Source organism: Lepidochelys olivacea, assembly GCF_965140295.1.
Source record: "Lepidochelys olivacea isolate rLepOli2 genome assembly, chromosome: 10".
In the NCBI taxonomy this organism is placed as follows: domain Eukaryota; kingdom Metazoa; phylum Chordata; order Testudines; family Cheloniidae; genus Lepidochelys; species Lepidochelys olivacea.
In genome coordinates this window covers 8999686-9121581 of record NC_140420.1, presented here as the reverse complement: position 1 = coordinate 9121581, position 121896 = coordinate 8999686, and the positions used below count along the sequence as shown (strand labels likewise).

At 47.9% G+C, this 121896-nt stretch overlaps 6 protein-coding genes across 8 annotated transcripts; 3 read left to right on the top strand and 3 right to left on the bottom strand.

The window, feature by feature from the left end:
* Window positions 1-591: 591 nt before the first annotated feature.
* Window positions 592-24863, top strand: ARPC1B (actin related protein 2/3 complex subunit 1B). The gene is made up of 10 exons (XM_084641527.1): window positions 592-757; window positions 13330-13403; window positions 15802-15906; window positions 17328-17550; window positions 17660-17767; window positions 18796-19002; window positions 19822-19897; window positions 19985-20181; window positions 20700-20790; window positions 23264-24863. The coding sequence occupies exons 2-10, from the start codon at window positions 13340-13342 to the stop codon at window positions 23300-23302; spliced, it is 1110 nt and encodes a 369-aa protein (XP_084497653.1). The 5' UTR covers window positions 592-757; window positions 13330-13339; the 3' UTR covers window positions 23303-24863.
* Window positions 24864-25424: 561 nt separating this feature from the next.
* On the bottom strand, window positions 25425-34550 carry PDAP1 (PDGFA associated protein 1). The gene is made up of 6 exons (XM_084641531.1): window positions 34399-34550; window positions 29450-29541; window positions 28697-28804; window positions 28102-28223; window positions 26590-26741; window positions 25425-25763 (listed from the first exon to the last, which is right to left on the bottom strand). Exons 1-6 carry the CDS (start codon window positions 34409-34411, stop codon window positions 25705-25707), a joined length of 546 nt encoding a protein of 181 aa, XP_084497657.1. The 5' UTR covers window positions 34412-34550; the 3' UTR covers window positions 25425-25704.
* Window positions 34551-34784: 234 nt separating this feature from the next.
* BUD31 (BUD31 homolog) lies at window positions 34785-38584 on the top strand. Its single transcript, XM_084641532.1, has 5 exons — window positions 34785-34938; window positions 35871-35978; window positions 36725-36847; window positions 37140-37306; window positions 38308-38584. The coding sequence occupies exons 2-5, from the start codon at window positions 35885-35887 to the stop codon at window positions 38356-38358; spliced, it is 435 nt and encodes a 144-aa protein (XP_084497658.1). The 5' UTR covers window positions 34785-34938; window positions 35871-35884; the 3' UTR covers window positions 38359-38584.
* On the bottom strand, window positions 38528-46928 carry PTCD1 (pentatricopeptide repeat domain 1). The gene is made up of 10 exons (XM_084641526.1): window positions 46840-46928; window positions 45893-46450; window positions 44212-44352; window positions 43631-43849; window positions 42832-42933; window positions 41625-42395; window positions 41195-41311; window positions 40464-40646; window positions 39934-40103; window positions 38528-39579 (listed from the first exon to the last, which is right to left on the bottom strand). Exons 2-10 carry the CDS (start codon window positions 46397-46399, stop codon window positions 39570-39572), a joined length of 2220 nt encoding a protein of 739 aa, XP_084497652.1. The 5' UTR covers window positions 46400-46450; window positions 46840-46928; the 3' UTR covers window positions 38528-39569.
* Window positions 46929-47065: 137 nt separating this feature from the next.
* On the top strand, window positions 47066-55062 carry CPSF4 (cleavage and polyadenylation specific factor 4). Of its 3 annotated transcripts, none has more exons than XM_084641530.1 (8): window positions 47066-47196; window positions 48406-48456; window positions 49027-49179; window positions 49976-50071; window positions 50205-50298; window positions 51157-51229; window positions 52188-52280; window positions 54418-55062. In XM_084641530.1, the coding sequence occupies exons 1-8, from the start codon at window positions 47094-47096 to the stop codon at window positions 54484-54486; spliced, it is 732 nt and encodes a 243-aa protein (XP_084497656.1). In that variant the 5' UTR covers window positions 47066-47093; the 3' UTR covers window positions 54487-55062. The 3 variants fall into 3 exon arrangements, with proteins under 3 accessions (XP_084497656.1, XP_084497655.1, XP_084497654.1); XM_084641529.1 differs by having other exon boundaries at window positions 52185-52280; XM_084641528.1 differs by having other exon boundaries at window positions 52110-52280.
* A 2056-nt stretch (window positions 55063-57118) lies between these two features.
* ATP5MF (ATP synthase membrane subunit f) lies at window positions 57119-60980 on the bottom strand. Its single transcript, XM_084642042.1, has 4 exons — window positions 60852-60980; window positions 59783-59890; window positions 57819-57935; window positions 57119-57305 (listed from the first exon to the last, which is right to left on the bottom strand). Exons 1-4 carry the CDS (start codon window positions 60865-60867, stop codon window positions 57277-57279), a joined length of 270 nt encoding a protein of 89 aa, XP_084498168.1. The 5' UTR covers window positions 60868-60980; the 3' UTR covers window positions 57119-57276.
* Between the last annotated feature and the right edge of the window lie 60916 nt (window positions 60981-121896).

Genomic DNA, 121896 nt, shown 5'->3' with positions numbered 1-121896 from the left:
GAGTAACTGCCCTGCTGATCTCAGGTGTAAATGCTTATGCTCAAATAAATTGGTTAGTCTCTAAGGTGCCACAAGTACTCCTTTTCTTTTTGCGAATACAGATTAACACGGCTGCTACTCTGAAAGGTGTAAATGCTGTTACTCCCGGGCATCAGGAAGTCCAGGATTGGGCCACCAGCCTGTCCCTTCCAGCTATGAAACTGTCAAACTGGGGAGCAGAGCAGGAACTTTCTCTGTTGCAGTCACCTGTCTCTGCCCCTTCCCTTTGGCCTTTCACAGCCAAGGCTCCTCTCGAGCCCAGTCACCTCGAATCTGCCAGGTTTCTGGGCCAGATGCGAACGTGGATCGCTGAGCACAGCCGCACTCCCCTGAGCCCCAAGGGCATCTGCCGAGCTGCAGCGAGGGAAGCTCTTTCCAGGCCCTGGCACTTCCAGCTGTTGGCCCCGGAGCCTTGCACCCAGGCCTGGAGCCCTGAGCCAGGGCTCGGGCAGACAACCCAAGCCTGCTGCAGCGGCTACTTCAGCTGGAGGCAGCCTGTGCAGCTTTCTGCAGTCCCCACCCGCCCACGCAAGGAAGTGGTTACATTTCTCAGAGAGGAAAAGGGAAGTCAGGCTACTTCAGAGCGAGAACTCAACTCCTGCCTTTCATTCGGGGCTGGCTCAGCGGCAGTTCGTGTCGACTGCCCAGAGTCCATGAACTAGCTAACCCGCTTTGGAGAGAGAGATTTTCACCCTGCTTTCCTCAGCTTCTCTTCTCGGTAAGTTGGCCGGAGTGTCTTCTCTTTTACCACGGGAACGGGAGGAACCTCTTCTCCTAGCGGAGTTACTGGCTGTGTGTTTAACCCCGGAGTGTGCCACCAAAAGAAAAATCTTTGTTCCTTTTACTTGAGCAGAACAGATCCGGAGCTACGAAACGGCGCTGGGACTGGAATGAACGTCCCCTTCCCCTTTGAATCAATAGGGCCAAAGAGCTGTTGGCTTTTTTTTTTTTTTTCTCTTTCTTAAATGTTTCTTTTCCATTGTAGCATTTTTTCCCCCCCTAGGAGGCCTGAAAGCTCCACGGATTTGGAACAGATCCCTGAGCGGGGAGACCGCAGAAATGAGTGGAAACGGTGTGCTGGACCACAGCCCCGTTAGCCCTGCTGCTGTTCCCAGATCCCTCCCCAGAGATCCCCTCTGCGTGCCCGCTGGGCCTGACTCTCCCCTCGCTTACACGGCTCCCTTCGGGAGAGTTACTTCTGCGTTACACCGGTGGGAGTGAGAGGAGAGTCAGGGCCTCTGTGCCTTCCCCTCCTTGATTTTCCCCCTCTAGCCCTGACATTGACACTCGAGGCGAAGGTGGCTCTTGGCACATATGCCTCGAACCAGCTAGGGGTGCTCTCTTCCCAGCCAAAGGGACAGATCCTGCGCAGATTCCTGCGTCACCGCGCGGGCAAGCGAAGAGGGAAGTGCCCTCCTGGGAGCTCCGAACGGGGCGCTGATCTGCTGGATGCTCCGCTCTTGGATTCGGGGCTTATCGCCGAAACCATCAGGATTTGCTCGCGGGGCAGAGACCTCGCAGCAGCAGGCAGACAGAGAGCTCCTCCCAGTCTAGCGGAGAGGAACTGCCTCGGCTCTGGTGATCTCCGGCCGCCCGGGGCGGGGGGAAGGCGCTGTCAGTGAAATTGGTGCATTTGGAAGAAGGAAGAGAAAACCCTGGCGAGCAGCCGTTGTCACCCTCAGCAATGGGCTGCTGCTGGCTCCCTCTCCTGGTGGGGGGGGGTTGACGGGCACTTGGCCACAATGACAAGGCCAAGCCTGAATCACAGGGGAAATCGATGGGTTGCAGGCCCCTGAGTCACACAGCGTCACCCCGCCGAGTTGGCTGGAGAGGAGGAAAGGAGAGAGCAGAGCGCTCACCCCCACAATGTAGGGAGCGGATGGGTAGAAAGCAGGGGCCTCCCCCTCCCTGCAGCTGTTGCTGGAGTTGATGGGATTGACCGTTGAGGCCCGAGGGCACGGTCAGTAATAGGGGGCTGGGGCAGTGGCCTGACTTGCTCCCATCCCTGCTCTGGGTCTCTCTCTCCCCAGGCTGAAGCAGGACAGTGGAGATGCAATCTTAACCCCTGTGCAGAGCAGGGTGATCAGACGTCCCGACTGTATAGGGACAGTCCCGATATTTGGGGCTTTGTCTGATGTAGGTGTCTGTTACTCCCCACCTCCTGTCCTGATCTTTCACACTTGCTGGCTGGTCACCTTAGTGCAGAGCATGTTAGCTTGCCTCGCCCCACCTCCCACTGGAAAGGGTCAGAGGAGCATTGCTGGACTCCCAAGGGAACACTGATTCTGCCTAGTCTAGCAATAGAGCCCCCCTGATTGACCGTCCAGCGGGGCAGGGGTTAACACGGATGCCCTGCCTGGCTCAGGGCGGGGGCGGGGAGGACGACTATATTAAGCTGCATGTGCTAAATACAATTTCCTGCTGAGCGTTTTCACTAGGGGAGGCAGTTACAGCAGAGAGGCTGATCCAGCATTTTGCCCCTTTCTGACCTAATTCAGCACTCCCCACAACATTTGCAATCAAGGCCTTTCCTTTTGGGCAACTTCCTTAGCTTGGGGCGGGGGAAGAGAAATTGCCCAGCTCTGGATCAAACATTCAGTTACTTCCCCCAGCCTTTGTCTTCATTGGTGAGGCCTTGAGCCTGGGCAGAAAAGGAGTGAAACGAGAGGAAGTTATCTTATTCTAAGCCATATCAGTGCTGGGGATCAACTCATCGGTCTCAGGCAGACAAAGATCCTCAAACTTGCCTTTGTTTTACTTGAGAGAGCAGGTGTCTGATCGTTCCAGGGCGGCGATGTGCAGCCAGCAGATTCAGGAGGTGAATGGGACCGGCTGTTGGAGTGAATGTTAGTATAGAATGAAAGGTGACGAGCAAAGGAGGGTGGAATTTTTCCGGACCCTTTTTTGGTTCTTTGTTGTGCATAAAGGAGACCAGAAAGCTTGTTTTATTAACCTCTGTCCCGCTTTGTCCTTGCATTACAACTTCAGCTCTTATATAGTCTGCCCGGAAAACAAATAGTGGGGCTGTGAAATCAGATGCCAGGCAAGTGAAACCTAACCTCGGAGGGGAAGTGATTATTATTCAGATTGCTTAAAACGCTTGGGTGCAGGCAGCTGGCAGCAAAGCGTCTCCATTTTTAACCATGCAGCCTCCAGCGCCTTCGAGGGAGGGTGAGGAAGGCAGCCAATGAGTCCTCCTGCAAAAGAGGGAAGGCAGAACTGGATATTCCCAAGGCAAAATTAAACAAAACTTCCCCCCTCCTGATATTATTTTAAACCTTTCAGGCTGTCTTGATGCATCGAAAAGAAGGGAACGGGGACACAACTCCCCTTTTCTCCTTTGCAGCTCACTGTTAAAAATGACAGAGACGCAGTAAATGCACCCTTCCCCCAAACCCATCTCTCCTGAAGCAAGGTCAGCTGCTTAGTTCTGGTTAGCAACTTCATGTTTTCTGCTCCAAGCTTTCCCTAACATTAGCAGCCAGGACCAGCTCCTCAAAAATGCCCTGCTTGCAATGGGAGTTAGGCACCTAAATAGGTTTGAGGAGCTGGGCCCAGGCCCCTATTTGCAGCCAGTTTTATTCAGACCGGCCTCCTTAAGCACCCAGCGCAGAAGCCTGCTTGCTTCCTGTGCATCTCACGGCAGCAGTGCAAATGGGATGAGCTGTGGCAGGTTTCAGGACAGCGGCAGCACTGAGTGGTAATCACTGAAATCTAGGGTCTGTCTGGTTCTCATTGGGTCAAACGAATCCCCAGTGTAACCTCATTGACACTTTGATGGGATTATAGCATAGTCCTTTGATGCTCATAACACTGCCCAGGGTTGGCACTGGTCACGTTTCCCCCTTGCAGATGATACGTACAATCTCGCAATAAGACAGAACCTTTGCATTTTTAATACAACGGCCTCCAAAGCTACTTAAGCTTAATTCAATAAGGTTTGTGAGGGACAGTGCAGGAAACTGCCAGATCGGTCACAGCTGGCATTGTGCACTTAGATTTATTACGGGTTTTACAGCTGTGTGCAAATCATCCAGCCTGCAGCACTGCTTGCAACAGGGTTAGTAGGATCATTGGTTTGATCCGCTGTAGTAAGTCCTATGTCCTCCACCATCTCCAGATATTCTCATGAGCAATTCCTTGGAGGGTGTGGCTGGATGTCACAGCTGTTTGAAGCATGGGTAGATGGCACATTATGTGCTGTGGATCTGAGCTTTGCTGGGACTCAAACCATTAGGCATTGGGTTTTGCTAATTCCTGTGTGTGGGGCCCTGTTTCTCTTGCTCTTCACAGGGAGGCTGGAATCTGTTATTAGAGACGTTCCCCCCTCCTTAGCATTCACAGCTGCCAAAAAGTGGGCAATGCTTTTTTGCCTCCAATAATAACAAGCAGCAAACGCTGCAATTAACATCCTGTCTGTCCCGTCCAAGGCTGGCGCAGAGAACAGTGGCAATTTCTGAGGACTCCTCATGAAATTGACTTCTGGGTTCAAATTACCTCTGAGTGCAGCCCAGCTCAGCAAACCGGAGTCTGTTGCTTATTCGATGGTTCCGGTTCCTTCCATAGAGTTGGCCGAGGCCTGTTTAAAGTCAAGGGTAGGTTAATTAAAAAAAAACAACAACTGTAAAAATAACCCCTCCCACTCCAACACTGAGTATTTCAAGAAGCAGAACAGTGGTTCTTTCATTATGAATTCTGTACACTGGCAAAAGCCAGCGGTGAGCTAAGCTAGTGGAAGATATTACTCATGATCTACACTGGGGTTGAACAGCCAGCTTGCTCTTAATAAAAATGTAGATTGATTGCTGAGGAGAGGCGAAGAGAAAGGAACGTTTTAACCATAAGAGTTGAGATGTTTCTAAAGAGGAAGGAACTCACAGAGGAACCAAAGTGAGGCAACTAAGATGAAGCAACCAAGTAGGCTGAGAGATTGCACACTGTTATACAGTGTCGGCAAGATAGTTTCCAGAAGAAGAGGATGACTTCTCATTTAAAAGGTTCTCTGACTTGGGAGCAACTTGTTAAGACGATCATGGTTGATTTTGCTAAGAGAATTTTGATCTTGGTTGATTTTGGAATGGAAGCATCTTGAGGCACATGCGTGCCAGCCCCTGAGCCTTTTAGCCACAGCCTCTGCTGTGTTTTGGGATGTTCAGCGCAACAGCTGAGCATGAGCCAGAGTAAAACCGGTGGCATTTGTATTGACTAAATCGGAAGCTGGACTAAAGCACGCAGCATAGTGACTGCAGACGGAATGACGCCGTGTGTTGCATGGGCAACGCCAACCATTAGACAAAGCTCAAACAAGCACATCTACAAGAGCTACCAGGTCTGACTTGGCTGACTGCATCTCAGAGAGGCACCTCCCAGCAGCCAGACAATGGTTCGTTCTTTTGCAACATCCTGCAGTGGACCCAGCTGGAGGCAGGAAGCCAGGCTAGATGGGCCACTGGTCTGATTCAGCATGACAAACATTTGATCTGAGGTCAGCCTCTTTAATACTGGAATGCCTCCAATCTAGCCATAAAATGCATCCTTATAGGGCAGCTGGGGGTAACTGGTACAGCCCGCTGCTCCGTTCAGGGCGGTGTTGGTGGGAATGGATCACATGATTCTAGCACCAGTGATTGGGAATAGTGAACTGGAAGGCGATCCATGGGGGACTGCCTGGCTCAGGGGATGGGGACACGGAGCATTTCACCACTCGGGCGCCAGCTTGAATCTAATCACGGTTGGTAGTGACAGAAAACTCTTCTCCGCTCCTATTTGTTCCTTGGCTGTGAGCGGCTTGATGCTCCCTGTCTTGGTACCATTCCCTCCAGGTGTCTGATCTCGTCTGGGCTGGGCTGGGACAACGTTAGGGGAGATTTGCACTAAGTCTGAAGCTGCCCGGCTGTCCCCCTTCTATAAATAAATGGAGGACTGGCCTCTCTAGGGCAGTCAACCCAGCACTGAATTCACCCCCTGCCCCCATGGAGACTTAGTGGGGACACGGCCCCCAGTAGGTGACTGTGTCCAACTGCTTGTGGCTTTGAGGGCGAAAGTCAGGAAGAAACCTGAGCCATGGGAAAGAGAAGATTCCCAGCCACAGATAGTCTCCTCAGCACGGAGGCGTCCATGAGGACTCCCAGATGGGGCAGGCTGTTCCCAGTGCACTTAATTCCCAGGCCTGCTGCTGCTACATTCTGCTGCTTGCAGCTGGGGCATCTGAGGAATGTGACAGGCATGTGAAGGAGGGGTCTAAGGCATAAGGATGGGGAGGGGTTAGCACAGCCAGCTGCTCTGTGCTCCAGCTGATGGAGGTTAGTGGCTCTCTGAGATCACACTGAAGGTCCTGGCCAGGAAGAAGGGAGGCTGGCAAGGCAAGCAGCAGTTCCTCTCTGACACTACGAACTTGAAGAATTTTGCACTTCATTCATCTGCAAGGAACCCCAATTCTGGGCTTGGTGCATGTGAATCAGCACCAGATAAGTCACCTCCCCTTCATTAAGGGGCCAGTCAGGACCGTCCATGTGAAGTGGACTGAATGGCACTACTGATATGATCTGCTGACAGATAGTTATGTGCCAGTCACCTGGATTAAGAGGCCATGGAACAGAATGATTTCCTGCACCTCTGCATCAGTACAGCAGACTTTCCCATAAACCGGGTGTAGCTATAAACCAAGAACAAATGTGTCCATTTGGATGGAGCTGTTCCAAGTGTTTTTGATCCTGGCTTTTCTGCCCAATTCTTATCTCCTCTGCCCCAAATGCTGAGAGCTTCCCTGATGTTTATAGACATTACAGAAACCAGAAATCCTGCCTAATGCGTCCATTTGACTGTCACCGCATCCTCCCCCTTTTTATCTCCTTCCACTTGTTGCATCTTGACTTTATCCACCCTACACTGCGAGCTTTGGGTGGACAGTCAGGGACTGTCCTAGGTATGTGTCTGCACAGCAAGGAGCAATGCACTGCCCTGATTGCGGCCCCTATACAATACAGCTGATTTCTATGAGAACATCAGACTAGCCACAAAACCGGATTGAGATCACAAGCGACTTTGTGTTGAGCCTGCTCCAATCCCCTCCTGTAAAACCCCAGCATGTGCTTATGTGCTGAGTCTGTTTGCTTCTGGAGCAGGAACCAGCGCCAAGAAGGTTCATGAGTGATTAGAAAGTCCCTTAACATTCTGAGCCAGCTTCCTGTTTTTTAAGGTTATCAGGACCTTTTTGCTTCCTTTAAAGGCCCTGACTGTGACAGGTTGCTGCCAAAGGGCCATTCCAGGGAGACTTGCAAAGGGAACTGGGGGGGCCTCGCTGTGTGCTTCCAGCAATAAGGCTCGACTGAATGGTAATATCATTGCGAGAGCGCCGCGTCCATCCTGTGGGATGGACCATGAGGCCCTAGCCTAGTCTCTTCTCATTTTGCACCACGAATCTCCCTCCACCAAAGCCAAAGGCATAAGGGGAGTAATTTACCAGACTAAATTAGTAATGCATTCCAGCGCTGACTTGTGAGAATCAGACCGTCTTAAGAAATGCTTGGGGCTACTGACCAGAAAGGGCTGGCCAAAGAGAGAGGAGTTACTGGCTTTTCATCGGTTGGAAATCTGGGTTCAAATCCACCCTTAGGTTAACAATGAATTGGTGGGTCCTCATCCTAGTTCCTAGTGGCCCAAACAACTACACAGGTCATGATTAGTGGAACTGGTCCGAAATCAAATCTGAAATTCAACAGAGAAAAGTGCAAAGTACTACAGTTCAGAAGTAAAAATAAAACGCACAAATATAAAATGGGGAATGACTGGCAAGGCAGGAGTGCTCCTGAACAGGAGCTGTCGTACTGTGTCCAATTGTGGGCATCATGCTTTCGGAAAGATGTGAAGAAACTGGAGAGAGTCCAGAGGAGAGTGTCAAAGTCAGATTCAGGACTCACATAATTTGTCAGACCACGCTGTTTATTAGCAAAGCGCTTTGCTAATGCACCCAGATGTGAGCCCCTCTCTGAGGCTCAAGATAACTTATTTATACAGCTAAGCTAAAGCCAGTTTAACATAAGAGACAAAAGAAAGCAGAAACTGACAAATATACATACATATCTTATTTGCATACTAACGTTTACCAATCTCTTAGCTCAGTAGGAGCTCTAAGTTAATTAGTTTGAGGACCCATTGTCTCACACTCCTTAATGTTTCTCTTCCTAACAACTATATTTCAACAAACCCTTCAAGTAGCATTTCTTTAATGAATTATAATTTCAATATAATTCATTCTACTTTCACAATCCGTCCTTTTGGTCAAGCTACACAATGACCAACAATGACTGGGTTCCACATATCAATCGTTCTTTATCTCTTTGTTCATCAGTGATATTTAAAATCATCAAATTAGCACTCTGGTTTGGGGCAGCTATCTGTGTAGCATGCCTGACACAATTTTGGATACAACAGGAAAGTAACTGAAAACATACAAAAATTATTAGGATTCCAAACAGGAGAGTTAGGGCTCCCTGAAACAACCAGTTTCCTATGCCAGAGAAATTGAAAAGGTTACTTAGCCACTTCCATAAAGAACTTGGCTCTTCGTGGGGAAGATATGCGATTTGTTTTAAGTGGCTAGCACGATCTATTACTTCATTGGTGTTGTCTGGTATATACATACAGCAGTCTTTTCCAGTGAGAGCACAAGTCCCTCCTTTTGCCACCAGCACTATGTCCAATGCCTGACGGTTTTGGAGGGCCATCTGTCGGATTGCCCCTGTTTCTTTGGCCAGGGCTCTTAAACTTTCTCCGGTTTCATTTGCCATTATTTCAGCTACTGCTTGTAACCTTAGGAGCCTTTTTGCATGGTGTATTACGCCCCCTAATGGTATTAAGGAACCGCCAATGGCCTCTTCCCAGGTTAAGGGGCTTACGTTATTTACATACCATTGAGCATCTGTTAAGTCCCTTCTTTTTCGCCTGAAATTGCGGAGGCGTTCTCGAGGGAAGGTTCCTAGCACTCGGAATTGTAGGAAGAGTCGGGCAGGATAACAGATTCCTGACCAATTAGCTGGCAGTGCGGTATAAGCTCTGGTCCCACACACCCAGTGATGGCCTATTAAGGCCGGGAAGGGTTGGTTGCACCCCTTTGTCATATAGGTGTTTGCAAAGGAGGAGGAGTATCCCCCAAAGGGTACAGGGTAATTCTCCTTACGAGAAGTGGTGTTATTTGCATGACATTGAAAGATTGTATTGTTTTCACTAAGGTTACTGTAGGGGGAACATGAGTGATTTCTCTGTTTGATCCCAGGTTGAGAAAAAAATTCATATCTCCATACCCGGCCTGCCACTTTTTAGTTTTGTTTGAATAATCCCATACACCATTGGCCACAATATGCTGAAGGCAACGGCTTTTCCCCAGCTCCAGCCCTGTCCCATTACACACCCAACACCAATGACCTTTTCCCTCCACCACATTTATCCATTTAGATGCATTTATTCCCACCGCTTCCCAAGTATCACTGCTGTTCCATATTTTGTTAAACGGACGAGGCCCTCCAGTGAGGTCTGGGGACTTGAGTGGGATAGCCAGGACAGGATCACCAGTTTGAGAGTGGGCTGGGATGTGGCTGCAGACCCAGCAATTAGAAATATGAAGGGTCTGAGCTATCCACACCTGCTGCTGGATAAAAGAATTGTCATCGTGGTCTCCCCAGACCGTAAGATACCAGCAGCCGAGGAACAGGCCAAGGCGCGTGTTGGAGGCAAGGCTCTTCTGGTTCTGACAACCTCAACGGAGGGAACCGCAGTCACGGTTTTACGCCCACCAGGCAGTAGGCACTAGGCTCGCTACTGCTTTTTTTTGTTCGTCGTCTGCTTCTGGCAACCCTTACGAGAGCGTAGATGGTAAGATATTGCAGACTGTTCCTCTATGTCTTCTTCTGGAGTCAAAATTGACTCTGCGTTGTCCTGAGGTGACGATTGGTTCTCTGGGGATGGTGCCTTCTTACACTGTGAAGCATGTATCCATGCTGCGATGCCAGATAGTTTAACAGCCGTCTGTGTGGTAAGCAGTACCTGATGAGGACCCTTCCACCGGGGCTCCAAGGCGTGCTTTCGATGATGGCGCCGTACGTAGACCCAATCACCTGGCTTGAGGTTGTGGCAAGCGTCGGAGGTGGGTTCCGTGGGCCAGGCGGCTCGAACCTGTGAATGGAAGTGACTTACAGCTTGCATTAGACCCTTGCAATACTGAAGGAGCGCACTGTGAGTCAAGTTCAAATCTGGAACGGGGGTAATGGTCGTCATAGCTCGCATAGGGCGTCCCATAACAATTTCAAAGGGACTTAATTTATGCCTTTGGGATGGAGTGGATCTCATGTCCATAAGGGCTAATGGTAAGGCTACTGGCCAGCTTAATCCTGGAGAATCACAAATCTTAGCACGCTTATTCTTAAGGACACCATTTCGTCTTTCAACTGCACCTGCACGCTGTGGGTGGTAGGGACGGTGCAGCAGGTGTTTGATATGCAATATACGGTCCAGGTGTTGAACAAGTTGTCCAGTAAAATGTGTACCCCGATCACTGGACAGAGAAGCAGGAATTCCCTTGGCAGGCATAATACGATTTAACAAACATTTGGCAACAGACAGTGAGTCAGCCTTGCGACAAGGAACGGCTTCAATCCAACCGGAGAATAAACATACCGTAACCCATATCAATTCATATTGTTGACACTTAGGCATTTGTGCAAGAACGGTGCTTGAGGCAGGCCCAGGAACCCCTGGGCCGCTTTTACAGGTTTACCTGTAAATATTATGGCTTTGGCAAATGGTACAGGCTGCACAGTGGCGGGCTGCAAAAGAGCTAAAATGGGGCGGGGGGGCCTACCATCCTGTCTTTGTTACAGCAGAGACCATCCCCTCCTTTCCGACATGCGAAACACGTGCAGCAGGGCGGCCAGAGATGGGTAGAGTGAAAAGGGGGCTACAAAGGTGCCAGTAGGCGAGCGCCAAAAGGAATCGGGATGTAGAGAGCAACCTTGGGCAACCCAGGATTCTCTCTCGGTTTCTGGGGCAGTCTTAGAGCAGGGTGAGGTCAGTGAGGGACCAGGAGGGTAAGAGGCGAGCAGAGAACAAGGGAATCAGACATTTCGACTAGGCGCGCTGCAGAAGCCACAGCATGCAGACAGGGGGATAAGCCTTGGGCAACAGGGTCTAAAGTGGCAGAGAAATAAACCACTGGGCGGTTCTTTTCTCTGTGCATCTGAGTGAGAACTCTAAGTGCACACCCAGATTGTTCGTGGCAGAAAAGGGTAAAAGGCTTAGGCAGCCCTAAAGCAGGGGCAGAAGCCAAACCCTGTTTGAGGGAAACAAAGGCAGAATTGGGCTCAGGGGGCCACGGCATGGGATCAGGCACAGAGAATTGAGTGAGTTCCTGGAGAGGTTTTGCAAGGGAGGCATATTGGGGAATCCATTGTCTGCAAAATCCAGCCATGCCTAAAAACTTCCGGACCTGGAGTGGGGAGCAGGGTCGGGGAAAGTTAAGGATAGCTTGGACGCGGGTGGGAGAAAGTGCATGGGAACCCTGGGAGAGGAGAAAGCCAAGGTATGTGACAGAAGCTTGACAGAGTTGTAGTTTAGAGCGGGAAGCTTTGTGACCCTTATTTGCTAGGGCAGTAAGGAGCACTAAAGAATCAGTTTCAGAGGCAGACATTGAAGGGGAACAGAGGAGTAGATCATCTACATATTGGGCTAGTGTGGACCTGGACGGGAAAACAAGGTCAGCAAGGTCTCGGGCTAATGCTTGGGAAAAATATGATGGGCTTTCAGTATACCCCTGGGGCAGTGTGGTCCATGTGTACTGTTGCCCCTTGTAAGAAAAGGCAAACAGGAACTGGGAGTCAGGGTGAACCGGGACAGAAAAGAAAGCAGAGCACAAATCAACAACAGACTCCAGCGAGAAACTGCTGAATCGGAATTCATTTGCAAATTGGATACTATTAATTTAGGCTTAAATAGAGACTGGGAGTGGCTAAGTCATTATGCAAGGTAGCCTATTTCCCATTGTTTTTTCCTACCCCCCCCCCCCAGACGTTCTGGTTAAACTTGGATTTAAACTTGGAGAGTGGTCAGTTTGGATGAGCTATTGCCAGCAGGAGGGTGAGTTTGTGTGTGTGTCCCCGGGAAAAAAAAAGGGGGGGGGTGAGAGAACCTGGATTTGTGCAGGAAATGGCCCACCTTGATTATCATGCACATTGTGTAGAGAGTGGTCACTTTGGATGGGCTATTACCAGCAGGAGAGTGAGTTTGTGTGTGGGGGGGTGGAGGGTGAGAAAACCTGGATTTGTGCTGGAAATGGCCCAACTTGATGATCACTTTAGATAAGCTATTACCAGCAGGACAGTGGGGTGGGAGGAGGTATTATTTCATGATCTCTGTGTGTATATAAAGTCTACTGCAGTTTCCACGGTATGCATCCGATGAAGTGAGCTGTAGCTCACGAAAGCTCATGCTCAAATAAATTGGTTAGTCTCTAAGGTGCCACAAGTCCTCCTTTTCTTTATGCGAATACAGACTAACACGGCTGTTACTCTGAAACCTATAATTTCAATATAATTCATTCTACTTTCACAAGAGCAACACAAATGACAAAAGGTTTAGGCAACCTGTCCTATCAAGAAAGATTTTAAAAATTTGGTTCGTTTAGTCTTGAGAAAAGAAGACTAAAAAGCAACCTAGTAACAGGCTTCCAATATGTGAAGGGCTGTTGTAACGAGGACTGTCATCGATTGTTCTTCATCTCCACTGAAAGCAGGACAAGAAGTCATCAGCTTAATCTGCAGCCAGGGAGATGTAGATGAGCTATTAGGGAAATGTGTCTGTTAGGATAATTACGCTCTGGAATAGAGTTCCAAGGGGGACTGTGGGATCTCTGTCCTTGGAGATTTTAAGAACAGGTTGGCCAACATTGGTCTAGGTGTACTTGGCCTACCTCACTGCAGTGGGCCGGACTAGATGACCTCTCACGGTCCCTTCCAGCATTTCATTTCTATGGTTCTATGAAAGCCAATTGAAGACAATGGAGCTATGCAGATTTACACCAACTGAGGAACTGGCCTTTGGTTTCAGTTGTCATTGAACACCAATGTGAGAATCACCATGAATCTGCCGAGTCAGGCAATGATTGGGTGACCAGTGAGCAGATTCCAGTTTACTGCCCTTACAGTGGCTTGATCCTTTGGTGGCTATTTCCTTTAGATGTGGCTGACAAGGGCCGTCTTGTAACCTGGCTATTACATCTGTGCTTTTTCACTTTCATTCCAGCTGAAAAGCCATGGCCTACCACAGCTTCGTGCTTGAACCAATCAGCTGCCACTCCTGGAATAAGGACAGAACCCGTAAGCATACAGATCCCCTCTCCTCCATGTGCCCTAGCACCAGGGGGTGAAAACAGGTTACGCTGATATAACTGAGTTAGCAGAACTGGCCCCTGGTATGGATGGAACATGCTGCACTGGTAAAGGTCCCTTTTCCCAGGCCCCAGCCCCAGAGCGCAGAGTGCAGAGCTGGCCACGCTGGCGTCCCTTCAGGGCTGGCTCACAAGACTGCTTCCCGTGTTCTCCCCAGCCACCAGCTCCCCCCAGATGTGCAGTCTGTGGAGACTCCTCGCATATGACTTTGCCAAGTGCAATGACACACTGGGCTGGGCCTATGACCTAGTCATGCTGTTTGTCAGAAAGAAGAGCTACAATGTTCATCCAGGTTCTGAGCGCCTTAAACTCGGCAGAGGGGTTTTCAAATCCGGGACCCTAACAGAGAGAGGGGGCCATTTGCAAAGTCCAAGTCCCAGTTCCAAACACCCAGCAAGTCTGGTGGAGGGGGGGGGGCAGATCCCAGAGTTTGCTTTTGTCCTGTCTCTGAAGCAGTTCGTACAGAGGGATAATGCCCAGAAGCAAGTGGGGAACACATCTGGGAGATGTTCCAGCAGGCTCCCACTCCATGTCTCCCTAGCAGGAGATTGGGGTCATGTAGGAGGAGGCTCAGCCTGGTGCAGCCAGCTTAGAGAGAGGATTGTGCAGCCCCGTTTACTTGGAGCTAGGCGCACCATATGTGCTGCGTTCCAAGGGGCCCAGCCCCCATGGTGCAGCCGTGGGCAGAATTGAGGTTGGAGGGAACAGACTGTTACTGTTAGTAACACAGATAAATACATTTCAAGACAATCTGAGCTGCCTTTGTGGCCTGTTGGCAGAGTCCCAAGGCGATTCATGGTGAGCGACACTGTCTCCCCAGCCATGGCGCCCCGGGGTGGAGGGCATAAAAGGGCTGCAGTGAGCACGGAGTGGCTCACCAGAACAAAAAGCACTTTCTGTAGGGGGCAGGGGGAAATAGGCCATGCGGCTGGCTGTAGGCAGGATGGGGTGGGCACAGGGGGCCACCCCTCGACAGCTGGCATTCCAAAGGGAACCTCCCAGCAGAACGGCTCACCCGATGTGGGCGGAGCCTCTTCTGGTGGTGGGCGGGGCCTCTTCTGGTGGTGGGTGGAACCTTCTTCCCACTTGCCAGTTTAACTCGGAGCTGAAAATCAACGCCGGGGGCTGCACAGTGGTAGCAGACTGGGGCATAGATGGGCTGGGTCAGAGGCGCTCAGCTAGGACAATCCACATTCAGCTGCTCCCCTCCAGCACTAGGTCTCACCTAGCTTCACCCAGCTGCCTCTTCCCCTTGTGCTACTGCCCTCAGATACTTGGGGCCTTAGCAACGGGAAAGATCTAAGCTATGCTTGAACAAGGCCTCAGGCTCCCCTTCGTGTCCCTTTTAAAACCTCCACCTTCCTGCGTAGAGGCCCCTGCCCACCACATGCTAGTGCCAGGTTCACCAGCACGCAGGCGCCGACTTTCCCGCTCCGCCCCAGGCTCCACCCCCAATCTGCTCCTTCCTCCAAGCCCCCGCCCCCCCACCTCTTCCTGCCCCTGTTCCCCCCCCAACCCTAGCGTGCCCTGTCCTCGCTCCTCCCCTTCGCTTCCTGCACCCCGCGAAACAGCTGATCCGCGGCGGGCAGGAGGCACTGGGAGGGAAGGGGAGGCCCTGATCGGTGGGGCCTGCCCACGGGTGGGAGGCGCTGAGGGGTGAGGGAGGAGCTGATCGAGGGGCTGCCAGTGGGTGCTGAGCACCCATCATTTTTCCCTGTGGGTGTGCCAGGGCTGGCGCACCCCCGGAGTGGGCATCAATTCTCTCCTAGCACCTCTCTTTGTCACTGTACACAGCGACCCCCCACCCCAGCCCCGCGTCACAAGGCAAGGGGGATGTGGCTTTCAGGAGCTTTCCCACAACAGCGAACTCAGTATCCGCTGAGTGTGCATTACAAGCTGGGCTCCGGCTCCAGACTCAGGGTCACAGAGCAGGCAGCCCCGGGGAAGGTACCAGCAGTGGAAGGTTGAACGAGGAACGGCTGGGGACTGGGGTTGCTCAGAGCGAGCCCCTTTGAAGTGTACAACTATTCCATTGGCTCTGGTATTCGGCCTCCGGCTGCAGCTGGCAGCTGTTGCCGAGCCAACCTCCCAGCCCCTGGCACTAGTCAGGGTAGAGGCTTTCCTGCCTGACCCTTGTGGGCCATAAGCGAACACCCTGAAGCTTGAGACTGGCCTTTCTCACCATGAGCTCGGCCTGAATAGCCACTTGCCGTAGTCATGCGCATCCGGCTTTTCATTGGAACCCAGCTGCAGTACTTAACCCCTCGCGCCCCCCTGCCGCACCCCCCCGGCGGCTGGTCACGTAACCGCCGTTACTGTTCCACAGAGCTTGCCATCTGCCCCAACAACCACGAGGTCCACATCTACAAGAAAGCTGGGGAAAAGTGGAACAAGGTCCACGAGCTGAAGGAGCACAACGGGCAGGTGACAGGTGAGACAATGCCTCATTGGGCCAAGGGTCCCCCTTCTCTGAGAGCAGCCAGGCAACACTGCCCCTAGACACAGCCGCATGCGAGCGACGGGGCTGGAGGAGCCAGATCCCCGGCGACTGGGAGGGCTCCCTGCTCGGCAATGTGCTCAGAAGGACGCGCGTGTCTCTGCAGTGGGGGGGGGGGACGGGTGGCCTTGCAAGCTTGTCCCTCCTGCAGCCAGAACCCCTCAGGTTGCACTTGGTCATCTTGCTAACTAAGCAGGGTTGGGCTGGATCAGCCCTTGGACGGGAGCCATCCATGGAACACAGCCGTGCTGCCGGAGATTGTGGCGTATGCGCTGCGCTGTCTTTCAGAGGAGATCCTGACCCGGGGTCATTAAGATCCCGGGGCACTTTCCACAACAGTTCATGTACTGGCTGAATTCCCCATTGGTCTCATTCTTCACTCCCTGTACTGAACGGTTGTGTTGCTGTAAGCTGTCAAACAGCTGCTATGTTCCACCCAGAGGTGGCCGCATTTCAGGGGTGAGTGAAGGAATTTATATAAATTGTTAAGCAGTGCGGGATCTTGTGAAAGGAACAGTGGAAATCTAAGCTTTTGCTGTTAGCCAGCTGAGGGCAGAAGCAGCTGAAAGGACCTCCCCAAGGTTTAAATTGAGAGGGGAGTTGCAGCTAACAGGAGAGATGGCTTTAAGCCATCATTAAAGCTGATCTGGGGCAGGGACTGTCAGGTGGCAGCACCTTGGAGTTCAGGACCTCAACACGCTGTCACTGCAAGGACGGGGAGAGACAGAGGCTTGGAGTGGCATCAACAGTCTCCAACTGGAACAGCATCCAGCCCTGTCCTGCCCCTGGTAGGCCTTCTCGGGAGGGGATTGATCCTACTTCCTCAAAATGAATACGCTTGCAGCTTCCCGCCCCCAAAGATCTGTCGTTTGACAGGCTGCCTAGCTGAGTCGTTCTAGGAGGTCGTGGCTCTGTAGCAGGAACCCCACATCCAGCTTGGCAGCCTGGAGCACTGAACATGAAATGGCACGAGTGAAAAGGGCAGGGCGGGGGAGAGGGGAATTTTGGAAGTGGAGGCTGGCAGCAGAGGGGGAAGGAAAGGGCAAGGGTGCCCCCTGCTGGCCATTTTGTTGGTTTTGTCTCGCCAGCTTTCCAGGGGGCAGTAAACTGATGCCGGTAATGGAGCCAGGGCTTTGGGTCAGGCCTAAACACCCGTACCCCTGAGGCCCCTTAAACCCAGCTGTGAATGTGGTGACTGGGGAGGGGCTCAAAGAGCTGGGGAGAAAGGAGTTTGGGAGCACAGTCATAGATCTTCAGAAGGAACCATTACATCATCTAGGCTGCCCTCCGGCAAAGGCTGCCCTCCCTCAGCACTCCCCGTCCCCGCCCTACCCACACGGCTCTCTGCATTTCAGGCATCGACTGGGCCCCCGATAGCAATCGCATCGTGACCTGTGGGACGGACCGGAACGCCTACGTGTGGACCCTGAAGGGCAACGTCTGGAAACCCACCCTGGTTATCCTGAGGATCAACCGCGCCGCCCGCTGCGTGAAGTGGTCCCCCAAGGAGAACAAGTTTGCTGTGGGCAGCGGCTCCAGGGTCATCTCCATCTGCTATTTCGAGCAGGAGAACGACTGGTGAGTCCTGGCCCTTTGGAGCCCTGGAGGACCGTGCTCCAAGGGGGTAGGGCGCCTCTGCCCTGCCGCTGAGTCAGGCACCATGCTACCTGCTTGTCTTGTGCCCTAGGTGGGTTTGCAAGCACATCAAGAAGCCCATTCGCTCGACCGTCCTCAGCCTGGACTGGCACCCCAATAATGTTCTGCTGGCTGCCGGCGCCTGTGACTTCAAATGCAGGTGAATTAAGAGTCCTTGAGGAAACACTGAGCCCCGGGGATGGTAAGGAACAGGGGGTTCTGGAAAGGAACAGGAAGGCTGCTTTCTAGTGGGGCACCCTCACCCTGTCTGGACGGACGTGCTCTTTGGCGCTCCAAGGTTAGAAATGGGGCCGTGTTGGGGTTTGGATGATGACCCCGCTGGGGTTAGGGCTTGCACAGAACTGCCTCTCCCTTTGCTGTGACCCGTCACTTTCCTCAGGGAAAGCGGATATCACCCTCCTCCCCTGTTTATTTCTGACTAGAAGTGGGCCCTAGATCAGAGATCCCCAAGCTTTGGGGAAGCCCTGACCCTGGATTGGATCCTAGCTGTGCAGCTCAGGGCCATCGCTGGCTCTTCAGAACCAGAAACGTCCACTGGGCAAACAGCAAAGCCTCTCGCGTGAGAGTAACAAGGGACGATCATGGGACTAAAATAAAGATCCAGGCAGCAGCTGAGAGGTTGGGTTTGCCAGATCTAGGCAGGACTGGGCCCTCCAGGGCTGGGAGTGTCATTCAGGACCCGGGATGCGTGAGGGGAGTCTCCACGTGGCAGCATTGCCTCCCTGGCTGATGATAAAGCAGGTGGGATCTTGGTATCAGTGCTTGCCTTAAGCATCCATTAGGGACCTTCCCCTTTGTTGTTCCCCACCCTGGGGGTGTCTCATTAGTGATGTGGCTCAGCTCCCTGGCAAAAGCTCCGTCACCTGTGGCCCTTCTTAACACAGCTGGGCCTGGATCAGGAATGAGTGAGGCCTGTCGGGGGGGCAGGGGGAGGAGAGAAAACTCCCCCTTCTGGGTTCTAACAATGCTCAGCTCTTCTCTGGAGCTCACCGTTCATCCCAGGGGCACAGAGAGGGCCAAGGGACTTGCTCAAGGTCACACCAGCCAGGATTACAAACCTGGGCGCCCAACTCCTCAGCCATGGCCCAGGCTGCTGGACGCTGCTGCTTCTCGGGCTACCAGCACCATTCATCCAGCAGCCCAGATCTGTGCTTCGGCTCCCCATAGGATTTTCTCGGCCTACATTAAGGAAGTGGAGGAGAGGCCGTCCCCCACACCGTGGGGCTCCAAGATGCCCTTTGGGGAGCTGATGTTTGAGTCGAGCAGCAGCTGTGGCTGGGTCCACAGCATCTGCTTCGCTGAGAGCGGCAACCGCGTGGCGTGGGTCGGCCACGACAGCACCGTCTGCCTCTGGGACGCCAACAAGAAAACGGCGTAAGTGGGACTGGTTTCTTTAACTGAGCAGGATGTGCCAGCTGCAGCCAGGACACCTGCATCTCCAGTGCGGCTGGCTGGACGCACAGCGGGGCAAACCCCAGCTCATGGGAGAAGCCCTTGTCTGCACAGAGCAGGGAGGTTTACGAGCGTGGGACTGCAATTTAAGGCCGGGTGAAGGGCTGAGCTGGCTGCAGGTAGCCTGGAAGCTGAAGCGGCCGGGGATTGGGTATTTCAGACCCAAGGCTGAAAGCCTGGCTCTGCCCCATGTGCTGATCCACTGTCATGGGGCATGGGGCTCTGTAGTCAGAGGTCTGGGAATGAGCAGGGTGGGTTGCTAGCACCGGGGCTGATTGCTGAGCCATCTGCAGGTCTAGCCTCTCTTGCTTCTCTGCTGGTGCTGCAGCCACCTCTGGGGGCAAAAAGTGGCAGCAGCTGGACACTCGCAAATAGCCTAGGGCAGCATGCGAAGCCTGAATCCAACACACTGCATCCAGCGCCATCTCCTGCCCCTCTCCCAGCCACGTACCAACCCAGCCAGATCCTGCCCTGCCAGGCTGCCAGGGCAAGGAGGGGACCACGCTTCTATCTCCCCGCTAAATTGGCCCCTTTCCACTGCTCACCCTGTGGTGCTGGAGACCAGGATGGGCTCCGCCCAAGGAAGGGCCGGCTAAACCTGGATGCAGTCTGGCTCACTGCTCGCGCTCAGGAAATCTGGGGTGCCTGTTACGTTCCCTGGTGGTTCCAAGGAGGATATGATGTGAAGCCAGAAGGCTGCTCAGAGGTGCTAACCGCTCTTGGCTTCCTCTCCCCCCCTAGAGTCGCCTCGTTGTCTGTAGAAACTCTGCCACTCCTAGCTGTCACCTTCATTACCGAGAACAGCCTGGTGGCCGCGGTAAGTCTGTGGCTCGCGCTGGGAAGCTGAGTGGCTGCTCTGGTGTCTGGCAGCATTGAGCAGAACACACTGTTGGTCTTTCCCCAGGGCCACGACTGCTACCCGATGCTCTTCACCTACGATGAGAGCCAGGGCTCGCTGACCTTTGGTGGGAAGCTGGACGTTCCCAAGCAGAGCTCCCAGCGTGGCCTGACCGCTCGCGAGCGCTTCCAGAACCTGGATAAGAAAGCCAGCACTGAGACCAACAACGTCATCCTGGAAACACTGCACAAGAACAGCATCAGGTAAGTGGCGGGTGGGGCACCAGGAGACCCTGCTGCACGTTAGTCCTGGAGACAGGGTCAGGGATGGAGCTAAGTCCTGCCAAACCCAAACTCCAGAGCTGCCTCCTCACTTCAGTTCTGACCACGATAGCATGGGAGTGGCTAAAGTGGAGGCTTGTACTGCAGGAGGCCAAAAGCGGAGGCTTGCACTGCAGGAGCATCTCCCTGGCCATTCTGCCAAGACAACCTGCTTCCCCTTGCTGGAGCCCACTTGCCTTGTTAGCTGGGAGAGCCCCTGCTGGTGGCCTTCACAACTGAAGGTGGTGAGTTGGGTTGCACGATACAGAAATTTGGGCAAAGCTCTCCTGTTGGAGCCAACCTTCCCGTGTGGCAGGCATGGAAAGGTGGTAGGTGTTAAAATAACGCCAGAGCTTAATAAACTCCTGAGTCGAACACGCCAGCTTCGAAAGACTATCAAATGTCGAGGCCAGGGAAGCCAAATGCTAGCTGACTTTCCAGTGTCTGTCTCTGCTCTCCAGCCAGATTTCCGTGATTGCCGGTGGCAAAGCCAAGTGCTCCCAGTTCTGCACCACAGGAATGGACGGGGGGCTGAGCATCTGGGATATCAAGGTAAACAATCCCAGCAGGGACCGGAGAGGTGTTTGCAAGTTTTGGGGCTTCCTTGGGTCACCTCAGATCACAGCCTGAGGGCCAGGCCCTGCTCGCAGTTCTAGTAGCATCAGTGTCTGCACTGCGGCCAGCTGCAAAAGAAAACGGCACGCGGCCCCGCAGCCCTTCTACACGAGCGTATTGCTGGCTCCGGATAGTGGCATTTCTGCAATCACCGTGGGTGGGATTCTCAGACGCACCTGGCGTTGGCCTAACTCTCCCAGGCCAACTCTGAGCCCTTAAACAAGCAGCGTTTTTATTTAGTGGGATTGTTTTCAAACTGTTGGCATGAAAGACCCAAAGAGCAGGGGAAACCTCCACAGACATTTCAAATTACTTCTTTGGGAGCCGCGTGTTGTTTAACCACAATTATTAGGCTGTTTGTAAAGCTAATCTCTGCCCTGATTGCGCTTTCTCGTTGCTTTTATTACACCTGTTAGCAGCATTTGGCTGCTGATTAGCAGCAGGTAACAAAATTCACACTACCCGGAAGGACTTAGCAGAAGCCTTTTGCCTGATTACAAGGCTAGACAGCAAGAAGGAAGCTGGGTTCTCTCTGTTGAAAGTGCTCGGGAGACGTTATATTGTAACAAAAGGTTCCATTTCATGTCAGCATCCCACTGATTTGCAATTCTGTGACACCCAAATGCCTGGGAGCTACGGCCCAGCACCGAACACTGCTTGCAGGCCAGTCCTGGTACTGAGAGCACATACCCTTTACCTAACACTGCACTACCCAGACTCACAAAGCCACCGCGTGGTTCCCCAAAGCAGTGCTAGGAGCTGATGGCACTGAACGCTAGCTGTTTGCTGGTGCAGGCATATAGCTACTAATTGTTATTGCCCCTGCCAATGTGCCATTCTCTGCTGCCACTGGCTAGCTCCAGGAGGATCTGTGGTCACAGGAGGCTATTGCCTCGCCTTCATACCCCACAACATGGATCAGCTTTTCAACCTTTTCTTCTGTTAAAAGCTATTCAACAGGCCAGAGGGAGTGTTCCACGCCGGCGCTGCACCCATCACAGCCACTCTCACATGAGCACGAACGATTGAGTCATTGTGTAATAAACGCTGCTTGGAATGGGATCAGACATGCATCAGAATGAATGCCACCTCGCCTCTGGCTCTCATCTGGTGCGACTCCACCCATTCCAGCACAGCTAGTAACATTCTGCGGGGACGCTCTGTCCATGATTTGACCTACCCAGATAGTTCTCCAGGCTAGTGAGGAATATTCCTGGGATGGTATTTTTAAAATTCAGCCTGATCAAAGGGAAATTTAGAACATGACACTAGCCCTGCTGATTAGAGGATCCTGCAAAAGAAATGAACACACCCAACTGGCTCTGACAGACAGGTGACTTGAACAGCCCTTTGGAGCAATGGAGAGTTGTAAATGCGAAGCACCACAGAAGAGCATGCCATGATTTCTCCTCTTGGTGCGAGGGGGGGTGGGGGAGATGGGGTGGTTGGGGAATGCTAAATGCATGCTAGCCTCTATTTTTACATAGATGGACACGTCTAGCTATGCCCCCCGCAGCATAAAACAAATACAGGCCATGGTCTACATCAGAGGTCTCAAACACGTGGCATGCGGGGTTATTTCCTGCGGCCCACCAAACTCCCCATGCCCCCTCCAAGAGTTATTTCCTGCAGGCCACCAAGCTCCCCTCCCCCCAGCATGCCGCATCCCCGCTCCTCTGCCTACCTCAAGTGCTTCCTGCCACCAAACAGCTGTTTGGCAGCACTTAGCGCTTTCCAGGAGGCAGAGGGGAGGAGCGGAGAGCCACACGCACAGGGGAGGAGGCGGGGCAGGTATTTTGGGAAGGGGTTGGAATGGGGGCTGGGAAGAGGTGGGGCAGGGGCAGGGCCTCATGGAAGGGGTGGGGTGGGGCTTTTGTACCTATGTATGAAAAGATGTCAGCGATGTGGCCCTTGGGCCAACATTCTAGTCCTCATGTGGCCCTCGTGGTGACTCGAGTTTGAAATCCCTGGTCTACATCCAGTTTTTGCAGTTTCGGTGTGTCCACACTAAATCACACCCTTAGTGGTAGGAAGATGCTCTACAGAAATGTGGCTTAGTTCCCTTCCCATATGGAATCCGTTATACCGCTATGACTGCGTCCACAGTAGCGGGGTGGTGTTGCAACACTAACTCTAGCCATACAGCTAAAGGAGTGCATCTCGCATGTGTAGACAAGGCTTACGAGATGAGGGTACAGCGGGCCCTGCATTAGAGAGGTGCTGGTTGAGAGGCAAGGAGTCTGCTGCAGGAAGCAGGCATATGTCCATGGCTTGTGCTTGCACTCTGGCCGAGCGAGCCAGTCCCCGAATTTGCAATGGCCAGGCTGCCCGGACGTGTTTCTTCATTCACTGTGCTCTCACACACTCGGAGAAAAGTGTTTGTTAGAAATCTGTGCTGTTTTCCTTGTAGAGCCTGGAGTCCGCACTGAAGGATCTCAAGATCAAGTGACAGAGCCTGTGGGGAAAGGCCAGTTGCAGCACTGCCAGCCTCACTCTCTTATTCCAATTCTGCTTGCTTCTTTTTCTGTAAGATGTTGAGTTTAGATCAAGACGACTGATATTTGCAGAGACACATCTCCCCTGGCAACGGTACAACTGCCTGGGCTCAAAGGCACTTGGGAGACTTGTCAGCTGAGGTAAATTAAGTACAAAGAAATTAAAGCGTTTTTTTTTTAAAGACTTTTTTTAAATTTTAAAACAGTGCACCTATGCTGGTCATAAATTGCTTAAAAGAAACAGAAAATAAAGTGTCTTTTTCATGTAAATCAAGCGGCTGCTTTCTTTCTCCTATATATTGATGTCAGTGTCACTGTTAAGTTCTCCCCGAGGTAGCAGATATCATGGGGGAGTCTCCTAGTGCTGTCTCCGCATCTGTTTCACACCTCATAACCACTTCCTGTGTCAAACAATTGCTGCAATGCCGCCTGGCACCCTTCATTGCCAGAACAGCAGCAGCTTTTGTCTGGGAAAGGCTGGGAGGGGTTCTGCTCATGCCTGCCTCAGCCATGAACAGCCCCACCCAGTCTGCTTGAAGACAAGCAGGTTTCCCAACCTGCAATGCTGCTGTGCTGGTTTCATAACTCTACCTGCAAACACATGACCCAAAGCTTGCACCTCCAGCGGGCCATCCTCACGGTTGAGTTCAGCACAGCTTCCAGACAGGTTGGGGCTTTTCAAAGACGCGAATAACAAGCTGTGTGGTGTGTGGCATGTTATCTTTCCAAAGCACTTAAAGATACAAGGGGATAAAGATGGAAGGGGAAAAAAAAGAAAAAAAAGATCGTTCCCATTGGATTTTAACCAGTCATGTCCACTTCTAAACGTCTCCTTCTCCAGGCAATGCCAGGTCACTGCATTGCTTCCTGCTCATTTATACAGACTTCCAAGGATCATGTTCTGGCGCTCAGCTAGAGGACAACTCTCTCCCAGTAGCTGAGTGGCATTTTTGATTGTTGGAGTTTACATCTCCACTGTGTCTGATCACAGGTGGTTCTGAGAGACACTTTTGAGACAGGTGTTTAACATGGGAGACTCCATGCAGGACAGATTATCAGACACTGATCAAACCTTCACAGATACATCACACTCCCCCTACAAACATTCAGGTCAGGGCTTTCCATTCTAAATACACCCTCTTTTTCTTCCCTCCAGAAACCCCACACTAACCCCCACTCTGATGCCACCCAATTCTGAATGGTGTAACAGTCCAGGGTTAGCTCTATCCACACTGAAGAGGACATGGATTGAAAGAAGCTAGAGGACAGTTATCCCCTTCCACTAGACTAGCCAAATGTGTGTGTAGAGCAGATCGAATGAGATGTCCACCAGAGCCAAGCAGGGAAAGCACGTTACCTTCAGGCTGCAGCTGTCGGTACAGTCCAGACACTCCTATCAGACTTGTCCTATTGGCTCCATTTTGACAGTGCAAGCGGCACAAAATGCCAGGAAAGCACAGCAAAACTGAGACATGAAATAGCAAGTCACCATCATAGCTCACAGGCACTGGGCATCTCCCACAAGTTGTTGTAACTGGAAACCCCGCAGAAGCACACCCGGTGCCCATGAAGTTTCATGCTGACATGCACAAAAGACAAGAGCAAAGCGTTTACGATAATTTAAATTTTAATCAGCCAAATATACACGTTTGGGTTGTTTGTTTTTTTTTTTAAATTTATTGAGTTTTTCTTTTTATCTGGATGTTGGTACAATCAATGAAGGCTTTGCTTTAAACAAAGGATGATGTGGTTAAAAACTGACACTATCCCTAGTCAGAGGAGAGAAAAAAGGAGGGAAAAGGGTGGGGGTGGAGGGTGAAAATGGGAATTAACAGCACTGCAGAAAAACAGCCATGAAGTTAGGCTTCCAGACTATTCTTACAACATTCTGCAGCTCCATTTCATCAGCTGTTTGTTTGCAGAAGAGGGTCCTTACGATACACCCCCCCCCGACCTTTGGGTTTTCATCAAGATTGCCGACCCCATGCCCCACCCCCAAGCTGACAGAAAATCTAGGTTTTGCAATCTAACATATGAAGCATTTCCCCTCCCACCTTGTTCCCCCACCCTGCCCCTAATGTGTTCTTAGTCCTAAAAACAGCAAAAACATTCAGGTTTCCAAACTGTTACACAGAGAACTGCTGTTCAGCACGGTTCTGCCCCGAAGATAGCAGCTGCCCCCCCAACCCAAAATGGAATTCTGTGCCAAGATGAAGACAAACACACGGTCAGTGTCTCTTGGAGGTGAATTCGACTTCGATGTTGCAGTACACCCTACATGGTATGCAACATGGCAGAGTTCCTGGCAGGCACCAGGCACAGTTCCCTGGAATTCTTCCTCCTGCATGTCCTGTGCTTATTTGTTAAGGGATAGTGATTGCAGTCTTTTGCCTGCCACAGACGCGTCATCTTTTGCTGTGGGAATGGGGGGGTGGGGGAGGGAAAAAAAAAAAAAAAAGAGAGAGAGAGAGAGACTTGTCAATGTTTCCAGATGCATGTGGGGAATTGGTGCTGTCTCAGTGGCCCTAGGGAGACGGAGCTCCATTTAGCCACACCACACACATAGCAGCTTAGCAAGTGTCCCTCTGTCACCCCCCTCCTTAGATGCTAAAATTCCTGGTGGGCCCACATCCAGAGTGAAAGGAGAATTCCATCTCTCCGGTCCATTCTGACCCTGGTCTCAGTCATTCATGCCAGCTGTGGAGAGATCTGTGCAGTGCGAAATGGACTGAGACCAAACCCCCATCACCACTTTGGTTCATTAGAGATTTCAGCTGAATTAAGAGTCAGCCTGTAAGCTGGAGGTGCAAAGCTCTATATCCCATTACCAATTCCCTGAGCCATTTAGGTAATGTCATATGTAATTCTGATAAACAATATCCACGCTGTTTGCAAGGAATTCACTGAACTGCTGGTGTGAACGTGTACAAAAGAACCTTTCGCTGTTCAGCTGAAGCGTTGTAGGTGTAGAGAGCAATTCCCTCCTTACTTTTCCTGCTCACTGCCTACCTAAACTACCACTTTATGAATCAGCATAAAGCAGAGGACGAAACACAGCTGGCTTTAGGGTTGAACAGAATAGCTGTTTAACAGCACACAGTAACAGCACTGTTAGGAAGTGAATACTATACCTACTTCGCTTGTGATACTGAGATCACAGGTCCTGGTGGTATGGCTGTCGGTGAGGGCAGTTACAGGTGGACTGAATGAGAAACCATTAATATAATTGTAACAGCCTTACCTTTTCTTTCCTCCTCTTTCTTTTTGGCAGCTTCTTCCCTCTGTTTCCGGATGATGGCTAGTCGAGCGAGATCTGCCTTTGCCTGTTCTGTTTTACCAGCTAGGTGCATTTTCATGTATCTTTCTTTTGCTTTCTGCTTCTCTATTTCTTCTCTGTTTGAATGAAATACACTAGTCATCATGGTATCCAAATTAACACACAGGTATCGTTAGAGTTAGAAAGGGGATTAAGAGAAGGCATGATCTCGAGCAGCATCGACCTCTGATCTTGGAGCACAAATGCATACAGTCATTTCAATCTCCAATTATCATGTTAGCGATCTAGCAATTCAAGGAGGCTGAAGATCAAAATAATGTTTAAATCCTTTTCAAAGTAGTCCTGGGGCTTGGGAAGAACCATGCTGAAGATGGCTTCTGGCTTGAAAAGCTATTCAATATAATGAATACCTAAATAAAGGCTTCTTTCTAACATTCATTATCACCACACCCGAGTACCTCACAGTAGTCCAGTGAATTAGGGATTGTTTCTGTTCCCACTGTGCCAGGGAAAACTCTGGCACAAAGAGTTGTGACTTAGCTTAATATCCCACAGCAGGACAATGTCAAAACAGAGCACAGTCCTCCTGTTTCCCAGTCTAGTGCCCTACCCACAAGCCGTCCTCCAGCTGAAGGAATTGAATCAAACTTGCACTTTTCTCTCTAAAAACTCACATGTGAAATGGCAACTGAGTTCAAGATTGAAAACAAAATTTAAGTGTCCACTGGGGCAAGTAACTTCACTCTGACCCCAGGAATCTGGAAAACACACTCCCATCAATACCAGGGCTCCCGCCATACCAGGAATTAACAGGGTGACCCTTAGTATGGTATTTTTCTGGCACTACGCGCTAATGCACAGGGGCAGTTATTTCTGATTATTGACATCAGGCTTTTAGAAAGGAAAACTAGATAGCCATGGTCCATGACTAGGGCTCCTAGATGCTTAACACAAATAATTAATAATCATTCTAATAATTATCAGAGGAACAAACATTTATGCCCATCTAAATGCATTTCGCAAAGCTGCCTGATTTTAGGATGACAAGGTGGGCCAGGTAATATCTTTTATTGGACCTACTTCTGCTGGTGAAAGAGACGAGCTTTCAAGCTTACATAGAGCTTTTCTTCAGGTCTGGGAAAGGTGCTCAGAGTGTCAGAGCTAACTACAGATTGTTTAGCATAAGTAGTTAACACACGAAGGATGGCAGCCACCAACATAGGCTGGCTCTACTTAACCATGTAAGCCCTACCCAATGAAATTGGGATCCAAAGTGAATCCTGATAATTATCTTCACACCTACTGTGATGGTGGGCTCAAATAAATAAAGGACCTCACTGAGACATCAGCTTCCCTCCCAAAGGGTCAGATTTACTGGCACTACATGACTTGGCCATTGCAGGGGGAAGAGCGTTATTCTAGGAACAAACAGCACACACACATCTCCAAGCTATAAGAGAGGAGGAGGATTGTTACCGCTCTCTCCGCGACAGCTCCTTGGGTCCATCCAGATCCAGCTGAGTTACTTTTTTGGCTGTCTGAACAACTCGATTGGGATTCTCTATGTCTATCAACCCTTCCACGCCTTTGCGCTTTTGCTGGAGTTTAGAAACAAAGGACATGCGTGTTATCAATGAGTTCTGTAGCTGTCAAGGCTCAATGAGACTTCGTCATGTGCGTCCTGGTGGAGAAAGTTTGCTCATGTGGTCACTGCCTCTGAAACCAAACCTAGACAGATACTAAAAAAATTCTTATTACCAGGGAATATACCTGCTGCCACATCATATTTTACTTTACCATATGTTTTCAACCCCACTGTTAATCATGAAAGCTACCACCTCTGTTTCTTCCACTTCAGTGTACGGCAACGAACAAATTATTAACAGAGTGAAGATTAACTGGGAGGAGAAACACACAAAGTTTAACTTTAAAAAATCCCACCATCTTTATAAATCTGGGCTCAGGAGCCAGAAGATTCATGGGGAAAATAAAAATCAATGATTAGCAGATTGGTTGTACATTGAGACTATGGGGTGTTCATCTACATTAAATGCATTGGGAGTTACGGTACCTGATAGTCCTCGTCATCCTCATCACTCTCGTCTGAATCTAAGGATTTCTTCTCTTTTTTGGGGTCTCCTATTGCCCCTTCTCCCCCTTCTTCTTGCTCCTCCTCTTCCTGTAAGTTTACAGGAGATTAAGAAAAAATGTAAACTGATGAAATTGTAACCTCTAGCAATGACTCTTTAAAAGAAGTGAAAACATTAGCAGGTAAGGGATACAACTACATAGCCGAGAATGTCAGTATTATTGGCATGTCTCCTATAATCAATTTTATTTTTATTGCATCCAAGAGCAAGATACGTTTAGGGCACAAAATGTGTCCCATTATTCACATCACCTGCATTAACAGGGTCTTCAATAAGAGACTCCACTGCTTTCTATATACAATATGATATCCATCGCTAGGTAACTTGATCACCGTATTCTATGTTTCAAATTTTACTTCCCACAGAGGCAGAGAATAAAGGATACATTCAGACTTTGGTTTCAAGTGCTCGATACCCCATTGATTTTGATAGAAACTGCCCAAACATTACTACAAACTAGATCCAGCTCTAAAACTCTAGGTCATCAATAGAAAATCTGGAGAATAGCAGATTGTCAAACCCAACATAAAAGCTTTTCCACATATTGTAATTCAGGTGACAGAATGATTTACAATACTTGACTCTAAGCGGCCTTTGCTCATGAACTGCAAAATAACTGAACTATAAGAGTAGCAGTTTATCTCGCTAAGCATGTGACCAGAGAGAACACATACCCTGGCCTTTTGTTTTTCTGCTTGGAGCTGTGCATCAATCTCTTCAGGGCTTGTGTACTGTCTTGCTCGGCCTTTGTGGCCTCCTTTTCTACCTGCATGAGAAATTAAGTCAGTAGCTGATTTAGTGAGACGTTTCCACAAACTCAAAAGCCTTTCCCCCATTTTCTCTTGATTGTGGTTGTGCAAGGTACAGACTAGTTCTTCTTCCAGTAAAAGCTCAAAGAACACAGAAGGAGCCCAATAATTCACCGACCTTAGTCAAGCACTTCGAGCCCTTGGATAAATACACAGAGAACTGTTCTTGAACCACAAAAGTGTTCAGAGAAAAACTTTCAGACCACCCAGCAGTTAACTTACCCCCCTCCAGATTCTAGGGAAGCCTGCCCCACTTGGACCATCTAAGCCAATGGTCTGTATTTGAGAGGGCCCAGTTTATACCTGGCATCACTAGAAAAGAACACAGCCCATGATCTCCATAAGTATATCTACATCATGTTAGCAAATAAAAGCTATGATCAATTTCAACTTTGCCTGTAGTTCACTAGGTATGTTCTCACCACTCATCAAGGTAGGTACTACTGTTCTCATCCCTCAGCTACTACAGACACCAGGCACTGCAGCCCAGTTCTGTCAGGCTATAGAAGGATGAGGAGAATTATGCTTCCAAGGACTCAGACAGTGAGTAATAACACCATCCTTCCCCTTCCATCCACATCCACAGTTGCCTCTGATTCACTTCCTGCGTTGGCAACCAAATTTAAATCCCATAACTGCTCCTTACTCTGCATTTCCTGCACAGCAAGGCGCTGCACTCTAACTATGCTGCCAGAGAAACACTAGAGAGTGACAGCAATTGTAAGTGAGTTTCTACGAGAACCCTGATTTTCCCTGGCTGCCCGCTGCCCCTACACACACACACAAATGAGAGATGAAATCAGCTTCCCTGGATGGATTGCCCTGGCTGAGATCCGGTACCTACCACCAAACGTTAATCGATTGATGTGAAATCACTGAAACTATTAATGTTTCCTGAAGAATGGCAGCTCCCATGGTCTTGGCACAAGACATCTAAGGACTGCTGGAGACCTGCGCTTTCTTTTTTAAAACAGTCTCTACCTTTCTGCCTGCAGACACAGAGCTCAGAGTACAATCTGACCATTAAAAGTACTTTGCAATTATTTTTTTGCCAAACAGTTCATGGGGGGGTTCTCTTCTCCTGCAGATCTCAGGAGGGCCACTGGCAGGAGCTATGGGACATCCCTCTGACCTCTTTATCCCTCCCTGTTTATTCCCTGAGGTCAGTAGGTAGCCTTGGGGGGAAGGGGTCGGGGGCGAGAAATCAAGGGAACACTTCTTGAGATCTGTATGAGGGGAGAGCCCCCGCTCCCCTGCAGAGGTTCATTAGTGCCTAACTAACCTAATTTGTTGAGCTGGTTGAATAATTGGAAAACGTTCATGAAAAAAACTGTCCCTTTTTTGGCTGTAAGTTTGGCAACCAGCATTAGTACGTTGGTTCAGCAGAGGCAGGCAACCCCTGCTTTCTTGATCAGAGCTGAGCCACTTACTGTGACTGTGGGAGGAGTCGTCTTGAGGAGCCTATCAAGGCTTGGGGGGGCACAACTGTTCATGAGGAGGGCTCTCAATAACTCAGTAGCTCCAACATACCTCCTCCCCCCATCCCCTTTCCTCACCCTGTTTATCACTGCAGATTTTCATATGTCTCTAGGAAGGGAGCCTTGAACCTGCAGCTCTTAGAAGATCCGAAGGGGGGAAATGAGAAAAGTAGGAGGCTTGAAGGGAGAATTCCCAGCCAATCTTAGGGAGCTCAATGAGCCACCTCCCCATAAATCTTAGGAAGCCTGATGGCCACCTTCACCTCTGCATTTCTAAGTTTTCTAACATGAGAGGTGAGGTTCTGTACACTAGTGGCCTTGAAAGGTGATATTCACTCAAGGAACTTATATGTGCCTGCCGCCTTCACTTCACCTTAAAAAAGCAGGTGATGGATTTTCAGTTGTGATTTCAACTAGAGCGTCTGCTGCCACTGATAGATGGTGCTGTACATGAAAGGACTTTTATCTACCCCTTTAAACCACCCTTTCTTCTCACAGCTTACTAGAGCTGCCAGAGTAGAGTTACAATTCAAAATTGGTTACTTATTTAAAAAAAAGTGTGGCATGACTGATACAGGTACAAAGTAACTACTATGATGTAAACTTTATGCGTTATTCTACACCATGAAGGGCTACATGATCTAAAACAATGATCTGCTACAATACTACCAGGGTAACTAGGCTTATTGTTGTCTGGCAGATTCATTTTCAGACATTTGTTTTCTTTATGTGTAAGGTCAGCTTATAACAGCAGATTTCAATGTACTTTTTCAAAACATAAAACTAGCCTGTAACCCTTTGGTCTTCACATTAGGTGCTGTCAAAAGCAATAGATATTAAGAGCAAAGCTTATTAGTTCTAAGCTTTACTCATTCTATATTCAAGCCTGTACCAAAGAATTAAGTATTGTACCGCTCAATACTTTTACTATCATCTCATCAACTAGAATGAGATGAGACTTGAGCCACATTAGTATGCAGATATTTCATCAAGGAGGGCGTAGGGAAGGCCTTTGCTCATGGTAAAGGAGGCAGGACTGTAAGGGGCTTTGGACTGTGAGTCATGCAACCTGGGTTCTATTCCTAGCTCTGCCACTGACCTGCTGCATTACGTTGGGCAAGTCACTTCACCTCTGTGCCTCAGTTTCCCCATCTGTAAAATACGGATAATGATTCTTATCCTCCTTTGCAAAGCACTTTGAAACCCACAGATGATTGTATTTTTAAATTATGGTAAAGGCACACAGAGCCTAAACTATGCATGGTTTTAGATGCTCTTATAAACTGAAATAAATATGTATCACTATTAATGTGAATTTAAGCTTAGCAGAATTTTATGGAGCTATGAGTTAAAAAAAAAAAAAAAAAAAAAAACCATGGGAAAACTCCTGGTTTCTACAAGCCTTTAAACAGAGATTGAGAAGTACTTCAGAAACTACTTGTTCTGTATTAGCAGACAAGTTCATATTTGTGCAGTAGAAAGGGTCTCTCCCCCCAACACATTAGGAACTACTTCTTCAATAGCTTTATTTCTTTACAGAATATAGAGGATAAAAAATTACACACACACATTACAGAAAAGAGAAGAGCATTCACTGAGTGGATCCTTTTGGAGCAGGATGTATTTGTAACATATGCAGCTGGGGTTTTTGTTAATTATTTCTGACAGGATTAAATCTAAGTCTGCTACCAAACACTGTAGGCAAAACCCTGACCCCCCTGAAGTATATGACAAAACACCCACTGATTTCAATGGGGTCAGGGTTTCACCCTGCAAAGCCACAGACAAACTTGAGGGGCATATTTAGAATTGTGTGATGAATTTGGAATTGGAAAAATTGAATTGATTGAGTTTTCATTACAAAAATAATTATGAGCATCAATACAAATAAGTCTGGATCCTTTTCTTTATCTAGCAACAGTTTTATATAGTACAAACTGGTATGAAGGATGGCTGGCCTAGATCAAGACATCAAAGAAACTGTATAAAAAAACTGGGAAACAAATCTCATGATATTAAAGACGGGCGGAGGGGTGGGGGGAGAGAGGGAGAAATACTGTATCTGATGCCTAAAAAATTCTCTCACAGTCTGGCAACAATTCACAAACTCACTTAATGGACACTAATAAAGTAAATTGGCAGAGACTACAGGAAGGGCAGAATGGGGAATAATAATTGACATTAACACAGTAAAATTTGATTCCATAGAAAGTACACCAGAGCCAATTATGTGGACAGATTTAGTGCATCTAGAGAATGATCTGGGTGGCCAGCTCAGACTTGATGGCCTCTCATTCCCTCATTAGCTCTCCTGTATCACACGCAGGCAGGCTGGTACCTGCTGCATAACAGCAAGATGCTGTGAGTGAAGCTATTATGGTGGTGGGTTTGGAGCCACTAAAAACTCTAAAATGATACATTAAAAGTCATCTGTGTGTCTTCTTCTGTACTGTCTCTTACACAGCAAGTAACCACCTTCTCTTCCTTTAGATCCTTTCTGCATATCCCCAGAGGCCTCTCAAATATTAATCCACTGAAAGAAGAATCTTAAAGAACAACATGCTATCAGCATCCCTTTGAAACAGGCCCCATCAGCCAGTACACTGGGTACATAGGAACTGCATTCTGTGCCCGATTTAGCTTGTGAGCTCAGTGCCTCATGTATTCAGTACAGCACCCATCATACTCTCCATGCTCAACAAATGCCAGCCTCCTCCCCCGTGCAGAACAAAACCCATCACTCTGCACTAGATCTGCTATGGGCCACCAGTCCCGCTACTTTTTCCCTGCGCACAGTACCCCTACAGCTTGCACGCACCCCTAGGTTCCCAGGGGCTTATTGCCCCCCTCATGCTTCTCCCATCAGCCACATGGGCTTCAAGCCTGTACTCCCCTGAACCGTCCATCAGTCCACGGGGACTTGCACCCCAAAACCCACCGCTCCATTCCCCTAGGGACCTGAGGCTTGCCTCTCCCTCTTAACCCAATCGCTCCTGGGGGCTTATCCCCCTCTCCCAGGGCTTGGGCCCTCCCTTGATCCCATCACTCCTGGGGGGGGGCCTTACACCCCTTCCCCAGAGGCCTAAATGTTACCTCCACTAACCCCGCTGCTCCTGGGGGGCTTATACCCCTCCCCCAGGGACCTAGAGCGTGGGCCCGCCCTTATCCCACCTCTCGTGGGGGGCTTATATCCCTCCCCCAGGAACCTAGGGATTGCCCCCCTTAGCCCCCTCGCTCCTGGGGGGCTTATAGCCCTCCCTCAGGGATTTAGGGCTTGGCCCCCCTTTGGCCCCCCCGTTCCTGGGGCCTGTTTCCTCTCATCCGCCCCTCCCTCACCTCCTTTAGGCATAGCGGCGGCGATGGCGGCTCCGGCAGCAGCTCCAGCGAGTCCCCCCCAGCCTCCAGTCCTCGACCCGGAAGCGGAAGCCGCAAACCGCAGCCCCAGCGCGCGGCTCCCTCCTCAGCCCAGTCACCAAGCCTGGCCCCGGAGCACGAGGCCCCCGGCACCAGGGCTACCTGCGGCACTGCCTGAGTACAAACCGAGCCGCTAGCTTCCCATGGCACCTCACTCACGGCACCAGTGGGGAGGCCTGTCCTTGCTCCTTCCTTCCGCACCCACCGCCTGGGGAGGGGGAGGAGAGGGAGATTCCTTACAGGCGTTGCGATGGACACCAAATGCACACGCGGATTGCCGTGACGAGCCTGGAACGCGAAAAACCCGCGCTCCCCGCCTAGAAAATAGCGAATGAGTTTAGGTCATTAAAGCGACTAGGCAACGGAAGGACCCCCTAGCTGCTTGTGACGTTATAGGGGAGCGACGGATTTGAAAAGGCGGAAGCAGTAAATAGCGATCGTCTTTCTCTCCCCACTTGGCAGGTGAGCTCCCTTCTCTCAGGGAGGGCGATATCCCCTGGGGCGGCTGTGTGTCGCGTTGCGCTGCCCGACGCGCTGCTGGGCGGGATGAGAGTAGGTCGGGGGTACCAGGCCAATGTAAGGGGTGGCACGTTCTCCCTTCGAGCCTAGCAACAAGAGACTCGCGCCTGCTCCTTATTCCAGCCAGCCCGCTTCGACCATCCCTTGGGGCGTCTGGGCTGGGTCTCGTACAGAGATAGTCCCCTAGGTACACGCAGCAACCACTAGTCGATATGACTAGTTTTCAGCCCAGCCCTGGATGTTTAAACTCGGGTTTTCTTTGATTTGGCTAGGTGGTTTCACAATATTTGTGTATAATGGTTATGGCCACAGTCTGTGGTTAAAAGCAAATGTGACGGGAGCTAAAACTCTGGGATTTCCATCCCAGCTTTGTCACTGACTTGCTGGGTGCTATCTGGCTTCCCTGTCATTACAAGGGCAGTTATGATGCATATGTATCTCACAGTAGTTTGTGAAGCATAATAAATAGGTCTTTGATTTTCTCTGCCTTCAGTCCAAAGTACTATTAACTGGGAAACCTTCCCTAGCTGGCCCTTAAAAGTGAAGAAATATGTTATGAATTATAAGGGCAGTTAGGAAAGGCTCACTCCCTCCTATACACTGGTAACACGTTAAACACTTATTCATTGTATAAAAAAAAGTGTTGTTTTTGTTCCTTTGTTTCATTTATCTCTAAATTTTTTTAAAAAAAAATGTTTATCTTTATCATTGAAAAAGGAGTAATGACAGCAAGGGAGTCAAAATAACCCTGAAAAGTCTCACGGGCTTCCTTATGCTTTTTTTTTTCTTTTCTTTCCCTGCGGCGGGGGGCACGATTTTATGATATCTGGAAACAAGTACTATTAAAACCTGACCTGCATTTTTCTCCTGAACAGGCTTTTTTGAGAAGATGCCCAAAGTAAAGAGAAGCAGGAAAGCTCCTCCGGATGGCTGGGAACTGATTGAACCAACATTGGATGAGCTGGATCAAAAAATGAGAGAAGGTAAGTTATGAAGCCAGATGCTGGTTAGCATGTGACCCTGTGATTGTACAAACCTTAAGAGCTTCAGGATACACATGTTTTATAAAAGGACAGCAAGTGTGTTTTTTTTTTTTTAAATCTGTTTTCAGTAGGGGCTAATAATGATGAAACACTTTGATAGTGGTAACTTAGTGTGTTAATTTCCTGCATTGAAAGTTACCCCTAGAAGACAAATTCCTAATTCTAATTTAAGACACATGGGGTTGGGACATGGCTGAATGAGTTATGTGGATCATCTCTGGATCTATGGCTTGATTTGCAAATGAAATGAATGTTGTTCTGAGTCAATAGTACTCCACCCAACCTCTAAGGACTACTATAGGCCAGAATTAAAGCACACTGGTATAACTATGTGCAGGGGGAAGCTTGCATTGCAAAGGCCAGCAGTGTTTGATTCCAGTCTGTGCTGTCACTCTTGGTTTCATGGGTATTCAGATGTGCCTGTCCTATCCAATCACTATACCTGCATTTTCCTTACCATCATCCCTTTAGCTCTCTGACTCTCTTTCCAACGGGAGTGCTTGAGAGTTAAATACCTCCTGTGTGTTTTTTCTCCATTGAATTTTGTTTTTTACAATCTCCCCAGGCCCCTTTAAAATTACATTTTTTTTTCTCAGAATAATGGTGCTTTTTTTAGGATATATACTGCTGTAATAACTTGCAGGTCACTGACAGCAAAGTCTGACTTCTGTGCCCTCTTTCCTCAGCGGAGACTGAGCCTCATGAAGGGAAGAGGAAGGTAGAATCCCTCTGGCCCATCTTCAGAATTCATCACCAGAAAACACGCTACATCTTTGATCTCTTCTATAAGAGAAAAGCTATTAGCAGAGGTAAAAAGCTTAAATATTTGCTCTTGAGGTGAAGAGATCAGAGCTTCCAGATGGACTGTCTGAGTCATTAGCCAGTGAGTGTAAACCAGAATTAGATTATTGATGGGAAAGGATTAAATAATTGTTCTTTAAAAAAAAAAAGTGACTTTTCCCTCTGCAGTTCGACTTGCTAGCAAATACAGACACTGAGAACTAGATTGAGTGTAAAGACTAAAACTTTTTAAATAAACTATTCATTTATCTTCCCCCATTGAGAATTCTGTGGTGCTGACCAGTCACCTCTCTCGTGCAGAACTGTATGAATACTGTATCAGAGAAGGATATGCTGACAAAAACCTGATTGCAAAGTGGAAGAAACAGGGTTATGAGAACCTTTGCTGCCTGCGCTGTATCCAGACTCGGGATACCAACTTTGGAACTAACTGCATTTGCAGGGTCCCAAAAAGCAAGCTGGAAGTGGTATGAATTTATTTGCTCTAATGCTATTTTCCTTGCTTGGATTGTGAGCCAGCAATTATGACTTACCGGAATTATATCTCCTCTACTACCTTTGACAATAGTATCAGTTTCTAGTTTCCTTACCCCTGGATTCTGCTGTTAAGTGGCTATACTCTGTTTTTCCTTTGTTTCCTGAAGCATTTGCCCATGAAAATGACATTAAGGGGGTAATATAGACTTGCCCCAGTTACCGTCACACTTAACCAACTAAAATTCTGGTGCAGTGTTTAGGGTGCTAGAACAACACTTGAGACCAGAGTACTGACTTCCTATACATAGTGTCTTGAGCCTAATTATGTGTATTGCTGTGGCATCTAGGAGCCCTAGTCCTAGACCAGGACCTGATTGTGCTAGGCGCTGCATAAATACAGAACAAAGAATGGTCCTTGTCCCCTGCAAGTCAGACTGAGCTATTTTTGAGAGGGATTTGACTGTGGCAAAGTGCAGTGAATCTTAAAATACCCAAAAGGAAATACAACTGTTTAGTTTCTGATGTGTTCCCTTTCTTCTTGATGATAACTTGAGCTTGGAACATAGCAGTGGGAGCTTCTGCACTATAGCTTTAGATGAAAATTTGTATAGTAGAAAGGAAAACTGATAGTCACTGGACCAGTTAAAATCTAGAACTATCCCTTGAATTTTCTATTCATAGTTCCAGACAGCAGAGGCCCAGTGATCCACTTCTTGGCCAAACCTAGTTCTGTAGGATTCCATAATCTTTCCTGATGGAATATTCACTTCCATTTGTTTTTATAGTAATACCTGATTCCTCCGCATAATCTTGTGTAAAGCGGTGGTGGAGACTGTATGTAGAGTAGCAGGAAATTTAGAGCTATGGACGCTTCAGAGGACTTCCCCTGTTTGAGACATAGCATACTGCACTAGCTTATTAAGAATACTCGTTCTCTATATAAAGTAACTTATCTAGAATGTGGTGACTAATGCTTGTTTTTGCTTTATAGGGGAGAATCATTGAGTGCACTCACTGTGGATGCAGAGGCTGCTCAGGGTGAAATCTTTAAAAACTGGACACTTCTTTTGAGGTTCTGAAAAGTGCTGATTCCACATCATGGACTTTTACTGCTATAATTGTCTTGTATAAACCCTGCAGTGAGTCAAGCTTCCTTTAACAGTCTGAACAGCAATATGCCCACCTGGATCATAAAATGCAGTAGTGAGTGATTTTGATTAGTTTTGTATATCCATTTTATTTTAAAATAAAATTTTACCTCCCCCACAGTGGAGTGGCACAGTCCTGTGACAAGGTTCAAAGATTACATTCTCTCTCTCTCTCTCACACACACACAATGGCAAATGGCTCTTAGCAGCAGAGCTCTACTGTCAGTAGTAGAGGCACCTGTGAATGGGGTGTACTCCTTAACAAGTGACAACTCTGCCATACCCAGAAAGCTGACTTTGTACAACTATCCTTTTGTCTCTAATAGTAGTGTCCTTAATTACAAAGTGACTCACTAAAGCAAGATAGGGAGGCAGGTATACAGAAACTAGTACAAACTTCAATACAGGTTTTCTGTTACTTCAAATTTCAGTACTAGTGAGGCTAGCTGGCCTGGTTGTGTGTTGTACCATTGGAAAGTCAATCTTCCTCTTTCTCCCTGGGTTACAGCTTTGTTAGGAATGAGTTCCTGGGGTTTGGAATTCTGGTCTGTTACTAAATTTAGCAAGTCCCAGACTGCCAACTTTCAAGCCCTGAAAGCTTCTCTAGGTGGAAGGGAAGGCAGCTTTCAATAAATTGCTTAACGAGAATTGCATTGTAAGTTAGTGGGATAGCATGGAGGTACAAACGGAGTACTTAATTTCATGGATAATCACACCCTTGGCAAACAGTAAGGAAAGTAACACAGGGTCAAAGCTGTATTGTCTCCTATTTGAGCCAAGAACTGGCCTTATGTTTGTCATTCACGTTACAGATGCTTAGCAGCTGTATTCCACAAGCAGCTGTTAGTGTTAAGCATTTTAAGTTCTCCATCTCCTCTGCCACATGTGACCACATTGTATCCCTCCTAAAAACAGCAGGAAATGCTTCTGTGGAAAAGTAATAGGAAAGCATTTGCATCTAATAAGTGTTTTGGCCTTTGAAAAAGAGAATCCTCTTACTTTTTACTTCATTTCCTTTGTTGCTTTTGTTTTAGGGGTGATGTTAATTTCTTCTCCCAGGGAGCAGCAGACAGTAGTTGCTGTTCAGGTCTAAAGGTCCTCTTCTTCAGTAATGCCTGGACACAGAGGCAGATGGAATCAAAACCTGCCTTATGATCTACCTCTGCAGATGAATTAGAGAACCACTAAGTTGTTTCGAACAACTCTAGCAATTCAAACCTCTAACACAAGTGTGCCACTACTAACAAAGCATCTGTTTAACAGTAGTGGGAAGCTACACTATGACCACCCACTTATTTCTTCTGTTGAGATGGCACTTTATTAAAATAGTCAACATACAAGTAGAGTGTTGCCTACTATAAGGCACCTGAAGGAAACAGCCCTCCAAATTCCTCTGTCTAGGTAGTTCCAGCATCTGAAATAGTGCACATTCCACACATGGAAAATATTGACTTGCTCTCAATAGTTACTGTTCCATGGTGCCCTGGGGCTGCATGTCCTCTGCACTGTCCTTGGCTGCTGAAGTTCTGTATTTTGCCCACGGGTGTGGAGTCTCCTCTGCTACCATTGCTTTCAGCCAGCGGAAATAGTAGCCTCGGAACCCATCAATCTTCTCCAGGTATGTGTTCTTTGACTTATACTGCAAGTAAAAACCCAATAGTATGTGTTATACTTTGGAAGAGTAACTAGGCTGCTCTGATTTTGCAAATTGGAAGACAGAATATTCCACTACTAAGCCAATATAGAAAATATTTGGCAGGTGCACTTGACTCTTAACTGTCACTATTTCAGCTGATGCTAAAACAGGTGGTAAATGAGGAAGACATAAATTTATTCGGGCAGGGAGGAAAGGTAGAGATCTTAAAAGTTACTCACTCTCCTGCTAGGCATTATAAACACAGACAGTCCTTATCCAAAAGAGCTTAGTCTCATCTGTGCTTTTCCACATTACAATGTTCACTTCAGCCTTAATCAGTTAATAAATGACTGTGGTACTTACCCTGTCAAACTGAGGTGGATACTGAGCTGCAAACTCCAGCTGGCGTATGACAACTTCGTTTGGGGGGACCTGGTTCTTTCTCATGTCTCGTAGGATTTCTGTGAGGTAAGTATAGTCCAACTGCTTCACCGCTGCATTGATAAGGGTGCTGTATATGTGGGTGTTAGGAGTAATCCCAGACTTCTGAAAACACATCAGTGGCAGAATTGCTAGTGCCTGCTATTTACTACAGAGCTGATCTCTGCAGACCTTTCTGCTTGAGAGATATGAGCACATCCTAATGGAGGATCTTTGACCAGTGTTATTATTTGACCTCAGTGCTGGCAAGTCACATCACCACTTAGGCTAAGAGTGCAAGAGCTGAAGCATAAATACTTTTGCCTGCCAACATGCACTTTGGGAAACACGTGTCACAACTCCACTACAGATAAGAGGGAAGGGCCCATTGCCTAGGGAGTGCAGCTGCATTTCCTATTATGTTTTTGGTTACCTGTACAGTATTAAGTAAGCTTACAATCCAGTCCTCCTTCCCATGCATTAAGCTAGGATACTGTACCACAAAGGAGGAGTTGCAGAAGATCTGACTAGAGGGAGTTCAGCTACTTTAGCCTCAGTGAAAGCTCATATAGAGAAAGGTATAGAATCACTGACTGAAGGAACCCCACAATTACTCCTGTCCCAATAACAAAAGTAATAACACTTTCCAGTAGCCAGAGCTGTAGTTTTTGTACCTTCATGTCCAAAAGTAACTGCAGTCCATCTTTCTCTCTGCGGCAGGCTATTGCCAAGTTACAAAACGTCTGTATGTTGGGTGATATTCCCCTCTGCACTAGAGCCGTCAGCATGCCCTGCAAAACAAATACTCGAGTACTCAGACCGTTCTAGATGATTTACGGTGGAAGCCATCAGTGCTGCAAGAGAAATTCCACCTATAGTTCTCTTTAGACAGAAGGCTCCTATCTGACAATGCAACATAATCCTCAGGGCTCCAATAAGGACTTTAAGGGTCACTTATGGGGTAGGAGAGAGGATATAGGATTCTCTGCCTTCTGCTGTGAGTGGAGGGTTGATCTCCTCATAGGTTAAAAGGCAGCTAACACAACTCCAGTAGGAAGATAAAAGTTTGCAGTATAGTCATCATTTAGGGGCTCTTATTCTCACCTTTGCACCTTCTAGGTCTCCCAGTTTACTCTTCTTTCTCAACAAAGTATTAAAAAAGGTCACATCTACTTTCACTTTATGTTCATCCAGGACTGTCAATAAAGAGGATTCTGACTGGCTCAGAGGTTCAACCAGCTCAGCCAACAGTGTGAAAGTCTTAATGTTGGGTGCCACATTGTCCTCTTTCATTTTATTCAAAAACCCTTCCATGTTCCCCATCAAAGCCAGCCTATCGGATGGCGTTGCTATCGTCCCTAAGGAAACCAAGTTCTTACTGGGGATTTTCAAGTCCAACAAATTGGGCAGGTTGCAAGCAGGCTCAACAAATTGACCTTGGTTTGCTTGAGGTGGATCTGAAATAGCCTGGTTTCTACTGAAGTCTCCAGTCCTACTGCATTCTACTGTCTTATTGGTGATTCCAGCCAATCCAGTTCCTGGCTCAGCCTGAACCTCACTCACTTTGTCTTCATGGTTGATTAAATGTTTCTCAGCTTTCCTGGAATTTTCTTGAAATATTTGTTTTTCCATGGTTTCCACATCCAACTGGGTAGAAATTCCACTGTCTGCTCCCTTCCTTTTCTGACCTTTCACCTTTTGACCCCGCCTACCCGATATGAGCTTTACTTGAGTAGGGTTTTCATCTGTGCTTGTTAGCAACAAGTCAGAAGCCACAACTGGGTCACCTATTCCACAATCCCTTGCAGCATGGAGCATCAAATTGTAATTGTAACCATGAGGTTTAATTCCCAATTTAGTCATTTGTCGCCAAACCTGTTTTGAAAGGGAAAAAGGTAGAGAAGCTTAGATAGAGTTAATGTATGTGAAATGTGTACAGCATTAAAGAAGTGAGGTATTTTTAGCCAGAAGTAATCTGTCATATTTAGACCCACTTATTGTAACATTTTAGGTGCTCACCATCAGGGTTTCTAGCTGCACAAATGGGAATGAATACACTTCCTCAACAGAAAAGACCTCCACACCAGAGGCTGGACACCCATCCAAACTATGATTAGTACAATCCTGTAGTGCACATGGCACTTTATGGGCATCAAATAAGGAGCCTGACTGAGGAGCTTACAGTTTAAGCACCTTCCACCTCCATCAGCTCCAAAGGCGCCCCCCCCCCCCCAGTTTCCAATCCCAAGTTACAGATACAAGAGTTACATGAAGGAACACTTTAATGGCAAAACACAGCATAGAGCTAGACCTGCAAGGCATATCTGAGGCCACTCTCCTTGTCCTTTATACAGCCCATGAGAAGGAAGCTGAAGGTCTCTGTGGTGACAGCATGGCCTTTATTCACAATTTCCTAGAGAAGGAAAAGGAAGCTTACAGTTACCAAGGCAGCTTATTCAGCAGCTGATTCCTTAATTGAAAGTACTGCCTCTCTTGCAACTCAATGGAATCACTTTTTGGAGACACATCTGCAGCAAACTGAATGGGAGGTCTAAGGACTCCCAAGTATTTTAAGCAGAATGATGGCTGTAGAAAAGAGAAAAACATCTGACAGCTACTCCAATCTCAGCCTGTCCCAGCTGAAGATACTGTAAGGAATAGTGTAGGAAATTTGGGTGGGATATGGGAAGGAACCACTCAGCTGCTCCACTGTCAGCCTTTCAAGGGGGAGCTGCAATAGGGGCAAAAGCAATCGCTTTAGATTAATACACATTTGTAAAAAAGGGGACTGTAAACCTGACCTTTACACAACACTTAATACCTAAGAGCAGAATTTCAAAACCTTGAAGTCCGAGTCTGCAAAATCCTGTTTTTGTCTGTTTAAACTGAATACTTAAGATATCGAACTACCTACCCAGTTTGACTGCACAACTCAACGCAAGCAAAAAGAGTGATTTTTTTTTTTAAAGGACCAATCTATTCTTCCAAGCTTAAAGGCTAATATAACAATGCATAATTACAATCTGTCTGCAAGGAAAGCCACATGCTTCCCTAAAGTGCTTTGATTAGAGATGGAGATATGTATAGTACAAGAAGAGACTCCTCTTTACCTTCAGTACGTCAAAGCATGTCCTGAGATCTGAGCAGATGGCACATACTTTCAGCAGAGCATGATATGTTATCAGATTCAGCTCCAGATTTTTGCTCTTTAGTTCCTGCCGTAGTTTGAACGCACTCTGCAGGCCCGAATCTTTCCATGGCGACTCAGCACATGCATTGAAGAGGGCTGTGTATGTAGCGTCTGTGGGGACTAAACCCCGCTTTTTCATCTATTCTCAGGGGAAAAAAAAGTTAAGGAAATAATATTAAATAAAGAGCCCAGAATTAAGTTAAAAAATAGTTCCACCTTGTACAGATACCATGGAGATAGGCACATTAGGAAAACCTAAAATAGATTAGATACAACATGTACGATTCAAGGCTACAGTAAATTCTTGAGCTCCAGTCTTCTGAGTCCCCAAGCAAAGTGGAAACATCCATGGAAAGGCATTTTGGAGGAAGCATCTCCAGAATGACATCTTTCTATGGGACAGAACGTGAATGGGCATACTTTAATTCATGAACGATCCCGCACTGTACTACCTGCCAGTGACCTTGGCCCCTTTCTTAGGGAAACAGCTATAATATTTACATCGTTGTAAAGTCTGAATGCCTTCTTCACATAGCCGACCCTGCCACAGCCACCAATCAGAACAGTGTAGTTGCTCTCCTCTGGCTGCAGACGCTCTTCCTTCAGCATCTGCACCTCAAATAGCTCCAGAGCCTCTGCCAGCTACAGACAGGAGAGACAAAGATGAGAAGGTAAGAGAAGCAGTTCCTTAACTAACATTTAATAAAACATGAATTTATTATTCATATTACCATAGCACCTAGGAGCCCCAGTGGTGGACCAGGACTTCCTTGTACTAGGTGCTGTACAAACACGGAACAAAGATACAGTTCTCTGCCCCCGAAAAGCATACAATCCAAGTATGGTTATGCAATACTCACAGTCCATGCTAGCCTGGAGAAAGACCAGGAAGTGAATGAACATTCACATGACATGGATTAGCATTTGTTTGCCTCATTTCTCACCTACAAGAAAGGACTTGATGCCAGGTGAGCAAATTGACATTTTTTGCACAGTAGAGATGGGACAGAGAGCTGCAGGGCTTGGGATGAAGAACTGCAAAAGGTGAGGTAGAGAGCCACTGAACAGGGAATTAGTACCTGAGCTCAGGGTGTTTTCCTGCACCAGAGTTGATGGAAGCAACAAGCACACAGAAAGGGCATTCATCAGGACTGTACTGTTGCACTTTTTGTATTAGTATACTTTGCATCTTATTAGTAGTGTATTTTTCCAGATGGTATCAAGATGGACTGATGCTTTTTACAGCGAGAAGGTAGGTGAGGTAATATCTTTCATTGGACCAACTTATGCTGGTGAAAGAGACAAGCTTTCACGCTTATACAAAGCTCTTCTTCAGGTCTTTTAATGTCTCCATTACAGCATCTGTGTATGTTTGTGGTGGTCCCTGCATGAACTTCTTCCTCTCCCTACTCACTGTCCAGAAAGAACTACCATGTTTCCTTGACCCAGATGTCAAAGTCACTGGGGCAACAAGTCCAACAAAAGAAGAACTTTTAAACATGGCATCTGGACAAAAAATAATATAGCTGGACTGTGCTTTTGACCTTTACTGATGACTTGGTTCAAGAAGTATGAAAATGCTGTATTTCCTGTGCTCTTCAGAGGCCACAAGACTGATCAGTCACTAGTAGTCATTTTTGTGCTGTTTATTAAGATACTCTAATATAGACTAGTTTCAGAGTAGCAGCCATGTTAGTCTGTATTCGCAAAAAGAAAAGGAGTACTTGTGGCACCTTAGAGACTAACACATTTATCTGAGCATAAGCTTTCGTGAGCTACATCCGATGAAGTGAGCTGTAGCTCATGAAAGCTTATGCTCAAATAAATTGGTTAGTCTCCAAGGTGCCACAAGAACTCCTTTTCTTTTTGCTAATATAGACTAGTGTTCATTGCTCAGCACTTTTATTAGGGTGTCACCAGCCACTAAACACCATTTAGCATTCATATAGCACACTGCGCTCTTTGATGAATTAATCCTTTCAACACCCCTGTGAATTAGGTAGATAGATATTAATCCTGAAGAAACTGAGGTATATAAGGAAGTAGGCAAAGTGTCTTGGGCTTTAATGCTACTTCAGAATTTTTGTCTCCCAGTCTCACAACCAATCTAATAGATCATACTGCCCCATAATCATCAAATGCCGTTAACTACTCTAGTGATTACAAGACCTGAGAAACCAACCTTGTCTTTCTTTATCAGTGCCTTGCATTGCAGGAAGTACCAGTATGGTGTGTTCTTACGACCACGTCTAGGTTTCCACTCTGGCTCTTTTTCCTCCTCTCCCTCCTCTGCTTGAAACCTTAAGTTCTGCAACTCTGATGTTGTTTTGTGAAAATATTTTCTAGAAGAAAATTTATTAGATAGTGTTCCAAAGCCTTCATCTGCATCACCATCTTCCGATTCTTCTTCATGTTTCCTGATGGCTTCAGGAGAGCTGGCAGGGTCAATCTGTTTCAAGTCTCTGTTGTGTAACTTATAGAGACCCTGCGATGAGCTGAAAGGCCTCAGCCTCGTGCACTGCAGTCTCTGGCCCAGGAATCCGAGCAGACTCGGTATGTTTTTGGGACACCCTGAAAAGCTCTTTGGAGTTGCCCACAACATTCGAGTGTGACACACCAAGGGATAGTAGCATTTCAGGGAGAACAATCCCACAGGGAGCTGGCGGGGCACCAACTGCGTGAACCTCATGATACACCTCTTGGGTCGCTCCCCTTCATTACGAGGTTAAACGTCCATCTCCTAAAGGCAACAAGAAAAGAGATCCGATGAGAGGAGCCTGAATGGGGCCAGCGAGGGGAGCCCTCCGCGACAGCGGAAGACACACCCGCAAGAGGCCCGGGCTGAAGGTGGAGAAAGTCCAGGACCCTGCACAGGCTGTCAGGGCTAGTCCCAGCCACGGCACCTGGCTCCTCCCCGAGCACCTTATGATCTGCTCCCTCCCGCCCCCCAGCCCCGGCCCCGGCCCCGGCCTGCTGGGGCCAGGCCCCACGAGGTGCCGCTGCCCCCTGGAGGGACGGGGGGGGGGGGCTCTACCGGGTACTGCTCGTAGGGCGGGTATCCGGGGGGGGGGGGGGAGACCCCTCCCGCCCCTCAGCCCAGAGCGCGCGGCTCAACCCCCTTCCACTCACCCGCAGCCCTGGCCTCAGCTCGCGCTGGGGGGCGGCGTCACGGCAGGCTCCCCTTCCCATTGGCGGAGGCGGCCCCGCGCGGTGCATGCTGGGAGGGGGAGAGGGTCAGAGGTGGCGGCGGGTGAGAGTTGAGATCCCAGCATCCCGCGGGCGGGCGGGCGGTCCGGAGCGGCTGAGCCGGTGCCCCCGCCCCGCCCCTTCTTCCCCCCTCGGCCCCGCGCGTCCCAGGCCCAGGCCCCCGCCCCGCCGCCACCATGCAGGAGCTCATCGCCAGCGTGGACCACATCAAGTTCGACCTGGAGATCGCGGTGGAGCAGCAGCTGGGGGCGCAGCCGCTGCCCTTCCCCGGCATGGACAGTGCGTGAGGGGCCGGGAAGTCCGCTCCGCATCGCCACCCCCGGGAGACCCCCCCCTTCTCCTGGGGAGACCCCGCCTCACGGCCCCCGGGGGGGGAAAACCCGCCTTCTCCTGGGGAGACCTCCCCCCTCACGGCCCCCCAGAGGGAACAACCCCGCCGGCCCCCGGGGGTGGGACACCCCCCCTTCCTGGGGAGACCTCCCCCCTCACGGCCCCCCAGAGGGAACAACCCCCTCGGGCCCGGGGGTGGGAACACCCCCTCTCTCCTGGGGAGACCTTCCTGCTCACGGCCCCCCAGAGGGAACAACCCCGCCAGCCCCCGGGGGTGGGACACCCCCTCTCTCCTGGGGAGACACCCCCCACAGACCTGGGGGGACGGGACACCCCTGCCCCGCTCCCTTGGGGAGACTTCTCCAGATCTTTCTTCCTAAGGGAACGTTCCCCTCAAGGCCTTGAGGAGACCCTTCCTTCATCCCTTTAACCTCCCCCACCCCCCACCCCAGCACTGAGCAGATGGCCCCACAGGTTCTCGTTCATGGCCTAATGGAATGTGTTTTGTATTTTGGTGTCTGATCTGCATGCTTATTGCTTGAAAACAGACGTTATCTCATTAATGCTGGATGAGGGACACTAGGTACTGTGAGGAAGGTCAGCATCAGAATCCCCACCTTATTGATGGGGAAAACGGTTGGACAGAGGGGTGAAGTGACTTGTCCGTGGTCACAGCAGGTCTGTGGCTGAGCCACAAAACCTTGTGTCCTGATGATAGGACACCAGGAGTGGGAGGAGAGTCACAGTTTAACAATATGTGCTGGCGAGCCTAGTGTCCCTGTGTTTGACTCTGCTTGCACTCTTCAGATGCTCTAAGTCAGGGTCATCGTGCATCACAAGGGGCAGTGTGCTGTTGACCATGCTGTACTTGTTCAGTGGATAAATACTGTATGAGACTTCAGTCTCCAGGACTGTCAATTTCTTTCACAAATGTGAAACTGACATAAAAGAAACAACAAATACTCTGAAGAGCCAAATGGCTGAGACCAGCACAAGAAAGTTCATATATTCCATTAACATGCAGTTTGCCAGGGGGATTTTTAATACTGCTCTCCTGCTTTTGATGCTCAGAACTAGCGCATCTCCAGATGGAAGGAAACACTTTTAACATGGCTGCCGAGTTTCAGAAACCTTAATTGTGAATTTTTTTCTCCACAGAATCAGGTGCTGCTGTCTGTGAATTTTTTTTAAGAGCTGCTTGTGGAAAAGGCAAGTGACATCCCTAATACTGTATTCTGACAGAAACAAAAATAGGATAAATAGGGGGGTTGGCAGTTCATTAATTATATTATCTTAATTTATAATACCCTAGTTATATTGCAGGGGTTGGGGAGAGAGAGAGAGACAGTGAGATGGAGATCAAGAGGGACCATATTTCACGCACTGGAGCTCTCCAAAGCAAAGATGCAATGGTGGGATCCCTGTAAGGTGGATGATGCATGAACTGAGATGTTCAGGAGGGTGAGGCTTGAATTGATTACATGCAAACCCTTTTGAGGTGTTTGGGCACTGGGTACTAGACTGCCATGCAGAGGATCTGGCTGTTGAGCTCCTAGCCATCTACGTGGATAAGCAGAAGACCTCGCTTTCTAGGGCTGTCAGTTCAGGACATGTCACCAGCACTAAATGGTAAATTCATATGCAAATGTAAAGACTTCTGAAATTCCTCCTCTTCCAGGATTCAAACAAAGGACCATCACTGCCCTGTAGGCCTGCATGAAACTTCTTGCACTAAAAGTTCCAACTTTTCATTCTTGCTTCTCCCCTCTCCATCCACAGGAGGCATGTGTCCTTTCCGACACATCAGTGGAGAAAAGACAGTTGTTTGCAAACACTGGCTCCGAGGGCTGTGCAAGAAGGGAGACCAGTGCGAATTCCTGCATGAGTATGACATGACCAAGATGCCTGAGTGTTATTTCTACTCCAAATTTGGTAAGGGGTGTTGTGGCTCCTCGTTGACTTCACTTGCTAGTATGGGAATAGGCAAAGAGGACCCTGGTATATACCTGTCATCTCTGCTTCATCTGCCCTCTCTACCCTTCTATGTCTGCTACTGATGCTTGTTAGATTGTAATTTACGAGCTCTGATCAGATCAGTTTAGTCCCACATTGTATTTTACCACCTTAACGCTTCACACATTTAAAATGTTTTGTCTTTCATAGCTTGTCCCTAACTTGAACTCTCTGCCCCATGACTTTAAGGGGTTTTGTACCTGTTATGCTGATTTGGATCAGAATTGATTTGGATGAATAGATGGTCTCTACATGAATTATTTTTCAGCAGATAATGAGTGACAGGAGGCTCAAGGGTCCAGAAATTTAATGCATCAGCCTTTCAGCTCTGGAGACCTGGGCTAAATTAACATATTGAGGCAACTTGTTAGAAAATTATAGTCCTGTAGGTTTCCTTGGATCAAGGTTAGCGTGTAATTTGTAATTTCGCCACACTTTTGCTGCATTAAATGTTTAATTTGGCTGTAATGGCTTCCCTTTCCAGTGTACTTTATTTTTAAATGCGCATCTAAATAACCCAATTGAGCAAAATCTTTCTCACCTGCAGGGAGTATTTGTTGTTGTTGGTAAAGGGCAGGCAAATAGATTTTGTGCCTGGATTTAGAAATATTCATGACAGTTTTGCTGGGACTAGATGACTTAGGAAACAGAGCATGAATGAGGTTGAATCCCCTCCCAAAACAATACCTAAGGCGTGTGTTTGGCTTTCGTACAGGAGAGTGCAGTAACAAAGAGTGTCCGTTCTTGCACATTGACCCGGAGTCTAAGATCAAAGACTGCCCCTGGTATGACAGAGGCTTCTGTAAACACGGTATGTATGGTTCATAGGTGTTGCTTTTGTGGCTATAAAAATGAGGCTAATGTAATCCACCTCCCATATGTGCTACTGGTAGGTGCTGGGGTATGTGTGTAATATATGTGATCTATGAAGTTTTATGTTGTAGGTCCCCTCTGCAGACACAGACACACTCGAAGAGTCATTTGTGTGAATTACCTGGTGGGATTCTGTCCAGAGGGGCCTGCTTGTAAATTCATGCAGTGAGTATGTTCTAGGGCCTTTTCTGTCATCTGTAGTTTCCTCTCTGATCAGTTACCCATCAGGTCTGTTTTACCTATATTGCACCCATCAGTGTAGAACATTTGCAGCACTGATGCAATAACTGTACTGTACCACACAGCTGAAGTTTTGTTCATATTTGAGTTTATCTCTTAAAAGTGAAAAGAATTTGTAGTCAGGATGACCAAAAGGGATTGGGCAAATCACACCAGTGTTCCCTAAGAAGACACTGAAAATGTCAGTCAGTGCTTACATGGTCAATACAACTTGTACAAAGCAGTTTAATTAATGACAGTTGATCTGGTCCTCTTAAGTCTAGACACGTTATTCCAACTGTTATGATTTCAGCTGCACATCTGTTTTATTTTGTAGTATATATTTTTTTAATCCTTGCATATGAATCAGTTCATTCAATGGCCAAAATTGGTATGGGCATTTACTATATTGCATTGCATTTTCCAAATATCAGATTAAGGAGGCAAGTGGCTATTTACATATTTACACACACAACTCTGGGACATCAAACAAAGGTTGTGAGGACAATTGCAGATTCCATGAGTATATATCCAGAATGCTTCACAGCTGCATACAGAAATACTCTTTACTGTCTCAGTACCTCCCCTACCACTTTAGTTTATAAAGGCTAAGCAGCAGAACACAGGAGAGAAGGTCCACCTGTTGTGAAGCACAGTTTAAATAACTAAACATTTGCTTTGCTCTCTGGACAGTTATTGGTCTCTTAAGGAACTGGTTCAGTGCTGTGCTGGTGGTATATGCCAATTTCTGGTTTTAGTATCAATTCTCTGTGTGTCTTTTCTCTTTGTGTGTTTATAAACCAGTCCTCGATTTGAACTGCCTATGGGAACCACAGAGCAACCACCACTGCCTCAGCCGACACAACCCCAGCAAAAGGTACACGACTTCCCTGCCTCTCTCAGAGACAACACATTTGAAGCATAGCTCAATTAGATAACAAACAAATTTGACTTTGTTTTTTAAGAGGGCGTGTGGTATAATGGTTAGAACAGGAACAAGCCATCAGGACTCTTATCCCACTCATTGTGTCTTGGAAAACATCTGTAAAATGGGCTATCCTATTTCACAGGCATATTGAAACTTGACCAAAAGTTTTTAAAGAACTTTGAGATCATTGGAGGAAATCCACCATAAAAATGCAACATATTATCCTTTTCCTCTCTCCTCTTACTTCTGGCATTGATCACAGTTGCTGCCTTCTTCATTCTGGGGTTGTTTTTTTTTCCTCCTAACTGAACCCCTGATTTCCCTCTTCCACAGTCATCATTCTGCTGCTGCCACCTTCCTTCAGCTGAGAGGGCAAATGCATGGCCAGTAGTGACAGTTCCTTTCCGTGGACTGTCTGGAAGGTGGGCACTGTGTAAGCATGAAGCAGTGCACCTGAGCTCTGCTACACTGACAAGCACAAGTCCTAAGATCACTGTATATTGCAGTGTAATCCCTTGGTCACAGAGCACTACCATGTTACATAGTATATCATCTACATCTGTGTTTTCTTTATTCCAAGAACCATCTGCCAGATTAAAAAAAAAAATCTGCTTGACACCTGTCACAGACCTATAATGGACATATCCAGCAGCCTAGCCCAGCTCTGTAGATCTGTTTTGTGAGGGAAGTCTTGGTTGCTAGGTCAAGCCCTGTATGCCCTACTGTTTCTGAACTTTCATCTCTGGAGCTTGGGCTGGCAGATAACCTTCTAAATAAATTCAGAGGAAAATTTATCATTCAATGTATGGGATGTTCTCTTCCCTCCCAGCAAAATAACAATCCGCCATTACAAAGGTCATCATCCTTGATCCAGTTAACAAGTCAGAACTCTTCTCCCAACCAGCAGAGGACCCCACAAGTCATCGGAGTTATGCAGTCTCAAAACAACAACGTGGGGAACAGAGGTCCCCGGCCGCTGGAGCAGGTCACGTGTTACAAGGTAACTCTCGGAGGGTGTTTGCATTTGAAAAATGCAAGGTAAAAGTCACCTAAACTGACTAGTGCATCCTTTGTGCTGCTAGTCACCTGTCACATCACTTTTCACCTTGGTGCAGAGTGCAGTAAAGGGAACAGGTGGCTGAGTTGCTGGGGCACCAGGGCCTGTGAAGAAGCATTGACATGAAGAAAAGTATTGAAATGTATGCACTGGTTATTCAACATGTATTTTGGATAGGGGGTGCAGCTTGGGATCAGGGAGTTAGTATTGAGCTATGGAGTCTGTGGGTTGGTAATGATGGTCAGGTGGCTCCTCAGTGGCCTGTATGAAGTGATTCAATGCACTTGATCCACTTGTTAATCACAGAAAACCCCACTGGTGGCAGTTAAAAGGACATTATCAACCTGAAATTGAGCCAGTTTCAAAAACCTTGTCAAAAGTTGTTTCAGATGCTACCCCTGCCCCTGAATGTTCTTCCTTGCATTTTCCTATTTTTAAAAAGGCTTCTACCCTGTTGCTGTGTGGAAAAAATCACCCAAACAACAGGGGAAAGTGACTATACACAATGCAGTCAAATCAAGAAAGGCTGAAGATGGTTCTGTCACAGCACACTTAGTTCCTGCCAAACTGAGGAACAAGACATCAAACCCAAATTTCTCAGTTAGTGTTGCAGGCAGCTCCTCAATTAAATTGAAACCTCAATTTCCGTTAACATTTTGTAGAAACATCCCCAAATGCTACTGTAGGTAGCAAGGATCTTCTTAGCCACTCTTTTCAGTGAGTCGGGCCAAGATGAGCATTAGCATTAATACTGAACCTAAACATTTTTTTATTCAAAACTAAGTCACTTAATAATCCAAACGTACAACTAAGACTGTTTGTTTTTTGGACTCAGATTCCATCATTATCTTCTATAACTTGACATTTCTTCTGGCTACATGATTATAACAGCAAACATCCAAATCAGTTTCACTGACAACCTCTAAGGCTCCAATTTAATACAAGACTTGGGTTTCAGTGGAGGCAAAGGGCCTAAACCTACCCACTAAAGTTATCCTTGTGAGTTTTGCCATTAACTTCCTTTGTAGCAGAAACTCTAATTGGGGCTAGTTGTATGTCATAGTTCGGCAGGGCAGCAGGGGAGAAGTCATAGGCTTCCAGTGCTCTTTTACAACTAATCTATGCAATGCTGTTGCCTTTGTCAAAGGTAAAGCAGGAAAGCAGCACAAAAGAGGACATGGGGGCAGCAGCAGTTCTCTTCTCCCTCCCTCCTGCCCTGTTCTCTCTCTTACCACAGGGCTTCCCCACCAGGCACTGAGATTGTATGTTTAATGGTTTCTAACTTTCAAGTCAGATGTTTATTGGAAAATAAAGGATATTCTGATTTAAATTAGTTACCATGACTCTTGTCATGCATTTGTTTGGTTTGATTATCAATGCATGACTTTCCATTTTTCTGCAGCTGGAGCATTGAAGTCACTACTCTACCCAAGGCTAAGCAGTTTCTCTGCATAGTCATCAATAAAAGAGTGCTGTCAGGCTGGGATTTAAAGAAGTAATTCAAATAAATTGTACATCTGGAGAAAGTAGGAGGGTCGGATTACGATATGTCATGGCTTCATAGTTTAGAAGGCTATTTGAGAGCATAGAAAGCATCTTTTGTTCAGATTGAGTTTTATCCTTGTAGTCCAGAGTGGCTGACAAGAAGACTCTCATATCTGAACTTCCATGTTCATCATACACATTGATCAGAGCAGAGTCCTTGAGGTTTCAGGTGCTGAAATACAGCAGGTAAAAAGCCTCCTCTACAGCAGAGTAATGCAGTTAAATCTCCTCAGGGCTTTGTGTGTCTCTATTGCAGCCCTTTCCCACTGGTAGTGCCAAGAACCCCAATGTTCAGATGAAACCTGGGTGTTCAGGTTATAGGACCAGAACTTACCTGCCACTAACAGTCAAGTGGCCCCAAAAGGGTCTGTGGCAAGAATCTCATTCATGGTATAGTACAGAATGCATTAACTTGCTGAATATTGTCTCTTGTGTACAAATGGTATCATTTCCAAACTAGAACTATTTGCCAGTTGATTTGTTAAAGCCACTTTTGGGAAAAGCCACAATAATGTCTCACTTTTTTCCTTCCTAGTGTGGTGAAAAAGGACATTACGCCAACAGATGCACCAAAGGACATCTGGCCTTTCTTAGCGGACAGTGAGACAGCACAGAGGGAAGAGAGTGCAAGGAGGATCTTTACACTGGGGAAAGGTTTCCGCCTAGCACTATTCCTTGAACTATTGATCAGGTTGTTTTTTTTTTAAACGCCATTAGTGAAAGAACTGTGGCCAGAGGCTGGCTGCTGATAAACATTTTTGTAACTGTCCAATTTTTTATGTTTTAACCTTTTAAAATAGATCTTGGCCTCTGCCTTCTTTCACTGAGCCTAGCTGGGAGGTAGATCTAAAGGCAAATAGACGTGCAAGCCCTCACCAATACAACATTCAGCATAATACACATCTTGCACCAGTGTGTTTCTGTAAAGGATAGCCTGTGGGAACCTCCAACCTTTTGTTAATCCTTGTGCAAGGAGGAAGACAAACTGGAAGAACTAGTACTTGAAATGCCTCCCACTTCAGTGAGGGAGCTTGTCATGCAGCCCTTGAAAGGAGGCCCCATGTTCCCTTATTCAATCTGAGATTTCTTAACCTGCTCTGATGGCTCACATAACATGTTGTGTACCAAGATGTAAAGTATTTGTCCAACTGCAATAAAAATTTTTATGCTTTGGCTGGAAGCATTTCCCCCTCGCTGTTCTGCAGGGTGAGAAGTTGGTCCTTGTATGTGAAAACCACTTCTAGTGGAATGAACTTACATTTATGGTTTTAGCTGAAATCACGAAAGCGTTGGCTGTAGAAGAGGAGCAGGTCTGTTCTCACCACAGCAACCCTGAACTCAGAGCTGAAGTAGCTTTGATGGTGTAACAGTGTATGGATACCAACAGATGAAGTTAGTGGGCATTCCTACAAGCAGTCAAATTGCACAACTATCTTCACAGGCTCTCGAAACATAAATGGAACTATATTTTCTTGAGATTGCTTTTAAATTGGACTCTGAGTGTGAGAGTATCCTCTTAGGAGCATGTTTTTCCAAGCCAAAACACCTTAATTTTGTAAGACTTTATTTCAAAGGGCCAATGACAAAGGGAATTAAAAAAAAAAGCCCCACTACTGCATCTGGAATATGTGAGCCTTTTCTGTTCTCGAGCATCTGTCTACATTTGCCTATCTGCCTTTGTTTTTTCCTTCCTGTTTTAAAGTTGGCTGTGAAAATTAGATTGTGATTTCTCAGGAAAAGGGTAATGTATGGCTGGGAAGAGATAAGGCCCTGTGTTGATTTAAACTGATTAATTTAAAAAACATGTCAGTTTGTAGAAGCTGTACTTACTGATACTCCCTCTAGTACACAGTGGGACATTCAGACTTAAAAGTTAAAATTAAATCCACAAGTGTAAATTGGCTGACTGTACTACTCATTCTGCATTTTTCAGAACACACGTCAAGACTTCTGTTCCTGAAGTGTATAAACAGGTACCAAACTTGTGTTTATACTTCCAGCACAGGGCTGTGAGAGACTCTACAGCTCTAAGCAAGTACCCAGTCTACACTTACTCTTATGCAGATATGCTTTAGTTCACTATAGTCAGCTTGTGTTAGTAATTTTTTTCAAGCCAGACAGTAATTACATCTTTATAATACGGCTGAACAGAGAAGTGCCCCCTGCTATCCTCTAGGAAGACCTTTATTCTAACCATGTTCTTAACAGGTAAGCCTCTGTACCCCATTAACAGCTGTTATCAAACACTTATCACTGTTAGCTTTATATAAACAACCTCTTGTAATTCATCCATAAAGCACTGGCCCCTGCATCCTTCTGAACACAGTGGCATCATTACTTACTGATGTGTTTTGTTAGTGTATATGGTCCTGAGTATATCAAAGCTGTGCTGCTTTAAGTGACAACCATGTACTCTCCATTGCTTATTTAGACTTTCACCATCACGGTTGGAAGTATCAGCTGGCAAACATGACTTTGCTGCTGTAGAAGTTTCATTTAACCTCCAACCCCCCACCCCGCCCCTTTATTTTTAAAAAAAACCTACAATAGCTTTAGCATAGTTGCTTTTCCCTGGGATTTAGAATAATCTGTCACATTCCATTTCAAATTCAGGCTACTCTTTTGCTTTCATTCTGCCTTTACCATCACTTGGGCATTGTAGTTCTACACACATCTATGGAAGCCTTTTAGGACCAGTGGCAGGAGCTGCTTGGCAACATACTATTGAAGAGAACCACAATCAGAGATCTTACTTAGTAGAACAGTACAGAATAAAAAGGATGAAAGGGTTCCTCCAGCAGAGAAATTTTGTTTTGTATGAGGCAACCATGATTATGAGTTTTAGGCATCTGTGGCTACAATAAAGTGTCTGTTGGCATCTTAAACAATTGAATTCTCCTTTGCTCCACTCACAACAGTAAGAATCCTGTTAAAACAAGTTCTGACCAGTAACATTTGCACCAATTTGGTTGAAGTGAAGGGATCATTAAAGTAGAAGGTACCCTATACAGTGGTAATACTGCTCAGTAAAATAGTTAAAGATTAATCAGTCTTATCCTTAGTCATTTGCTCTGCACATTAGACCTATTTATTATTAAATGGCAAAAGGCTTTCTAACCATCTTCATTGTACCTACCATGGCGGGGGGGGATGACGACAAGACACACACACTTTTCAGCCCCAGAAAGTGAAAGTCTCACAATATTAAGAATATTAGCTACATAAACCAACCAACCTTAAATGTACATATTTTATTGGTCATAGAATCTGCCTGGAATTATAACAGTACAGAATTCAGTGAAAATGGCTTATATGCCTTCATCAGGGAAAGTTGTTCCAGCAGCTGAGTCCAGGTCCAGGGCTGTAACTTGCATTGCTGCAGTAAGTTAATGTTTCAATGATACTTCCTCCAACGATCATGCTCTGCATTATTTAAATTAAAACAAGTCAGTATGCTGAAGTCATAAAGACCATGTTTAGTACTTACGTATTTAAAGTACAGTCTAAGATTGCACTACACAGCAGGCAGTTGACTACTGCTGGACAGTAAAAGCAGTGAGATCATCTTTGTTCGCCATTAGCACAAGTACTATTTTGTAAATTATTTAATTCCTAAATATTACCAAACCGCTAATTCATCTTCACAACTTCTGACAGGCAAGTATTAGACCCATTTTCTACATTGGTTAAAATTAAGTGAAGGTCGCAAAACAGCAGAATCGGGTTAGAATTTAGCCCCCCGATTCCTAGTCCCATGCTCAATCTGTTAGTATGTGTCTTGTCAGTGTTTCTCGGATATATAAATAAGAAAGTTAAGCACTCTCTCTCCCTTTGCTTCCTCTTCCAGGAACAGTTTTTGAAATAAAATGTTTTTCCCCAAATAGTTCTACAGACTATTCTAGTGTGCCCAACCATACAAAATAAGGTTTTACTTACTCAAATGCTCATAGTTCCAAACGTAGCTGACAACAACATAACCAAAAAGCACCATAGCGATACCACCGATGCCCCCTTTCTTCACATTGATGTACTTATTTAAGTAGCTGTCATAACCTAAATAGGGGAGAGAGTTATTTTCTTAGGTTCAGTGTCAATTAGACCCTGTATACAATTATACTTACGACTCAAAAGTCATTTTGTACAGTTACTTACTGCACCCCTTTCAACAGAAATTCAGATGAGAAAAAATGCAACAAAAAATCCCTGGAGATGATAGATGCTCTTTTCTAAACATACTAATGCAGTGGTTCTCAACCTATTTATCATTGTGGGCCGCATCCAATATTATCTGTATGGCCCTGGTGATGTCACATGGGCCACAGCTGTGTGCTGACTGGGCCACAGGTTGAGAACCACTGTACTAAAGAAACAAGACTACCAGAAGACAACTCTCACGTTAAGAAAAATAGGATTAGTATTAGCTTTAGACTCATGTATGGAAAGGAGTAAGAGTGACTCAGTATCTTGTTTCAAGCCAGACACTACTGTGACTTCCATGAGATCAAAGTTGTTTCTCCAGTTATCCAGTTTTTTAAAGAACTATATGCTCTGTCTACCCTACTATGATTAGTCAAGAATACTTTAGCTCATTGGAAGCTACATGTGTTTAAAGATATCTGAAGATGCATATGGCACCTACATAAACCGTGAAGTTACACAGAAGTACAGTATTTAGAAATTGCTTAATCCTTAGGGTTTTTGCAAAATTGTTACTGAATTTCATTAGTCTTTGTATTATGTTAATCTCTACCAAAAGCTTGTTTCTTACCAAGCCACCATCACCTAAAATTACACATTTTATTTGCCTCTTGTGATAAAATTCAGGTCACACACACTAATTTTAAGGAATAAGCAGGCCATTTTACTAACTTAAAACTTCTAAAAGATCTATTAATTGATATGTAAACTGAAAGCGTATTAAACCTCTGAACAGGCTGACAAAGCAACCTTAATGAATTCACACACGTTCAAAAGAACAGAACAATATACTATAAAAGGCGACATTTCTGTGCCTGTTTTAGGAACATAAGAATTGACATATTGAATCAATCAGTGGGCCATCTAGTTTGGTATTCTGTCTGCATCAGTGGCCAGTACCAGCTGCTTCAGAAGCAGCACCAGGCAATTGTGGGATAACCTGTCTCCAGGGAAAATTTTTGCTTAACCTCTACAATAGTTAGAGGTTGTCTTATGCGCCAAAGTTTCTTCCTCACGGGAAGGATGGTGACAGTATTTTTAAATATGTGCATGGTGCTGGTCAGCCTCAGTAGAGGAGATACTCCCACTTCCTTAATGAGGGGCAGCATTCCCCACTGAGGGTAGGTCTACACTTGTGGTGATGTGCAGGATACAGAAGCTGCACACCCAGCTACCACAGGTATAAACACCACCACAGATGATGAGGCACAGCTCTGGCAAGTAGGGTTAAGTACCCAACATGCCTGAACTCTAGGGTATATGCCCTATGTGGCTCTCTACAATTCTAGCATGCCGCTGCCACAGTGAAACTCCAGCAGCTGGGAAAGGCAGAGCTGTCAGAGCCCTTCCTCACTGCCTCCCCCTTGCCAGAACTTTTCATTGCCATGTGTATCTACACACGGCAGCGAGTGTGGATGCAGGCTGTTTTTCACTGTGATGGATAGACAAGGTCTAAGTCTGAGAGGAGTGGGGGATGGGTGGGGCATATACTACCACCTCGTGCTCCCCAGCAAAGCCAGGTATGGCCATTTAGGCCCAGATCCTGCAGTTGGCTCTGAGCAGGATCTGAGAATGTGTGCAAGGTTAGGCTATGTGGAAAGGATCTAGAGGGCAGGGCAGCTCCACATCTGTCCTTGCCGTCACTAGCTCTTGGCATTGCCCTTTACCAAGGCTACCGCTGCTGGCTCATGGGGCAGACTCACCTCTTCGCACAGCCCCAGTCAGCCCGGAGGGGGTGAAATTCCGCATTGCAAACCAGCTGGGCAGCTGGCCCAGCTTCACGTCCAGCAGCCTGGTATCTTTGAGGGGAACTGAGACATAGAGAAAGCCCAGTCAGTGCCTATTTGTCTGGGAGTAGCTGCAGCACCGGGACAGGGACAGAGAGAATCACATTGGAGGGGAAGGGAGGGGAGGGGATCCGAGAGGTGAGCAACGGGGGCAGGGCTCCTGGGGGTGTGGGGTGAGCAAGGACCCCTGTCCAGGGGATGGGCAAGGGGGGCAGGGATCCCCGTCCAGGGGATGGGCACGGGGCAGGGATCCTGGGGGTGCGGGGTGAGCAAGGACCCCTGTCCAAGGGATGGGCAAGGGGGGCAGGGACCCCCGTCCAGGGGATGGGCAAGGGGGGCAGGGATCCTGGGGGTGCGGGGTGAGCAAGGACCCCTGTCCAGGGGATGGGCAAGGGGGGCAGGGACCCCCGTCCAGGGGATGGGCACGGGGCAGGGATCCTGGGGGTGTGGGGATGGGCAAGGGGGGCAGGGACCCCCGTCCAGGGGATGGGCAGGGATCCTGGGGGTGCGGGGTGAGCAAGGACCCCTGTCCAGGGGATGGGCAAGGGGGGCAGGGATCCTGGGGGTGCGGGGTGAGCAAGGACCCCTGTCCAGGGGATGGGCAAGGGGGGCAGGGATCCTGGGGGTGCGGGGTGAGCAAGGACCCCTGTCCAGGGGATGGGCAAGGGGGGCAGGGATCCTGGGGGTGCGGGGTGAGCAAGGACCCCTGTCCAGGGGATGGGCAAGGGGGGCAGGGACCCCCGTCCAGGGGATGGGCACGGGGCAGGGATCCTGGGGGTGTGGGGATGGGCACGGGGGGCAGGGGAGGGCCAGGCAATGGAGGGAGGGAATCCTGGGGGCATGGGGGGGGTCCCTTTGTGGGGGAAGGGGTCACGCTGCGGAGGCCGGGCTGGGGCCAGAGGCAGCCCGCAGGACCTGGACCCAGGGCTGGGCGGGAACCAGCCGCCGCCTCCGGTCACCTTGGAGCCCCCGGGGCCGCACTCACCGGGCCGGTCCGCCATCTTGCAGCTGCGCAGGGTGTCGGTGCGCAAGAGAGGAAGACGGGCGGGACGCGGCGCTGAGACTCACGGGAGGAAGGGCTCAGACGCCGGAAGTGAGGCAGCGGCTGCCGGCCGTGGGCGGGGCGCCATGATCGGGAGGGCGGGGTTGCCTGGCCACGGGCGAGCAGGCCCCCCCTCGCGTGTCACGTGCCAGGAGACACCGCCCCCCCTCCCCCCCCCCGGTGTGACCAGACTACCCACGTGTCGCTTGCAAGGCGACGCCCCCCGTGAACAGACCCCTGCGGGTCACCTCCCCGGGCCCTGCACCCCGCCCAGGGGCCGCCCTGTGCTCTCGGGGGGCGACCTTTGTGTGGTGCCTGACACACAGCAGCAGCTGTGCCCGGGCACCGTCTGGACTTTCCCCCAGACGTGACCCCGGCCTCGTGTCGGCCTGAGAACGGCTCCGTTGCGCGTTCTCCCCCTCGCCGGACTCAGCGCCGTGTATCGAACGGACGTCACCTCGCGTGAGACTGTCACGACCTAGGGACGCAAGAGGCGGAAGTCGTGTGAAAGCGTAGTGACTCGTGGTGACACGGGGTAACCTCTTGGACCCGTGACCAAGCGGTATCACCCTGCGTCGGAAATGTCTGCGCAGTGCATCTCTACGCCGTCTTGCAGAGAGGCCGCATGAGGACTTCCGTGCGGAACTTGATGCAATGCAATGATTTCTGTATGCAAATAAGATCAAGTTACATGCAATATCACCTACCATCTCAAGGCAAAGACATAGAAACATAGGAATTGCCAGGCTGGATCAAAGCCAAGGTCCATTCTGGTCCAGCGTCCTGCTGCTGATAGTGGCCAACACCAGATGCTTCAGTGGAAAATGTAAGAGCCTTGCACTAGGCAGATGTGGGAAACTCTATTCCCCACATTAACAGCTTCTCTACACTTACAGGGGGATCGACGAGCGATGCATCAGGGGTCGATTTAGCGGGTCTTCGCGGTCGATTTAGCGGGTCTAGTGAAGACCCGCTAAATCGACCGCCGATCACTCTCCCATCTACCCCTGTACTCCACCGGATCGAGAAGAGTAGGGGGAGTCAATGGGAGAGCGTCTCACATCAACATCGCATAGTGTGGAGCAGGCGGTAAATTGATCTAAGCTATGTCGATTTGAGTTATGCTAGTCACGTAACTCAAATTGGTAGCTTAGATCAAATTTCCCCGGTAGTGTAGACAAGGCCTAAGTCTCATCATCATGGAACATAACAGAGAATAGCTTAATACACGAGATGTAATATCCCTTCCAAAATTTATCAAATATGATGCAGTAGAACCTCGATTTTATGAACACCAATTTTATGAGTAACCGGTTATATGAATTTTTTTTCCTGTGGGAGAAAAACAGTAATCACATAATGAAAGTAATGCTGATGAAGACCAAGTCAATATCCCTTAACATTCCAATGCCCTCCGTGCATTGGAAATCACGTTGCAGTGTTTTGAAGGACAAAAAGAAAACAATGCAGTACATCGTTTTGCAACTTATGCACCGTATCTTCTGTACTTTTGAGATGTTTAATTTTATTAACGTTTTGATCCTCCATTAGTTTGTAAAAGAAGGGGTCTACTATAACTTTGGATATTCTTCTTAGCCATGTAAAGGTCCAGACCCTTTTAGAATCTTGTTAAGTTTTTGGGTCCAGTTACTTTCTGTGGCAATGAATCCTGTATCATGTTAGAACATCTTTGTTCACGAAACCATCACGTTGCAATGCATCATCATCACTTCATGTCTGGTCATCATGAAGTCACATGAGTGTTCTCAAGGAACAATGCAGTGTGAGGACACTGAATCCGAATGACATCATGTCATGTGAAAACATCACATGGGTTAGATCAGTGGTTCTCAACCTATTTACCATTGTGGGCCACATATGCAGCTCTCTATGTGTTATGCGGACCGCATCCACACAATATATATACTACCTGTATGACCCTGAGGATGTCACATGGGCCACAGCTGTGTGCCAATTGGGCCGCAAGTGGACCGCTGGTTGAGAACCACATGGGAGAATGTTACATGATGTCCAAATGGCAGCGCCACGCAATGAAGTTACATGATATTGTTGCCATATCACATCAGAACATTGCAGTGTAATAATGTTTCACAACCCTCCCAAAAGTTATTTGGGGTTTGCTAATATCCTGCAAGTGACATTTCCAGGATGTAGGATCAGTGCAACAAAAACAGGACTATCCTGGCACTGTCAGCTCAGATGATATCAGGAGTCTAAGGGCTGGAGAGTGAAACACCCATAAAGCTCTTTCTCTTTTACCGTTTCGAAAATACTAGAGAGTTGGAGGGTTTGATCTTTTTTTTCTATCTATGTTACTCCAATGTTTCTTAATGTTTCTGAAGCTGAGGACCCGCTACCTGCCTCTTCACCCTAAAAGCATCTAAAATATGTTAATTTTATTGATGGAAAGAGCCTGTCACTGCAGAGTCCCCATCTCTTTCTGGGCCCTTTCTGGCGTCATGGATTTTGGTTTGTAATTAGCATCTCCATCGATCCTCCTACTCCTCTTGTTTCTGTTCCCCACACCTCTGTGCTCTCACCACATCCCTCTTCTGTCTCAGGATTGTATCTTACAGAATGGTCTCAGATGCTGTGTACGCGCTGCTATTAAATTACTTATAGGATGAAGGGGGTGAGTTAGGCCACTAGCTTTTCATATACTAGTGATTATGTGTCAAGCGAAAAATGAATCACGTGGTCCCATCTTCGTCCCTTTCGGGCTTTTTTTTACATGTCAAAACCATCCCACCCTTCAGCACCACGGGCAAAAGTGGCCAACGACTAGTACAGCAGAAGCCGTAACTAAGAACTTCTATGCCTCTGCAGAGGCAGCAGAGTGTAAGGATAGTTAGCATATTACCTACAGGAACTGCGCCTTGCCGTGATGAGTGCTATTCCCTCCTTTCCATAAATATTAACAGATCATCCAGATTTGTTTCATGTTTAATTTTCTGTGCCCAATGTTGGGGTCCCTGGGCATGTGTGGGCTGGGCAGCAAGGAGATCTCTTTATGCAGAGGGGAGGGAGGGACATACACCTACTGTGTAGATTCTGAGAAACTAGATATGATTAAATGAATGATCATTTTAACAAGTAGAAAACCCCAGCAGGTGTCAGCCTTGCTTAGCAGAACTGTTCGTCGAGAAATAATCTCTACATTAGCCCGACCTCTAGAAGTTTTAAAATGACATAATTCAAACTCATGGAATAAGCGTTGGGTTTTCTACGAAAGCAAAATGATACAGCAGGAAACAGAGACTAGCTGTCCACGGTGCCTTTGGAGTGCCAGGAAAGGCCCGAGCTTTGCTACCACTTATTCTGATAGTACTATTCTACCGTTTAATAGACTTTCTCCTCTGCTGCTCTACATGTTCAGGTCATATTTTGCCTTAATCAATTTCTTAACTTAGAAGAATGCTCTCTCCCTTAAATAAGAAAAAGGATGGAATAGCTTATTTTCTTTTAGTTATTAGTAGGAACCAGTATTAGGAAAATGTAATGTGCTCAGTCAGTGAAAGGAATTATTCCTCCCCACTGGTCAGTTAAATGAGTTAAAAATCCTTCTATTCAATTAAGTTTTATTTTATTATTGCACTTACCGGTAATGTTTTTTTTTTAATTGCTAAAGTGGCCCTCTCATGTGGCCTTTTTCTTATATTGCTAGACTCTATAGGCTCAGTCCTGCTTCCCTTCCTGAGGCATGTAGTTCTGTTGTCTGAAATGGGACTATTCATGTAAGCAAGGATAATTTGCAGGGGGAAAATCTGTAGGATCAGGTCCTTTCCTGTGGAAAAGTGCCTGGCACTGTGCAAAGAAGACAATGTCAGGCTGGTGGCAATTAAGAACTGTCCACCTTCTTTTAGAGTAAGAGTAGAGATAGTAGCTGTTTAGGCCCAGAGCCCTAAAGGTGTTTAGGTTCCTAACTTCCATGGAAATCAATGAGAGTTAGGTGCCTAAATAAGTTTTGAGGAGCTGAGTTTTAGTCTTTAAACAACCTCAACCCTGAGCGGAGCACAATATTTACCAGATGTAAATATGTGCAGTGGTTCTGAGACACATAATAGCCTCCTGGACACATAATAGCCTCCTGAAGTGCTGCCCTGAGGCTTTCACGCAGTTCTCCAGGGACCTCCTAAATGGTGGGAAGTTACTTCCCAAGTAATCACATGGAAACACCAGGGATTTCATCTATCAAATATACAGAGTGTTTTGTAAAAGAATTCAATCAATGCTATGAACATTTTTCTTTTTATATAGCATCCTTGATGCACAGTATTTCAGTATGCTTCATTGGGAAAGCCAATTGTAAGCTAAAGAGTAATGACAGACACGGATTATGGTTTTGTGGGGCCCTGGGCCAGAGCAAGTGGGGGCCCCTCCCAACCCCTTCCTCCTGCAATCCGCTCCTGCCAGTGAAATGAGGTCGGGGCGCGGGGTCCTGCCCCCCCCCCCCGCCATGCTCCTGCTGGGGAGCAGGGTCAAGGTGCGGGGGCTTCCCCCGCCCGCATGGCACTCCTGCCAGGGAGCGGGAGAAACCCTGCAGGAGCGCCAGGTGGGCGGAGCAAATTGGGGCATGGCAGCGCCCATTTTTCCAGGGCCCCTGAATTGGCCGGGGCCCCTGGGCATGGGCCCCATTGGCCCAGTGGCTAATCTGCCACTGAGTAAAGAAAAGGAGTACTCGTGGCACCTTAGAGACTAAAAGAAAAATGCCACAAGTCCTCCTGTTCTTTTTGCGGATACAGACTAACACAACTGCTGCTCTGAGACCTGAGTAAAGAAAGGTTTTATAGCCAGATGAATGAGAAGTGGTTTAAAATTAAGGTTTGTACAGTGCCTAGCACAAAGGAGTCCTGGTCCTACATGCTGTGATAATACAAATAATAATAATAACTTCCTTGTGCCTCGTAAAATATTTTGAGATTCTTGGATGATGAGCACTACAGAAGTGCAAAGTATTATTTAATATTATTATTGTATTACTGAAGTAGCAGAATATTTGCATAAATCAAACCCATCCAAACTGCAAAGGGTCCACACTTAGCTTTTATCATACAGTAATGATACTTTGCATTCCTCTAGCTCCTTCCCTCTGAGGTCCTCAAAGCACTTTACAAACATTAATGAATTAAGGTAGGTAAGGGATATATGAGGACCCCTCCATCCATTGCTATAATGGAGCAGTTTAGCAACACAGAGCAGCACTACTTAGCAATAAGGACAGGAAGTAAAGAAGGCTACCACAGCTAATTGAAACTGCAGAGAGAATTCAAGCAGGCAGATTGCAATTATCTATATTGGAATTTGGTCAGGACACAAGGATTAATTTCCTATGCTAACAAAAAGTACTACGGTTTCTTCAATGGCCCTGGTGATCAGACCCTCAGTTTTACATCACAACCAGAAGACTGTCCTCCCACCTAACACATTAATGGGATATTGGTTTACCACTGACTGGAGAGGCGGGTACCACTTAATGAATTGTTAGCACAACTCCCTAGAACAGGAAGATGTTACTTGCAGGTCTCCTAGCCAAGTAGTGATGCAACCCAATCCTACTTATCTTTTGAGATCTCGGGGCAACCACAGCAGATGATAGCTTGGCTGCAGGCATAGTGTTAAGTTTGGTGCACACAGGGCATGCAAAACATAGCAGCAGCCAGCGCATTCAGCACTTTGCTATCATTAATGTTTCCTTAGAGTGGCTGCCCTGGGAAGCCCTCATATCCTGGGGCCTCTTCCTCTTCTCTCTTTTGGTCCGAAGTTCTTTTTCAGGTGGGGTTTTCTCTAAGATGAAAAGGAAGAAGAGGAAGATGGCAGCTGCAGAGATATTGGCTGTCTGGGTTGGGAAGGTAAAGAGGAGGCCTGAGACACAATCTGTTAAGACAGAGATGAAGCAAGAAGGGAGGTTGAGACATTTTAGAGAAAGACTGGCCAAGCAGTCTCCTATCTCATAAGCACTTGCTGCTTCTCCATTGTCACGAAATACAGTGGCTGGAGTAGCACAAGGCCTTTCTTCTGAAGACCCTGATCTGGCAGGTGATGTTTTTGGGTCATGAGAACTGAAAAGGCTGAAAACTGGAGCTAGGTTCCACAGGTGGGCATGCAGCTGCAGAACCTGAAGCTGATGCAGACAGAGTTCTGAACTTTCCAAGTTGGCTTTATATTTGTAAGGTGCTCAGATATCACTGTAAAAACAAGGAGGAGTCCTTGTGGCACCTTAGAGACTAACAAATTTGATATCACTCAGATATCACTCAGATATCACTGTGCTGGGCATGGTATAAGAACCTAGGTAGGTTAGCTGAGAGTGGATTGCAATATCATTATCCTAGCTTTGTTATTTACCAGTCTTGACCATTAAAGTATCTGGCCCTGGTGACTGGACAACAAATGGCAGATGAAATTCAATGTTGCTAAATGCAAAGTAATGCACATTGGAAAACACAGTCTCAACTAGACATACAAAATGGTGGGGGGGGGGTCTAAATTAGTTCTTACCACTCAAGAGAGAAATCATGGAGTCATTGTGGATAGTTCTATGAAAACATCCACTCAATGTGCAGCGGTTGTCAAAAAATCTAACAATGTCCGGGGCCATTAAGAAAGGGATTGATAATAAGACAATAAATATCATAATGCCACTATATAAAGCCATGGTATGCTCACACCGTGAATACTACATAACGTTCTGGTTGCCCTATCTCAACAAAGATATATTAGAAATGGTAAAAGGTACAGAGAAGGGCCACAAAAATGTGTAAGGATGTGGAACAGCTTCCATGTAAGGAGAGATTGGAAAGACTGGGACTATTCAATTTGGAAAAGAGATGACTAAAAGAGGATATGATGAAGGTCTATAAAATCATGAACAGTGGGGAGAAATTGAATAAGGAAGGGTTATTTACTCCTTCATGTAACACAAGAACCAGAGGTCACCCAATGAAATTAATAGGTAGCAAGTTTAAAAACAAATAAAAGGAAGTACTTCTTCACACAACATAGAGTCAACCTGTGGAACTCATTGCCAGGGGATGTTGCAAAGGCCAAAACTGGGTTAAAAAGATTAGACAAGTTAATGGAGGATAAGTCCATCCATGGACTTAGGGATGGTCAGGGATGCAACCCCATTCTCTGGGTGTCCTTAAGCCTCTTACTGCCAGATGCTTGGATTGGACGACAGGGGATGGATCACTTGATAATTACTCTGTTCTGTTCATTCCCTTTGAAGTATCTGCCATTGGACACAGTTGGAAGACAGGATATTGGGCTAGATGGACCATTGTTTCTGACTCAGTATGGCCATTCTTATGTTCTTATAGCCCTGTTTTAATGAAGGTGCAGGACAATTACTCGGGTGATGGATCTAGGTATGTGTGACAGCAGATCAATCCCTATGACCTGACTGAGCGAGTGTGATCTACAGGCATTCACAGGACAGTTGACAACTAAGAGATGCCCTTGTTCCTTGCTTGTGAATATATCTCATTTCAGATTTCTGTATAGATAGCATTTTCTCGGATGCCAGCCTAAGGGACAATTATACATTAATAGCTACTTCTTTCAGAAGCAGCCAGCCCTGCTCCTGAGAAACGGCTATTTTCAGGCAGCCCTGTTTCTGCGGAGCTGCTATTTTTAGTGACTTCTATTTCTGAGGGGAAAAAAGCCATTTCTTTATCTCTAAACCATGGCCCAGACCCACTGGCTGCCTCACATTTTGCAATAAACGTTTCCTCTTTACATCTCAGTAGCCTAGGGAAAGTGGCTCTCCAGTCATTACACAAAGCAACGATCCAAGCAAGGTCTAACGAGGCAGACAAAGACTTGCGGGAGTTGGTCTGTGCACATGTACCTTTAATTCCTTTTCTGTTAACAGGGAAATGTAACAGTTCCCTCCTGAAAAATGCGGGACTTTGGGATGCCTACTTTGGAAGTCCAATCTGCTATCCAGTTTCAACAGCCCAAGAGTAATGATTAATCCCGTACTTTAGGGTTTTGTGAATCAGTCTGGAGGTGTGGTAATATGTGTTGCGCATGTGTGATGGGTCTCACTCACAGCTAGGGAACTGCCTTGCAGCCGGGTCTGGGAATTAGCTCTTGCCCACTCTGGAACCCCTTTTCATGGATTGCTCGCACTGTTCTCCCATCTCTCGTTGTGACTTGACCCTCCGGGCAGGTCACTATTTAATCCTCCCATTCCAGAGTATCAAAGTCCTCCTAGACAAACTGTCCACATGCAGGGTCAGGCAGTTTTCCGATCAAAGTGCAGGTCCGGTACCTCTTTCCCAGTGGCTGGTAGAGGAACCCGGGTCCACCCACTACTCTGACCTCCAGCCAGGGACCCTATGCTTAGCAACCACGGTCTACTCAATCTCCAGCCTTGTTGCTGTTTCCCTGGGCTCCTTCCTACCTCACTTCTCCATTTCCTGCCCCACTGTATTTCCAGCCCCAGCCCAGGCTTCCTCCATTCCCAGTGGCTGCTTCACCCCCTCAGCTTCTTTACCAATGCTGTAGTCCAGGGCAGGATCCAAGGGCTTATGACCCCCCCTAAAACTACTTCTTATCCCTAGCCAGCTCCCTTTCTCCCTCAGCAGGGACTGCAGAACTCCTCCCTGCTAGCCCCTCTTGTGCTCCATGTCCTGACTTTGTACAAGCCCAGCCTGCCTCTGCCCAGCAGGGCTGCACCTTCAATTAGGCTTTATCAGGCCCTGACTCTCCTTCAGGTGCAGCCTATAAGTTAACTGGCCCTTTTTAATCTGCTCAGGCCTTGGTAATGACACTATGTAAATGACTCAAGGCAATAGACGTCCCAGCTTTATGGTCATTAACCTATTGCATGTACACATCTGGCTGAGATTGGAACTCAGAATCTGCTGCTTTAAGGTACAGTTTTCCCTCCCTGGAAGATAAAAGAAGCTCCATTCGTGCAGAAGAAGCCGTTGTACTGCAGTAGATCTCACTAATATGATCCGGATCCCATTGAAGTTAATGGGAGTTTTGTCATTGACTTAAATGGGTGGACTGGTCCAGCACGATGCAATATTGTTTGTTCCCCCCCGCCCCAAGTGCTATACGAGGGATGAGATTATAGTAATATATCAGTAATACTTCTTTCGTATTAGCGGAACTAGCTCTAAACTGGTCGCCAGAAACTAGAATGAAGCAACTCTCGTGAGAGTGAAGACGAAGCTTGTCTCAGCTGGAAGCAACTAGTTTTATAGCTTGTGACTGCTCTGAACATTCCAGGCAGATTGCCACAGCCGTGTGGTTGAATGTAGCCAATATGGGTGACAGCAGCATCAGTGGAGAGCTAGACCATAAAAGAACCATTGGAGCTGCTCTTTTAGTTTACAGGCTAGATGCCAGGCATTCTGGAGGCGAAACTAGCAAGTTTGAATTCCTTGGCCTCCTCTGGATGTTGTGCCTATGGGAATCACAACAGATTGGTGCCCAACCAGTCAGGGCCGGCTCCAGGCACCAGCTTTCCAAGCAGGTGCTTGGGGCGGCATTCAGAATGGAGCAGCGGTCCGTGTCCTGCAGCGGCAATTCGGCGGCAGCTCCGCCGCTCTTCCAGGGGCGGCGGCAATTCGGCGGCAGCTCCGCCGCTCTTCCAGGGGCGGCGGCAATTCGGCGGCGACTGCTTGCGGCCGCAAAATTGGTAGACCCGCCCCGGCCACCAGTTGGTGAACGTCAGCTACTCTGTCTCCTGCTGGAGGCCATAGCTGGAGAAGGAAGTATGTGCTGATTTGTGGTGGATGGGCGACACCACCCTCTGCTGGAGAATAGGAGAATTGATCGTAACACTGAACTAGCAGAGTTTGTCCTTTAAATGGCCTGATGGAGGACAGACTTTCAGGCTACTCTTGTCCTGAGTTCAAATCCATTGCGTTCTTTCAATGTCGCTTTTTATACAGTTCAGCCACACAACCCAGCCAGCTGATCTTTTTCTTTCTCCAGTGGACTGTCCCTTCCCAGAGTTTGACAAGGGTTTTGTGGAGATTTAGATGCTGCCAGGCAGAGCAAGACAGTAAGTGGGTCCCATTTGCTCTACAGTCACAGCTGGCATCTTATTCACTCTGGGCTTGTTATTATTTACAGTGTTATTGTTGGCAGGACAAGAAAATCATTTCTACCGGAGCTGGATTTGCTGCTTGTAGTGGCAAAAAGAAAAGGAGGACCTGTGGCACCTTAGAGATTAACCAATTTATTTGAGCATAAGCTTTTGTGAGCTACAGCTCACTTCACGAAAGCTTATGCTCAAATAAATTGGTTAGTCTCTTAAGGTGCCACTAGTACTCCTTTTGTTTTTGCGAATACAGACTAACACGGCTGCTGCTCTGAAACCTGCTTGTAGTGGGATGCTCCTGATTTTAAGAGAGCTGGACCAAAATATAACTATAAATCTTCATTCCAATGGAAAACATCCCCTCTGGCCGCATGGAAATATGAACAAGCAGCTCTAACGGGGTATCAAATACACACTGGTTACCACGGGCACTGCTGATGCATCAGAGTTACTGCTCCCTCATCAGCACAAGGGTTTTCATAGCAAGACAAAAGGCAGAACAAATCCCCAGCAAATCCCATAAAGGGAGAAGGCTGGAAGAGGTTTCCTTAGCACACAGAAATGATACAGGAAGGGAAATCCCTTTTCTTCCAGAATTATTACTTAATATATTGAGGTTTCATGGTACCATAAAGCCCCACGGATCAGGGTGCAATGGGGAAGGAGCTTGGTGCAGAGTAGACAAATGGCCCTTTAAAATGGGCTCTTGAAATGGCACGAGGAAGCTCTCAGTGTCCTTCCAACAGGGGGTGCTGTGATAATCAGGCCAGACCATTCTGTTGCCATGACAGCAGGGGGCATCCATTGTGTGGCAAACAGCCCGGAGCTGCCATTCCACCCCCGGCATGAGGGAAGCTGGCTGGAGAGCTGTGTAAGACCAGCAAGCGGGAGGGAGATAGCTGCAGAGAGGAGCAACGTGGCTGGGTGAAGAGAAACACAGAATGCCCATATATAAATAGAATAAGAAAGGACAGGATGGGGGGCTAGAGCTAGTTACATGCAAAGTGTCTGCATCTGGGCCTTTAAACGCCAGGAGAACAGGAAATAAATAAACACAGGTGGAACCGGTTTTAATTACAGCATGAGATTTGCGGAGGAAATGAAACCCACTCACTAGCCAAATCCAAAGCCATTCCACTGAACGAACTTTCATCTTGTTTACTGGAAGACACCTGCCTTGTAAGGGGAGAAAAGTCAGCAGAGGGGAAATGTCGAAAGAGCGAGAACTGCCGCTTGTGAGATCATCAGCAGAACACACACCTGAGCAGCTCACTTGACACCCACAACCACACAACATCAGCTGTTGCCGAAGGCCCAGGCCCAAGCAGCCGAAGGAAAGTGGTTAATAATGGATTCAGTTATCTACTAAAACAAAGGGACTGGGCAGCCAGTTTACTGTAAGCGTGTTTATGTTGTGTCCCTACTGCTAGGGGACCAGCTTCTGCGTTAGGGGTGGGACTGTGCTAGCATGTCACATCTGCACTTAAGCACGGCTACTGATAGCTCCGTTTCCCTGAGCCATGTGAGCAAACGTTTTTCTCTCTGCGTTCTATATACTAGAGGCTATTTAGCAGGTAAGTCTCTCGCACCCCTTAAGTACAAGGATTTGCACTAATGATCCTACCTACGGTCATTGAGGTGCTGATCTGGTCTTTGGTGCAAATTAAAGGATGCTCTGATTTACAGGCAGTTCTGGCAGCCCCTTTTGCTGAGCCAGACAGTCCACACGTTCAGCAGGACAGGTTGGCACTATAGACATGTTTTAAGAGAAAGAAGCTGGGGAGGGGAACTCATTGTCTGTGGTGCAGAAAATCAGAGCAATGAGAAGCAAAGGAGACATTAGAGGACATAATTGCTGCAATTGATGTTTGAGATGTGTAACTGATGCATGGAAATTTCCTGGATCTCAGTGGTCTTGTAAGCCAATGAAAGGGAGAACACATTGATCTCTTAGCTTTGATCGTTGAAACCCCTCCAGAGGAGCCTTCTAAATAAAGACACAGACATCACTAGATTTCCCTCAGCAGGATTTTACAATCTAAATATAGCAAGAGAAGTGGGCAGCTTTTGCCTCTGGCCTGGGCAGTAGTGGAAGCAAAGATGCCACCCCTCTGCCAAACCCTCTTTGCTGAAGGCACCATTTGTTCAGAGCAATCTCTCTAGTGACCCTGGGAAAGTGTGGACAGAAGAGTTTCCCTGAGGAGGACGGGCAGAGAAAGATGCTTGCTTCCTGGCCATAGTGGGGACGAGGCAAGGCAGGTTGCATCGGCTCAGTTGAATCACAGAGAAGTTCTCTGGCATGTGTTGTGCAGGAGGTCAGACTAGGGGATCACAGTGATCCATTCTGGAATCCATGAATTTATGAAATGCGGGTAGACCCGTCTTTCCAACCACTGCAAGCTGGGACTTGCATCAGTCCTGGGCCATGTGCTATGCCTACAGTATTGACAGACCTGAAAGGTATTAAATAAAACTTTGTCACGTTTTTAAGCCTGGTCTAAAGAGGTTCTCAACTGTGAGTAGAGCAATGTTTGTTTTTTTTTTACAGAGTAAGAATTCCCTAACTCCAGGAAAAGCCAGGACTCATTGGCAGCCTTTCTAAGCCCTGGCTGCCTTTGTATTCTGGACACAGGCAAAGGACATTACATGAAGCATGAGTGAGTCTCGGCCGCTTCTATCAGAATGGGAGCTTATTATTTGGCACTGTCTCCTTTTACTGCCTTGCTACTGAAATGAGAAAAGAAATGAGACAGAAATCTGGGAACAGAAGGGTAATTTACAACTCATGAAAGAGCAGATCAAATTAATTAGCTGTCTGAGGGGCCACTCTGAACTGTGCTACAGTGCTCATGCAGGCTTTTCTGTATCACAGGGTCTGTCTGTGCTCTGCTTCTGAGATTAGATGTGCTGGGAGATTAAGGGCAAAATTATTAAAGAAGTTAAGTGCCCAGTGAGGGATGCAAAATGTGTATGCAATTGATTGCCTAATTTGTGTGCAAAATAGACATGACTGGGTGTTCAGATCAGGTAATCACATGCTTAGAAGGCTACTTATGACACTACCTGTTACTAGTCACAGTAACTACATGTAAATTATGTGTGCAATTACCCATATAATTGCACATCTAACATTTTTGAAAATCGAGGCCTAATTCAATTCCTAATACTCCTCCTTTTTCCTCTGGCTCAGCCCACATTAATACTTGTCATTGCCATGAATGAAAAGGTTTTCAAACATGACATCATAAAGGCCCATCTACAACAGCAAATCAAGCCTATTGTGGAATTGCATAGCGCAGTAGCACTTCCGGGTCCTGTTATTAGCCACCTTGGTCCTTCTGGTGGGAACATACGGTGTTTTTATCATGTTTCAGCCTGTTCCACCTAGCCTAAGAACCCTACCTGGAGAAAGAACTTCACAGTCAGAAATGTCCTAAAATGTGTTCTTTTTTGTGTGCATATTTAAAAAAAAACTGATTTCCATCTGAGAACTATTTGTCCTGATCCCGAGCTTCTGCAGTTTAATTTAGTCAGCAGATGCCATCTGAATGTTAATGCCTTCTTAATTCTCACCTACATGCTTTTATTCTTATTAATTTGGTATCTGGGGCTTTAATATTCCTTTTTTTCCCCTATTCTGATCAGTTGAACTCATTTGATGGCAGTATTTCTGTGGCGCTTGTACTGTGTGATATATAATTACGCGTAGCAGCGATATGTATGCAGTGTATCCTGCTTGTCCATTGGATTGTGTGTGAGCATGAATGATGTGATGTGCCAGGTGATTCAAAGTGAAGGGTTACTGATCCCTGATGGGAATAACCAAAGAGGGAAGAGGGGTCTGAAGATAATTTCCCTTCCCCCCTCGCCCCCCATCATTCTGATGCCATATCCCTTCACTGAGTTTTCCTGGTAAACTGGAAAGCCAAGAGAGAAGAGTGATAGTGTAGTGGCATGTAGACTGCAGGCATAGGTACTGTGGCTTTGGTGCAGTCAGCTTTCCCTGACCAACACATCTATTAGTAAGTCACGTGTCACATGCTGCTCATGTCAGATATGTATAATAATATATATTACCTTTCCTCCTGAAAGAACCCAAATATATGTATTGTATTATAGGTGAGGTTGGTGGCATCACCTATTATTAAGATTGCCCGATGCTTCCTATTACCAGATCTTTTTAAAGTTGTTTATAACTTCGACAAACTTTAGCCATTTGGGGTGAAATAGACTCATAGACTTTAAGGTCAGAAGGGACCATCGTGATCATCTAACCTGACCTCCTGCACATTGCAGGCCACAGAAACTCACCCACCCACTCCTGAAATAGACCCCTAGCCTCTGGCTGAGTTATTGAAGTCCTCAAATCATGGTTTAAAGACTTCAAGTTACAGAGAATTCATCATTGACACTAGTTTAAACCTGCAAGTGACCCATGCCCCATGCTTCAGAGGAAGATGAAAAGCCCCCAGAGTTTCTGCCAATCTGACCAGTAGCCTAGCGGGGCAGGGGGAGGTCACAGGGGGGAGCGGGGTAGCAGCCGCTCTACCACTGAGCACAAGTGGTACCTTTTTAATTTTTTGGTGCCTTTTTAATTTTTACTCACCCAGCAGCGCTCTGGGTCTTCGATGGCATTTCGGAGACAGGTCCTTCACTCGCTCCAGGTCTTCGGCGGCATTTCAGCGGCGGGTCCTTCAGTGCCACTGAAGATACGGAGTGAGTGAAAGACCTGCCGCCAAAGTGCTGCCGAAAACCCGGGGTGCTGCCGGGTGAATACAAGCACCTGGCACCCTTTTTTTTATGTCCACTCCTCCTGTTCGTGCCACCTGGCTACACCACTGAATCTGACCCAGGGGAAAATTCCCTTCTGACCACAAATATGATGATCAATTAGACCCTGAGCATGTGGGCAAGACATGCCAGGCAGATACCTGGGAAATAATTCCCGGTAGTAACTTGGAGCCCTCCCTATTTAGTGTCCTGTCTCCAACAATTGGGGATTCTTGCTACTGGCAGTCGCTGATGGGCCACATGCCATCGCTGGCAGTCCCATCATCCCCTCCCCTCCGTAAACTTATCAAGCCCAGTCTTGAACCCAGTTAGGTTTTTTCCCCCAGTGCTCCCCTTGGAAGGCTGTTCCAGACTCCTCTGAGGGTTAGAAACCTCCACCTAATTTTGAGCCTAAACTTGTTGATAGCCAGTTTATAGCCATTTGTTCTTTATAGCCATGGGGGGTACCTGCCTCAACCTGAATGTTTTTGCAACAGTTCAGCCAAAATCACTCAGATATTTCCAAGGATGAGACTAGGAAAAGATATTTTGTTTTGCCCATATTAAAAAATCCTGGTGGCTTTTTCTTTGAAAAACTCTATCACCCCCGGCTTTAGAGCAGGAACTTGAAAATTGGCAGGGGGTGACCGACCTTTACAGATAGTGATAGGGAGATCACAGCTTCATCCTCCACTGAAATAATGCGATAATGCAGCCATCTCTGAGGTGGGGCTATTCAACAGTGCACAGCAACCCTGTGAATATTTCCTTCATATGAAACCATTAGAGGAATTTTAGGTAGGCAGAATCTAATCATTACTTGTTCTGGAATTAGGCCAGGACCGAGATTACTCTGTTCTGGCAAGAGCATGGACTCTTTAATGACCACAGTGCTCAGGACCTTTGTGGGCACATGCCATTCTTTGGGATGAGATATAAAACTAGTATTGGACTGGGGCATTGGTTCGATACAGACTGAGAGAAGAGTGCCACCTATTGAATCATTGACATCACTTTCTGAAGCCCCCAGAGTTTTCTTCGGAGGTCTCCCATCCACCTGCAAACTGAGCCCTACCTAGCTTGCGTGACGGGTCACCAGCAGAGCCCAAGGTAGCCAGACTAGAAGTTTCTAGGGTATTTGTAATATGGGACTTTTGTCATAGACGTTTTGCATGTATTTTGTCATGCACAGTTGTGTGAAACAAGGGGAGTCTCTTTGGGCGTGTCATGGCCAAAAGAAGCAGAAATGATGACACACAAACCTTGAGCGTGTCCAGTGAACACAGGCACTGACATGAGGCTGCTCACAGACCCTTCAAGGGCAGAGCACAAGAAATTGCTGACTCCTATTTTTGGCTGGGAACTACAGTTGGTCTGCACTTTTGTTTTGATTGCAGGCCCGATAACGTGCCCTTGGAGACCCGCACCGGGAATGTTACATACGAAAGGAGGGTTCATTCGGGGCCAAAAGCAACACCAACTTACAGAATGAAGGAGAAAATAGCCAGTTTTATGAACACAGCCACATATTTGTGCTGCAAAGAAAGAAGGGGGAAAAAATGTCCACGTCCCAGTCTCGCAGCCTTTGGAGTTCACACCCGGCTGGCAGGAGGGAGAAAGGGAGCATATACCCTGAGTCACCTCAGTATAGCTGGCTGAGGGTAACATTAACTGAATTCCAAAGCAAGTACTCCAGCCTGGCGGACAGTCAGGATGACATGAATCCTTAGACAAGGAAATGAATTAAATAGGGGGAATAAGGTGCCTTTTACCAGGTGCATCTGGATCCCTTACTGACTGGATCCCTTTATGTCATGACAGGGTTCCCACTTTTAGAAACACGTCAGCTAGCGTGGTTTGAGGCTAGAAGCAGCAAGGTCTTATCACAGCTGTTAGAGCCAGGCTGAGATTTGGGGGGAAGCTCTCCAAATGGGAAGGGAGAGGAGAGAAGGGAAAGGAAGAGAGAGAAAGAAAGACATGTACAATGACTTGAAACTCACCATCCTTGTCTTTAACACATTTAAAGCCACATTTTCGTAAACAGTAGCTACATTTGCACACCGGTGACCTAAACCTGGCTTTGCGCCCTCAAGCTATCTAATTTTTCCTGAGCAAATCTAAGCATATGGACATGCAAACATGCCATCTCCTAATGCAGCAGGCTCCAAAATATGGGGAAACCAATACAGAGGCCAAATTAAATCCCCTTTTGAGATGTCAGCCAGTTCTCGCAACTTCTTGTTATTGTAGGGAAGGGAATACATCCCTGGAGTCTCCCCAGGAACCCCACTTTCTGGGGAGGATGATTTTCTCAAGGGCTCAAGCTTTCCCCCTACAATGTTGTATGACGATACCTGCAGACCAGAGCTGGAGTCTTCTTTTGGATGCCTTCCCACCTTGTGTTACTTTCAGTGGATCACTTTGGTTCTGTAGAAAGTTACGTGTGTATGTGGTTGTCTTTTAATGCAGTGAAGGGTTTGAAAGTGAATGCATTTGTTCGCAGGGCAGCGTCCCCTGGAAAGCTGGGATACCTGAACTGCATATGCCAATTAGATATTTGATTGTGCAAATTAGAAAACAATGATCATTCTGTATTTTGGTCAGCTTCCAAGTTCAAATTTCAGTCCTTTATTTCTATGGCGTGGGGACAGCAGCTGATACTATTTATCACAAAAGATGCTTATTGCCATGGTATCTGGACCCCACTGCAACATAAACCAATTTCTGTCACTTACCATACCGGGTAGGTAAGCTGATTCTGCCACAAACCAACTCCCACTTTGACCAACCTGCTAGAACAGGGGTGGCCAACCTGTGGCTCTGGAGCCCCATGCAGCTCTTCAGATGTTACTATGCGGCTCTTTGTGTAGGCACTGACTCTGGGGCTGAAGCAACAGGTGCCAACTTCCCAGTGTGCTGGGGGGCGCTCACTGCTCAACCCCTGGCTCTGCCATAGGCCCTACCCCCACTCCACCCCTTCCCTGCGCCTGCCGTGCCCTCACTCCCCCCTCCCCCTGAGCCTTCTGCACACCACAAAACAGCTGATCGAGAGGTGGGGGAAGGACAGGGAGGCGCTGATCGGCAGGGCTGCCGGTGGGTGGGAGGCGCTGGGAGTTGAGGGGAAACTGATGGGGGACTGCTGACGTATTAATGTGGCTCTTTGGCAATGTACATTGGTAAATTCTGGCTCCTTCTCAGGCTCAGGTTGGCCACCCCTGTGCTAGAAGGAGCAAGTTCCAGAACCCTGGCCTCTCTACGGGACGCCCAGCCCATGAAGTTCAGCACCATCAAGAGAAAATAGCTTTCTGTCTGATGGCAGCTGCTGCACGAGACAGCAGAGACTGGTTATAACACAAGAGGGGGTAAACGAGAGCTAGCCGAATAATTCATTACCCCTGTGAGTTAGGGAGTATGTGGTGTTGTCCTCATTCTCTAACTGGAGCACAGAGAGGTTGAGAGACTGCTCCAAGGCCACAGAGAGAATCAGTGTCAGAGCTAGGGTTCAAACCCAGGAGATTCTGGTTTCTCAGTCCTATGATCAGACAACTAGATCACATCGGCCTCTCTCCTTGAAAACCACGATCTATATCAGGGATCATTATTAGATCTGGTCACATTATTCATTATGTATATCTTTAGATGTGAATTTTGCCCTCTCCTCTGTTTGTGAATGGTTCATGACTCAGTTTTCATTTTATGTATGTGCTCACCAGATACCTTGGATGGACAGTTATCAGAGTGTCTGTTCAAGGGTATCAATGAGCTGAACATAGTACTGTTAATTGTTTGTGCCTGATTCATGCAGCTCTAATGCAGACATAAGAAGAAAATACTAGAAAGAGACTGAACAGGAAGAGATAACTGCTTGAGTTAAATATTTGCGGTGATGTCTGGACAGTAGGAAAGAGAAATTCCTTCCTACACCAAGAACATAAGAATAATGTCAGACCAACGGTCCATCTAGCCCAAGATCCTGTCTTTGACAGCAGCCAGTACCAGAGCTTCTGGGGAAGTGTACAGAACAGGGCAATTTTGGAAAGATTCACCCCTGTCGTCCCCTCGTGGCAGTGGTTTAGGGTTGTCCTGAGCATTGGGCTACAACCCTGACCATCCTGGCTAATAGCCATCAATGGACCTGTCCTCCATGATCTTATCTAGTTCTTTTTTGAACCCAGTTATACTTTTGGCCTTCACAACATCCCATCGCAATGAGTTCCACAAGTTAATTGTGCATTGTGTGAAAAAGTATTTCCTCCTCTTTTTTGCATTAAACCTGCTGCTTGTTAATTTCATCGGGTGACCCAAGGACTTATATAGTGGCTTTATGATATTTTCTGTCTTATTTTCTATCCCTTTCCTAATAGTTCCTAACATTCTGTTAGCCTTTTTGACTGCTGCTGCATATTGAGCTGAAGTTTTCAGAGAACTATCTACAATGATTTCAACATCTCTTTCTTGAGTGGTGACAGCTAATTTAGAACCCATCATTATATATGTATAGATGAGATTATTTTTTCTAATGTGCATTACTTTGGATTTATCAATGTAGAATTTTATCTGCCATTTTGTTGCCCAGTTACCCAGTTTTGTGAGATCCTCCTGTAATTTTTTGCAGTCAGCTTTGGACTTAGCTACTGTGAATAATTTTGTATCATCTACAAACTTTGCCATTTCACTGTTCTCTCTCTTTTCCAGATGATTAATGAATACGTTGAACAGCACAGGTCCCAGTACAGAGCCTCGGGAGACCCTGCTGTTTACTCTCCCCTTGATGAAAACTGACCATTTATTCCTACCCTTTGCTTCCTGTCTTTTAACCAGTCCATGAGAGGACCATCCCTCCTAGCCCATGGCTACTTAGTTTCCTTAAAAGCCATTGGTAAGACACCTTGTCAAAGGCTTTTTGAAAATCCAAGTACACTATATCCACTGGCTCACATACTTGTTGACACTCTCGAAGAATTCTAAAAGATTGGTGCGGCATGACTTTCCTTAGAAAAGCCATGTTGATTCTTCCCCAACAAATCTTGTTAATCTGAGTCTGATAATTCTGTTCTTTACTCTAGTTGCTACCAGTTTAATGGTATTGAAGTTAGGCTCACCAGCCTGTAATTGCCAGGATTGCCTCTGGAGTCCTTTTTAAAAACCAGCGTAACATGAACTGCCTTCCAGTCCTCTAGAACAGAAGCTTGTTTCAGCCCTAGGTTACATACCAGAGTTAATAGTTCTGCAATTTCATATTTGAATTCCTTCTGAACTCTTGGGTGAAAACCATCTGGTCCTGCAAAAAGAAAAGGAGGACTTGTGACACCTTAGAGACTAACAAATTTATTTGAGCATAAGCTTTCGTGAGCTACAGCTCACTTCATCAGATGCATTCAGTGGAAAACGCAGTGGGGAGATTTATATACATAGAGAACATGAAACAATGGGTGTTACCATACACACTGTAACCTGAGTGATCAGGTAAGGTGAGCTATTACCAGCAGGAGAGCCGGGTGTGTGTGTGTGAACCTTTTGTAGTGATAATCAAGGTGGGCCATTTCCAGCAGTTGACAAGAACATCTCAGGAACAGTGGAGGCTGCAGGGGGTGTGTGGGAGGGAAATAAACATGTGGAAATCTGGTCCTGGTGACTTACTAGTGTTTAATATATCAATTTGTTCTAAAACTTCTTCTGTGGGCACATCAGCATGGAACAGTACTTCAGATTTGTCATCCAAAAAGAATAGCTCTGCTGTGGGGATCTTCCCCACCTCCTCTGGAGTGAAGATGGATGCAAGGAATTCATTTAACTTCTCTACAATGGCCTCATCTTTCTTGAGCTCTCCTTTAGCACCTTTGTCGTCTAGCAACCCTACTGCCTTTTTGGCCGGCTTCCTGCTTCTGATGTACTTACAAAAATTCTTTCTGTTAGTTTTTTGTGCCTTTAGCAAGTTGCTTCTCAGATCCTTCCTTGGCCTATTGTATGATACTTTTACAGTTGACCTGCCAGCATTTGTGCTCCTTCATATTATCCTCACTAGGTTTTCACCTCCAAATTTTAAGGTGCCTTTTCACCTCTAACAGCCTCTATTACTCAGCTGTCTTGCCACAGTGGCATTCTTTTACTCCTCTGATTGTCTTTTCTGATTTGGGATATATGTTTTGTCTGAACCTCTCTTACGGGGTTTTTACATAGCCCCTTGGTAAACGTACATACCGAGAGCATCTGTCAGACCCCCTGTACACACAGGAACAACGACAATTATTGTTAACAAAGTCTGGCAGTTTGTGTGGCAACAAGGGTGGTCTTGGTTTTAAACCAACTAGAGACCCAACCCCCTGATTCTATGCTTTTTGCAATGTCTGTTTATTACTGTGTTTCTGTTTCCCAGTCTAATGTCTTAAACATGCCCAGAAAAGGCGGTTCTTTTCTCATCAGACTGCGTCTCTGCAGAGAGAATCTGAAACCCTCGTCCATTTCAGGCCCGTCTGACCTTGCGTTGCAACCAGATGGTTCACTGGAGAGCGACACTAAGGAAAGCCCAAGCTGTACATAGCTGCCAGTGAACTCTCTGGCTTGGTCAAGCAGTTGTAAACACAAAGAGAACAAGACAAACAAACCTTTTCTAAGCGGAGTCAGTTGAAGGCAGAGCTAAATCCGAACATGTACACAGCTATGTGCAGATCACGTGAGCCGGGCTCACACCCGTTGGAGCAAGACACCTGCCAGCAAGGGACTGGATCTCAGCTTTGACTTCACAGGTCATCTTAAATCTTGTAGCCACACATAGCTGAGTCATTGTGTTTTGCAGATACCGAGTATTGTCCCCGCTTGTTTGAATAGCAGGTGTTGGCTAAGCCCACCACAGCAGCCCCTGCTCTTTCTGTGTCCCCGACCTACTCAGCACCCCAATCCAATCACGGCTCATCACCAGGCTGGAGCAGAGGAATAACCTGTTACATGGCCCAGCCACGCTACTGTACTTGAGCAGGCTTCTAGGGGTGGAAATCTGAAATCCTTGCAGCAAGTGCTGTGAAAGGCTGCCGTACTGGGCTCACTTAAGGTAGCAGTTCCTAGGCAGTGAGGCAGGATAGGACCATTTTGGTCATTCCCTGTGGGACCCATTGTGGCACTGGACGTTTTTTCTCTAAGCATGAATTTTGCTCGGCAGGGCCTCAATCTAATGTGTGACCTGCTGCCACCTCATTTACCCCCCAGCCTCAAATTCTGCCTGACTTACCTCTTGTGCAAACCAACAGACGCAGGTGAAAGGGGCTGCACAGGGTGGAAGTCAGGGCAGAATTTGGTTTGAAATCTTTGGACTATCCAGATGCAAAGATCAGATAAAGAGGGGCTGAGGACTCCTATTGCAACACGGGGCTAGGGAGGGAGGAGGGTCTTGTGAGTCAAGACACTGGCCCGGGATCCAGAAGACCCCATTTCAATTCCTGGGTCAACCACAGACTTGCATGACATTGGGTAAGAGTCCTTCTCCTCTTTCTCTGCGTCTGAGCTCTCCATCTGTAAAATGGGGCTAATGAGGCTGCCCTCCAGGGGGCTTGTGTGCGTCGAGTCTTTGATGATTATGAGACATGCAGATACTCGGGTGATAGGGGCCACAGAATACTTAGCTAGATATTCCTTGAAACTCACAAGGGGCAGTCACCAAGCCAGTGGCATAATGGTTACAAATAGTGTGACATTTGACATAGTACCTTTCATCCCGACGGATCTGTACAACATGTACTATCCATATATCAGGATCTCTCACCTCCCATTGAAATAGTTTCATTCTGCACAAGCAACATTATCCTACATAGTTTGTTTAGCAGAGGAAGCAAAGAGTAATGTCAGCTGTTGAAACTGTAGGGGGAATTTAGACTGGCAGAATGTAATTACCCAGGCTGGAATTTGGTCAGGCCCCCTGGAGTTTTACTCTTGCCCAAATTTCAGTGGGATCAGGCGAAGACCCAGTTTAATGTTTCATTTGAAAGGTGGCCCCTACAACAGCCCAGTGCCCCCCTAACACTCTTGTTATGATCGATATCACTGGTTGGCATTGCTACCCAGAGCCTTCCAGATTCTTTTACGTGCTGGGCAAGCAAATGTTCAGTCTTGGGAAGATGTGCCTTGTAGTTGTTAGTTTTGTAGGAAAAGTTAGAGGGCGTGGGGAGCTGTGTGAGCCACTGGAGAGTTTGCTCTCTGCCCTGGTCTCTGATTGGAGTCAATTCTTGAGGCAGACTTATTTCCTGGTGGTCGGCTGAGATCCCTGCAAGAAGAGATTTCCCTGCATGCTGTTTGACCAGTGCTGCTCCAGGTCTGGTGTATATTTGTGTAAATAAACAAGTTACACCTAGAATAGACCCATACGCCACATCGCTGATTTCTCCTCCAGTGGGAAGCCAATCTGCAAGGCCTGGACATCTGCTCTACAGGGACATCTCAGCAGCGGGGCAGCACGATGCTGAGTCATTGATCCAGTAGCTGCTCCGAGGGAAGAGTGCCATTGATTGAACTACCATCATAATTTCCTACAGCACTTAGATTTCCCCATCCAAGTGCTGGCTAAGCCTAAGGCTGTCCTGCCAAAATCATAGACCAGAGTGGTATGGCTATTGTCCACTGGGAAGAGTCACACATACACAGTCACACACTAACTGGCTGTGGTTTGTATTAACCTCAGTGTTGTTATGCCCATAGAGAATCTGGCCCCATAAATCTACTTTAATAATCAGGCTGCGGTTCTAATGTGGATGAGGTCTAGTTAATCATGTGTTTCATGCCAGTCTCACCACCGTGGTAGCTGAGTACCTGTGATTGTCTCACATCAATTGTAAATCAGAAGTAACATCTCTGAAGTCAATCAGGTTCTATTCTATTCAGGTTCTTAGACTGCGTCCATTACCACGGTATCTGAGCGCCTCCCCGAGGTGCGTTAGGATGAGTTACACTGTGTAAGGAAGAGAATAATTAGGCCAGAAGATACAATATTTTACCAAACAAAAAGACCCAGTTCAACTGTCATACTTTTTCTGTACAGTATTTCTTATTCCAGTTTCTGCCTCTCAAAGAGCTATTTTCTCATTGAAATGTTCTCCTTTCGCTTGTTGGCTTCTGCTTCTGGTTCTGTTATTTTAATCACTGACATCACTCAGTGAATTGGGCACAGGGCGCAAGCTGATTAGGAAGGAGGAAGGGATCCGATAACATTGTGTTCCACCCTCCCCTGTTAGTGAGACATTTCAATCTGTTTTAAACATCCGCTGCCTCATTGCTGGAGTCTAATATTCCACAACGACCAGGGCAAGAGCTATTTTAATCCCTTTTCAGCATTGCGAGGCCCCTTCCTGTTCCCTTTCCCTCTACTCCTGCATGCACGTATGTATATCTATCTGCCGAGAAATTCCCTGCTTTAGCTGTCGTTGGAAAGGTCACCCAGAGGTATTCACTACCAGCAGGTGTGAAATCAACAGGGTTGTGATTCCAATCATAGGGCAGGAAGGAAGCGATTGGACAGTAGATGGGGGCTATGGTACAGTTTCCAGCTGAAGACTCATTGCCTGATATAGGATGGTGGGATGGGAACGCCCCTAAAAGTCTGACACCGATAGGGTCTTACTGTGGTATAGCCCCTCCCACTTGTTTTCAGCTCGTTTGATAATATTTAGAAACGTTACATGTAAAACCCACCTGGTCACGTGTCCTATGGTCCCTTCCAGCCAATCAGATTTCATCCCTCCCCCTTGCTTTGGTCCTTTTGTTTTCCTGGATGAATCCGAAGATCTTAAAGCATTTAGAATGAGCTGCTACTACAGCATATGAAGCTCTCCACTCAGATCTACAGTGATTAGGGATGGAGGCATAGATAGATAGATCAGATAGACTATCCCTTGCCCCCTTAAAAATAGTAATTTTGTTTAGCTCAACCCCAGTCTTTCTTAATGTTTCAACATAAATGGATGGACAGAAGCAATGTGCATTAGCACTAGGTTCTTGGAGGCTGGCATTTTCATGGTTTGTTGCTTTGGTGGGTGTGAAAGTTAGACCTTACAAGCAGTAGAAGTAGAAGACAATGACTCAAGCACGGTCAATATCAATACTTAATACCAAAATTGGCACTGACCCTGAAGTTCCATGGTCCCTGCCCTTTTCTAAACAAAAAGACAGCATTTATCAGACATCAGATGTCCTGGGTGACCCAGAGGATGATATCTGTTTTAGAGGAGAACTTGGCAGGACAGTTTTCCCATCTCATGAGGATTTTCAAGATTTTTTTTAAAAAAAATTTCCATTGTGAATTGGGATGAAAAGTCAAAAATCTGGAAAAATGTTCACAAAATGAATTTTTTTAAAAAAATTGGATTCAGCCAATCAAAACATTTTCCTTTAGGAATTTGGAAATGTTTGGTTTAAATTTAGACTTTTTAAACATTTTTTTTGCTATAAATTAACTTAAATTTCAAAACTAAAAGTCACTTTGTACAAAAAAAAATGGAGCTTTTTCCCCTCTAAAAAATGTCCCAACCAGGGCATCTTGACAATTTCAAAACTTTTTTTTCAAAATTTTTCAAAACAGGATATTTGTTGAAACCAACCATTTTCTCAAACTGGTTCAGTGTCAATGAATCTGCATTTTTCTGATGAAAAACATTTAATCTAAAAATACCTGACCAGCTGTATTTTACAGCATAGTGGGTTTCTTCTGTCAGCTGGTGGGTGACAGCATTTTTACTGTCACGGATTGGCATCAGTTGGTTTCCTGGGAGTTTTGAAGAAGGATTTGAATGGAGAGAGGGTGGTAGCTTTGTGCACGGGGTAGGAGAGAAAATTCCCCTGGCTTAATAGGCATGGGACAGACCTCATCCACCCCATTGTGGTCTGTTTCATACAAGTGCCAAATATGCACTCAACCCATTCTTGCAGGCCTTTCTTTTCCACATTGCTAACCAAAAGGTCACATGACACCCCATTTGTGAGGCTGTTCCCAGTTAATCAAGGACAGCCAATCAAAGCAAAGGGGAGGACTGAAATCCTCTCATTTGATTGGCCAAATAGGATCCCCTTTCATGTTTGCATCCTGGGGGATTTTACACTTGACATTTCTAAACACCCTCAAGCAAGTTGGGTGGGAAAATATCCCATGTCAGTAACGGATGATGACAGGGCTAATAACAGCCACAGGTCAACCCCCGGGGTCCTTGTTCAGTCCTTCTTCATGCAAAACTCCCACTGATAAGGAAGCCGGCATTTGACCACATGTCAAGGACATTGTCAGTTATCATTTGAACCATCATTTCGACGACCGCATTGAATGAAACCCTATATAGCCCTAGGCGAGCCAAGTGCTTTCATTCACCTTCCAGTACAGGAACAGATTAGAGAATTCCAAGTATCTTCTTCCAAAGGAAGGTTCTTTCATGCCTGGATTGAGCGTTGAGCATAAACCGTGCACTTGAAACAGCCAGCAAGCACTTCAATTCATAGTGACACTCAGAGATGTTGATAGATTTTCAATTGGCTGGGAAATTCTTTCCGTCTGGAATGGTGTAAGCTGATGCTTTAAATTTCGAGAGATGTCATGAGTTTTCCCATGTCCCCTTCCATCATTTGGAGGTTAGCAATACAGCACTGCTATTGTTGTTAGCCTCACAGAGACTCTCCGAAATAAGGAGCATGCTGCATTGGGAACGCCACACTTATATATCAGGGAAGGAGACAGCACGGATCTCACAAGGCGGCATCGAGTGGACAGCGCCTGGGATGGCATTAACTGAGATGTGGCATTAGAAGTCTGACATGTGGCATTAATTTGTGACAATGAGGCCACCAGAATGGCCCCCCCACTGGTAGTTATAACAGCTCCCTATTTTCTGTCCTGTAGCTAGGGAGGGATAATAGTATTTCACTCCTCTGGATAGCAGAGTAGCAGACCAGCATTTGTTCATTAACTTGCCCTCCCTGCAAGGGAGGTCACTATTGTCTTCCTATTACAGAAAGGGTAGTTGAGATACAGAGAGGTGAGCGGACTTAGGTGTCTAACTGCCACTTTAGGTGCCTACATCCCAGGACCAGACAATACTGGTTTTCATAACTCCCACCCCCTGCTCAGCTGCTGCCAAATCCGGTAGGTGCCTAAACTCACTTGGCACTTAAGTTTTAGCCGTAAAATTTCCCTCTTTGCCTATGTTTCTGCCTCTGGGCAAGCACACTGCTGCTGCACGCCTAAGCCTCAGTGCAATGCATGGACCGGAGGAAGAGAAGTGTTCTCCTCTGCCCGACTCACCTGCAGGGCCAGTCTGATAGGCAGGCTCGGGGTACTCATCTGGGATGTGGAAGATGTCTGGTTCAGCTCCCCCTTCTGCCAGAGTGGGAGAAGGGATTTGAATAGGGATCTGGGTGCTCTCACCATTGGGCTACGGGATAGTCTGATGGGTCTCTCCCGTTGAAGCTGTTTCACTTTGGATGAAATCATTAAAGAGTCATTGGGCCAGAGAGCGAGAGCAGAAGAGAGAGCAAGCACAAGGACCACTCTACCGCCTGGTGCTTAGATGTGGGAGATGCAGAATCGAGTCACCCAGCTCCAATGAGCGTTGTAAAGCCTAAGTTCCTTTGTGAGTCTAGTCCCAAGTGACTTGCCTGATCTCCCACAGTGGCAGAAAACAGACTCAGGCGTTCTGATCCCTTTGTCCCTCTCTCAAAGGCCAACAGTGTAAACCACAGGAGTCTACCATTGGGTTCCTAAATGAGGAATCTGATTTTTCAAAAGTGCTGAGCACTCAATAGTTCCCACGGAAAGCAGTGCATGAAAAAACATTCATGGGGTGATTTTGCAACCAGTCTCACCTCCCTCCAATTTTTAGTCCAACTTATTTGCACATCTCAACCCTTACATAGGGCCTTTGTTTCTTCACCCAGCAACACATTACCCTTCCACACAAGGCATCTTTGTGCATGCATGCAAATCTAGCTGGAGGCCAGGACTTAAACATTTGGCCCTTGTGTCCAGCACCCATAGCTTAACTGAAAGCACCATTGTTGTTGTGTTTTTCTTTTTATGAGCAACGTGAATTTCTTCCGACTTACTATCGTTAACAATGGCGTGAATAGTCACTGGAAAATGACCAGCAAGCTTCAAAGATGTCCAAATATTATGTCTCGGGTGTTTGATTGGAATTCTTCTTCTGTCAAAATCAAAGTCATATTAACACACGTGCGCTTGGCTGTAACTTGTTCGTAACAGAATGTGGGAGAAGTCTAGAGAAAGGCTTGTCTGTTGCAAGGGGAATTTCTCGCCACACTGACTAATTTCCGTGTTATTGAGCAGCTCCTTTACTGCCATCAGTGCTGTTCACTATAGTTCCTGTTTTCTCAGAGTGTTTGGGGTCTTCATCTCAGTCCCTTTTAATGTGGTTAGAGACAGCGATTGCAGAGGGCAATGAGTCAAACTGAAGATGGGTTTGGAGTGGTGGGGAGGAGCCCACAAAATGTCAGTTAGGTTTTGCACAACTAAAACCTCATATGCAGTTTGGTTCTGGGTGCCATTCCATTGTAGAACTTTAATTGGATAGGTGGCAAAAGTGGTTAGATAAAAGGTTTCAGTCTCGACCCATCCCACTCAAAGAACAACACAGCTACAGTGCCTCCTAGATATTTTTGAAGCATGGTTAGGTGAAATTCCTGATGGGTTGAAAGTTGGTTTGATCCTCAGAAGTTGGCTGACTGACACTCTGCTTCTACAGAGCTCCTGATCTCGGCAGGAGAGGAACTCCAGTCCTAAAACGTAACTAAACTCCTCCGGGCTGAAATTAAGTTTCTGTAGGACTTCTGATGTTAGGGTCTGTTTAATGAGCCGTTAGTGCCCAGCAAGCTGGGGTGTTAATCTACGGAGCTCCAATGTGCTGTGCGCTAACTGTCCATGTGGACGTTGCTGATGTGCACTGAAAGTTCTGTAGTTTGCACTGATGTACTGTACTTGCTATAGCCATGTAAAATTACACCCCAGCTTGCTGTGCACTTACGGCTCATTTACACAAGCCTTTGCCTTCAACCCTGTGGGGATCAGAGATCGTTTGGATCGAACGTTCATAATTATACAACCCCCAGCCTGAATTAAGGCTCTTGGTGTCCTCCTGATTTGTATAGTCAGGGGTGTGTCATGCCAGAAAAGAGAAAAACAGCAAGAGTTATGGTTTCAGGCTAGCAAAATTGATGCCAAAACCAGGTATGGTTCTGACCTCGGTTCCATTTTATCCAAAACCCCAGCGTTCAAGGAGGTTCAGATAAAACGCCCCACATTTGGTTCATCTCTTTTAATCATAGAAAAGGCAGACCAGCTGGTTTTTTTATTGGACAATCAAATATATAATTGTACCCAAGACTTCACGTCCAAAAAAATCACTTCTACACATACTGGTAATCAAGACTGGAAGGGACCAGTTTGGCTTCTGGGTGTGTTTTGTGATCTATTTGTGATATCTGTGATAGTGATTAGATGTGCTTTAGTCAAACATGGGTTATTGGGCTCCAGACTGGAGTAACTGGATGAAACTCCCCAGGGTGTGATATCCTGGATATCAGACTAGACAGATGATCTAATGGTCCCTTCTGGCCTTAAACTCTATGAACCTGTGACATCCTTATTTGCTTTACTGAGCTCCTGTTATGCTTCCAGCAGCACTATTTATACCATGTGACTGGGCAAAGGCTTAGTCTCTGCCTTGGTGTTCTTCTGCCTTCACTGGAAAGGGAGTCAACTGAAAATCCAATAGAGATTGCAGTTCTAGATCATGTTATTAAAACCCTGGTAATGACCTTCCAGGAGACTGCACCATTCATTCTCCTTCCCCCTGCAGGGGGTCAGGCTGCCAAGAGGATAGGACCTATCACCTGGCAGATTTTCCACTGGGGTGTCTGGCTGCGGGAGGCCACTCATCTCTCTCCACCTGTGGTATTTAGCTAGTGCCAATCACTCAAGTATAGAGGCACGCCTCTCCTGCTAGTTCTCCATTGGGAAGGCTGAGACATTCCATTGGCTGAATCTCCGTCAGTGTGGGAGGACTCAACAGCAGGTTTTCAGCTGTTGATTTGAGGAGCTCAAGTCACCTGGAGGCATGTGGCTTTGATCTATTGCCTTGGAAAGGGGGTTAGATAAAAGTGGCAGAGTCCCTGTCCTACTGTGACACAGAATAGACACAGGGTCAGTGTCCAAACTCACACCACATTCCTGGGGTTTCCTTTTTTTTTTTATCTTATTCCTAAATGTAAACTCTAGCCTGATCTTCTTTCTGAACTACCTGTTCCTAGAGATATTTCCCCCCTTATAGCCCAGACCCCACTCTTGCATCCTTCTGCCTCAGACAGGCATAATAACCCTTTTATATTCCTGGAATGGAGCTAATAGGACCCACCTGGTCTAGCTACTGGTGTCAGTCAGCAGAAAAACTCTACATCTCTGTGCCATCCTAGAATCTGATACCCTGTTACAGAGTGGTTTATAAATGTGAATGGGGTTTGCTCCCCCTATTTCCTAACCTGACCATAACATTACACTTCAATGATGTCAGGGAAGATATCAACTAAGTCTAAAACTCTCTCAGCCGTCCATGCCCACGCACTTTAACTCTCATCCCTCGCATGCTTCTGCTCTTCCCCCCAGATTGAAAGTGCTCTCATTAAGACCCCAGAGGGAGGAGATGAAGCTATGAAATTGACTTAATTGCTCTTGTTTATGCTAGTTACGATGGCAATGAATCTGCCATGCAGAGGAGGCTCTCTTCAGGTATGCAGGCTGTGCATTGTTCAGTATTCTGAAGGATTATCTGTAGGCAGCTCCAAGTCATTTGTAACAATAGATTAATATGAAGATCAGTAATACCTGGTGACTCACAATCACACGCACACGAGACCCACCAATCACTGTGACCTGCCGCCAGATTTGAGAGGAGGCCGAGTGCTGCTGGGATGTTCTCACTGGAATTGGAAGGGATAATAATAATACTCGGCACTTCTATAATTCCTTCCATCCAAGGATCGTCAAGAGCTTCACAAATATTAATTGAACCTCACAACACACCTGGGTAGGCGAGAATAACTGTACCTGTTTTAGAGGGGTAAAGTGAGGCAGTGAATGTGATGTACCCAAGGTGACAGCACACGCCAGAGCCTAAAATAGGAGTCCTGACATCTCGTCTGCTGAGCCAGCTCCCAGACACTCCAGCTTCCAAACCCCAGAGACTTTTCGCTGGTTTGGCACTCTGCTTGTATTTTACACAATTCCTCACTCAAAACAAAGCTGCAGAAAATGGCCTGGCTGGCTCAGCCCTGCAGGGTCCCATGTAAAATTCTCCAGTATTAGGGCTAGGTCTCGGTCTGGTGGGGATCAGCATTGCTCTGTTACAATCAGTGGAGTGACACCTGTGGCCATCCGCTGTGGATCTGGCCCTTCGGTCTCCTGCCATGTTTCTCCTGTTGTCACAGGCTCATGGCACATTTAATGGAATAATGACTAAGGGCCAGCACACTTAGTCACTTCTGGTGGCCAAGTACATTGCATTAATCCGCAGCATCCTTGCATTCCTCATCCTTTCCCACGAGCTCCCTGGTTGCCCTCCCCCACCCTCAAGTTCACTCTATTTCAGGGACTCCCTGCAACCCCCACCCCTTCCCTCATGATGGGGACTCTGTGTGCCTCCCCATTCTCTCCTTCCCCCATGCCAGGGTGTCCCCGCATCCTCCCTTCCTCGACCTGCCAGGGGGTCTATGTGCTCCCCAGTCCATCCTTTCCCCCAGATCCGGGTCCGCCATTCTCTCCCCATGCCAAGGGCTCTCACCCCTTTCTCCCCACCGTACTTATTTCGTTTGTTTCTGTATGGGATCATTCTGTGTGTCAGCTGCAGAAACAATAGCAACATTTCCATGTGCCGTCCATCCATTTTGCACTGCAGCATACCCACCTGGCTGGGACAAGATGAACGACAGTCCCTTGAGCTCCTTGGATAAAAAACATTATCCAATTGCAAAGTATTAATGCCAAACGCTAGTGGTAACCCGTGAAACATTCCTCTTTGGATCCTTGGTGGGGTACCATCACTAGAGAGTAACTTTATCGCATGTTTTTGTGCAGGCCTGGCATTCTATCCAGGGCTGGTTACACATACACATTGTTGCTGCGTGATGAAGCACAACCAGCGGAGGGCAGCCGGAAAGGGGGATTTAATAAAATAGCCGGCCAGGCTAACAAACCATCATTTCACCTGCTCTGTGGTGGCGAGTAACGTCAAGTGGGAGGCAGCTTTCATTTCCCCACCTCAGGTCAGACGGGACTGTCAATCTCTTCGGCATTATTCCCATGACTAACTTCTGTAACTCCTATCACCATGGCAGCCGGGCATGGGGAGGAGAGAGAGTCAGCCGTAAAAAGAAGAGCACAACCAAATTCTTCTTGACACAGGAATCGGGGGGTCTGACCCAAAGGCCATTGAAGTCAATGGAAAGACACCCCATAGCTTGGGATCATGCCCTGGGTCTCGCACCATGCCCTGAAGGTTGCTTGGACTTGGCCTCTGATGACCATATCCAAGAGAGACAAATTTTGAGTCGCCGACCCTGAGAATTTACCTTCTATTCGCCAGGCACACACCTCAGTGGATGGTATATTATACCTGTCCAATGGCGGCATGGGCTTTCCCAGGCTACCGGGCAGTAGGATTTTTCTTAGCCTGTGCTGGATCCTGGAAAAGAGCCTTCTCATCACCTCCCGCTGCTCTGCCCCAATAAGCCCGTGTGTTTTAATCCTGCGTGATGGCCAGGGTTGACGGAGGGGGGAATCTTGACAGCACTTTCCACTTCTGTTCTGATTAAATTTTAAACTTCCTCTCTTTTTGCTTATATTGCGGTGTTTGTCCTGACACGGAACATTGGACTTCCGCCAGGTGTCAGCTCCAGAGGCTGAAATGCCACAAGGCGTTTGCCTGAGATGCTGGAGGGACACTCACAGGTCAAGAGCATGCTGAGCTCTGGGGCTCTTAGGACATCTGGCTGCTTTCATCTGCCCACAGGCACCCAGGAGCCTCTTAACCTGTATGTGTCGAGTGTTTGATGCTTCCAAAACATAGCATGGGTGGGATACCAAAGCAGGTGGCCACTTCCCTCTGTGAGGAGCCAGCATCAGCAGTACCTTGGAATTTCATTAACCACTCAGACTGCCGGGTCTGTTCAGTGACTTTGTTTTCTAGTTATGCTTTTGATCCTATAGATATCTGCTGTCACCACTGTCACATCATTTCCATTGAGAATAGTTTAATTTAGAAACCCCATGGGCCTGGTCTAGCTGAGACCAAATCAATTTATTTCACCTAACGGCTCAGTTAGCCACATGCCTGTTGGCTGAATCACCAGTAGTTAGGGAGAAGGACTGACTTGTGGTTAAAGCTCTGGCTTGCGACTCAGGGATCTGGAGTCTATTTGGGCCTCAGCCACAGATTCCATGTGACCTTGGGCAAATCACTTACTCTGCCTTGTTCCCCATCTGTAAAATGGGGCTAATAAAAATACTTCCCTACCTCACAGGCCCGTTACGAGGATAAATGCTTGTCAAGTGCTCAGATACTACAGCAATGGGGTATGGTTATCAGCACGTTTGTAGGACATGAGACCCTGTGATATACATTATGGATAAAAGAACACCTCCCATCCCATCAAAGAAAAGCTTAACTGGCATGACAAGGCCGTCTACAAGATGTGGTTATCACAGGCCTGGTAAAATGTGTCTCCACTTTATCTTCCATGTTATTGTTTCTACTGGTTTTTCCCCCTCTCTCTTTTTCACAGTCATGGCTGAGTGGGACACAGATAACATCTGAATGTGAGCTGCACTTTTCCATCTCTCTGTCTGTGACTCCCAGCACTCTGTGTTGTGAGCCGCAACGTTCCACTGGGTTACAAACCAGGAAAGATCAGGTTGCCCAGCCCGAGCCTTTGCAGTGAGCCATATCCTGGGAGGTACCGGGCACCTGCAAATCCCACTGGAGGCAGCAGGAGTTGCAGGGCTGAGCACCTGTCCAGAAGTGACCCAGTGGGTCAATGTATGGGTGCATGTATGCATGGGTGAGGCATCCATGGATTACATGGGTTCCTGGGCTCTCACCTCCATGAGCCATGTCTCCCCATAGAGCAGCGACAGAGAAAGCTGGAGTCGATGCCACAGGCAGTGACGTCCCTGCTAATCCTCTCATGGCAACAGGCTGCTAATCAAAACTGCTTTGCTCGCCGCTTTGGCATCGCTCTGGGAAGCCTGTGGAGCACAGAGATTCTCAATTCCTCCCCCTCCACACACCTTCCATTGTCTTCGTAACTGACAGCTCCAGTGTGGCGTGTCGATAAAAGCCAGCTGACGCTGTCAGGGACTGGTACAATTGCACCACTGGGAAAAGGGCAACTGGCTCTGACTCATCCTTGCCTCCTTTCGCTGGAGATATCTTGCATGCGTTCTGTCTCCTGGAAGAGTTCAGCCCATAAAGACACACATTAGAGCTCCTCTAGTTGCTGCCGATGTGCAGCAGCTCCTGGAAGGACTGCCTATAGCTGGAGATGTCGTTACAGCTTCCAGGAATCCCAGCCAGCGTTCCTTAGCATTTGCGTGAATCTGAGCTTAGCAGGGAACGCCGGCCATGGAAGAAAAAATAACCAGCATGGCTACCTGAGAAGCTTTCCAGGGGACTGTCCCCCACGACAGCTATCCGCAAAGAGATTTGAGGGAGCAGCTGGTAGGCCGCACTCCCACTGGAGCTACCTTCAGGGATCTTGAGCTGAGCATCTCTGTTCTTTTGGGCAACGGTGCAGCCCAACCCATGGCATGGCTGGGGGTTGCGTGGCCCCTTAGCTGGATACATGGCTGATGATGACTACAGCGGATGACTTCCCTGAATCTTTTGCTCCTAATAACCCATTCTCCGAAGGCTGGTCTTAGCTTTTCTGATGAGGGTGCCAACTGAGACCCCAGGCTTCATTATCGTGCCCACGCCTGCCCGGTAAGAACTGGGCTGAGGCTGTGTTAGGCCAAGTCTATCCTGGAAAAGGTTTGCTGGTATAGCTATGCCAGTGTAGCTACACCAGCAAGACCCCCAATGGAGATGCCGCTTATAGCTCTTTTGCCTCTATAGTTTATACCAATTCCCTGAATGAAATTAGCTGTACCAGCAAAGGGTATAAAGACACGGTGAAGAATCATATCCCTAACCAACATGACTGTACCCACAAAGGTTTCTAATGGAGACCTGGCCTTAGAATCCCTGCCTCGGAGGTGAAGGACTCTTTTGCGTCTCCAGTCTGGTGACATACATTCCATACTTGAAATGCACTAGTAGTCCCCTCCATTCCATGCCAGAGGGCTAAAGGAAGGGACTCAAGGGAGGAGAGTTGGACAATGTGAACTTTTGTGTGACTGTGGGGAGCTGGACTGTGAAACATGAGGTTGATCACCGTGCTCCTTCCGTCTAGGGAATTGGCAGAAATGCCCATTACTTAAGGTCAGAATTCAGGGCTTATGTTCGCGTCCTTCTTGATGTTTTCCGCCAACATGACATTGAATGAGAGGCATTAGGAGTGCCTCACTATAAATAGGAGCTCCCCTGTCACAGCCAGTTAATTCAAACCTGGTGTCAAAAATATAAACAAGATGTCTCTTGGTGTTAAGGATCCGCTGCTCGTCGAGTCGGAAAGGACGCATGGGGAAAGTTTATTTGCTTCTTATTTGACCTTGTGGTCTTGGGACAATGGAGAATTAGAACCGTGAAATTCCATACTCTTCCACAGCTCCTAGGTAGCGACGTTTGGGAGTGGTGCCAGGGAGATGCAGCCCAGGGGACGCACCGTGCAGCTGGATGCAGTGCTTGCAGTGTACTTTGGGATGTGCATGAGATGCAGTGCACATTGCATCCCCTTTCTATCGATGGTACTTCCAGGGTGCCCATCACTGTAATAGTTAAATGCCCCTATCTCCACAAGTTCTATTCCGAGCTCTGCCGCTGACTCGCCATGTGACTTTGGGCAACACACAACCTCTCTGTTACTCAGTTTCCCCATGGGGACAGCTATGTTCACCTATCTTACAACAGTGCTTTGACTCTTCAGGTGAAAGCCCCTATATTATTAGTGATTATTATCATTGTTATTATTATGGATTGCCATAAGAAACAGCCCTTTCTGTGGGGCCTGCTATTGACAGGTTTTGCCGTATTGTAAGCTTGCTTGAGTGTGACAGTGGCCCTTTAAATAATGTTGGTGGCATGAAACAGTCGAGGCACATCTCTCCCCTCCTGCGGCAGCTCCATGGGAATTTGGTTGGGCTTGGCTTTGTGAGGCTCTCAACAGAGATTTCAGGACCTTAAAGGCAGCATGTGATGTAGGATGCAGCCAGGAGAGCACCTGCCACCACCCCCTTGTCCCTGGCGGTCTGGAAGTGTCATCCACACTCTGATTCCATGGAGGCAGGGCTCGTGCTCACAGGCAGCCTCAGCAACAAGTAGACAAAAGGCAGAGGGAGGGGGAGAGATGATTTGAAGGCGTTTTATTTGAAGCTGAGCTGGGGGAAGCAGAACAGAAGCCCGGAGCTGCTGCAGCAGGTGGGGTGGGTTTTGCTGTTCATTCTGAGGTAGATAAACTGAGTTCTGTGTCTGCTGCAAACCCTTGGAAGCCCAAAGTCTACTCAGCCAGGACATTAGAGATCCTGGAGCACTATGCATAAATAGAAGGATTTGTCCTAAAGTCCTTGTCCCAGCTTTCCCCCTTTGCCATATAGCATAGGGTTTGCCTGGCTGCCACCCTCCACCCCAGAGGTGGCTGCATTTCACTGGTGCATTGTGTCAGTAGTTTCTGAAGCACTTTGGGCTCCTCTGAGATGAAAGACATTTTATAACTGCAAGATACTGTCACTCTTTGGGATCAGGCTAACGCCAGCCGCCTAATAGGGACTAAGTGGCATTGTTCAGCAGTCAGTCAACAACTTTCTACACCAGCCCTGGGCCCTTGCGACTGCTGTTCTTTGCGAGGCCAGGACTCAGACAGAAGGTCCACAGTGCTCTCCCACCATACCCGACTCAACTAAACCAACTGAGCCTTTTGATTTTTTTCTTTTACATACAAAGTGAGGCAAGCATTTAATCCATATCTCCGCTGATTAATTCCCCTCCCTCCTCCCCAAAAGTTTTTCAACCTGTCAGATCATTCTCTCTCTCCCTGGTGCATTGGGAGGAAAGATAATCATGAGAGAGAGAAAAAGCTGTGTTGAAAAAAGCCCAGCATGTTACCTTGGAGCTCCCCACAGCATCCACATAGCAGCTGGCCTGGTGCTGCTGAGAAACTGGGGGGAATTGCTGAGTTGCGGCAGTTGTTTCGTACCCGGCAGGTGTTGTTTATGGTTTTTCATTAAATGTCCCCGGCTGCTTTCCCAGTAACTGGGAGCAGGCCTGACCTGGCCCTTGTCATGGAAAATTGCATTTTGCACCTCTCCTTTTCCTCGCTCCCCTGCTGCTGCCACTCTAGCCCTTGTGCTGGGGGAACAGAGACGGTTTGTGCCGGTTACCAGCTGTCAGCTCAGCCGAGTCAGGTTCTTCGCTGTGCAATGCAATCGCCTTGGGAACTGGCTGTCCACGCTCCCGGGGCTGCCGGTGGAAGGGGCAGAAGGACAGAATGTGGTACTTTGCAGCTGGCTGAAGGGAGAGACACAGTCAGCTTCTCCAGGGGTTCCCAGGCGCCCTGTGGCCAGTGGCAGTTTCACTATGGGCCCTTAGTAAACTGCTGGCTTCTCTGAGCTCTTGGGGCCAGATCCTGAAAAAGTATTTAGGCACCTTACTTCCACTTAAGTCAGTGGGAGTTAGGTGCCAAATCCCTTTGAGGATCAGGGCCTTAGGGATGCCAGGCTGTTGGCAGCCTCGTTTATGGCATGAAATAACGACTAACCTCCTCCTGGGAATTGGGAAGCTCTTGGGGTGCGTGAGGCACAACATATCTTCTCCCAGAACAAAGTTTTCCTCCATGGTCAAAGAGTCAGAAATGACCCTGTTAGCCCTTTGGGCCATGAAAGACAGGTGTTTAACACCCACGACCCTGCAGTCACGTAGGCTAACCCCGCTTACCGTGGGTCCCCTGGGATTCTTGCTACATTGTTCAATTGACTAAAAAGCCCTTTTCATTTTAGTGATGGCTAAAGATCCCAGAGAAACAAAATCCTCAGGCTTATAAGTAGCTCACAACAGTGACAGCAGGTGAACTGAGCACTAAGAGTCCTTTATCCCTCACCTTCTTTCACCCTCCTGAAGTTCTCCCAAAGTGGAGCAGCAGCACTGTGGCATGTGCTTGCCCCCAAAGACACTCTTTGGCAGTGAACCTCTTGACTGTGACAGGATGAAAGCTCCGAGGGATGTGACGTGCCTCCAGAAATGGAGGCGCTCTTGTCTCATCAAAAGGAACCCTTCTTTTTCCTCTTGGCAACGTCAGTATCGCCACAGCCATGGGGCACTCGCCCATTCCTGGGGAGGGCGGGAGAATAGGAAGTTAGCTCCCATTGGAAATGAGAGATCCACCCCAAGGTCTTGGGGGGAAAATAGGCCAACAACAAAGAGTCTGCACAGTATTGGGCCTGGCCAGGAAAGGGACAGGTTGACAGTGACTCCCAAAGCTCACCTAATCCATGGACAGGCAGGGCCAGCGATCCAACATTCTGGGACCAACCCCAGAGCACGGGGCCCAACGACCACGGGAATGACTTGTTACAACCCACAAATGAATCAGGGGTTGGAAATGGAAGTGAGATTCTATTACCAAAAGGGTCTTTTTGCACCTGTGACATTGTGAAAGGCTCTGAAGTTTCACAGCTGCCCCCATTTCTACCAAACAGGCTGAGCCAAAATACCAGACTAAAGAACTTGGGGGCTGCCTGGATCAAGATCTGAACTTTGTGATTTCAGCCCACCTCCAGTTCTATCAGCAGCCTGTGGGTACAGCTAGGGTGATCAGACAGCAAGTGTGAAAAATTAGGACAGGGTGGGGGGTAATAGGAGCCTATATAAGAAAAAGACCCAAAAATCGGGACTGTCCCTATAAAAATCAGGACATCTGGTCACCCTAGGTGCAGCACAGAGCTCCCAGGGGGAGATGAGAGGGAGGCGTCATCATCTCTCCCACTTGGAAGCTTTGGACCAATGATTGAAGCCCTTCTCCTTCCACCAGCGTTAGCTCTTGCTTCTGCATGCACCTCCAGGCTCGTTTCCAATCAATCATCCCATCTCTTGTATTGCAGTGGCCCTCTTTTGCCACCAAGGGGAACTGGGGAACCCAGCAAAGTCACCCCATGAACCAAACAGAAGGGGTTGCTTAAGGATATTATGAAAGGCCTCTTCTGCCATCAGCAGTTGAGCTGATTGTCACTGTGGTGCTCCCAACTTCAGCCAACCAAGAGAGCTCCAGATGCGTTCATATCCCCTGCATGGTCACAAGATGAAGGGGCTGGGCCAGACCAGTGTATGGCTTTGCATTCCTTGTTCTGCACACAAAATGTCAAAACTCTGCTTGCAGAAGGGATTGGTGCAGACTCCAGTTGCCCTTTTCCCTTTTTTGAAGGAAGCTTGTGAGGGCGGCTGGAAATCTCTGCAACAACCAGCGGTGTCCAGCAGCCAGTCCGCTGTGATGGGATTGATCTGGAGTGTGAATAACGAGCTCTGTGGGTTGCGAGTGGAAGTTATTTAATCAAAGGAACATGTTCAAAGGATGGTGGAAGCAAAGTCTTAGCTAGTGGAAGAAAGGCTGTTCTGTGTCCTTGAAGTGGGACCCCAGGGGGAGAAAATTTATTTATACTGCATTTGCCAGAATAGAAATATATTTACAGACAGGAGCCTGATTCTGATCTCACACCAATGCCAAACTTTCCTTTTCTGTAGCATGCCCCTCACTGTCGTATCTGAGTGCCCTCCAAAAGGGTATGAATTGCCATGGCTAATATCTGTCATGTGCATGAGTCAGTGGAATTATACTAATGTAAGTGGGGTTTAATGCCCTCTCTTTCTTACACAAACCTTAGTTAAGCAACTGCTTAACCGATTGTTCGGATTACCCTTCTGAGTGTTCATTTAATTTCGATTGCTTCACTAAAGAAAAGGACTTCAGAGCTGAATTTTAATTTTATAGAGTTTGATTAAATATCGTTAACAGAAACTAATAGTATCGGATATAAGAAGACAAAAATAGCAATGGACTATGATTTGACTGACAAACTAGAAAATTGGTCGATATAACCATTTAGGTTTTTAGGATCAAATTACACAACCACAATAGAAAATAACACTTAGACTCAATCACTGTGTTGGGAAGCTGACTGTTTAGATTTCTGATTAAGGGCCCCTCAGAATAGGGCCTCACTGGTGCCAGTTGGTTATTAACTCTGGTGTTGATAACACAACAGAGGAAAAACAGTCCCAAGTTAGCTCACAAGACAAATGGGTCAATTACCTACATGCTAGTTCACCAAGGTCTCCTTCCCAATGGATCTATACTAGTGAACCCTTTTACCCTACTTCCCAGTGAGTTATACGAACCCGAGGATTTGAATAATACTCCTAACTACCTAAGATAAATTCCTACATTTATGACAAACTGCATAAACAGAGTGCACTTCAAGAAGCTTGCACCATTGGTCTCATTTTTTGTCTGTATGCTGCAGGAATTTGAAAACAGGATGAAACCATTAACTGAGCTAGACACATGTGCTGTGTTCCACAATCTTAGTTAACAACAGTAACTTGTTCAGTTTTAAAGCTACTTTACAATACTCTCGTTTGGAACCTGTTACAAAACAAGGACACATGCTCCGTGATGGTCTTTAAAGCTATCTTTGAGGTGATACTGGTTTCTTGAAAACAACAGGGCTTTCAGGGGGCCTGTGTAGCAGATTGTGCATCACACATAAACCAATGGGAAGGCTGTGCTTGTTTTTACATTTGTGGTGCTTGTGAAATGGGACTAATAGTGATGGCTACTAGCTTAGAAGCCAGCCTCATGTAGCCAGCTGTCACGTTAGCTCCCACCAACACAGCTCGGCCAAAGCACTTCAGACCAGATCTTCAGCCCCCAGGCCTGAGGCTGGCCTTGCTGAACACAGCCTGCCAGTTTGTGGGTGGTTCTGAAAAGCAAACAATGGGGCCAATTTTTCAAAAGCAGCCTCCAACTCATTCACCCCAAAATGACACTACCCCATGTTTGGATGGACAGGCCACTGTGAGTACCCCCAAAACTCTGTTTGTGCACTGAAAAGTACCGTTTGGGGAGCTCAGTATCTGACTATCCAACCTGGGCACTCAAATGTAGTTTGGGGACACAGAACCTAGTTCTCTGAGCACCCGCAATGCTGGGAGAGCAAATTTAGAGGCTAGGTTGGCGCTGCTTTGAAAATGTGGCTCTAAATATCTTTTAAGGCACAAAACAGAGGAAGCAAACTCATTTCACTTGTCCAAACAGAGGTGCAAATCCAGGCCAGCAAAGTCAAAAAGCTCTGTATGAACCATTGGAAAGACTGCCGGGAACCATTGGAAAGACTGCTGGGCTGCCTTGTTCCCGCTTCCTAAAACCTGGGGTGAATAACCAGGAATAATGCAAAGAAGCTTACTGAAGAGAGAATATAGGGGGGATATTATGGAAAACTTCCTGAGCACGAGCCCTCATAGGTAGTGGAACAATCTCCCAAGGGAAATGGTGGAAGTCCCATAATTTGGGACACTTAAACCTAGGCTGGACAATACCCTGGAAAATGAAGAGTAGGGGACAGAGCTACATTCCACCTCTAGATCTTCTGGGCTAAACTCCACCCTGATGTAAGAGGGGGCCAGTCAGCTGAAGCCACTGGCCTGGTGCCTGCTTAGGCGAGCGGTGAATTTGGCCATGTAATTCTATCTACATGCTCAGCTCTCCCTCCTCTCATTATCACATGAGAACGGATAATCAACTTTATCTTTCCACTGAGCATAGCAGGAAAATAGCAAACTATTTCTAGATTCCTGTGGGCAAAAATCTATGTATGGGCACCCTGCTGAACTGCATTCAGTAGAGCCAGACAGCCCACTTGGCTGTGCACTGGTAGCATGAATAACAAAGACAGATCAGTAGCTACAAACTGACTAACTACTTCCAAAGGTGGCGTTACTATATCAGCGTCAGTATAGGTCAGTCAGTCGCACTCTTGCTTCTGGACCAGAAAGCCTTGGAGTCAAGTCATACGCCTAGGAGCTTAGCTCTGATCTCACTCACACTGGGGAACTGGAATGGAATTATTTCCACTTTACGCTGATGTGAGATCAGAACCAAACCCTAGGATCTGGTCTCATAACCAGTGCTGATGCATTGGGAGTACAGCATGGCTGAAGGAGCCAGGCTCATGTAACTATAAGGGTAATTAAACACTGGAATAGGCTTCCAGGGGAGATTGTGCAAACAGGTCGGGTAAATACCCCTCAAGGATGGTCTAGGTTTCCTTGGTCCTGCCTTAGTGCAGGGGGCTGGACTGGATGACGTCTAAAGATCCCTTCCAGACTGATATTTTTATGATTCTACATAAAGGAGCACAGCCAAATGCTATGAAGGGGGAAGGCTTGGTCTTGCCTGTTACCCACCCCATAATTACCCTGACAGGACACCCTCTGGCACCCAGTGCCAGAATCATGATTCCATCTATCCCCAGCAGGATTCAGAGACTCAACAGATAGTTCAGGATCAAAGCAGATCGAGCCTCAAGGCGAAGGGGAGGAATCTATCCCTCGCAGGCACTTCTTTTATTGACACTGTGCAAGAAGTGAAGGCTTTCCTCCTGATTCCAAAGAGCTCTAACTGAATTCATCACAGCATCCCCTCTCCTCCCCATCATCAGTTGCAGAGGGATTTTTTTCCTCCAGCCTTTGGAATTTCCATTTGATCCTGTTATTTTTTTAATAGCATCATCTACTGAGCAACCTCTAATGATCAAACGGGTGCCTCATGCAAAAAGTGCTTGGGGAAAAATAAAAAATGTGAGCTCATGGGGCTGGAAAACACAGGCACCCTTCCTGTTGTTCATTCAGTAATCCATGCCTCACAGTCCCTTTTGGCTCCCCTTGTTTCTCCCCGCCAATACTTCGTAAATACTCCTCTCGCTGGCAGATTGTTCTATGAACTGCAAAATTGAAGCCCCCGTGGATTTTTCATTTGCCCTTAAAGTGCAACATTTAACCCCCACCACTTCATCCCAGCTCTGAAGGCTGCAAGGCAATTCCGGTACCGATTTATTTCATTATGAGGACAGCTAATAGTCTAGTTGTGTGATCCATTCAGGCGTAAGATCCCAAGCTGCCTGCAAGGGACAGATGCTCCCTGGCCTTGGCCTATTATTCCAGAATCCATATCTGCATGGTAAAGATTCCTAATTGTGACTTTAAAAGCAAATGAAATTTACCTGTCAGAGAATCTCAGAGGCCAGCAGCTCTCCAATCTCTCTCTCCCCCTTCCCTTCTTCAAGTCTTTCCATCTGGCACTGCTGTGCCGTTCATGAGTTGTTACTGCACGGAGTGCATTCGCAGTAGGAGAGATGGCTGGGTTTAGGGCGCATCCTTGCTAAGCCTCACCTCTCTTGCTGGACGTGGTGAGCTACCGAGGCCAGAGGGCTGCCCCCATCACACCAGCTCTCCTCCATGGTCATTTCCGGGTGATGGTCGAGGCTCTGCACCTGCGGGGGCGGGGTACATGCATGCTATGAGTATCAGGCAGGAGCGTGTTTGGATGAGTGTGTATATGTGTGTGTGTTAGGGGGTTCCATATTTGTGTGTGTGTGTGGAGGGGGAGGGGTTGGCATGGTGCTGGGGAGGACAAAAACTCCTTCCAGTCCCTGTACTTTTGGTGATCCACTTTTCCTCTGCATGTGAGCAAGCAGTGCTGTAGTTACTCCAGATTCGGTAGGAGACAGGCCAGCTCAGGGTCTGCTTGAGGCTGCATGTGCAGCTGAAATACATCATAGGAAGGCAGAAGAGCATAGAAGGGAGTGGGATGAGAGAGCTTAATATATCCCCCCCCCAACATTTTAACTCTTGCTTGGCCTCTGCGTGTGTGGGCACTGCATGCAGCGTGTGTGCACACAGGGTCTGTGCTGCAGTGCTTTCTGAGCTCCAGCTGGTGATGTCCGGACAGCAGTGTGTTCGTATTGGGGGGGGATAAATTGGGCCCCTCGGAGAAAACAGCGCCCTAAGGAGCAATCAGTGTTATGAGAAGGGTGTGGAAACAAAAGGCAACACTAGATCTGGCTCCAGTGGGCCCTGTCATCACTTCCCAGGACTCTGGCAGTTGGTAAGAGCAGAAATATCACACATCGCCATAGGCGAGCAGAACCTGAATTACCCTGACAATTAACATTCATCACCAGTCCCTGCACGCAGCCAGCTGTGCTGACATGTCACCATACATGATGCCTGTTCGTACCTAGGTATAGCTCTCCTCTTGGAGGTGTCCTGTCTGGCTTGTGCCCATCACCGTGGTATCTGAATGCTATGCCAATCATGGCAATATCTATTTATGGCTGGGGATAGACACATCCCTATGGGCATATGCCAGTCATCCCAGCTACAGTGCACACACCCCTGAGTGTGTTCCAGCTATACGATCATCAGCTTAGGGCTGATGAGGAGAAATGATGCAGATGCCATGTGTGCCAATGCCCATGAATAGCCAGCAGTGGGAGAAACTCATATTGAGGGCATGGGCCAATCATACCATTATGGGCATGTGACTGCGTCCTCCGGGTGTGAGTATAACTATTGTGTTATAGGACACTTGGAGAAGAGTTTGGGGCAATTGGCCCTTCTTCTTGGAGTCTGGTGAAAGGTGCTGGATTAATGGCTCTGGAAACTAAATTACTTTCGTTCGCCGTAGATTGGGAGCAGGGCTATTTAAGTATTTATCCAGAGTGGCACAGTCATTGAGCAAGAGAAAGACCCAGTCTCTTGGCTCCAATCACTTTTTGATTATTTATTCACAGTGGAACAGCTTCACCATGAGAGACTGAGGGAAGGCCCCTCTCAGAATATCCCATAGCTCAGTGGTTAGAGCAGCATCCTTGCCTCAGTTTCCCCCTCCATGGTGGGTCCCCTTGGCCTTCTCCAGGTGGGTTGGTTTTGGTAATGTGGCGTGGCTTGCTGGCCAAGTCATTAAACAAATTTAACCCCTCCGACAGAAGTCCAACAAAGAGTCCAAACTTCCCTATGCCCCTCTGGGCCTACTCTTCAGCCAGCCTTCTAGGCTCAGATCTCAGCCCCTTCTAGGCTACAGTTAAACCCTCAGTGCTGGTGCTGCCCCATTATAGAGCGCGGACTTGCAGGCTGCTCCTGGAGTCCCTCTGGCAGCCTCTCATTCCCCAGAGTTCCCTGTTCTTTGCCCTGTTCCTCAGCCCTGCAAAGTTCCTCCTTGCCCCTTTAGCTTGAGCACTGCCCCCGAGGGCCTTCTCCCTGGAGCCCCTTTTTCCTAGCAGGCTCCCATCCCAGGGGATTCTGGTAACTTCTCCCCAGAACCTATCCGCCTAGCCTGCTTCCTGTCATTCCTCCCCCAATCTGGCTTCTCACTGCCCTTTTTATGACGCCCAAGTGTTCCTCCAGCTAACACCTGACACCAATAGTCCCACCCCCTCTGGCTGAGAGGCAGTTACTTATAGCTCAGGTGGGGCTGGCCCCCATTTCCTCTTAAAGGGGCCATTCACCCTGGGACAGGGCCCAAACGAAAACTGCTTTTGAGCATGGGAAGAGGGCAGGTGCGAATACAGCTCCAGAATCTGCAGCCCGGGCGCTCATCTCAGATGATAACATGTGCCCCGCACTCCCTCTCAGCTTTTGCAACCGAGCTCTAAGCAATCTGTAACACCCAGGGCAAAGTTCTTGGCTCCAGGAACTGGTTCCCAATGGCTCTATTTACCTTTTGGTAATAATGTGGAATCATTCTCTTGGCTCATTAGGGAGCCCTCCAATTAAATCTTCCCCTTGCCAGATCAATACTATTTCCCATGATGCAGTTTGACACTAAATCCCGGAGACAGATTGATTCTGTGGTTCTGGATCTGTGGAGAAGAGCTTCCTTCTTGATCCAATTAGAGCCAGCCCTGAGTTTTTGATGTGTTGTTGGAGGAACAACAATAGCTGCAAATGGAGGAGTAGCAGCAGACGGAAGCAACAAATGTGACAGTGAGGGGTGGTAGAGAGCTGTGCAATTGATGCCTATTTGTGGGGGAGCTTTGTGGGGGGGTTTGTTGTGCAGGGTTTGGAGGGGACTGTGTACCCCCCGCTCCTTTTCTATTTCATGCACACCACTGGAACAATGGTATGACACACAAGCATAGGTCCATCCACCAAATAGCCATCCGATGATGATTGTCAATAAACGTTGGATCTGACCTGTGGACCTGGAGGTGAAAGGCTCCTCTCCCTGGTACAAAGTATGTTTCGAAAGGAGAAATCACAGGGCCATCACTTCTCAGCACACAATGAGGCTAATTAACTGGGAGCCCACGGACATACGGGCAGAACACATTGTAGAATGGCACTACCAAGTCATGTGACATGAAACCAATCACACCTGCGGCTGGGAAAGCTCCCTCCACGCCCAGCATTGTCCCCTGACCTTGACTCATAGGGACCATGCCTAGGGGTGAGAGAGTAGGTCAGTCTCTGTGTCTCTGTAGTGGGGTTATCTGTTCAGTCAGCAGGCTCAGTGGTGAGTGCCTGCTGCTCCAATCTCTCTTTTAGTGCAGGTTTCAGAGTAACAGCCGTGTTAGTCTGTATTCGCAAAAAGAAAAGGAGTACTTATGCTCAAATAAATTGGTTAGTCTCTAAGGTGCCACAAGTACTCCTTTTCTTTTAGTGCAGTGTGTCCAGAACCCCCTATATGGGGATTAGCTGGGTCAGCTTCTGTGTCAGTAACCCCTTAGTCCTGCCCATCCCAGGGCTAGGTGTAGGGGGAATTTGAGGTGGGTAGAGGGACCTGGCCCCTCCTGCTCCACAAGTTCCCAACCCAGGGCCCTGAAAGTGTGACAGCACAGAATGGCCTACACTCAGCCTACGTCCTGCTCGCTTTCCCCTGGGCCAGTTCCTACCACACCAAATGCCTCCGTCTGGGGGCATCGCTGCTGTTTGCTCCAAACCCCAGAGCCTCAGGGCTAATGCAGACAACCCTCTGGTGTCCCCACACACAGTCCTCCCTAACTCTGAGGTGACATCTCAAAGGAGAGGGAGAAAGACTCACAGCCAGATTCTAAAGGGGGCTTCTTCTCCTGCTGTTCCAGGGAAGTGCTCCTCCTAGAAACAACTTCTCTCCTCCCCCTTGCCTGGGATACTGGCGCTCTCTTTGTACTGTTCCTTTCCCCAGGAACCCGCTCAGCAGTGCCTGAGGAATGGAGCTTGCCTGGCCCAGGCCAGTACTACTTCAGCCTTTCCTCTGTCTTGGCCTTAGCATGGGGTTTGTAAACCTCATCCCAGTCCCATTCAGTCCTGGCCTCTTCAATGGAACTGCCAACAAGATGGCCAAATGGAGCGGTGGTTTTGGGCTACAGACATTGCTACCCTGGGAGCTGTGCTGAGACCACGTTATTGGTATCATGGTCACACCACAAGTTCTTCTTCAGGACCCAGGCTCAGAGGTCCCTCAAGCACCACCTCTGCCCCCCACACCGACTGTCCTCAGGATAGTGAGCACTGATTGGTTGTGTCGTAACGCGGGCAGCCAATGGGAGTTCTTACAGAGACAAGGTGGGTGAGGTCATATCTTTTATCGGGGTGAAAGAGACAAGCTGTCGAGCGCCACAGAGCACTTCGTTAGCTCCAGACCAGACAAGGAGCTCTGGGTAAGCTCCACAGCGTGACTCTCTCACCAGCAGAAGCTGGTCCAATAAAGATGTTCCCTCACCCATCTTGTCTCTCTAATATCCTGGGACCGACATGGCTACAATAACACAGCAAAGAGTGGCAGGCTCCAGAGATCCAGCCTGCTGGTCTCCCGACGGGCAGCCTCAGAGGTCACGACTAAAGGTGCTAAAGCCGGGGAAGCTGTGCTTTGAGTGGCTTTTATCACCTCTCTCCCACTGGAATTGCCTTGGACTGTCTGGGCTGTGATCTGACTGCAGGAAAGCTCCCAATTCCTTAGCCCATGGATGAGTGAGCCTCTGGGTGAGACGCACTGTCTGCAGCAATGCCGTGCTGTGGCTGGTGGGGTACCCGTGGATAATCATGTTGCTGCCTGTCAGTGCAGGCCAGGCCTTGTGACCCTGGTTCCTTCGCAACGTGGCTTGGGTTCTGAGACCGCAAGGTTGTTTCAGCTCCCAGGCCTCTGCTGCCAGAGTGCTGCTTTCTCAGCTGCCGTCATGGCCGGTTTGGCTGCTTGCCGGGGCGGGTCCTGCCTTTTGCTTTTGACTCCAAGCTTGGCCTGGATTCCAGCTCTTTGGCCCCAGCGGTTCTGGCTGATCCCTGTGCACTGGTGCTGTGAGGTCCTGAGTGATCTCCTCCTGCCTTTCTCGGGGTCACATCGGCCGAGGCCACCAACCTCGTTTGCCCCAGTGACCCTGAGCGGGAGTCCAGTGCTACAGGCAAAAGGTCAACATTGTGTCACCCGTCCCCCCGCCTCTTCTCCAGCTCCCTGCCCCCCGACACTCCCTAAGGCATGAACAGCAGGATCTCGGGTGCTTATTCAGCTGGTTTGGAGAAGCAGGGAGAGCATGTGGGAGGCTACTGGAGGGGCATGGGTTGCAGCTCATTAACTGCAGTTACAGCTTCTCAGCAAAAATGTGAACAATTTTTTTGTGTCGGGCGGGGGAGGGTTGGGTTGGGTGAGGTTTAAAGGGTGTACCCTTCAGTGCCAAGCTTCACCCATCTGTCCATGCTTCTGAAATCTTCTGTGCTAAAGCTTATCTGTGGGATCAGCGAGATCTCTGGGGCCAGGACTTAGCTGAGACAAGAGATAGGTCCCCGAACCCCAGAGGGGGAAGTGGAAGGAATTACCTCAGCTGCTCCCTACCTCTTCCACCCTCAAAATTAAATGCTTTCTGAACCCAGAGCAACCTGACTGATGTGTTAGTATCTCCTGGTTTATAGATTGCTGCCCTGCAATAGCACAACCTTCTAAAGATATTTGCTGTAACAAAGGGGCTTTTCCCCGCCCTTCATTCCCAGTGAAACCCCGAAGATCCAACAGGCTCATCCTCAGGCAGATCAGGTGGGTGGGTGTGGGGACCTGGCTGGCTGTGTTTGGGTGTGGCCAGCTAAGGGTATTTGGGATGAGAGGGAACAAGTGTGGATGAACATGGGTGCTTGACTGGGATGATGTAGGTGTCTGGCTGAGTGAAAGGCGAAAATGAAATCACCAGTTCCTGGCAGGAGACGATGGGGCAGCTGAGGGAGATGCCAGCAGCAGCTGCTGCAGTATACGACCATAGCAGGAGACAGGGCTACATGGAGGGCCCTGCTTTGGGCCCAGTCAATTCTGCCTGCAGCCCGGCTTGAGAATCCTCTTTCTGATGGAGGCCCAAGAATCCGCCTCTGTCCTGAGATGGCTCAGTGGATTGGCAGCGGCAAGCTAGACACAGATGATACTGGGCAACCTCTCTGGGTGCTCCCTACTGTACCCCAGAATTCTGGCTGCAGCAGCGACTCAATGGAGATGCTGGGCAGCAGGCCGCAGAAGATGTGGTGGGGCAGGCAGCGTAGTAATGGAAGTGTTCACCAGCAGTGGCCTGAAAATGGCTGATGAAAGAAGAAAGAAACCACTAGCAAACCCTGAATCCTTCTTCTGCGGGAGGAGATGTCACCGAACAGGTGTAACATAGCACAGGTTCAACCAGAAGGCCTTGTTTATCTTCACCAGCTGGAATTTGTGGCACTGGAGGCCATGAGCTCTGTTTCCCATGAGCTCTGTTCCCCATGTCACAGACCAGTCTCCCCTCGGATAAGGGAAGCAAGCGGGAGAAGCCACTCACAGACTGATTTCCTCTCCATCCAAGCCACCCACACTTGAGTAGTTTGGGGCTCATGCAGTCAAAAGCACTGGGGTGGGGTTCTCTTTGGCCCTGAGGACAGGTGGATCGGCCAGTCTGCTGTTTGTCAATGTCTGGGAGTACAATGAAGCCCTCCCTGAGTTAGGTATCTAGGGATGGGTACGTAAAGCTAGTATCTTTGGCCCTCCTGGATCTTGTCCTAAGCAAGTGAAAAATACACAGAGTGAGTGCTGCCGGCAAGCCAGAAATAACCAAGGCCCCAAACAGCTGAACTGCTTCAGAGGGTTTTTTTCCCCCCCAGCCCTGGGAGTTGATCTTTTCATTCGGCGTTTCTCTTGCGTGTATTTTTACCGTGCACTTGGGATGAAGCCCTTCCCTGCACTGTGACATAGTTCCTTATGCCTCCCCAGCCCTTAGCCATAGCCGGGCACTGCCAGGCCAGGCAGCGCCAACCCGTCTGCCCTGCAGAGGGCGGGGGGGAGTTGGCCAGTGAAGCCTGGCTGCAGCTCTTCTTGCGCTCCATCTCTCTTACTCTGTGTTCCTGGCATCTCTGGCCCTGGCCGGGAAGAGCAGCTGCTAGTTTGCTTAATACTGTGAGACGGTGCCTAAGAGACACAGAGCTCGATTTCTCTCCCACTCACGCCGGTCTTGTGCCTCTGACGTCAGTGTTGTGACTCTGCATTTACGCTGGCGTGAGATCAGACGCTGGCCTTTAGTGAGGGTATTCAGATGGAAATGAGAGTGTTTCCCTCCCCACAATTAAACAACCCTTTAGCCCGAACCCAAGTCAGCTGGCTCGGGCCAGCCGCGGGTTTTTAATCGCCATTCAGACATACCCATTAGGACTATTGCCCTAGAGCTCAATATTTGAAAGCTGTTCATGGGAACCTCATGATAAGAAAATAAGGGCTTCCCCTGGCATGACCCTTCGCTGGAATGCCATGGATTGGGTGAGCTGTTTGAGGGGAGAGGCTGGGAAAATAGTTAAAAATAGTGTCTGCCCCTGCTCAGCGAGGACAGCTGACTTCTACGCTCTCCATAAGGGCATTGGGAGTCATGCTGTTAGCCATGTGGTGGAAACACCCTCCCCATGGCCCTAGGTGGGGTCAGCCCTCGGGCAGGTGAGAAAATCCAGGCAGTGCTCTCTTGCTCCAGCACCACAGAGGGACCTTGCAGGAGACCTCCTGGCCCAACGTCAGCAGAGTCTGACAGTCCCTGAAGCAAGGGCATAGCATGGCAGATGCTGTAAGGAGGAGGTGCTTCCTGCACACAGCCTCAGAGCCGTGTGGATGAGTGACCGAACAGGAACGGAACGGAGCAAACACAGAGCGTTGGCGGTGGAGTTCTGGGTGGGGGTGGTCAAGTGTGGGGACCTCTCGTATCCTCAGCCTCTTCCGGCCCGGAACATAAGCCAACTTATTGCTACGCAACAGGGAAACATTCAGGGCTACAGATTCCAAAAAGATGCAAACAGGTGCTTTGATGCCCAGGTACCCAATCTGCAGGTGCAACTGCGAAGTTTGCAGGTGCAAGAAGTGTCTGTTCAAATTGAACAGACACTCACGAGAGACACCTTCTTTGGAAAATGGAGCCCTCAATGAATTTAGGAAGGGCTCTTTATTTTAAACCCTAAAAGGGGCATTTGCCATCTGTCAGGAGCTGGAACAGAAGCCCTTGATACCATCTGCCCATGGGACTGGTGAATCATCCCAGTTTCCAGTTACCCACAGTTGTTTGCTTTGGTAGATCTCCAAGTTAGGGGGAAAAAAACCCACCCAGACATCTTTTCCCACACGATAAAAATGCATTTTTCTGACAAAAGCCAGTGTCAGCTCTGCTTTTGCTTGGGCAGCGGCTGGACAAAAATAGCAAATGAGATCGCGCCGGCTTCAAATGACCAAGCCAGATCCAGGGTTCTGGGGAGCTCACTCGGGGTCAGGCAGCTGAGACTTTGCTCCACAACACGTGAGCCAGGAGGGAGAGGCCGGGTTCTGCTTAGCCTCCTCCTTTGTTATTTCCCGAGACTCGCATTCAGCTGGTGGGTGGCCATCAGTGGAGGCGCCTTGTGTAGGGTTCTCTCAGAGGCTGTGGTCCAAATTCCACCCTCCTGGGTGACTCCTCTGGAGTTCCAGACTGAGGCCCTGTGTATGGGGGTGTGTACATCAGCTGGTGTGAGACACTTTGCTTTCCCCGGCTAAGGCACTTGGCCTTGGAATCCACTCCACCCCGGCTCAGCTATTTACTAACTTGTCTTTGTGGTCTGTTCCTGCCCAGCCCTTGTGAGGCTTTTATTGCAGGGAGCTGCTCCCCAGAAAGCTCTGGGAGCATGCCTGAGTGACTGCCAAGCTCAGTTCAAGAAGAGGTTTCTCACTCAGGGAGGGCTGGGGCTGGTGCTGTGTGAGGGTTGCAGCCACATTTGAACTCAGCAGGTAGCAACCCTTTGTGCTATTCCTCACCCGGGGTTCCCCCTCGCACTAGGACTGGAGCTGGACTTTTATCTTGAGGGAACTTCTTAAGGGGAACGTACAGCCTCTGGGAAGGGGAAAGCCAAAACCACGCCCCCCCCCCCGCCCTCCAAATCAAACCAGAAAGACTCCAGACTGCCTCCAGCCAGCAAAGTTCTCAGTTCTCCTGTTGTTCTAGGAGGCAGGCAAGCTTTCTGCACTTCCCTTAGGCACCACGTCAGGGGAGGAGCTGATTCCTTTCCCTATTAATATAGTCCAGCCCCAAGGGCAGGGCCGGGTGCTCCTGGATTGTACACCCTGCCCCGGCGCTGATGCCTCCCGCCCAGCACGTCTCTGGCATCACCAAAACCACAGGGAGAATGTGGAACGTGAAGAACAGGGTTTAAAAGGGTTTAAAGTCCTGAACTGTATGAGTGTTGGGCCCTTGACCCTGCTCCAGACTTTCAGCTCTGGAGCCCGAGGCTCCAATTCTGACCCAGGTCACAAGCGAAGTGAGTTTGGTGGATCTCATCCTAGCCCTCTGCAGAGATTATCTTACATCTTGGAAACCATGTGATTGTTTGTAATGAGGGTCAGTGTTTGTTCAGGGGAAAGCCAGGGCTGATTTAGCAGAGGGATGTGGCAGGTGCATTGCCAGAATTGGAAGGGCATGGTACCAAGGGTGCTCCAGGCCAGGAATGGATCAAAGAGCACTGGCAAAATGCTGAGGCTCAGGACCGGCACAGCACTGTACTCAGAACTGCATCAAAACCTTGCATGGCATCTGCCCATGCTGCCTTTGCTGAGGAAGGAGAGCAGCGTGGCTCCGGAGATGTTCCACAATGGCCCACTTCACCCCTTGGCTGCACTTCTGGTCTAGTGAGTGATGAGTGCATCGATCGCCTTTCTCTCTCCTCATTTACTTCACTGAGCAGTTTGTCTGCCTCCGGGCCTTTCACTCGGTCTGTCAAGTGATCTCTCTTTGAGGGCTGGAGAAGCAGGTTGAAGCAGAAAGAAAAGTCCATTCAGGGTCCCCCTAATATTTCTAAGGCTGTTGAAGATTTAACATAGAATCGTAGGACTGGAAGAGATCTCGAGAGGTCATCTAGTCCAGTCCCTTGCGCTCATGGCAGGACTAAGTATTATAGACCATCTCTGACTAACCTGATCTTAAAAATCTCCAATGACAGAGATTCCACAACCTCCCTAAATAATTTATTTCAGTGCTTCCTGACAGTTAACAATTTTTTCCTAATGTCCAATCTAAACCCTAAGCCCATTGCTTCTTGTCCTATCTTCAGAAGTTAAGGAGAACAATTTTTCTCCCACCTCATTGAAACAACCTTTTATGTACTTGAAAACTGTTATCATGTCCCCTCTCAGTCTTCTCTTCTCCAGACTAAACAAATCCAGTTTTCTCAATCTTCCCTCATAGGTCATGTTTTCTAGACCTTTAATCATTTTTGTTGTTCTTCTCTGGACTTTCTCCGATTTGTCCCCATCTTTCCTGAAACATGGTGCCCAGAACTGGACACAATTCTCCAGTTGAGGCCTAATCAGCACAGAGTAGAGCGGAAGTATTACTTCTCATGTTTTGCTGATGTAAGTGGGCAGAGCTCCATTGTAGGTGGAGGATTTGGTCCATTTTTTTTTTTGAATGAGTAACAGGGCAGCCTTGGTTTAGCATTGCTGGGTGTTCCCAGGAGCCAAAGAAATTGGAACGGACAGAAACATCAACATCAACACCTACGTCAGCGCCCGCCATTCCTCAAGAGAGTGAGTCCCACAAGATCTGTCAGTAGTTTCACTGAAGATGGAAAATCTGGCCCATTCAGTTATGCTTTTTTCCTGGAGACAGGACATCACTTATCCTACCAAAATACTCTTAACTCCCCATCCCAACGTCTATCTTAGGTATTTCTAATGCATCCATCAGTGTAGGATCAAGGATCTGAGTATTATAGTAAGACAACCCATGTAGAAACCTGGTGCTTGGTCTCTGTGCTCATAGAATCAGCATTAGAGCTATTGGGAAAATGGACTTTTTTCCACAGGAAATTTCGACAAAAACCAAAAGGTCATTTTCAGCAGAAAATTTCTAGTTCTCTTGGAAAAACCTGAAAACCTTAAATGTTTTGGTTTTCGGCAAATATTGTAGCTAAAACCCAAAAGTGTTAGGACCAAAAACTTCAAAAAGAACCCCCACCCCCACAGTTTTAGACGGGACATGTTTGTTTTTTTAATTTTTTTTTCGCTTTTCTGAAGAAAAACTGAACATTTCCAAGGCGAGCCGGCACCATCTGCGGACATGTTCATTCCATCCAAACCCCAGTTTTCTCTCGGAAAAAAGTGTAGAGGGGAAAAAATGTTTGATGTGCAATTCAGCATGTGCTTCCAATACCCTTGCAGGGTGAGCGAGGGCTTCATCTCTGTGGAAGGCCTGAGAGGCACAGCAAGAGGGTTAGGTGTGCTTCTCACCCACCGGTCATTTGGAACTAACACAATCCTCTCTGGAGCAATGAGCTCAGCATAGCCCTTCGCTGCCAGAATGGCGCTGCTCTAGCAGTTCCAGATTGTTTGCTCAGTGGCGGTGGAGAGCGGATGGGTGGCCATGGGCGATCATGTCCAAAATATCATTGGCTGTGCTCTTCCTGCTGCAAAGTGCTGACGCCAAAGACAGAATTAGTAGCAGGGCAGCCTGGGTGTTATGATACTGATTTTTCAGGTGTCCACAGGAGCATAGGAAATTGGGCCTCTGGCCCATCAAGTTCTTTCCTTTCTTTTGGCAGGACCTGCCCAGACTTGTGCGGTCGGGAGCAGGATTTCCTGCTTGACCTACCTAGGTTAGCATCTGGCATTGCTCAAGAGCACATGACCCAATAATTTGCCAATGGCACCAAGGCCCAGCTGCTGATTTCCAGCTTTGGGATTCACTTGCTCTTATCTGTTTTCGGTTCATTTTGCCGGGGGACTGGGGCAGTCCAGAAGGATTCTGAAAACCTACCTTTGACACTAGACCCAGCAGCCACAAATGTTTCTGTCTGAGTTTAGTGGTGGGCTAAACCATTTGAACTCAGAGTGGCTACCCTCCATGGAGCCTGGCAATCCATTGCAGAGGAGAGGAGCAAGTGCCGGCGGGGAGTCTTGGGGGAGAGGGGACGAAGGAGAGGAGCACATAGGTGCTGGAACTAATGGTGCGGGGGGAAGGGAGGCTGCTGCACCCCCTGGCTTGAAGTGGTTTCCATCATATACAGGGTTTACAGTTTGGTTCAATGGCTCTCAGCACCCTCACTATACAAATTGTTCCAGCACCCCTGGAGGAGTGACTCAATGAGCAACAGGTCGTGGGGGCCTTGGGGGAAGGGGTGGAGCGAGGGCAGGGACTGGGGGGGAAGAGGAGCAGCGCAGATGGGGCCACAGGAGAAGAGCGGGAGCAGGGCCTCAGGGCGGAGCGCAGGTGGGGCCATGGCCCAGGTGTCTGCACTCTCAAAGGCGGTGGGTCGGTGGTGCACCTCCTCCTGTTTGAGGAGACTTAGCCTCCCCTGGCCTATTATACACCACCGTCCATGCCAGGCATAGTTCCCACGGAGGAAGGATTGTCCCACTGACAATCAGCTGGAGTTTGCCTTAGAGCTGGTCAGAAAATGGCATTTCCTTCCCATAAGAAATTCTGACATTTTCCTTCCAAATCAGGATGAGAAGTTGAAATATCAAAACTTCCTGCAGAATGAAACGTCCTGAAAAATTTTTTTGGAAACAAACATTTCTGGGCATTTTTGATTGAAACAAAACATCCTGAACACTTTGAAACACACATTTTTCTTTCCAGAATGGTGATTTAAACCAAAACGGTTCATTTCGAACTGACACCACAACTTTAAAAAATGACATTGAAGTGGCGTTGTCGGTCGAAATGTCATTTCAGATCGCCACTTGGAAATGCAAAGCGTGATTGCATTTTGAAATGTCGATTCAAACGGAAAGAAATCTCTATGGAAAATAAAAATATATATCTATTCCATCGGAACCAACAATTTCCAGTGAGACATGTCAATTCTGATGAAACCATTGGGAAAATTTTCCGTTGGGAAAAATGTCAATCAGCTCTGAGCTCCCACACCCCGGCTGCCCACCACCTAGTGAAAAACCGCATGACAAAGTTCATGCCATTCCAAAGTCACTAGTGGGCAAGATCCACAGCCGGTGTAAACTGGTGACGTTCCATTGACACTCAGTGGAGCCCTGCCAATCTACCCTAGCTGAAAATCTGGCCCACCTTGTTTACAAGGAGGTCTGGCCATCTCAGTCCCTACAAAGCAGGGGTTTGGTGGAGGTGGCATGTGGACAACAGGGAAAGAGGGGCAGAGAATGACACTGGAGGATGAAGAATCTGGGGAGGTTAGGGAGACAGAGATAGCTCTGGAATGCTATCCCAGGCCGGCACGGTGAGCACTCACTTCCTTTCCAGGCAGAGTGCCTGAGACTCTATATGCACATACTGGTAAATTCATCGGTGCAGCAGGTGAGTTTTGTCTTGGAACCCTCCACTCCAGTGCTGTCTCACCCACCATGACATAGCCTATGGTGTCAGTCAGTTCATTTATCCCATTGGGTTGTTCCCTGCCCCTAGGAAGTCCCAAGATGTACAGGGCGTCAGCTGGCTCAGCCAGCCTGGGAGGGTGCAGTCCTGCAGCAACAAACGCCCCAGTAGAAGGATTTCTTCTTGCTGAAAGCTGCTTAGCAGCTTATGGAAACAATAAAAGTAGCGTTATCTTCAGAGGCGAGGCAGATGGTTTGGGTGATTGGGTTGGCTCTTAAGCTGGATTTGAGCTTCAGATATTCTGATTTTTAACATTTTTTGGCTGGTCAGGCTGTGGCATCATAATCCCCAGATTCAAGTTCCCTATAAATCCAGTTCTCTTCGACTTGGAGACTCTCCATATGACGCTCTCCTGGGCACAACACAAAGATCTGTGTGGCCCTGGGGATGGGTGAGCCCATTAGCCCACTGGCAGGGCTGTGTGCTATGCCCTACTTTGCCCTGCTCCAGACCGGCACCAAGTCGATAGCCAAGCATGCCCACATTTAGCCCTCACACTCAAGGTTGGCCCTTAATTCACACCTGGGTCTTTTGTATTCGTGACAGTCTTACCTTCCTAGAATTCCACCTGGGCTTTCATTGGGATAAAGTCTGCGTCTTCACTTCCTGTCCTAAACTGGTGCTGTCAAAGAGCTCTGGCTGGAATTTTTCATGCTGGCCAAGGGGATTCCTAGGACCGATAATTTGCAGGAGTGCTTTGGGATCGAAGGTGCTGCATAAATGCATCAATGGCATTAACCGAGGCATGACCAGATTCTTCCATTGTCTTAAAAGGGGCTTGTTTTAATCTTTTGTCCTTCTCCTCAGGAGGCCTGGACTTCCCGCTGCCATATGAGTGGTGTTCTCAGCTTGATATGCTCCTCCTGTCTCCTGCTGCTACCATTTAGCTTGTTCTCGCCTTCGCCCCCTCACGGCTTCATTCTGGCAATGCCTTATGGAGCAATTTCCCAGAGGAAGTCTTGCTTGTTCAGAACATGGCAGTGGGACAGGTTCCCACCAGCCCAGCTCCTCACACACGGCTTGGAAAGTTTCACATTCATTTCAACCTACAGGCTTCCACATGGCGGACGCCCTGATGCATTTAACCTTGATTGCCAAGCTCTAGGCTCTCTTCTCCCCAGTGTACCATGGGTAGTGAGTTATGAACTGCTCCTAAATACCAGGTGATGATGGCCAGTGCCAAAGCGTTTGTCTGGTGTGGCCCTGCGGCTCTGGTGTTTGGGTTGGCCAAGCACATCTGTGTGTATAGTGAAAAACTGGGGACAGTTTCCATTGCCTTTGAGAGGTCCTTAAAAGCACCCGCTCTGAACACCCAACCTTTGGGGGGAAAGTGTGAGTGAGGATCTTTCAGAATTTCGCTATTGCAAGTGGCCCCCATCTCTACAATAGGCTGAACCACCCCCTAGATTAACCCCTCCTTCCCCAAAATCCAGATTCAAATCTGTGATCTGAGCCCATCTCTAGTCTCCGAAGTGCGGCTGTCGGCAGGAAAGTGACTTTGTTAGTGCAGGGGCCAACTTTCCCAATCTCCCTGCAGTGCTTCAGAGGGTGATTTTTTTCCCTTCACTTCTGCACGTGAATCCTCGCCTTTGCCCACTGCCAGCATTGCTGGCCCAGCTGCCAGGCTGGGAAACTGAGCTGTGTTCATTGCGCTCCTGAGGAGGGAGGGTTCAGCCCTCAGGAACTCAGCAGCCAGTTTGCCGAAGGTGCGGAAGAGCTGAGGAGAGCCCAGCTCATGGCTTGGGAGTTAGGGTGGCTCTGCAGGGACGATGCCAGGGGGAGTGTACTTTTGTGGGTAAGCTATGCGGCTACGCCCCAGGGAACACATGGGGTGCAGACAGGTGCCATAATACTGAGACAGAGTCCGTGTTTGGGGGCCAGACCTGTGGGGATGAACACGGACTCTGTATCAGTGCATTCATGAGCACCTGTATGCACACCCATAGTGTATACCACCCCTGGGGCGTAGCCTGGCCTGGGAATTGCAGCATATGCTTAATTACCAGGCATGTCACATTGAATAAAGAGCCTCTCCCAACCCACAGCAGTCAGTGTAGGGGCTGGAGGCAGGTTTGAGTCCCAAGCATCCCTGGGTCCAGATTTCTGCAGAGCTGCAGGGCATTGCTGCTTTCTTGCCGGAGAGGGAAATCATCCAAACCCGGCCAGGCAGAGGGTCTTGGGCTTCCAGTTGCCTGGGGCAAGAAAACGATTATTGAATCATTTTAATGTGTACAAATGTCTCAGTAATCTAGCAAAGTTCATTAAAATGCCAGCCTCACGCAGGGCATTGTGTTTAACCTTGGTGCTCTCTTAATTACCAGCTCCATATTTGCCTGGAGTGTCAGGAGACCCAGCGTCTGCTGCAGCTGCTCGGGTCGAGTGCCAACCCACTTCTTCTGCTTGGTTTTTTCTATTCTCTCTCTGCTTCCCATGTATTTGGTGGCAGGCGTGTTGCCTAGTGATTAGCACCCTGGACTAGCATTAAGGCATTCTGGGTTCTACTCCCCAGCTGTGACACTGACATATTGCATGACCGGGGAAAAGTCACTTAGCCGCTCCGTACCTCAGTTTCCCTACCTGTTGTGAGGCTCAGGCCATTAACATTTGTAAATTGCTTTGAGATCCTTGGAGAGAAGACGCTATAGATGAATGAGTTATTGTCGTTAGTATCTCCCCACACTTTGGGCACAGCCCAGCCAAACAGTGGGGGACTCAGAAAAGAGAACCTGTCTGGGTATAAAATCCTGCAGTGCATGGGCCGGGGAAGGGTCTTCTTGTCGTCCTCTCCATCCCTGTACAGCCCACCTCCCTGCAAACTGTCAGCATGGGAATGCCCCTACCCAGCAGCTGGGAGGGGCAAACAGAGCTTGCCTCAGACACTGGCTGAATCTCTTTCAATCAGCCGGCAGGCATGGCTGCGGAGAAACACAAAACTCCCTGCCTCAGCACCCCAACCCTCTGGGGGCTGAGCCTGTTCGCCTTACGGTGCTTCAACCTCAGCTGCCTTTGGAAGTCTAAGGTAAGCCAGCCACAGCCATCCAATGGACCACCCAACCAAAGCGAGGTTACGTGCCCTGCCCCTTTACCCAGTCCTTATCCCCCACGTTGCCCAGCATCTTCGGGTTGGTAGCTCTCGGCCCAGTGCCAGTTGCTGCATTCCAGTGGAACAGGTTCATTCCAACTCCGTAGTGACACAGCACCCTCTGGTCTTCCAGGCAGACTTCCCAGTCTTCTCACAGTCTGGCACGAATGTCCAGTTCAGCCTTCAGCTGCCCATCAAGATCACCGTCCCAGTCAGTGAGGGTCCTGGCGCATAGGCCTCCACCCAGGACTGGATGTCACTCAGTTCAGTTTCTCGGACAGGACGATGGGGTTGGGGGACCTAGCCCTTCACTGCTCTCATTTGTGCTGTTACCATGTATCGTTTATACAATGCTGTGCATCTCTTTCAGTGAAATAAACCCAAACACATCCCAGCCTGTCATTAAAAGCTGCCTCAGCTCACTGCATTTCTCAGCTTGCCCAGTAATATTTGTGGCATCAAATGCCTCCAAGACCAGGACCATGGACAGGGAAAGCAGGTGTTGCTGAGAACAAGAGCTCAATGGGAGCTGCTCCCCAGCTGCTGAAATTGGATCAGTCATCTTCATTCCTGTCCAGAGATAGGCTAGGACTGAAACCCAGAGTCCCAACATGGACTGAAACCCCGGGTCCCAACTCTCCTGGTCTTTGGATAACTTTGGACATTGTGGCTTGGGCTATTTCTTTAGAACTATGCTCCGTTCGTATTTGAGCTCCCCTAGTCTCCAGGATGCATTTAAGTTCAGGGTCATGAGTCCTGAAGGCCTGATTCTCCTCTCACATGGGTTTTGCTCCATTGGAGCTCCTCTTGGGACTTAGGAATGGAAGGAGACTCAGGCTGGTGGAGTCCATCTGTTGGAAAAGAGGAGGAGAAGCCCTGGGGCAAAGACTGTCTTTTTGTTCCATGCCTGTACAGCGCTTAGCACAATGAAGTCCTGATCCCAGGCACTACAGTAGTAATAATAAATAATAACAACAATTAATAAAGCCACCAT

Excerpts from the sequence above, each read along its gene's own strand:
- ARPC1B (XM_084641527.1), top strand. The coding sequence starts at position 13,340 with ATGGCCTACCACAGCTTCGTGCTTGAACCAATCAGCTGCCACTCCTGG. Across the intron at positions 17,551-17,659 it reads TTCGAGCAGGAGAACGACTG|GTGGGTTTGCAAGCACATCA; the intron begins GTGAGTCCTGGC and ends CTTGTGCCCTAG. Across the intron at positions 17,768-18,795 it reads GCCTGTGACTTCAAATGCAG|GATTTTCTCGGCCTACATTA; the intron begins GTGAATTAAGAG and ends GGCTCCCCATAG.
- PDAP1 (XM_084641531.1), bottom strand. Across the intron at positions 28,224-28,696 it reads AGGATGACGAGGACTATCAG|CAAAAGCGCAAAGGCGTGGA; the intron begins GTACCGTAACTC and ends TCTAAACTCCAG. Across the intron at positions 25,764-26,589 it reads GAAAGAGGAGGAAAGAAAAG|CAAAAGATGACGCGTCTGTG; the intron begins GTAAGGCTGTTA and ends CCATTCCCACAG.
- BUD31 (XM_084641532.1), top strand. The coding sequence starts at position 35,885 with ATGCCCAAAGTAAAGAGAAGCAGGAAAGCTCCTCCGGATGGCTGGGAA. Across the intron at positions 36,848-37,139 it reads GAGAAAAGCTATTAGCAGAG|AACTGTATGAATACTGTATC; the intron begins GTAAAAAGCTTA and ends TCTCTCGTGCAG. Across the intron at positions 37,307-38,307 it reads CAAAAAGCAAGCTGGAAGTG|GGGAGAATCATTGAGTGCAC; the intron begins GTATGAATTTAT and ends TTTGCTTTATAG.
- PTCD1 (XM_084641526.1), bottom strand. The coding sequence starts at position 46,399 with ATGAGGTTCACGCAGTTGGTGCCCCGCCAGCTCCCTGTGGGATTGTTC. Across the intron at positions 42,396-42,831 it reads GCCTCAGATATGCCTTGCAG|GTTTGGCGACAAATGACTAA; the intron begins GTCTAGCTCTAT and ends CTTTCAAAACAG. Across the intron at positions 40,104-40,463 it reads ATCCACCTCAGTTTGACAGG|TATAAGTCAAAGAACACATA; the intron begins GTAAGTACCACA and ends TTTTACTTGCAG.
- CPSF4 (XM_084641528.1), top strand. The coding sequence starts at position 47,094 with ATGCAGGAGCTCATCGCCAGCGTGGACCACATCAAGTTCGACCTGGAG. Across the intron at positions 48,457-49,026 it reads AAGAGCTGCTTGTGGAAAAG|GAGGCATGTGTCCTTTCCGA; the intron begins GCAAGTGACATC and ends CTCCATCCACAG. Across the intron at positions 51,230-52,109 it reads CGACACAACCCCAGCAAAAG|CAAAATAACAATCCGCCATT; the intron begins GTACACGACTTC and ends CTTCCCTCCCAG.
- ATP5MF (XM_084642042.1), bottom strand. Across the intron at positions 57,936-59,782 it reads GACTGGGGCTGTGCGAAGAG|GTTATGACAGCTACTTAAAT; the intron begins GTGAGTCTGCCC and ends TCCCCTATTTAG. Across the intron at positions 57,306-57,818 it reads TTGGAACTATGAGCATTTGA|AGCATGATCGTTGGAGGAAG; the intron begins GTAAGTAAAACC and ends TAAATAATGCAG.